General features: G+C 42.8%; 3 protein-coding genes across 13 annotated transcripts in view; all 3 read right to left on the bottom strand.

Moving 5' to 3' along the window:
* Positions 1-48,246, bottom strand: part of LOC147269003 (E3 SUMO-protein ligase PIAS1-like) — a 48,567-nt gene extending 321 nt beyond the window's left edge. Inside the window, exons 1-13 of one of the 2 annotated variants that reach the window (XM_086226253.1) lie at positions 48,189-48,246; positions 27,339-27,834; positions 12,287-12,371; positions 12,022-12,160; positions 11,685-11,819; positions 10,234-10,339; positions 9,250-9,323; positions 8,761-8,921; positions 7,045-7,181; positions 6,518-6,800; positions 5,995-6,134; positions 5,673-5,713; positions 1-4,489 (exon numbers count right to left, since the gene is read on the bottom strand). The exon at positions 1-4,489 is cut by the window's left edge and continues 321 nt beyond it. In XM_086226253.1, coding sequence (XP_086082379.1) covers positions 4,139-4,489; positions 5,673-5,713; positions 5,995-6,134; positions 6,518-6,800; positions 7,045-7,181; positions 8,761-8,921; positions 9,250-9,323; positions 10,234-10,339; positions 11,685-11,819; positions 12,022-12,160; positions 12,287-12,371; positions 27,339-27,834; positions 48,189-48,212 — 2,172 coding nt within the window. In that variant the 5' untranslated portion in view covers positions 48,213-48,246 and the 3' untranslated portion in view covers positions 1-4,138. Of the gene's footprint in view, positions 4,490-5,672; positions 5,714-5,994; positions 6,135-6,517; positions 6,801-7,044; positions 7,182-8,760; positions 8,922-9,249; positions 9,324-10,233; positions 10,340-11,684; positions 11,820-12,021; positions 12,161-12,286; positions 12,372-27,338; positions 27,835-47,138; positions 48,156-48,188 lie in introns of those variants that run through there. The other variant, XM_086226245.1, reaches the window with a different exon arrangement.
* Positions 48,247-56,267: 8,021 nt separating this feature from the next.
* On the bottom strand, positions 56,268-65,742 carry skor1a (SKI family transcriptional corepressor 1a). Of its 7 annotated transcripts, XM_086226207.1 has the most exons (10): positions 65,211-65,742; positions 64,854-65,016; positions 61,172-62,918; positions 60,436-60,508; positions 60,256-60,327; positions 60,054-60,119; positions 59,062-59,136; positions 58,204-58,278; positions 57,563-57,628; positions 56,268-57,356 (listed from the first exon to the last, which is right to left on the bottom strand). In XM_086226207.1, exons 3-10 carry the CDS (start codon positions 62,906-62,908, stop codon positions 57,259-57,261), a joined length of 2,262 nt encoding a protein of 753 aa, XP_086082333.1. In that variant the 5' UTR covers positions 62,909-62,918; positions 64,854-65,016; positions 65,211-65,742; the 3' UTR covers positions 56,268-57,258. The 7 variants fall into 7 exon arrangements, with proteins under 7 accessions (XP_086082333.1, XP_086082342.1, XP_086082325.1 ...); XM_086226216.1 differs by lacking the exons at positions 64,854-65,016; positions 65,211-65,742 and adding an exon at positions 63,786-64,075; XM_086226199.1 differs by lacking the exons at positions 64,854-65,016; positions 65,211-65,742 and adding an exon at positions 63,175-63,473.
* A 5,006-nt stretch (positions 65,743-70,748) lies between these two features.
* On the bottom strand, positions 70,749-131,934 carry map2k5 (mitogen-activated protein kinase kinase 5). Of its 4 annotated transcripts, XM_086226163.1 has the most exons (25): positions 131,516-131,934; positions 131,210-131,258; positions 131,000-131,067; positions 123,519-123,588; positions 122,819-122,859; positions 121,453-121,520; positions 121,301-121,349; positions 119,569-119,633; positions 112,748-112,787; positions 110,953-111,021; positions 110,693-110,774; positions 109,558-109,619; positions 105,013-105,061; positions 104,825-104,898; positions 103,452-103,502; positions 103,282-103,353; positions 101,545-101,574; positions 97,431-97,457; positions 97,062-97,094; positions 89,504-89,565; positions 88,302-88,347; positions 83,693-83,758; positions 72,769-75,704; positions 71,841-72,604; positions 70,749-71,742 (listed from the first exon to the last, which is right to left on the bottom strand). In XM_086226163.1, exons 1-23 carry the CDS (start codon positions 131,639-131,641, stop codon positions 75,594-75,596), a joined length of 1,410 nt encoding a protein of 469 aa, XP_086082289.1. In that variant the 5' UTR covers positions 131,642-131,934; the 3' UTR covers positions 70,749-71,742; positions 71,841-72,604; positions 72,769-75,593. The 4 variants fall into 4 exon arrangements, with proteins under 4 accessions (XP_086082289.1, XP_086082271.1, XP_086082279.1 ...); XM_086226145.1 differs by having other exon boundaries at positions 70,749-72,604; XM_086226153.1 differs by having other exon boundaries at positions 70,749-75,704.
* Between the last annotated feature and the right edge of the window lie 12,245 nt (positions 131,935-144,179).

Genomic DNA, 144,179 nt, shown 5'->3' with positions numbered 1-144,179 from the left:
AAATAGTACAGCTTTCATTCTTTAAAAAATATATAAATTAATTTATTCTCTCAGCTCTGAATCGACACATAAAAAGCACACGCACGCACAGACACGCACACACACACACGTTTGGATCTGAATATTCAGGTTTCCACGCAGACATAATATACACGTTGACTTTTCCCTTTTGTAGAAGGTGAGACGATACAGGTTGTCTGTCCAGGTGGGACTTTTGAGAAGGCTGCTGAGATCAATAGTGGCCTTATTCCATCTGTTTTATTCAGCAAATCGTACAACACTTAAACTGCTACAATACTGTAACTCTAGTCCTCATGTGTCACACCCACGTGCGACTGAAGAGGAGCCTTTGACATGGCGACGGTCCTCTGCTTATCCGTTCCTGCACGCAATCTTTGGGAACCCAAAACAGTTGAAGGACGCTGACAGCCAAATGACAACTATTTAACCACCGGAGGGCGCTGTGGACACTCAAACAGGTGTGAAGGGAAGCTCCTATTTTCGTAAAGCCTTTCCAAGGATACGCGTTCACCGCTGTCTGCTCGCAGTTCATCGTTGACCATCGCACGTCTGTGTTATCATAGCCTGAAACGTTGTCTCACTCCAGCAAAACAATGAAATAAACTGGGATTAAATGAGTTCAATCGCCGACTGTCTCTTTGAACATCCAAACACCAACGGTTAATATTCCAAACTAATACGATGCAGGAACTAGCGGGTGTTCATCAGTGTAGCAAGTCCAGGGAACATGTGCTTCACCGACGCACAACACACAATGGTTTAACACGTTGATGAGGGATGCATCAGGGACTCAACGAGGTCATGTGACCAGCTAAAACATTGCTAAATAATAAAAGAAAAGTTCTTCACACCTTCATTCTAAGTATCTGTTTAATAATTGTGTTCTTATGATACTGGCAGTTGGGAGCCTGGATGTGTTTCTGCATCGCTCCTCTTAGTTGAGGACAAATGCTCTCAACGACAACGCTAATTTAGACAGCTCTGCTTATTGCAGTCAGACGTCCGTTTCCCCCTCCGTGACCGCCTGATGCCAAAGGGATCAAACCAAACTCTGTGTCCTGATGAACTCTGGTTGCATGTTTGGTCTTTAATAATTCACGCTAAGTACTTGAAGATCTGAAACCTGAATCTCTTCCGAGGCTTTAAATGTGACCCTGACATGTTCTTGTTGAAAGATGGGAATTAGAAACTTGTTAAATATTGATGCTTAAACTGTTTACATTGCTGTCAAGTGGAGAGGACAAACTGTGGAATGATCAAGGTAAGATTTCCAGATACCAATCTCAATCAGACGAGCTGATGAAATCAAGGTTTTATCGCCTATAAATATCTAAAATTACTGAGTTCACGAGCGACTGACGGTCCATTAAAGGCCAATTCCAGTCTTTTTACACCCGGGGCAGGTTCTCCATCTCTTCGAGTCCAGTGACAAAAAAAAGCAACGACCTGCAACATGGAGGCAACTGACCACATCAGAGCAAAAACCTGTGTTTTGTCAACGACAGGCTCAGACTGTGACACAGGAGTCTGACAGCAGTGTGGAAAGAGCCTCTACAGAGATCCAGAGTCTCGTGGAGGAGACTAGCTGCAGGAGGAGTGAGGACAGAAAATGTTACCTGAAGTTATTTGACAAAGTCATTGGGCTGACCTGACAGCTCCGGTCAAAAGAGGCCCTCAAAATCAACTAAAAACTACGTCAGGAGGGATTTTTTCAAAACGGTGAGGGACACTGGTAACAGTCAGAGCAGGTCAGCGGCAAAACAATTTTAGCTTTTAGCTTTGACTCAGCCAAACACCTTTGGCTGTTCAGATGAACCGTTGGATCAATAATGTAATAAGTATTTAGCATTTAGACTCCAAAAGATGAGGCAACAGGGTCCAGGGTTAATTCATCCTCATTATCCCGGAGGCCTTCGTTAGTCATATCAGCTCATGGTAACTGGGTAAACCCTCGGCATTAAACCACGATGAGTTACGCATGAATGAAGTTTGACTGGTGTCTTCTGCTACGACTATACAGCTCCCACCAAATGTCCATCTCCTCCAATAGTGACGGTACCTTGGGAGGAGGCGTGCTGCTGGAGATGGAAACGAGATGCAAATTAAATAAAATCACAACGGCTCCCCAGTGACAGTTCACACTCACCCACAGAAATCTAAACTATTTGTAAAAATATAATATATAATAGAGATAAGAATACAAAATAAATAAAATACTGCACGACACAGGAAGTAGACGAGAACTTTCTCCCGTAAATGTTTGGAGTCTGTTTGAGAGCCGGGGTTGGTTCCTGTGAGAGGGAGTAAAGTTACAGATGAAAAAGAGAAGAGTGGAGTTGTTCTACGGCGTCCCGCTAACGTGCTGGGTGGGACGTGGACATCAGGTGATGCTGTCTGGTGTGATGACCTCACGGTGGTGATGCTAATCGAGCTGCAAAGTGAGTCGTTTGCCTGGGACGTCTGGAAGTGAAGGGGACACTGACAAGAGGGCAAGTTTCAGGGAGGCCAGGGGCAGGGTGACGGGACAGGAGAGAAACCATCTTCAGTGTGTCGCCGCTGGTATGACCAGACGGACCTGTAACACAATTAGCTGAAGCAGAGACCAGAAGTGTGTCTGCCGTCCTACGCCAGAAAATATACATAACATTCATGAGAAAACCTTTATGGTGACCTCACTTCATATCGCACACCGACGAGCCCGATTTCCCTCCACTTCCCAAAGAAAACTCCACAACGATCTTCACAAAACACGTTGGCAGACAAACATCTGATACCAAGCAGGGGTCAAAGGTCAAGCGTGACCGATTAAGACATTCTTTTTTTTGACTGAAAACACCTCTATCCCAAACTGGCCTCGAAGCATTCACTCAAGCAGGCACTAGTTTAAACTTGGTCACTATTCCTGCTCTGGTACAGCTGTGGCACATATCACGAACCTGTCTCTTTAAGACCGGCCGCAGTTTGATCTCCAACTAAATGTAGTTTTGAACAGACGAGCAAAAAACTGAAAAGATGGAACACACTTTGAAAAGAAGACGGTGGGTGTCTGAATAAATATACCAGCTGGAAACATGGCGGCACACAGCTTCAGCTGCACTCGGACCGTGGTGATCGCTCTCATAGGTACCGTGTTATTTTTGGCATTGTGCAAAAAAGAAAAGAATTTCTTAATTGACAAGTATAAATAGTCTTAATTGACAAGTATAAATAGTCTGAAGATCCAAAAAACAGGTCTAAATGCTTTAAGTCTTTAAAGGATCGAAAATGAACATCCAGATATGGCTAATTTCCACCTGCACACTCCCCATAACATTAACCTGAAGGTGTAATGGAATGCTTATATATATATACATATAGAGGCATATGTATATATGTATATATATATATATATAGATATATATATAGCTTAAATATCATACATAACTTAAAGGCAATAATAATAAAACTATTAGTACATTAATAAACTGTAAATTGGACAGAGAAATAATACACCGTCATCTTAGAAATGAGCGTGAGCAGGAAGGAGAGAGGGAGCAATCCAAGTCCAGACTGGGGAACGGATGCATTGGAAAGACTCGACAGGAAAGAGCTAAAAGAGAAGAAGATAACCAAGTTGTACATGGCAACAGGCAAATGTTTGAACTTCTGTGTGAAAGAGAAAACACTTCCACTTATAAACAGCAACCGAAGCAGCTCACCAGACTCAACATGTCCCGATTCGACATACAAAAGTAAAAGAGGAAAATAGATTTTGTTCTCTGTACACGCCGCACCTCCTCGTCTCTGTTAAAAAAGGAGCTTCCTCCCTGTCTGTTCTCGCTCAACAGCATCATTGTGCCAGGTTGGTAGAAGTATCGCAGGAGCGTCAGTCACTGTTGAAGTGGACAGCTTTAAGATCTGATCTGATCAGTACACTAAGACGACCCCTCTGATGCCTCAGCACTGCTCTCAAGTCAGTCAAGTGAAGGGGAACCTGCAGTTCCAGGTCAGTGCTCCTCACAACAACTCCACAAACCCTTGAGGACTTGGGCAGGTCTAGTTTCTGAATCAGTTCTTTTCTCTGCAGTCAAAAAGTTTAGGGCTGCGATCAAAGCCGGACTCGATGCAAACTCTTTAGTCAGTCCAACGATATAATGTCAGGTATCCCACCGTAAATAGCTGCCACCGCCGCTTCAGTGCTGGTGCGGCTGGCCACCACCCCGGGGTGCGTGTGCGAGGAGTGCGACGACGAGGAGTGAGTGTCACGGAGGCTGCTGGATGACACCAGGCTGCTGCTGCTGCCTGAGTTGCTGGCTCCATTGGTTGGCAGAGTCAGTGACGTCGCTGAAGAGGCTCCAGACTGGTCCAGGAACAGCTGGGAGGAGGCGGAGGAGCTGGAGGTGGTGTAGGGCAGGAAGCGGTTGAGAAGCAGCTCATGGTCATCTGAGGCGGATGCAGCCGCTGCTGCCGCCATCACCATGTTATAATGCTGAGCAGTGGAAGGAGCACAGGAGAGGAGGGTGTTAGTCGGGGGAGTGTCCTCATTCTACTGACCTCCTCTACCATCACACTGCAGAGACTGTGAGCTCATAGCAAACGATGCTTGTTCTCTCAGCAGAAACCTCATGCTATCATACTTTGCATGTGGATTCTAGAGTTATGGACACTGGGCACAGGGTCAATAGGCAGGTTCTGTGCCATCATGCTGACCTTGACCTTTGACCAGCAAAGCCAATCTCTGGGAAATTCCCACGAGGTGTTACTGAGATATCGTGTGAGTGGGACCAGGCACTAAGCCTCGGGGCTGCGCCTTTCGCCAATGAGGAAGCACGAGCATTTCTGTTGCTTCAGCATCACTCACAATGTCAAATTGCGTTTTGGGTGTCTATCATTCAAGCTAATTATACTGTCGATACTTCATATCAAATATATTTTAGAGGCTCAACTTTACAACTTTGACTCCAGTCCAGCAGCATCAAAGACAACATTGCAGAGAACGCTTCACCTTGAGTTAAGCAGTTTGAAACTACTCAAAAGAAGAGTCTGGTCTCCCGCAAGTCTACTGGTGCAGGTGTATTTGCCCCTGATCTAGAGATTTCTACCTCTCCTTAAAACAACTGTTAAACAGCAACACCTTGAGTTCATGTTGAGCTTCGTAGGGGCTTTGGTCCTCACACAGTTCACCCGCAGGTCTGTGAGAGATCTCGTTAACAGGGCTTTTGGCTGGAGGAACATGGCTGGTTTTACATGCAGTATTTGAGAGTTTTCATTCAAGTGTTCTGCGCCGGGTGGCAGAAAAATATCTTAAAGGTCAGATTATGTGCTACTTAGCTTGGAGAAAATATTCCTTTTGCTTGTTTGCTGTTGATTTCCTGGGTAACTTGTGTGCTTGTGAACTCTCTAAAATTTCAATTTCAAACGTCAGGGCCCAAACTGAACTGAAAGACAAAATGTGACGACGGTACTTAGCTAGTTCACGAGATGACATGAGGACCTCATGTCAAGTTTCAAACCTGCTTCTAATCTCATAAGTGGTTCATTTTGCATGAGGGAACTTCAGTAACTCCTGTGTGTCAACGGCAGGAACAGCTTCTGACTTCACAAGTGCAGGACTCTGGCTGTTGATGAAACATTTTTGTTATTTCCAGACAAAACAACAGACTTTTACGCACCTGATGATTGTCGCCTTGGAGGAAAGAGAAGAAGTTCAGCTCTAAAAAAAACAAGTAGAACAAGAGGTGATGGTGACTAGGAGTAGTGACCTCAGCTTTCATCCTTTCTCTTAAACAGTACTGAGCAACAATAAGTGAAATGTGCAGGTGTCATTTTAAGATTGCTTTGAATTTCCCATTAATTGAAACACTTTGTCACAATTTAAAAAGATGCCAAGGTGAACCCAGCTGATGAAGATGAATGTCAATACCCTTCCAACTTAGCTGTGAACTTGCCCTCATGAATATTCCCAAACCATGTTATGTGTGTGTTAGTCGTTACCTGACAGGTCGTTGGGGGTGTGGTAGTAGGGTCTGTAGTCCTGGATGAGTGGGGGGACAGGAGGGATGTAGCTGGCGTCCATGGTCGGCATGCTGGGAGTGCGACTGACAGGAGAGGCCTGGTGGTGAAGGTTCAACACTCTGAGGGAAGACAAATGAGAATCTCTTCATTTCCTGATCCTGAATCAAAAACACAAAACTTTAAACAGCAGCAGTCAAAAGAAGCGAGACGGACACAATTTATTCTAATCTGATAGCAAATGCAGCTTCAGAGGACTTGGGTTCAAGATGTACTTCCACCTGAGCATTTGCGATGCAACTGAAAGTATGATTGTTTACTACATTGTTTCCATGAGGAGTCAGTCCTCTTCAGCTCTGTACATCCCCCCTAACTGCCTGAAAGGGGTTGCCACAAAGACTCAGCACTCATTCGACATCCAGCTAATTCACTATGCATCCTTTAAACATTTGATGATATCTGAATTGTGAACAGAGATGAAACTAAAACCAGGAGAGTGTCTGACCCTTTATTGATGATGGGCGGGGAGGTCGGGGACAGAGAAGGACACGCTCTTTTGGCTGGAGGGGGAAGTGGCGGCAACGGTGCTGGCGGCGGCTGCTGCTGCTGTTGCTGCTGCTGCTGCTGCTGCTGCTGCAGAGGCAGTGACTCCTGTCCTTCATCTTCTGAGGAGCTGTCTAATGTCAAGTCTATCACCTCCACTTTCTTGCTGTTGCTGCCGCCGCCGCCGCTGTGGTTGGATGTCGAAGAGCCGCGCTGATCTGAGCCTGCAGACGTCCGACATGAACCTGGGGAGCAGCAGAGAGAGGCTGCTCAGTGTTTGTGTTGCTTATCTCTGAGCCAAAGATGCATAAAAGCACAACTGAAGACACAGACACACTATGTTAGTTACTATGCAGAGCAGTTTGACTGATTAAAACTAATATAAATGCACTCTGCTTCTTTAATCCTTATTGAATTACTGCACCTCCAGTCTCCTCTTTCATCACTCTAATGTAAGAACACCTGATTGGTTCAGCCCCCCCCCCTCACCGTCCAGCCCGTTGTTCAAAGAAGCAGAGGAGACTTCCTGCACTTCCTTCTTCGACCTCATGGGGGCCCAGCTGCCATCCTCCTTGAACTGGATCTCATCACAGTCCATGCAGCTGTTCAGGATCTCTACAAAAAGCCTGAATGGGTATCACACAATACAGTCTCTTTAAAAACATGAGTAGAAGGACAACACCCCTGAACTTTCTCAGAGTAAACGACAGAGTAGGCCAAAGGCATGTTTTCTCCTCAACATTCAAGCACCTGCAGAACTGAGAGGAGGACATGAAAGTAATGTTGCACTCAGAGGTGCCACAATCCAGAGCCCTTCAGAGTAAAACCCTCAAAATTAAAGGGATTTAGTGTTTGACAGGGGTCAAAGGTCAACTGGATAATAGTGCAGGAATGGGCTGAACCTGCTGTGTGTCAAACTGTACAGACTTCAAACTTTTCAGATGCAAACCTGCAGGAATTCAGTACTCGTAGAGATACTGGCTGCCTGAAGGACATTCAAACACACTGGGCAGAGTTATGTGCGACTACACGCAGATAAATGAAAGCCAGTTTCGTTTTAAACACAAAATCTGAACTGCCATGGGATCTTGATGAGTGTGGCATGTAAGGGGCACCAGTGACAGCTCCAGGAAAAAGCCAGTGGAAGGACACTGGCTTGAAATGTTCTTGTCCAACCACTTCTTTTGTTTTCAGAGTCTTGTGTGACTGAAGTGTTCTTCATTTCTAATTGAAAGACACGTTCACAAGTCCAACCGCCACACAAAACTAGTTCAACAGTTTGGAAAATAATAGAATGAAGACAGGAAACAGGGTCAACAGCTCAGTTGGTTCTGTTCAAAGGTCCAGATCAAACCACTAGGCCTCCAAAACTTATTAACGTGTTTGTTTCATGTGCAAAAATGGCACTGTTAATACATTCGACATGGTTTGAAGGGCAGACGAGCTCTTGGCCGGCCCTGTTGGTGACTTCCAGAAGTCCCCGGAGGAAACTCAGCAAGAACACAATGTATTTCCCTAAATGTCAAGCATCTGCTTGCTTGCATGCTTAAAAGTGGTGTACTTTTAAGGGGTCAAGCTTCTTTCTGTCATCAAGAAAGCCTGAGCAACCAGACGGAAGTCCTTTACAAGTGGAAGGCCCATCCTTAGGCAGCGGAGACGACGTGAAGCACACAGCTTCACAGTCACGCAGTCACTCCTGCTTCCATCTCAGATTTACTTGTGAATTCATTGCAATGAACAGATAAATATGGTGCCACAGAAAATTAATCTGTGAATCAAGTGTTTACGCTTTTCCATGTCTCAAGTTAGGATTTAAGCAACTGAAATAATTAGACAAAAGGCTCCAGATATTACGACAGCCTACATGAAAATGTGACCTCCAGACGTAGAACGGAAAGTTTCAGTCTTCTATCTGTGTATTGATGTCCTTGTAGTAGCTTTTATCTGGAGCTTTCAACAGGTTCATGCATCTCGTTCAGTGGATGAAATCTTGATCATGTGACCAAAGCGAGGATTTGATATGAGAACTTCATAACCTGCTCCTGAAAGCTCAATAGACAAGTGACAGCAACTCAAGATGTTTCATTTGTCAAACAACTGCTTTGCTCCACCTTCTCTGGTCGGAGGACATAGTGGCTCCACCATACTGACATGCTTTCAGGCAGCTGAACAGTGGGATGTGAGGATGAGGGATGGGTGACTTACCCGTCAATGATAAGGTGCTCATAGGGGGCCTTTTTGTCACAGACAGGACACACCCAGGTGGGCTTCTTCTCATTCATCTGGATGTAGAGTGTGGCGTCAAAGCACTGCAGGTGGGAGCATGTCAGCGCGCGGCATGGGATCATCAGCCGCATCTTTCCCAGCTGCAGAGTGTGTACACACACACACACACACACACACACACACACACACACACACTTAATCAGGCAATGAAGAAGACACGCACAGTCACAGCAGGGACTCAAGGTATATGGGTCGCATAATGTCATGATCATGCCAAACACACAGGAAGAGGTAAGGAGTAGGGGTTGAGGAGACTACATGATGAGGGAATTCTCAAATCAAACAAACAATAAGGCCATGAAGGCATGTAAGGACACACACACACACACACACACACACACACACACACAAACAGCGTTTTGAGTCAGTCACAAAACGTTACCATAAACAAACTGGGGGTCTGCTTACCGGGCAGAGCAGCGACACTCGAAGGCTGGTTGTAGCTATTTCACTGTCCGGGTCGGCTGTTAGCTTCTCTTTGACTGTAGGTAAGACATAAGACATAAAGCATAAGAAAGAAAGACAGAAAAAGAAAGAAAGAAAGAAAGAAAGAAAGAAAGAACCCTGTGTGTTCGACTGCTCTTATATCACATGCTTCCATACAGCAGTGGCTCCTAAACTATTTCAGTCAAGCCCTCTTCAGGTATCTGGACATATTTTTCAGGACCCCCTCACCTGGTCTCCAGCTGGATAGGACTGTTACACCAATGAATGATTTACATTGATTACACAAACAATTTTTTTGAACAAAATGCAAAGACACAACAACAGTTCAGTGACATGTGTATCAAGCGTGGATTAGATCTAAACTAGCTAATGAGCCCAGGTCACTGTGACATGATTAATGGAAAACCTGGAAGTACTTCTGAGCAATTGCTTGTTTTAATTCCTAATTAACTTTTAAGAATACGCAGATCAAATGTAATTAACCAGCACTAACACAACTCTTCTCTACTGCTGGCATCAACAACTCACATTGCCACTCTAAGTTCATTCTCAATGGTCAATTACTGATTTCACCACAGGACAATAAGAATAAAACTGCCATTCTAAACACCTCTAAAATAGATTTAGGAGTTTATGAGGTGGGAGTGAATTCACCATGTAGCGCCTGCATCTCTCAAGTGCAGATGTGTGATGAGTCCTGCAGGAAAGTTTGAGAAAGAGAGCTGCTGCCATATTGTAAGATACATACGAAGGCAGCTCTACAAGAACTCCTCCATAGAGCGAAATACACACTGGGTTTTAGCCTCTTGAGCTGATACCAGAGCTCTCTTCACCCACATTAAATCTCTGCATCCGTGGCTGTATAAATCTGCATCGGTTCATTTTCACCGAGGATAACGTGGAGTAAGAAGGTCATAGTGGTGGCGGGCTACACAGGAGTCTTACTGAGTGCTCGGGAGTGGTCTGGGTTCCTGATTCCTTTGGCCCGCAGTCTCTGTAACAGCACTGAGGATGACTGCTGCTTCACCAAGTACACCGCCATGGAGTAACTCTGTGGGTACACACAATGATGTCACATGAGGTAAAGTAGCACTCTGACGACCCCACACAGACAGTTTGTGTTTGCCCTTCTCAAGTTTTGCCGAAGGACACCGCAGTAATCAAGATGACGCTGCCATCTAGAGTCCGTCTCCAGGGCAACGCCACACTTTGACCATCTCCTTATGACAGGTGTCCGACTAGGAATTGTCCAAAGTGAAGTGACACTACAGCTACATTTCTGATGACTAAGGCTGCTCTGTCTGATTTATTGATAACCATTATCTGATTCATCACACCTTTTTTTTTTTTTTTAGCTATGTAAAAAAAAAAAAAATCCCTTTTGACTATAAAGTTCTGGTCATTAAGCCAATCAATAGCCACATTATACATGCTGACAATAGAACTTTTGTTTCAGCTCCAGTTGATCCATCACACTGGGTCTTACACTGTCGCCCCGTCACTCCTGCACCTGGAACTGACAGAGACAGATGTTCTTGCTTTATGAGAGAGAATCTGCAGGCCGGATGCGGCCGCACGTGCCACCAGATGATGGTCCGTGCCTTATGAGGCAGAATACAACCAAAGCGTGGACAGCAAATCATTACTTTGGCCTAAACTGTTGCATCAGAAGATATTATGACTGCAGCACCCACAGGATTCCTTCGGTGTTCTCTCTGGCCGTATGAGAGAACCTTGTGTAGCCAATCAACCACCCTTCAATCATTTCACCCACAGAGAGCAGCACGTAAACATTCATTACGGTCATTTAAGCACAACGTGACTTCTCACAGCCTTTTACTGTCTTAACATCTATCAAAAGTTCAAAAGGCAAGAAACAGCTGAAAAATAAAGTAAAACTTAACAGCAAACACTCTGGGACCTGTGTAAGCCGTCTATGGCGCCAGGCGCTTTGCGGATTGTGCTACGTGTGCGCCATTCAACCGGGGCGTGTCCAGCACCATTTTGTTATTTAGAGGTTGTAATCAGAGTGCAAACCAGGGCGCACGGCACAAAGAGGCAGTCATTATACACCTAATTATTCGTAGGTGTGTTTTGGGCGTGACATCACTCAAACCAGACAGTGTCTTGGGTCATTCCCTTAAAAGCCCAGGGCACACCAGGACTTGGCATATTGCTATTTCAGTAGCTCACGCATGTCAGCTCGGGACAAGAGCGCGCTTCTCATCTGGAGAAGCGGACCTTCTCATGTGTCAGGTATAGAACGTCTTATGCTCTTATATGGGAGCAGCAGCCATCAGAGGTGAACGCCATGCTTACAACAGAGCCTTGGTGTTTTAATTGGTCATCAAACATTAAGGCACCAGTTCCAGGAGGTTACAGGGTTCGGTTCTTACCCTTCCAATCTCAGCGGTCCACGACACCACTATGGTATTGGGGACTGTGGTGGACAATCTGACCAGTGAGGTAATGTTGATGGGCCGGCTGGGCCGCTTGGGCTCGACGCCATTTTTGGTAGGAGGAAGATAACCCTTGATGAGGTAGTAGAAGAAGAAGGTCAGATTAGTCAGGGCTTCTGTTGTGAATATTTACTGAGTTGGTCTTAATCCTCATGGAGGTGCTTGACAAAGAGTTGGAGGAGGCAGAAAAGCTAAAGGAAAACTGTCACTTCTCAGATCCAGTTTAAAGTGCCACTACAGAGACTGTTCATGCGTTTAGGTCGCCATCTCTCACCGGCAGATTACACGGCTTCCCATTGACTTTAACACACAAATTGGGTGGAAAATGGTCCTCCTGAGGACAGCTCGTCTCCGACAGGCAGAACCGCAACTGAACTTGAACTGAGAAGTCACATTTGGTCCCCGAGATGTCCCTTTAAGCAAAGAAACAGATTTAGAACCACATATCTGTATAAACCATGTGGATTTGTGAATAATTTACATATATTTTAGAATCCTGCATTGACATATTGTCTTCTCAGGTCTTCATCTCATCTTACATTGAGCTGCTGATCTGCTGGACTTGCTGTGGCGTTAATGCAAAGGCGAAGCACGTCTCCTGAAACCGCTGGCTGTTGTCCGAAGCTGCAGAGACAGAAAGACAGCCGAATGTCGAACATGTTCTAACAGTAATTCTCGAAAACCTGGCAACATGAAACGCCCGAAAGTTCAAACCAGACCACCTCAGGAAGTGGTGAAGAGAGGTTCGTGCCCATACATGTGTGTCCTCTATTTATGGGCCCACCCACAGGTCTAGCAAATAACCAGTGCTACTACCAGCATCTATTAGAGACAGCAGGCTTGCCATGTTTGATAGCGCAAGGTCAGCATGACCCGAGAAGCTACAGCAGGTCTTACTTGACTCGGTTTTATGTAGAGAATTTAAAAGAAGATGTCAAAATTTTGTAAATACCCTGATCGTGCTCTTGAAAATCTATTAATATGAAGAATTTATAATGCCTGTGTGTGAGCTTTGGATGCTTCCATGTTACACAACACACATGTGGATGTTTCATTGGACCATGAATGATTCTGAGAGTTGTTATTGATGTCACACGTGCTCATGATAGATACACAGATTTTGAAATGAGCACAGCTCCCTAGTATCAAACTCTGCGTATACATCTTCCTGCACAGCAAGTGTCAAATATTCAGATCAATGCACACGGAGGAGAATGCATGTTTGCTTTTTTTAGGCCACTGTTGTGCAAGCGTGCTGCAACTAAGACCAGCAGCAGAGAAAGATCTGCTGAAGACCTGAACAATCCAGACAGAAGATGGAATGATGAATAACAGGACTATATATATCACATATTGTACATACACTACAAACACAAACACACTATTCATTCATGTCATGCCCTCAAATATAGGAAATCATTCTGCTTCCCTGTAGGTTCGCTTCAAAGAGTATGAACTACAATCCTCTCCACTGAGCAAATGCTACTCACAATAGTAAAAGCATCACAAGCTGCATTATTTCCATCAACACAACTGAACATTTATTCCTGTGTGTGCATATAATACGTTGTGAGACATACTTGCTGCTTTGAGTGGAAGTTCTTTGGCCTGAATTCTACATGAGAGGTGAACTACATAATCACTCTTACACCAAAAGTAGCATGTTTATCTGGGTTTTGTAAATGAGTGAAGCTCGCTAAGAACTGCTACTGCTAGTAGACATGTTGTACTGCGCACATTTTGGTCAGCAAATGAAACTTGTAAAACCTATTTTGGAGCCTCACTCACTCCTCCAAGCCAGAGTGCAGCTCATTCAAGGCAGCTAGCAAATAATGAGCACTGAGTGTTCGCACAGCCAGACTGTGCTTTGTGTTCTCCAATAATATTTAAAACCCAACAACTCTATCCTGGGCAGGTACCAGAGATGTTTCTGGTGTTTCTGGTGAGTGGTGCATCTTAAAAGAGGCAAGCGTTTGCAAGCCAACTTAAGTGTGATTGTTTTTTTGTTTTGTTTTTTTCCTCCCCAGTGTGTAAGTAGAACAAAAGCTGCATGGAACTGCAAACTTTTGAAAAGGCTGAAAAAACCAATTGCGTTTCAGCAAAACGTGTTTTAAACTTTAAGAGTCTCAAAAACAATTATAAATTAAAGCTGCAAGCAGCATTGTTAGGGCCTGAGCCCCTGCGCAGCCTGAGCCCCTTCGCGGCCTATGGCCATATCATTGATGCCGGCCCGAATCCAGCGGTGTATTTGCCAAGTTTGTAGGCCTTGTAGTTTAGGAGTTGGAAGCCTGAGTCTGATCAGAGAGTGAGAGCAGAGCTGAGAGCTGGCCCTTTAATAACCCCTCCCCCACTGCTCTGTCTTTGATCTGTGCTAGAGTGGAGAGCAGAGGAGGAGCAACAGAATTGTAGTGTGTAAAAGTGGAATAAGTTGGCATACGTTGGTCAAAAGTAACACATAAGACCATATTTTTGTAGGGGTTTTTGTCAGTAATCCAGTGGTGTGTTTGTTAAAGCTGTGTGATGTATGGTGTAGACATGAGAAGCGTTTGTTTGAGAGTACGTACCATGAGAGGACACGGCCTCCCCATTGGTTTCCATTGTAAGCGTAAAATGCGTCTCCCCAACTTTGACGGCTTGTAAAATGGACACCGAGTGAGTTATTACAACTTTTTAAAAGATGTTTAAAGAGCAGAGTTGTGTGATTAAAGTGTGTACGTTTGGAAGCGATAGCATTAATGCCCTAGGAGGAGATCGATTTTGTTCAGGGAGTAAAAAAAGTCCTCATTTGGACAGTTTTGTCCAAATTGTGGACATTCTGTTGTAGAAAAGGGAGGGGTCAAAGTGTAGGAATGTTTCGTCTTCATGAGACGAGTCCAACGGTGTTGGTCCAATGTTTGTGGGACATTCGTGGGAGGAGTTATAGCGCTGCAAATTATCTTTAAATTATGTTGTAGTTGTGTGGCTCTGTAGGTGGCGCGATTGACATTTGTGGTGTGTTTTTTTTTAGATTACTGAATGTTTAGGCAGACGGACAAGTGTGGCGAATTTCATGCATGTTCAGGGGGTCAAATTAGATTATGCGCGTTATGCGCATAATGCGCATATTGCGCGCGCTCATTGACAGCAAGAACAGTATAATACCAGGTTTTGAATGGGTGTGTATGTGAAAACCGGCTCCGGGCCGTCTGGCCGAGCTGCCTCATGGGCGTTGGGGGGGGCTGGGACACTGTTTAGTGTGTGTTTGTAGTGTTTTTAGTGCTGCTAATGTGTTGCTCTGCCGAGCAAACATAATAGAGTCTTCGCCTGAAGTACCTTCAGGCTCAGGCCCTAATTATAAAGGCTAGTATGTTAATTTGTAGAGAAACGACATGTTGAGTTTATGGAAACCAGCCAACTATAGAGGTAGCTCAAATCTGTTAGCATGCTACATCAGAATTCCAGAAGGATGTCGTGGTAACTTCATGAAATCATCAGGGGAATGGTCCTATATTTGTGAGCATAGGAGGTTAGATCTTCACACTTCGTCACAATGGTAAAGAATCCTAATCCGTAATGGTCTCATACTTTAATGGCTTCTTCTTCTTCCCAAGGCCAAAGAGGTGGGGGGTAATTATCTATCATGAATTCTTCCATGATTGTTGCCATAATTATGCTGTTGAATTGTCAGTGAGTGAGTGCAGGGGATCTGCACTGTTCTGCACCTTCCTTGTCAGCAGGATAAAAACTCACAGAGGTCATTTTTCACAGGGTGTTTGTGTGTTTGTGTGTGTGTGTGTGTGTGTGTGTGTGTGTGTGTGTGTGTGTGTGTGTGTGTGAGTGATGAGATCAACAACTCCTGAGCATAATTACAACACCATCATGGTCATCAGCCTTTCAAACAGCCATGAATTTCCCAGCTAATTACCTCGTTCCCCACCCACACAGTAAAGAACTCATATTCACTGTATGGTCCTGCAGCTTTGGAAAGCCTGTTTGTGTACCACAGAACAAAATCATACGCACAGTATGCTTTCAGAGTCTTCCTCCTCTTCGGGCACACGAGCTATAAATAGAAACTGCTCTATCACTCTCTCTCACTCTGTCCTCGCTTGCTTTCTCTCACTCTCGCCCCCCCCCCCCCATCACTATAACTCACTCTCTCTCTGACAGTGGATTTGTTTCAGTGCGTGTGGTGAGAAGAGATATGAGAAGGGTTGAAACGGGTCTTGATTGATGTCTTCCTCTCGCTCTATTACACACACACTCACACACACACACACAGTTGTTAAAATTCATTTTTGCATACTGAAATAAACTTTAAGGTGTTTTTTTTTTTTTTAATTAGTCTAACAGAATCTGACACTATCAGATGTTACTAATTTTTCTCTCTTTGTCCGGTTCAGAACTGATCAGGTCTCAGAGGCTCGAACACTTGATCAGTCCTTCTCCTTCTTCAGAGAATTCATTGAAAAAAATGGCCTCTAAATAAAACAAATGAGCGTTGTTTTTCTTTAATTGTATTTCATCCTGCAATAGGTGATGTGTATTTGTACTGATGCTACAAGCGTGAGTTTTAGTTTAATAAAGCAAATAACATCACTTACTTCCTGACAGGGACCATATTTTTCTAAAAACCCTCAACATTTTCTTCAAGGAATACCTAAATCTGTCCTTATCAACTTTGCTTATCTGAAAGTAACGGTTTAGGGACAGAAAAAAGTTGGTGCACTACGTGTGTATATTCTGCAGCTGTTTTCCAGACCTTAAACTGTAACTGTAAGAGTAACACAAAATGGGGATAGCAATTATTACGTTTTGAATTGAATAGAGTTTTCCCAGTGAAATGTGAACTGTCTGACTCAAGAGCTTATGTCCACCTGTGACAAAATTCAGACTAAGACGACAGAACAAATCCTTGCACCACTGGCACGTCAGTATTTCAGTAGAAATGAGAACAGGTCTGATTGTACAAACAAAAACAGTCACCTTTTAGCAAATAATCGTCTGCATGACTAAGCAAACTCATATTTGGGTATGTCAGGTGGAAAAAGTTGTTTTCAAATAAAAAGGTCTTCATCAGGTGCATGCTGTTTTTTTTCTCTGTGCCATCGATGTGTACGCCACAGCAAAAGCACAAAAAAAGTCACTCATTTATGAAACTGGTCAATTACTATGTTCTGCCTCAGTTCCATGACAGAATTTTTAGAGTTGAGGGATCAACAGACAAGAATAAAATGGGCCAGAATCTATTTATCAAGCCACTGATCCAGGATTGTTGTCAGTAAACGTGTCCTGCTCCACGTGACGGAGGCTGTGTGCGTGTATTGGTGCAGAAACCAGAGGAATGATGTGAGCATCTGTGTGAACTGCACGCTGGACTTCAGATCAGGTGATGCAACAAGCATCGAGGGAATTTAGAAGCCGCAAGTTTTGATTCCGTGACCGTTACAGACGAATCTCACATGACTGGGGATTGAAGTCATTATAAACAATTAGGTTGATGATCTCACACGCGCACACATAATGTAATTTCAGTAAATGAAATCTTGACTTTAATGTCACTCAAAAAAATAAACAAAAGTAAATTAATGAGGCTATAAGCAGAACTGTAATTACTGTTATTGAGCTCATATCTGCCACTTCATGTAATCGTACTCCTGCTTAATGGTGCTTATTAGAATCTCAGCATTAATAAATCACTGGGACGTGAATGTTTAGACACAAGAGTAATTAGAATAAACTAACTTGATGATGGCAGAGATGGCTGAAAACTATCACCTCTTCTCAAACTCCTGTCCTCCATGATGGATTTGAGTCAAAACACCAGGTGATTTCAACATACTGGAGAAAGGCAAAATCCTTCCAAGAACAGGCTTCCCTGCTGACGAGGACACCGTCATTGCAGAACCACGTGACCGGCATGAAATCTTCAGCGTTCTTCCACACCGCGTGTTACACAGTGTTCCAATGTAGGGAGACACGCCCTGAGTGATGGCGGGTTGAACGGGGACCTCCAATGGTTTCATGCTTGCAAGGATGAAAATTGAACAAGCATAAACATACTTCAGACGAGTGCAACTGAGACGGGCATTTTGGACTTTTTCATCAATTTCTTGGAAAAATGATTGGGCTTTTGTAGTGGGAAGTATATTTATCTGGTATGTATATGATTGTGTGGATATCCTAATGTAAGTTTGGATTTTGCTGAGAATCATCTACACTATCGTCAATTACAAATAACAACATTAATGCTGATTGGTTAATACAATAAGTAGCAATACAGAATGAGAAAAATAAAATACCATCATGACTGTTTTGAGAGGTATAATTCGACTCATCTTGATTACAGGGATTCATACCAGTATATGTTTTATGAATTTAAAGGGAAAGACCAACTGTAAGGTAAAAAGGTCTATTGGCCATCCTCTCCCTGAGCCGGAAAATAAAATAAAATCGCCTTCTCTACTCTGTGTATGCATTAGGGAGCCGAGTCCTACCTGCTCACTGCTAATTAGCTTAGCACAATGAATAATACCGGTCGGGAAATGTTAGTGTATCTGTAAAAAGTCTGGGCAAAAGGGCAAATAAGCACATTTCCCAAGAAATATGGATGTTTCCTTCAAATCTTGTTTCTGGGAGACTACTGGGGAATTTATCTGCTGGATGTGCTAGCAGCTACCTACCAGTTTGAAGAGCCTGAATATTGTAAAAATGCGGATTTTAGCTGGAGAGTGAAATAAAGAGCTAGAAATCCATGGTTCTGGGCTTAGCTTTGGTTTGAAGGAGAGCTGTATGAGCTAAGCTACAGAGAATGTGCTCGACTCTATCACCCGTCTTCAGCACAACAAAACCCAGCTGGAGTTTATTAACTTGTTAGTGGCTTTGCTACTTTTTCTGTGTTTGGTACACCACAGGCACACACAGACACACACACAGACACACTCCATACACCAACACTCAGGCTGAACAAAGACAAACAACAAAGACGATGTCAGTCAAATTCAAATATGAAAGAACAATCTACAACAATAGGTCAGATCTGGAATGGAATCCGCACACACACACACACACGCATGTGCACACACACACACACACACACACACACACACACACACACACACAAGACTATTATGTGCTACTCCCACTCCTCCACAGTGATTACCTTTCTCTATCTGCATACGGTTGTTGTACAGCTATACAGTGACAGGGCTCATTAAGGCATTCCAGTGTGCTTACAGGCTGCTATTAAATGTTCTCAGGCTGGCAGCTGGCCCTGCTATTCCTATCAATGTATATAACAGGCATTTCACGAGGTCTTTACAGTTTGCCTCGAAGCTAAATGGGCCACACCCTACTCAGCACATCTTGAAACACTGGGAGAAACGTCAAATGTCTGACCACGATGGAAACAACAGTGCTGCTCATGTCTGACATCGGCTAAGAGTGATAAATGTTCCAGTCGCAATCTGGGTTTTGATCAGTCTTATCAGGCTCCTTGTGGAAAGACACTTTAGGTGGTTTCATGGGCCCTGACAGAAGGGCGCCATTTTGTGCAGCAGTGTTTATAGTTCTGCGCAGCCAGGATTGTTGATGTTCATTTGTTGTGAGACGGCTGAGCTGTTTAGATACGGAGTGAAGAGGTGGTCTGTTGGCTTCAACATGTTTGGGGAAATTACCGTTAGTTGATAATGTATGTGACATACTATCTTTACTGATTCCCCAGGAAAGAATGTGTCTTTGCTTGCCAACAAAGGGCAAAACAAGATGTACAGACTAACTGCCTTGCTGATTATGTTTGCTCAAGGACACTCTTGTATACAGTAAAGGCTCAGTTGTCACTTCATTTGACGTCACTGGAAGCCCAAATCATTGAGTGAAATATTGCGGTACAAAGTTCGACTACTCAGTCGACAGGCGGGAGTAAACACTTCCGCGAGGAGCGCCACACTACTACACACTGCAATAACGGAGGAGGAAAAGTGACACATTACTTTTCTGTCAACATACAGTACATTGCCACTGTTCCTTCTCTGTGTGTCCAGATTGTGAATTACGAGGCTCGAGCTTTGTGGACTTTGTCTTCTGTACAGTCTTGGAGTGACATTGGCTCTGTAATCACTTTCTGAGCTGCAGATATGAAAATAGTTGCCCGACAGTTATTTAGACTGCGACACAGAAAGTATTTGCAACAAGAGCCCAGGCTTAAGCTGGCATTACAAGCAATTTATTAACTTTTGCCAGTTTGTTTGAACTACACATTAAATTTCAGCCTTCTTTGTATGCCCACAGCAATGAATGAGAATGCCCACCATTTTGTAGGCAAGGCTAGTGGGACAAAACAGACATCCGGGCATGCAGTCAGGGATATAGTGACAGTGTGTGATATAGCACGCCTAGTGCATTGTAGTTGTTGAGGGTCCTGGACCTGTGAATTCCACAGCCCTGTTTCTCTGCTTTCTCTGGCCATGTGGCATCTATTTCAGTAGGCGGAAGTACCAGGGGAATTTTGTCATAGTTCCTTTAACTGTTGGAGACTGTGGACATTCTCTTTTTGGTGTGTCCAAACAGCAGGAACTGGCGACTAAATTAGTTCTAGGAACCCCATTTTCAGGAACCTGCTAAGCTGGTTGAAGATGGGTCGGCACAGCAGTAATCCCTGGAATTTTTTTTAAAGCTGTGAAAACAGCAGCAGCTCACTCGTTAAGAGCAGAGTAGAGCAGTAAAGAAAATGGTCTTCGACTGCTTTTGGCTAGCTTGTGTCACTTGGCCGTATTTGCGCGTCACAGTGCCAATACAACCAGGAAAAAAGGCCAGAGAGGGAAAATAGCTGTAGCGACATCTCCTTGGTGACTGGGTCCTATAGCTTCAAGCTCCAAAAGCACAGATATTTAAGCACAAGCCTCACTACTGCATGCAAAGCCTCATTTTGAGAAAAGACCATTTTCCCAACAATGAAATACCTCCTCGTTGTTGGGTTAAGAGTGTCACTAATGGCAAGAGAGCACCATGTCCTCACACCCGAGTAAAAAGCCTGTGGAGATGTTCATTATGACCTGCTGGCCAATTAGAACTGTACTGAAGACAAGACTGGTTCTCCACATGTAATGTGCTGACTGATCTTTGGACGAAACAATGCTCCAAATGCTTGATTAGACTGACATTTGATAGCACATGAATTTCCTGCATTGTCTGAATTTCCCAGCAATCATCCACCAGGGTAACAACCCATTATGGGCAAAATGCTCATCAAAGACAAAATGGGCTTGCATCCTCTTCCTGAAAATATGGTGATTAAATAATGTATAATGCATGCGCACCAGAATGATATCTATAATGAGTGGAGCTGGAACAGCGCTCAGAGGATGGGGGACGAGGAGACTGGAGTTCCAACATTAAGGTCATCCTGGTATTGTTGGGATCACTTGTGTAGCCCACAGTGCTGACCAGTCCAAACTCGCAAGACTACATTGTGGTTTGACTAACTTTTATCCCACTGACTGACAGGACTCACATAATGTCACATAATAGGACAGACTCACTAGACAGCATAATGACAAAGAGGGAGGGGGTGGGGCTGCTGGACATGAAAGCTAATAAGCACATGTACATGCACACATGAAACCGGGTTATTGTGAGAATATAAGAACATGTTTACATGTACCACAACACCCAAATTACTGTAACACCTGAAATTACACGCAGCTGTTAGAAACCATATTTCATCTTTGTAAACCAAAGTTTCCATAAATAAGCTATATTAGTGATCCATGCCACTGCAGCTAGAGAGGTTTTTAGCAGCTGCACTGAGTCATTTTAAAAGGACTGACTGTGCATGTGGAAGACTGAAAGAAATGAATGATGTCTTATATCGAGACGCATTATTAAGTCAGATTCACTTATCATAAGATCTGTAATATGGGCTCTAATATTTGGGGACTTGAATCTTTTATAGCTGTGTCAAAATCACATCCTGTATTTTTTGGTTCTGTTTTTGAAGTTCCTCTGCACGATGAAATTCCTCCATATTTATCAGAAAAGAAAGACTGAAAGGAATCTAAAGAATATGCAAAGCAACAGAATCAAAATATAATAGGAAACAGTTAAATAACGCAAACAATATCAAACAGATATACAGTACAATATATAATAGTTTACACTGTATGGTATTATTGTGACTAGGGTTATGTATAAAGGAAAAATACTGCATCAGATGAGTGATTAAGTTATTTAAAATGAGAAAAGCAGTCATATTTTCTTTGTTTCACAATTTTTTTTATCGTAATTAAAAAAAAATATGATAAAGAATTGGGGCGGCACGGCGGTGCAGTGGTTGGCACAGCGGTGCAGTGGTTGGCACGGCGGTGCAGTGGTTGGCACGGCGGTGCAGTGGTTGGCACGGCGGTGCAGTGGTTGGCACTGCGAGAAGGTTCCGGGTTCGAGTCCCGGCTCCAGCACGGGATCTTTCTGTGTGGAGTCTGCATGTTCTCCCTGTTCCTGTGTGGGTTCTCTCTGGTACTCCAGCTTCCTCCCACAGTCCAAAGACATTAAGAGGGGACGAGGCTGATTGATACTCTAAATTGACTGTAGGTATGACTGTGAGTGTGAATGGTTGTCTGTCTCGATGCGTTGGCTCTGTGATGGACTGGTGACCTGTACAGGGTGAACCCCACCTCTTGCCCGAAAGCTGCTGGGATAGGCTCCACCCCCCACCCCGCGACCCTTAACAGTAATAAGCGGAAGAAAATGGATGGATGGATGAAAAGAATCAGAAAATTATAATTTTTACATAAATAATTCTGACATCAATAGGCTGTATATTGCAAAAAGATAAGAAGCAGGCAGTTAATACTTCTTCATTCTTTACGTAATTACCAACTTCCTTTTTGTTACAAGTATTTGTGTGGATTCTTGCAGCATGCAAATATATTTAAATTATAATTTCACAGTTGTTTGACTTTTACAAATGTGTGGACACGGGCCTTTGATTTAGTTCTGCATGTTACATCAATGCAATGTTTTAATTTTATATTACTGGCTTCTACGTAGATGACTTCTTGGGGGGGGGGGGACAGACAGAATCATTCTGGTGGGGTGTAAACAAATGGTTAATAAATCAGCGTCAGTGATAAACTAGAAGAGGAACGGAAACAAAGTGGGGGAAGGGAGTCGGAGAAAACCAGGGTGAGGGAGAGAAAGGCGAGGCGAGGCAACAGGAGAAGCAACAACAATGGGGAGGGGGGGAGACAGGGGAGGGGGGATTGATTGTAATCAGAAGATGAGAAAGAAGTAAATAAGAGGAAAGAATATGTGAAAGAGTGTGATCAGGGAATGAGGGGACCACAGCAGATTTAAAGCGAGACATTAAAAACCTCCCAGTCTTCCCGCAAGGGGGAATTACAATTAATCAAGTGGTTTCATTACTGTCCTATTAATAGGGTAAAGAGGGTCATCAACTGAAAGCCACCGTTGAGTAATGTTTTTAAAGCAAATTCAAATCTTAAGCCTGCTGAAATGATGTGCACTATCTTCCTCTGGGTTTTTCCTCCTCTCACTTATCCCTTCGCTCGCTCTCTCTCTCTCTCTCTCTGCTGTGAGAACAATACCACCAACATGCATTATTTATAGGAAAGTATGTTTAGGTTCTGAATGAACCATATGTGCAGACGTGTGACATCGCTGTGAACGTGTGATTCAGAGTCAAATGAGAGAGGGTGTGTTCTGTGGGCACAGGTGTGTGCCTGTGCGATTTCATCACTTTGCATGCAAATTTTCGCCAAGGAGAGCCACGGAGGCAGGGTGAGGATGAAGACGTGGAGAGAAACATGGTGTGATGACAGAGCTGTAGGCGCTGTGTTTGTACATGCATCTGCAGGCAAATTAATCATGTGATGGTCTGTCTCCATTAAAATGCTAATGCAGAAAAATGTAGACATTTCCATATTTTTGCAATATATCCCAGAGCCGAAGGAGTCTTATTATGCTAAACGCATGCCGAGGACTGGATGCACAGGCAACATAATAACAAGCCTGTCCAAAGTAAAAAGAGGATTAAGAGTCTTCAGTCGTGATACAATAGGAAAGCAGGCTGAAATGGTGTTCCTTAATGAGAGACCAGAAGACTTCGGATACTGAGATGTGGACTCCCTGTGACAGTTTACATTTTTATGTGATCTTCTATGTACCTGTTAATGGATCCAGCAGCATCAATGTGGTCATCAGTTTTGTGTAAAGTGAGCTCAAACTGAAGCTTTCAGGCTAAAACGTTTACACTCTTAGCCTTTGGCCGATACTTTGGTTCAAAACACTGCACAAATGGAGTATAATCGAGTCTTGGTGGATCATGGAGGTGCTTTCAAGACAAAGTAGCCTTACACTCAGTTCCATGTTCCACTGAGCACAAGTGGCAGGGGGCTGGCGGTGCAAATGACTCTTTTAGAGGAAGAGAGAGAAAGACACAGGTAGATAGAGAGCAGAGTAGGTTTTTTAAAAAATGATTCCGCAAACCAGCCTCATCAAGTGTGTGTGTGTGTGTGTGTGTGTGTGTGTGTGTGTGTGTGTGTGTGTGTGTGTGTGTGTGTGATTCCACTGAGGCGCTTTACGGGAGATTGGGTGGGATTGAGATTACCTGCCATCTCCCGATGATAGGAACAGTTGTTCATCCTGAGACTGTAGAGAACGGGACGACTCATGAACCTGAATGAGGCGATGCAGCGCGGTGGATACTGAGAGAGTGGGAACTCTACAGAGGAACATTAGTGACTTCCATGCCTGCAGCAAAAGGGTGCAGCATGTAGAGTGATGAAAGGTGAAGACGATGCCTTCACATGCCTTCAGCATTTTTCATTACTCATTTTGTTACTTTATTGTGTTTGGATCCTGTACTGTTTTCTATCGAGGTACTATTGTCTGGTGCTGTATTTCATTGCAGTACTATTGTCTTGTACTGTATTTTAGGCAGTACTATTGGCTGGTACTGTATTTTATTGTTGTGCTATCGTCTCATACACTATTTTATTGCAGTGCTTTTGTCATGTACGCTATACATATAAGTTATTGCCTTGTACTGTATATTACTGCAGTACTATTGTTTCGTACTGCATTTATTGTTGTACTATTGTTTTGTACCCTATTTATTTGTTGTGCTATTTTCTTGTACTGTACTTTATTGTGGTATTATTGACTTGTACTGTATTTATTGTAGTACTATTGTTTTGTATCCTATTCAACTGTTGTGCTAATTTCTTGTACTGTATTTTATTGTAGTAATATTGACTTGTACTGTATTTGATTGTGGTATTATGGACTTGTACTCTTTTTCATTGTGGTATTGTTGACTTGTACTGTATTTGATTGTGGTATTATTGTCTTGAACTGTATTTTATTGTAGTATCATTGACTTGTACTCTTTTTCATTGTGGTATTATTGACTTGTTCTGTATTTGATTGTGGTATTATGGACTTGTACCCTTTTTCATTGTGGTATTATGGACTTGTACTCTTTTTCATTGTGGTATTGACTTGTACTGTATTTTATTGTAGTATTATTGGCTTGAACTGTATTTCACAGTGGTACTACAGTCCTGAATTGTTTTGTGGTGTTGTGCTGCTGTGTACTGTGGGTTTGAACTGTACACAGCTGCTGTGGTGCTTGTGGCAGTTTTGTTCTTCGATGGCATGATTCTACTTTATGATCATAAGCTATGTAGCTGAATCTGGTACATTTACTTTGAAGTGGAAACTGAAATGTAGATTAATGCGCGCTGTCCCACGTTACTAAATAAAGTAGTTAAAATGAGCTGTTGGAGAAGACCTCCACTTTTTTTGGAGCACTTGACAATAATTTACTACAGGTGCCAGAACTTTTGACAGTGCATTTAAATCTTACTAATAGGCAAACCAGTGTGGCTTGCAAATAAGTATCCCAATTTGTTTTGGCATCAAAAATGATGTGAAAGTCCCACAGAGGGCAAATAATTAGGACTAATTATTATTTTTTGGGGGCGGGAGCAATGACAAGTTTGTAGTCGGGGGAGACAGCTTCCACAACTGTGGTTTCTTATACAGGTTTGATCCATATACCGCAAAATCTAAGAAATTAAACCTTAAATTGTAGTGGGGTTCTGGAAAAAAAAAAAGAAAAAAGAGTATTTACCAGAGACCTTTTACCTGTGTTTAAAAGTTTTTGTTTTATTGTAAATGTTATTTATCCCTTTTGAAGTTCAGGGTTTTACCAGGGCAGATTTATTTAAAAGCTCGCATTGTGCCATGTATTATTTTCAGGACAGTGTTGACTGAGGAGACAGGCAGCTATCACCAGCCACTACTGAAGCAGAGTTCAATGCTCGAGCAACAAAGTACACAGCTACTTTTTGTATCGCTCCGAAGCATTTGAGGTGGGTAAAACAAGAGCGAAACCACGATAACCAGATGAAAATGTCGAAGCTGTAAGAAGCCGTTCTTTTAATGCGTCAGTTTCCCCTGTGTTTAACCTATCACAATGTACGCTTTGTGTTTCACCAGTTATCTGCATTCATAAAATCGTCAAAGCAATGGGCAAGAAGCTACTGATATAGACCTCAGCATGATAACGTCTTAGCAAACTCATAAGTCTCCTTAGTTTCTTTGTTGTCATGTGGTGACTCATTACACAAATTGCTGACTGGACACATCGTGAGCGAACAAACATCAGATTCTTTCAATTATTTCCAACGTGGGGGCAGCACATACAAATAATTTCTCTATGCCCTCATTATCTGTGACATCACTCAGTGTATATCTAGACAACTTTTCACACTTCATCTGACAGTGCTCGCTGACTGTATGTTGGGAATCAGTGTTCGTGTAAAGAGCCTTAAATAAGAAGTCCTTACTGTGCCACAGACACTCATTCTGCTCTTGAAGAGGATGTCTCCAATTGTCTGCTCCCATTCTAAACCCACCTCAAGGTGAAAACTACATGTCTGTCTCGCCACTATTATCCAAAGCAGACATTGTTGACTGCCTTCTTAAAAAAAAGGAGACAAGGACATTTAAGTAGATCATTTCTCTTTAAGAGACGATCACACAAATACAATAAAGGCCCTGTAACATAAACTTCCATGTCCGCATTGCAGGCCTGAATAGGAGCTGAAACCCAGTGGCCTCTTAATATTACAGGAATCAGAAGTGCCCCCACATCGTCAGTTTACGTCAGTCTCGTTCACCTCTTTCCCATATGGTTTTATCCAAGCCGTTACAAGTAAATCACTGATTACCAGCCGTCTTTCCCTGTTTTTGTCACGTTGTGCCACAGGCCAGTGCCACAGGCCAGTAGATGTCGCTTATTGTTGTCATGGAAGCATTGCTCTCAGCTGGCTGACTTTTTAGGCATAAAATGACTCAGTCTTTGCAAAACTGAGAACAGGCAAAACCTACCAACCAATCTAAAATGTCACTACGATATCAGCCTCTGGTGTTACTGAAGATGGTGTTATTCCATTGAAAATCATGCTTGACTCGTTCATAATAGTGTGAACTGTGATCATACAAAGCGCCAAAAAAAAGGAGGTTAAATATTTCTACCAACTGTACTGTCACACAATCCCTCTAAAAAACTCACTCAGTCGCTCTCACCTAGACTAGTTGGCTTGATCAGCTCATCCAGCATGTCGTAGAATGGCAGCCTCTGGAGCTTAACGTCTGGGTGGACTGGGTGCAGCGTGGCAGAGGTGGACAGGTGGTGTGTTAACCCGGTCAGCTCGTGTTTCCCAGGGCCGAGCAGGGAAAGGGGTAGTAAGGCAGCAGGAGATGGGGCTCCACTGTGGCCTGCATGACCCTCATACGCCAGCTGTGTCAGGCCAGCAGGCAGTGCAGCTCCCCCTCCTCCAACCACCCCAGCTGTGGCCGGGTGATGCGGTCCGGAAAGAGCCAACTCTGAGTGAGATACCATTTTTGCGGGGAAGCGTCGGCGATAGAGCTCTTTGATCTTCATATGCACGGCAGGGCTGCAGCCGACCTTCAGCAGATGCAGGGCCTTGGTTAGCAGCTCATGCTTACGTCCGTGCTTGTTCCGACCAGCGTAGCCCAGCAACACCTGCAGCTCTGACACCCGCAGGCTCATCACCATTTGCTGTGGCAGATGGAGGGAATGAGAAAGGCAGTGAGAAAGTAAACCAGTACCTTTCCACAAAACTGAGCAGTAATCTTTTATAAGTATCAATTAGAGTGGCAATGCATTTCACACTGAGTGATTACAACAATTTCCTGTGAATTAACAAAAGTAGAGGGAAAAAAAACAGCTGACAGCTTGGATGTAGCGAGGCAAGCTCAGCTGTATTGTTCTAGATACGTCATAGAGCTAAAATAAGGTGAGCTTTCTTTTTCTCATCTGACAGAAAACCCGCAAGTATGAGTTTTATTGAGGCAAAGACACAGAACTGAGCACACACAACAGAACAATGGAGAAACAGCACAGTGGGTCAGTGAATGAGACCTCAGCTAATTATCCCGCTTCTGTAACGAGCACCCATTAATGTGGACACATTAGATCCAACTTTATTATTTTGCTGTTAGAAAAAGAGACTTACAAACAATGCAGTAATGTACCGCTGAGAGCTGCGAAAAAGCGGAGACTTTGTATCAATTAAAAAAAATGCACAGACACACACACACACACACACACACACACACACACACACACACACAAGCTGTGCACCTCCTACAACCAGGCAGAGACAGTCACCACACTGGTTTACAGATATACAGTAAAGTGTGGCTTTTTAACGGTGCATCCCTTCTAGCAGTCTCTACAAGTGGGGCAATGGGAGGGCCTATGGGTCACACTCAGGTGTTTGTAGAGATATGGGTTATTCTACAAATACTCCAAACTCTAAAGGTATGTACGTCCATAATGGAGGCGGAACAACTGAGCTCTCTTGGGAATTGATAAATACGTATCTACTTTTGTTAACGGATATATGGACTGGTACTCCTGTGGGACAAGATGGTTGGGCAGCACGGGTTCATCACCCCCCCAGGGTCGCTAGTGATTTGGGGTTTGTCTTGGAGGTGAAGTGGTATCTGAAATATTTGATTTACAGTAAGAATAAATAAAATTGAAGAAGTGATTTAAAAAAAAATAAATGTGGAAGAATTTAAATTCCAACTCGCAAAATCGCAGGCAGAGAAGAAATCCAATTTTGCATTTCCTTATATTTCTTTATATTACAAATATAAAAAAATATCTTATGTATATTTTCCCAAATTTCAGAGAAAAACAGTAGCATCACTCTACAGTTAAATAAAGCTTGAAGACACAGATGTGTGAATGCGGATCAAAGAGTAAGAGAATTTCTTTTAACTAAATGAGTAGGAGAATAATTTTAAATTGTCCTTCTATTTCGAATAAACATTGATTAAAAGGTTCATAATTTGATAGGTTTTGTAACTGGAGCTTATGAACTGAATCAAACAAGAGTCTGGCACTAGGGGACGCTGACGTGGATTAAGTTTGATCCTGCTGCCATGGAGACTTTTTACACATACTTACATTCTTAAAAAATAAATGGTGTCAAGTTTAAATTATAATAAAGCGTTTGTCCAACCATGAAAAACTTTGTTTCCATTCCCTCGATGGGTCACTGCAACGGGCAACAATAACTGTGAACAATCTCTACAATACAATCTCTGAATGAATGATCAGAATCGGCTGTTTTCAATGTTACTAACGAAGGATGGGAATCCAAAACCAGCGCTGCGTCCGAATTGCCAAGAAGGTCGGATCGTAGGTCGCAGAGCAGGTCGTAGGCTGTCTGAAAACACAACTGGCGTGAGTAGCGACCTACTTCACCACCTAAATTCCAGCCTAAACACGCCCACATTGTAGGTCGGTTCAGGTGCATCCTACGGAGCAACCTATGGCCCACAATGCACCACGGACTTCTTCTTCATCCCCTAAAAACGTGTGGACATGCATGCCAAGTTTGCGCCACCAACAGTCTCCCATTCTTATGCAACACCAACATTATAGTCATTGCTGATGACTAAAGGTGTGTTCACACCAAACGCGATGTGTGCACACACCTTTACAGGTGCGTTAATGTGCTTAATAATTGAGAATGAATGGAGGGTGCGCTCAGAGTGGAGTGCAGTACAACAGCCAGGCCAGCAGTTGGGGCTTTCGTTGGAGCTGTCGACCTAATTGTGGTGTCTGTGCTCTGCCAGCAGAGGACGTGCTTCACCACCAATTTTCTAGGGTGTCTGAATGGTGCCGCCCTGTTTAGGTTGTAGGCGTAGGCTGTAGCGGTAGGTCGTAGCAGTAGGACGTAGGTTGCCACTTGGCAATTCAGACGCAGCACAGTTCTTGTTGAGAACCGGTTCCCAGTGTTTCAATTCCTTGGAATTGTTTGCCAATTTTGCAAACAATTCCCTTATCAATTCCAGTGGGCGGGAAGCTACGCAATGTTTGTGGTGACATCATTCACCAGTGCAGCCAGCAAGAAACATGACACCCGAGCGGCATGAACGCTCAAAAGTTTGGTTACATTTCACGAGAAAGGATGAGAACAAGGCAACTTGCAATACTTGCAAAGTGGATTTCGTCAAAGGGAGGAAATACTACCAATATGCAGAAACACATGCGCACATGCGCACACGTGCACACACACACACACACACACACAGCTCATGAAAAAGTGGCAAGTGTCTCTGAGTTTGAGGTGTGTGCCTTCCTACGAGCACCATTTGTGACATCACAACCAAACTGGATCCTACTGTGGTAGAACTATACAAAACATCAAGCATCAAAAGCAGCAGACTAAAGCGTATTTGCATATGTTATGCATATCTAATAATTACATCATATTCATAATTTATTTATTATTGAAAACTATCAGACACAGATTGACATTCAGTTCATATTTCCAAAGCCTATCTGGAGGGAATTTTCTTTGGTTACAGAAGGTTTGCATTTAATTGACATTTAAAGTGGCACAGATGATGAAGCAGGCTATTTTTGTGACCTAGGAAAAGCAAAACATTTCCCGCTTGGCTTTCTCATTACTGTACAGATTTCACGGTAATATTTTCCTTTTCTTTAAAGGAACTGTTCCAATTCAATATATTTAGTTTGCTGTCGCCTCACAGCAAGAAGGTTCTGGGTTCCAGTCCTGCCTCGGGCACAGGATCTTTCTGTGTGGAGTCTCCATGTTCTCCCTGTTCCTGTGTGGGTTCTCTCTGGTACTCCAGCTTCCTCCCACAGTCCAAAGACATCAAGAGGGGACGAGGCTGATTGATTCTCTAAATTGTAGGGCTGTAATCTCCCAGTCGACTGGTCGATTTATTAGTCGATACATTCTGGCTCGACAAAAATTCTGATTGGTCAATTTTTTTCCACGTTAATTTCATCAGGAGAAAAGTACCAAGTGCTAATGGGGGTGTTTTCAAAGCACCCCCATTAGCACCCCACAGATAACAATCTATCTTTGAACACCCCCCTTGTTTTTGCTATTTTGGACTAGCCCAACCCCCTAGAGACAGGCAGACTGAAGAGTACTAGAAGGCCAACGGCTGGTGGTTTGATGAATGTATATTTAATTTTGACGGTTTCATTTAAAAAGTCCTCGTCCATCATGTCAAAGAATCTGCAGCGTGGCAGCATTTCATGAAAATAGATAATGGAAAAAAACGCAACTACAAAGTTTGCAAACAACAGTTTGTATATCACAGCTCCACTACAAACACGACGGCGTATCACCTAGAAACGGTAAGCTAACTTGTCCACCTTAGGTTGCCCCGTCAGTTTTGAGTATATGAACATATCAGAATTGATATTTCAAGGTTTTAGTCTAATAATTGTTTTGTTTTAATTGTAAAAATTCTTACTGTGGACTTGCCTTTTGTGTTTAAGAGTAAAGTTTTAAGTCAAAATCTATTTGTGTCTCAGCTGCGATGCTGAGCTCCTCCGTTCAGTCTCGCTCTGTGCGCAGGACAAATGACAGTGTCTGTCAGTTATTATAATGTGACAAAAACAATTGTCTAAATATTCCTCAACAGGTTTTGTGCTGATAGTTGACACAGTATATTTTTCATATATAAAATTAGTCGATTTTTAGTCGAAATTTGAGGGCTTCAGTCGACCAAGAATTTCTTTGGTTGATTACAGCCCTACTAAATTGACTGTAGGTTTGGCTGTGAGTGTGAATGGTTGTGTGTCTCTATGTGTTGGCCCTGTGATGGACTGGTGACCTGTCCAGGGTGAACCCCGCCTCTCACCTGAAGGCTGCTGGGATAGGCTCCAGCCCCTCATGACCCTTTACAGGATAAGTGGTAGAAAATGGATGGATGGATGGATGGTCTCACCTAGGAATAATAATGATCCACCTGTAAATCCAACAATCCTTTCACCTCACTCAGCTTTTGTTTATCTCCCTCATTGAAGAATCAGAGTACAGCCAAGTCACAACGTTGGAGAGGACAGGAGTGACACTCATTTTACTTTGGTCCTGCTCTCCTTTCTTTCTTTCCAGAGCACAAGCTCACAGTAACAACCAAAAAATCTTAACAAAACCAAAAATAGATTTCTTTTTAGTCTCAGTGAAGCAGCAGTGAATAAACCCCTTTACCTTGGTCCAAAAATGACTTTACATAATTGATTGAATACCTTTTTTTTTTTTTAGTTAACCAATCATTCAGCTATCACTTCAGCTCTAATCAAAGCACGGACCTTCTCTATGAGTCCTGAGCCCCTACCAACAGCCGTGCTGCTGAAAGTGACAGCGAGGCTGCACAGTTAGCCACTGTTTATAACCCAAACACCAATTTTGTGTACACTTGCCACTTGCCAAATATGCATAGTCAAGTAAAAACACAAACACACACACAAAACAAAATCCAGACAATTACAGGTCAGAACAAAGCTCTGTCCTTGTCCTTTGTTGTCAAAGACATACACAACGCACCTTTACGGAGGGGGAAACAAATTTAAAAAAACAGGAAGCAGACATGTGAATAATACAATTCTGAAGCCTCAGCCAGAGCAACACTGCAGTTACAAAAACTCATCAGTCAAACACAGACGGCCCTTGCAGCCCAGTCACAGCTGCGGCTTGCAAGCAGTGGCTGGCAATCTTCGACATTCACCGACTTAACTAACTGAATACTTTTGATAATTCAATGTTATTCTGTTTAGTATCTGCACGTAAACACAGCCGAGGAACTTTCCTGTTCACGACATAAATGACCAGTCCCATGAAATATGCATGTGATAAAGATGAGGGGGACGTAGAAAAATGATGACACTGGCTGTACACCATTTCAAACACACACACATCAACACAAACACACTTGCAAAGCCTACCGCCCACACTCTCGCCAAAGCAAACACGCACATAAAAGAGACAAAATACAAAAAAGCACAAGCACTGGCTCACATTAACCTGACACACAAAAAGCAAGGGACACGCACTCTTCCACTAAACTGCGGATGTGTAACATTCCTCTACCAGAAAAAAGAGGGAAAACAAATAGAGAGAGAAGACTGGAGGAGTGATGGAAGAGCAGCACACGATTCTCCCTATCTCCATATCCTTTTTTCTTTCTTCTCTTTAGCAGAATAACCCCCATTAAATCTGAGTTTAATTAGACTGTTTTCATGCAGCAGGAGAGAAAGCCTTTTTATAACAGAGGTGGAGACTTCTGCTTTTTCAGTTCTTATCTTCACTCTGTATTATTCTGCTTGCTTGCAGAGGTTATGATGTGCTACCAGTCTTACACACTTGAAGCGTAGGAAGCAAATTGGATTGCCAAAATATGTTAAGAAGAAGAGTTGTATAATTTTGCTGATACAGTTTGTATAGTTTTCTTGATACATCTGTCAAAAGCTAAAAAGGCATGGTAATAATCAATGACCTGCTGATTAGTAGTTCTACACCCCCCCCCCCCCCCCATTGTTGGCGAGACCAACAAGCACTAAAGACTCAGCAGCATTTGATAAATATTTCAATGAGAATATCATTTCTCTGCCACAGGCAGTTGCTGACTAAAGTGCTAATGATGTACATGAAATAAAAGCTAATGACGGCTCGTGATTGTTGTTAAAAGGGGTGCAGTTCTCAGCAGGTAATAAAAGATCTCTACTTAACAAATGCAGACAGACAAATACTGAAATGATACATCAGCAAGAGAACATAGTAACTTGACGACTACTGAGTCTGACTGTAAATGTTCACCATCTACAGACTTGAGATTTACTGACACTGATGAACCAAAGACATTCAGTGTTATCGTTCGTACTTTAAATGATTTCAACATCCTCACCGTGGACACAGAGGCTTGGATGAAGCAGGGGTTCATTCAGGTGGGATGACACCTCTGCTTCGGCAGTGCAGTAGACAGCAGCACTGTTGTTACATGCACACCAAATCAGTTCGTGGACACACCATGTTGTAGTATGGATCCAGCACCACCATGCAACTGTGGGCAAATGCTGATCAACATGAATCAAGGTTGTTGCTGCAACGCCTGTTTCTTGCCTTTTCAGAAACACAATTCCGAGTGATCATGTCACGTCACAGCCATTTGAAGGGATCAGCGATCTGATTCATCATGTGGGTTGTCAGCACTGTACGTCGCTTCATGCTGCTCATTTTGAGCAGCAGCAGCAGCCAAACTGAAACTCCAACACTGCTGTTGACCAAACACACAACTACCACTACACAACGGTGATTACAAACTCCGGTCACTCAGCAACACACCCATTGATGGCAATGGCCCAGTCCAGCAAAACTAGCCACTGCTTAAAGGCAGGTAGGTTAAACTGGGAGTTGTGGAGGAATTTTGCAGATGAAGGAATTTGTCAGATACAAGAAACAGGCTGGACTCCAGACGGCTTACACCGGAAGTGTTACTGGACGTCCGTGAGAGGTACAAGTACAAGGTTGGCTATGAGATGAGGTTGAGTCAGCTCCCCGGAACATCTGTGCCCGACCCCTGCAAACAGCCATACTCATAACGGCTGGCACTGCCCGGTAATACCGAATTAGACCATTCTGCACAAATGTGACCTTCACGTAGTCCAAACACAGCTATGCATATAGACAACGCTGGCGCCAGGATTGTCAGCTTTTACCATCTGAGTGTTCTGACTACATATTTACGAATATAAAAGGTATCCCAGGTTCAGGCCGATTCAGGCCAAGGCCCTGGGGTCAGACCAGCTGGTGACCTTAAAGATGAATTTGGAAGCTGAGGTACCAGACAGCTAAAACAGAGGACACCGGCTAAAATTCCTTCCCAAGAGTACACTGAAGGTAAACTAGATTCAACACAAATGAGATTTCTTTGCTTTCCTGCTTATCTTCAGGTTAGAGTCAGACGGACCATGCAGGTGCATAGAGATAAAGGCATAGACTTTTAGATTAATATCAGATTAATATACATTATTAATAGTAGGACTGTAATTTAAGTAACAAAACCAATGAGAATGTAATACAATTTTAAATTCAAGGTATATGTTGCAATGTTAATCTCATTCTGCATATAACTCAACATGTCTTTGGGAGAGAGAAAGAGGTTTGGAGCACAGTGCAATATTGATGTGCAGTAGACAAGTCAGATCGCTCCAGCTGATAGGGTTACCCTGCAGAGTGGCCCGGCAAATTAAAAGGAGAAGAAGAAATGGAAACAACAGGGACTGGGTGTACTCATTGCAGTGTTCCACACCAATCAAATTAGCAAGATGTTTGACACGCTTAATAAATCTGGGAGTATCTCAGAGTCATGAGCCATCATGGCCCCAGCTAGCTAAAACTGGAGATGCATGATTCGTCTCTGGAAGGTCTTCCATAAACACCAAACAGCGATCAATGACAAAAAACAAAACAAACAAAAAACAACTCTTTTGAAAAATCTGAAAATCTTGCTCTTCTTTAGCATGTTCAAGGAGAAGACTCCAAATCTGTTGCCTTCAGGTGGACAAAGAAAGTCTTAGTATTCAGCTCCAGTCTGAGCCGTATTTTAACTAGAGTCTTATCTCCTCCAGCACATTTGGTAGATTCTTGTCAGACTGAGGAGTGGTGTGTAGGCTGATAATTTGCTGGTGAGAATGACGGATAGAGGGATGAGGGGAAGGGGAATGAAGAGAGAAAGAGAGAGACAGAGAGAGACAGGGAGAGCAGTTGAGCTTCCAAACCAAATGAAATTCTCCACAGTTCCAGTGAAAACACAGCAGGGAGGGGCTGGAAGTGGCAGCTTACGCCTAGTTCACACTACATGATTTCAGCCCTGATTTTTAACTTCCTGATGGGGATTTTTGGAGCTCACAGACAAAAGCCCCAGATCAGAGGCAAATCAGTGCTTGCAAATCAGTGCTGGATCAATATGTGGGAACTACTCAAAGAGGTGAGCTGACTGGGTTGCCCCTACATCATTGACACATTCCACATATTAACCATTATTCTAACATCTGAATGCAATCAGCTATTACTTGACCACATGAACGTACAGGTGGGAATGCAATGCATCTTAGATCCACGGACAACAACTATGCAGGCAGAAATAGGGCTGAGTGCAAGTGTGCGTCTCTTGTGGATATCACCAAAATTGTAAGCCAGGTAAACAAAATAATAGGGATGCACTGATTGCCCTGCCAGGGGCCACAATCAGTCAGTGTCCAGTGTGTCCGGCCTGACCGGTGACCAGCTGGTCAGTGTCACCTCTTTCTGATTCCTAACTGGTCACTTGTCATGGCTCGCCGCTTTGCTGGGGATAGTAGTGAGTGTCTTTTTGATGGAAGCTACAACAAAAAATTTCCTGAATAACTGGAACGGGAACACGCAGCTAAGTAGGCAGAGCTCGGAGCCCAGAATGAGCCTGCAGCCTCTCCTGTCCTTCACTGGCTGCTGCGTTCAACTGATTTGATCAGTGAGTCAAAGGTGTTCAGACACAGCTGATATACAGAAACACATTTCAGGAAGAATTTTATTTGTTCTTTTTTCCAATAGCAAAGCACTTTATTTATTTGGAGTTTTTAAAGTAAGCAAGATCCAGTAACCTCGTGCAATGGTGCAATTTGGGGGAAATTGTAAGAATAATACCTTCAGCAATTATGAAAACAAAATTTTCCACTGAAGAAAAGTTGATTTTTATGTTTTGTTTTATTCCATCAAGGTTAGTTCTTAGACAGCAATTGGAATCAGCAAAAATCTGTATTGGCGGGTCACGCGAACAAACGAATCCGAAATTGGAACTGATTGTGAAAAATGCAGTCGGTGTATCTCCACAAAATAATACCGTTAATTGCTTGGTTTGTTCTTTTCAAGTGAAATTCCTATAAATAATCCCACCATCGGAGACTGTAGCTGTAATGCTTGTGCTTTAGTACAGTGCTCTCGATTTGATGGATTTTTGTTGCGATGGACACAGCTTTAGCGTGTGTGTGCGCATGTGTCTCTGTCTTAGCTGATACTGCATGGTGTTCCGTCTGTCTGGGTCTAAATCATCTCAACAACTGCTCATCTGACTGATGTCAAACTTGACTTGTGCAGTTTGAGGTTTAGCATTCAGAGTCTGAGATGAATGAATGACTGAGATGACGGACGGGATTCTCGGCAGCTTCTGAGATGACGGACTCAAAACGGCCCTGATCGTGAACACACACCTGTGAGGGCTACTCTTCTGCAGCATGGAGATAAAACAGGCAGCGCGTAGGTCTGTTAAAAGAGTAGAAACAGGTTGGATATGGCAAGCGGCCAGGCTGCCTTGAATGGGCTGTTTTATCTGTCAGGAGAAGCACTGGCCTCCCAAACTGCTGACTGGCCTGTCATGAGCTCTGGTTTCTTTATACAGCGAGGTAGCTAGAGGAAGAACAGTTCAGGTAACCAACGCCACATCCTCCTCCATCTGTGTTATGAGAAGTCATGTAAAATACCTGCAACTATTTTCATCAACCATTTAATTGTTGAGAACATTAGGGTGCCAAATAGGATTTGGTATTTTTGCTAGTTTTGTTTAATTAAACAGATGTTTATACAGCGTTGTTACTGCATATCTGGTATTCAGGCTGTAGATTTAATCAACATTAACACTGACTCTGCTATATTCAAGTTCAAGAAATCTAAATAGCTGCCAGGCCCCTGGATCCAATTAGCTACATATAATTCAAACTTCGTTAAATACTTCTGTTATATTTTAATTATCTATTACCGACTCTTTATTCATGGTGATTTCTTCCTTACTTGTACTGCCACACAACACACAAGCATGACACGGTTTTCATCAGGAAAACAGGAAACATATATAAGAAGGACACACAATATTTCACAGTTGTCATGTTAGCATGCAAAGTGCTTCAGTTAAACTGAGCACACACTCAGAGGGCACTCACAAAGACACGCACGACATGCATGCAAGCTGCAGATCAGGCGCACAATGAGCTGGCATGCGAGGGATTCATGTTCACATATTAGAATCATCACACGACACCAGAGACACCTCGCACTTAGCGCCTGAGCTGGCCAAATGGCTGGTGTGCACTGCCTCAAATGTACCCTTCTGTCACATGACTCTCATAAGACATGTGGCATGCACAAACACACTGACACTTTCTGCATGTGTATGAGAATAATTCCAGTGAAATACCATGGCTAATTCAAGCTCGTCTTAGCCACCAAATGTCTTGGAGAGACAGAGAAAAACAAGAGAGAGGAGAAATGAAATCCTCAATTGTGAGACCGGAGGACTCAAACTAAAGGGTTTGGTGTCTGCAAGTGCGACCGAGGCGAAGATTTCAGTCTCGGAGGATGAGAGGCTACTGTCATATGGGGAGAAAACTGCCTTTTCATCAAATTTTACTCAAAAATCACACAAGCATATTGGTACCGAGGTGATTCTAAACATAGAAACATAATGAAATATTTCCAAAGACCCAATGAGTTATTTGAACATGTATTTATTCTTGCTAGCCATATGCCCATTTATCGCTGTGACCAAAGCTCTCAAATGCCTGCGGCTTCTCTCTGAGCGCAACACCTTTGGCTGACAGCCTGAAGGCAAAGAGGGGTCATATTCAATGTCTTTCCTCACATCCTGACGTCATCGACTCATGACAAAGCAATGCCTCGAAAGAAAGAGAGGCCCCGCTTTTAACTTCGAGAAGATCACTTAAAACGGGATTATGCAAACAGCGTGAGTGGAGGGCGGCGGCGCTCACGGGGCAGGCGAACTGGGGAGAGAATAAACACATACGTGTGTATTTTGCATGTTTTCACTAGGCTGAAAGAGGACATCATTATGTAAACAAAATCTTAAAATTCACCAGTGCATGAAAAAAAATTGTGATTTTGTTTGCCATGTGTCGCCTTAGAAACTGGGGGCTGTTTCCGCTGCCCTCAAGTGGACAAAGACACACAAAAAAAGAGAAATTAAAGCAGATTTAGGATATTAATATTGTTTCCTTGTTTTCCTCAGCGCTTGTTTGCAAGCAGGGCGGGAAAAAGAACCTCCTGCACTTTAGATGGTTTTGAAAGGGTGGAAAATAATGCAGTTCTTTTGTGTCCCATGAGACTGGGAGATGGTGAGGCTAATAATGGTGTGCCAAGCAGTTTCTAAAAGGATTCTGCAGGATGTGTGTGTTTGTGTGTGGAGGCTGTGTAGGCGGACTGGGGGTGGGGGAGGGGGTGTGGGGGACTGGGGGGCTTTCACACTACCTGGCCATTATATAAAGCTCCCACACTCGGCTAGAGGGCTGTGTAGTGAGTGCCAGCTCCATCCCCATCCTCTTCTCCTCTGTCCTCCCATCCCCCACCTCTTAGCCTTCCAGCTTCTCTGACTCTAAAATACCTCTGCCTGTTGTTTTCCCTCAGTCCTGCCTCTGGAGGAGCAAAATCACAGTGCAAATTCTACACCCCCCCCCCCCCCAAAAAAAAAGATTTGGGACTTTAATATGTATCGGGGCCATTCTTCCCCAAGAATGATCAGTTCATAGAACCCAGCTGAACTGGGCTCAGGGGGATTTCTCTTTTCATTATTGTCATGATAATCAGAGTGCCACCACACCAGGGGCTCGAGAGGTCTCATCCCACTCTGCCACAGACAGGTTAAAGGGCCTCCACAGAAGGGCAATGAAAATTAGCAGCAGCTAGAAATGTTGGGATACATTTATTCTTAAATTGCTGGGCAATTTCCTATGAATCTGCATCTGTCCCTGCCAAATAAACACGAGATGCAAAATGACATGAAACTCATCCTTTTTGGTACATCAAGGGTTTGCAGACTGTTGCCAGAAAATTGCTGCTGATAACCACACTGCACATTATAGCTGCCATGTATATGGATAAGGAGCTGTGACGGCAACGCGGTGGGAAGCAGGAAAACACCTGTTAGATAATCACCAACTTCACTCATCTGCTGAAGAAAGAGGGAAGAAACAGAAGCCAAATGGCGGCAAGAACAAAGACTTAAGGTGCCAAAATTCTGCTGGACTGGTCTGGCAAGAAGAAGAAAAGGGAAGGAGGATGCCAGTGAATTCCATGTGCCCTTTTAATCCTGTAGTCTTGGCAGAGATTGGCAGGAACCAAGATGCAGGGAAGGTGTAGAGCCAATACCGAGCCTGCAGGGTGTGAACCAAACAAGCAGCTGGTAGAGAGACCTTTTTATCATGTGAGTGACTGCTCTGATGCCGGGCTACATCTTAGAGCAGCCTGCAGTTACATAACTGAGGTCCAGTCATTCAGAGGGAGAGGAGAACAGAGTGGATCAGCACACCAGGCGGCTCTGTGAAGAATGAGGTCTTCAAATGCAATTCCTACTCTAGAAGAGTACTTTGTACCTCAGAGGGCCAACAGTCGACCAGACGCTTCGTTAGGTCTGGTTCTGTTCCAGACGTACCCCTGATGGGTAATGCCAGGGTTTAAGACTTGCTTGAAAACACATTTGCCCAAAAAAAAATAAAAAAAAATAAAATAAAAATCGTATTTATTGGTTCATGTCTTATTCTGGAATTACTGCTTTGTGAATTAACATTAGCTGGACTTTCAACATTTAAATGCCCTACACTGGACTTTCAACATTTAAATGCCCTACAAATTATACTGTCACCTATCCATGCAAATGAGGAGGGACGGATGGAGGAGCCACTGCTATATTCTGGAAAGAGATCTGGACCTTAGAGCTTTTTGTGCTTTTCAGTATAATGATCCTGCAGCCACGAGGGCTCTCCCTGCTCTGACCGGTCTCTCTGAGCTGCTTCCAGGCATTCACGTTTAATGCAACAGTCCACTTTCAGTTTGCATTTTCATGGCAAATCTTGACAACTTCTTTATACATATTGCTTAAAAAAAAAAAAATCAGAATACGTCGCCGACGCTGAGTAAACGTATATAATTACAGCACTTAATGATATTTCTCCACTAACAAATAGAGCACCAATCAAAGAGAGGAGCAAACGGACAAATAGCTACATCAGGACAGCTTTGCTGTGAATCTGGCTGCTATGACACAGTTACAGTTTAAGAGCGAGCACAGACAGTAGGAGAGAAGACAATTTATTTCCTCATTGGTGTTTTTTGGTTTCTATCACCATCCGCTTTTTTTCCTCAGTGTTGCTTTGCTGTCGCACTGTTTTGGCTTCCTTCGAGACAAACTTTGTAGTGTCTCATCTCATTGTCAACCAAAAAGCACACAAACTTCCTGGTACATAAACAAAGTGGCTGGCCACAGCCATATTACTCCTCCTGCTCATCTCTGCGTGTTTATCTCGCATATTCTATTCTGCCCTCGTTCACTAAACAGCCAAACTATCCCTGAACGTGCCACAAACATTTTACCTGCCCAGCAGAGCCAGCAAGTACAAAACAGAGGATGTGAGGTTACGAGCAGTCACGTAAAACCTTGAATTTTAAAATATTAAATTCTACTGCAAAATCTTGACCCATCCCAAATGAATCGTTGGACAAGGGAAGTTATGGCCAGTGTCACATGAAAAGTCACTCGGCCATTGAGTTACTCAGGTTGTTGCAAAAACAACTTGAATCTATAAAAGCTTTTAAGCTCGTATGTTTTTTTAAGAAATAAACTTTTGACAATAGTATTTACAAGAGTATTAAAGATCATTATCAGTATTGACAAAATCCTGGAGATACACACTGAACCCAGTTTTCATTAATGGATGATGAGAGCAGTGAAGTTAAGATTTTAAAGGCTACTGAGCCAATAGACCAGAAAACTCAGTGTCACCACAGTCTTTGAACTGGAGATGCACTGACGCGCTGCCAGGGACCAGAATCAGCAGGTGTCAGCGTGTCGGGCCTGACCAGTAACCAAACGGTCAGTGTTACGTCTTTCTGATTCCTGACCAGTCACTTGCCACGGCACGCCACTTCACCAGGAATAGCGGTAAATCTATTTCGGATAAACGGCACACCAATCTGCCCATAGCAGATCACAGCCAGACAGCAAATCTTCACATGAATGTCACAACATATCCGGTCAGTGTTTAATAGTATGCACCATCTGCAGGCTCCTGATTGCATAAAAAAGACATGCAAGGACACGTTATCAGCATGTACCCTATGTGCTCATGATAGAAATATAAGAATCAAGACGGAACCAGGACCCAGTGCATCCATGCTAGGTGAAAATTTGGGAGAAAGCTTGCAGTTTGTAAAACACGAAATGTAATGAATGAATGTGTAATGACCTTGTTCTCCGCCTGCAGCGGCTGGTGCTCAAGTGTGTTACTGAGGCTGGTCTGGTGCCACCGTGGTTCTTTGCTATTTTGTAACTCCAGAAAACGTTTGCACCACAGACCAAGAGGAGGCTGGTCTTTGGTCAGTGGCCTTGTGTGTGCAGTGCTTTTAAATGGTGGATCAATCAGACGAGCAGATGAGCAGCATTGCAAGGTGATTCAAAGATCAGCCGCCACCTCCTCCTAGGCCTGCTACACCTCCATCCAGGCCTTCTACACATCCTCCTAGGCCTGCTACACCTTCTCCTAGGCCTGCTACACCTCCGTCCAGGCCTTCTACATCTCCTCCTAGGTCTGCTACACCTACTCCTAGGCCTGCTACACCTCCTCCTAGGCCTGCTACACCTCCATCCAGGCCTGCTACACCTCCTCCTAGGCCTGCTACACCTCCATCCAGGCCTTCTACACCTCCTCCTAGGTCTGCTACACCTCCATCTAGGCCTTCTACACCTCATCCTAGGCCTGCTACACCTCCATCCAGGCCTTCTACACCTCCTCCTAGACCTGCTACACCTCCTCCTAGGTCTGCTACACCTCCTTTCAGGCCTACCTCACCTCCAATGGCTTTGGTGGATTCCTGCTGCCTCCAACTCCTGGTGCACCCTGGGATTTAACGGGATGACACAAGGCTCTCTGATTGGTTTGACTGGTGTCACGTCCGGAACACACCCATGAACAGTCAGGTGTCTAAAGCCTGCCTACCGCACCCTAGTCATGCACGCACCCTCTATAAACCAAAATGAAGGTGAACATGCCCTGAACGCATGGCCCTTTGTCTTCTCTTCCAAAAACCACAATCGAGCTCTAGACTGCTACTTACTCATGCGTCCATCTCAAATGTGACATGTTTCCACGGCAACGGAACAGACACACCACAGGAGTCAATGAAAGCTCCATCTCACCAAATCCTTACAAAAAGTAGTTGATTACGGGGCAATGACAGAGCCAAAGCAGTGGTTGGGCTGAGCTGAACACAGACAACATCTATACATCATGCAGCCTGAGGTGACACAGCACAACGTTAGCTTCATCTGCAGCCTCCCTGATGAACTCCTCAAACACATGCACCTCTGACATCTGTGTAACAGATATGGACTGCAACATTTTGAACTTTGTGATGGATCGCACTTCAATCCACCAACCTGATTATTACAAGTTAACAGGTCTTTAGTGCTGGAGATGATGATGATGATGATGATGATGTGCTTAACCACATGCCAGCACCTAGACATGGATGTTATTACTGAACATCAGCTGCTCCTGTGATGACAATGGGAATAAGATACAAAGGTAGGTGCTGAAAGGATGTAGGGGAACAGAGAAGAGGGCCTGTATCATCGGGGATTAACCTAGCCACAGGCTCTACAAATAGACTGTCTCCACCTATAAGCCGCCAGTGCACAGACAGTTATTTGTATTGCCAGGTTGCTGCTGCATCAGCGCCAGAGAAGAGAGAAGACAGTTCAAAGAAGCTGTGGCGGATCAGGACTCCTGTGAAACAAAATGAAATGCATTTGAAGGCCTGGCAACATCAGAGCTTTACACAAGCACTGATTTAGCTGGTTGCATTCATTTAGCACATTTTAAATGACATAAAGACAAAATAGACGGTCAAAGCAGTAAGAAAATCCACGAACCCACTGGGTCTCATGCAGGTACACTTTCGTATTCTCATCTTAAATTCCTCATCATTTTTATGTGTGGTGTTGCTGTACCACAGCAGACTCACCAGAATCGCTTGGAGACGCTGGTAAATAAGCTACAACACGATGAATCCAACCTGTCCTCAATGAACGCGCGTCAGATGATGGCAAATTAGCATCAGAAGGTCAGGCCAATGAAGGGACGGAAGTCCCAGTTCTATTCTGAGGAGGAACTGATAAGCAGAATCGGAGGACTGTGATCAGAATCGATCAGTTCGAAATGATGCCCAACGGTAGCCGTCATTTAACAATGATGGAGTGAAGAAGACTGGGCTTTTTTTCCAAGAAGTTCCAAGTTGGTCTGCTAACAGCTAACCGCCACACGCTGTTCTCTGAGATTAAGGTCCTGCTTTCAGAAATCATTTAGATCAATGAAAACATGTGTTAATTAAAGTTGTGGAATTAACGGCTCTGAGAAAGGATACAGGGATGAGAATCGAAGAATCATTTGAGATTTGTATCAATAACCCTGAGACTCAACATCCTCCACTCTCATCAGTTGCTTTTATCAATGCTGACTCGTCTTTCAGACAGTTGCTCCCTCTAGGGTGATGATGTCATGTGTCTATGCCGTGGAGAGGAAAAGATAAGAGGTAATGTAATTTATTTGAATACGAACGTTATCCTGCTGACTATTCATAGAAAAAGCTATTCATGAAGAACCTTGCAGACTGACAGGTAAGGGAAGTACTTGACATTGCAGCGAGACACTTTACAGGCCCAAAGACAGTAATACTACCAGGGTTACGAGTTATTAGAAGGATGGGGATTTGGAGAAGTCAGTCAATGGCTGCAGACCAAGGGGAGGAAATGAATTCAAGTAAATAACACAAACATCAGGGACAGGAATTAAAATACTAGCATCTACAACAGTTATGATTATGATTAATATTTTAGTCTTGTCATATCCTCAAGTTCTTTTTTTTGTCATTAAGGGACAGAGGAGAAGATAATTAATAGCACTGTAACATTACAAGACAAATAGTTCGACTTTTATGAGCAGCATTCCCTTGCTGTTTATTTCAGTGAGGCGAGCAACGATTCACAATGAGGCTACGCAGTTCCTGCCAGCTGAGTTAACTTTACCACGACAGTTTAGACATCAGCTTTTGTCTGGAAAAATTCTCAACTCTCTCTCTCAAATTTTTTTTTTTAAACTATCTAATTGTTTTAGACGTAGAGAAAGATTCCCTGGTAAATGTTACTTGTGGTTTGTGAAAATTAAGGGTTTGACATCAATTTTATAAGATCAAGGTTTAAAACAAGTGGCAACTATCAACACTTGAGGAGACCATGGCTGAGCAAATAAGACTTGGTTTCACCACCCGTGCCGGTGTTGATGTGAAAGCCTTTGCAGCTAGCATTTCCCCAGAGTGGAGTTCTCTCTGTATCTTCAGCCTCGAAGAGACACTTTCATGTAGACTTTAATAACCACCAATGGCCTGTCCAAGCTACACAACTATCAGAGTTGCTCATGTTCAAACTTTCAGATCAATATTTTATACAGAACAACTTCTTATACACACTGCTTTATGTACATGAAACTGTTCACCTGGATCGTGTGTTGAATGAACAAGAAAAAAGAAATTCTAATATGAATATAGGGCTGCACGGTGGTGCAGTGGTCAGCACTGTGGCCTCACAGCAAGAAGGTTCTGGGTTCCAGTCCCGGCTCCATCACAGGATCTTTCTGTGTGAGTCTCCATGTTCTCCCTGTTCCTGTGTGGGTTCTCTCTGGTACTCCAGCTTCCTCCCACAGTCCAGGGTATGTGTGTATGTATATATCACATTATATCATAAATATCCTGGAAGTCTTCCACCCATGAAATCATTCATAATAAAAAAAATGTCCTAGTATTTGTGTATCTGCCCCAGACTTCAATCAGCCCATCCCCCACCACCATATAGAAGGGAACTATGTAGTTTTTGCAAAATCATGCTGACAAACCAAACTGAAAATTTTACTTCCTTAGCGCTCCACTTTCTATACGTAGTACTTGGACATTTTCTTGACAGCTCTTTTGTACTTTTACATAAGAATTTTTACTTAGGAGTATTGGTTGCGGTATATATGACCCCCCCCCCCCCGCACACACACACACACACACACACACACACACACACACACACACACACACACACACCCCAAATTGACCCCCAAGATCCAGTATGGGTCAAGCTTTACTTTCAACCCGCATGCAAAGACTGTTCCAAACCAGCAGCTCACAGCTGATGGATCGACGCTTGAATTCCTCTCCAAGTCATTAAAATAGGAGAGCTAGCTGAAGAACACACAGGGTCCCAGCTCATCCTGCTCTTTCCAGTTTTCTTTAACAAGACGAGTTAAGTTTTGCCCAGGATGGAAGATTTATTTTAGGGAAACAGGCATTTCCATTTTTTTTCTCCAAGACATAGATCTTAGTTGTGTCAAGCACAAGTTGGAGACTTTTACACACACAAATGACATTGCAAGTCTGAAACATTGAACATTCTAATGTGTGATTCTGAACATTCTTCTGGTTTAAAAGTCAATCATTCTTTGAAAGGGTGGTTTTGCATTACTGTGCTTTTTAAAAAAAATTATAAATATACCCTTATGATGAAACGCACTTAAAATGAAAATGATGTTCACGGCAACTCTACGTCATTTATCGTCCAACAAAATCAGCCAACGTGACGGACCAGTGCCGGAGCCGTGAAATATCAAGCAGAGATAAAAACACTGATGGATCATCACACAGTGAACCTGCCACCACCTTCATCAGCCATTTTTTAAAAATCAATTCCAAACATGCCAGAATCCCACCTGGTCCATGGAAAGGAAATGATCTACCTTTCTTTTTTTTGTGGACATGAACTCCGACTCTCAGTTCCTGTCAAGACCAGCAATCTACAGGTGTTTCTCTATTATTACCATTATCAGTATTACATGTAGGAACCAACAGATTTAAATCCACATTGGTGCAAACCTGCAAATGAAATTCAACTCACTTTTAAAGACAAAAATTGATCAACCCTCCGAGGAAAAGACCAGCTCTCTGTAAACAGCTGCTTCGTCTCTGCACTCGCAGGGAAGTCCATCATAAACGAGCGCTGGTGGGTTGAAGCACATCCGGCGTATTTAGGCAGGAAAGCAACCAACCTGGTCATGTCTCGCCGAGCAGAGCTGACACAAAGGAGAGAGCATGGATCCAGCGAGCCGGGTAGGCAGGAAACACACAGGGGACGACGTGTCTAAAAATAGCCGAAGACTCGGATCGATAACTCTGCTTTACTCAGTTAATGTTTAAGTGGCTCTGTGTCGTAGTTACAGGCGCAGAAAAATGTAATATGTGGAGCTTGATGTGCATCAAGTATTGTTTCGAAAAGGGTGGAGATGTGAGGGGGGAGTCCACCACAGGGATGAGGCGATGTGGTTCCTCCGGCGCCAGTGTCATCAACAGGTAACCGTTAAATACGCGCCAGCCAGGTGCTAGCCTACCTGGACAGGCCGGGGGAGACAGCCTCGACCTGCGCTCGGACGCCACGTCTGCGATCAACTTTAAAATCATTCGGGTGTACCGGCAGAACGAGCTGCCCGTGAGCATGTTTTCAGACGGGAACTAACACCGGGGATGCCGCTGTCACCCTCGCACCGTCCGACGGTCTGACAGTCGGGGCGAGCAAGCCTTCTTCCTCCCGGAGAACCTTCCAACCGGCCGGACAGACACATCTAGCATGTCCTGAGGTCAGACACTTCTTTCGGGTTGAAATGTGACACAGAGGGAGCTTGTGGAGCGCCGAGCGACCAGCCAGGAGCTGCTGAACTGAGCAAAACGGTCCGTCCAGCCGAACCTGCGCTTCTCAATATCAACATAAACATGCTCGTATGAGCTTTGGCGCTCCCGGACTCCATAAAGTTCCTGTCGGGTTTGAGCCGTAACCACCACATCTGCCCCCATCTCAGCCCCCCGAGGCTCACATCGACACTACACGGGCTCCGTGGACACTTAAAGAATCGCCAACCGAGTAAATTTATCATGATTTCAGGCTGCGCCTTACCTTCAGTTCCGCACTCTCCGCCATCTTGTATTTCTTAGCGCAGGCGTGGTGTAGGGCTGTCCGATGACAGGGACGCGCAGAGCACAACGTGAACGCGCACAAAGCGACAGGGGTGCGTTCACGAACACAAAACGACGTCAGGTCAGTGAAAGCGGCTGAAAATGGATAGAATAGAATCGAACAGAATAGAATAGAATACAATGGAGCACCGCACTGGCATCTGTACATACTGGTTTCTTGCGTGCACATATCGTAGATATTTATATCTTAATGCTACTTTGTCTTAAGCCTGCTATTATTGCTCTTTTTTCACCCTGTTTAACTGTTAGACTTTTTGTTGTCTTTATTTGACATTTGCTTTGGTTCCTACGGGATATTTAACATCTGTTTTTTGTATTTCATGTCATCTATTTGTCATTCTTTTTTTTGATTTGACTGTGCTGCTGTAACCTGTAATTTCCCTCACAGAATCAAGAAGTGTATTACTCTACAATTCAAAATGAATAAACCTTAATTCTCCATTTATTACTTTGACAAATCTGCTGATCATGCATTTGTGTGTGTGTGTGCATTTACCTATCTATCTATCTATCTATCTATCTATCTATCTGTCTGTCTATCCATACATTCATGCATCTATCTATCTATCTGTCTGTCTATCTATCTATCTATCTATCTGTCTGTCTGTCTGTCTGTCTGTCTGTCTGTCTGTCTGTCTGTCTATCCATACATTCATGCATCTATCTGTCTATCTATCTATCTATCTATTTATCTGTCTATCTATCTATCTATCTGTCTATCTATCTGTCTATCTATCTGTCTATCTATCTATCTATCTATCCATACATTCATGCATCTATCTGTCTATCTGTCTATCTATCTATCTATCTATCTATCTATCTATCTATCTATCTATCTGTCTGTCTATCTATCTGTCTATCTATCTATCTATCTGTCTGTCTATCTATCTATCTATCTGTCTATCTATCTATCTATCTATCTATCTATCTATCTATCTGTCTGTCTGTCTATCTGTCTATCTATCTATCCATACATTCATGCATCTATCTATCTATCTGTCTGTCTATCTGTCTGTCTATCTATCCATCTATCTATCTATCTATCTATCTATCTGTCTGTCTGTCTATCTGTCTATCTATCTATCCATACATTCATGCATCTATCTATCTATCTATCTATCTATCTATCCATCTATCTAACTATCTATCTATCTATCTATCTATCTATCTATCTATCTATCTATCTATCTATCTATCTATCTATCTATCTATCAAGTGACTTATGATCACCTCTTGAGGTACAAAGTGGTACTACGGACTGTGGCTAACAGGTTAACATGCAAACTTAAAAATTGTCAGCACTTATTTCTACTAATTCTGTTGCTAATTTTTGCTCGTTTTCATACATTTTACATACAGAACCTTACAGAGACTAGACTTCATTAACTGCATCTTTGTCAAGACCCCAAACGTATAATTTAACAAGGGCAAATAAAGCAGAGCATTTAACTTTCTCTTGTGGTCTAAATACATTGTGTTAACCTGAAAAAAACATTGAAATATCTTAAACAACTCTGAACCACAGTTCTTATCAAAGTAACTTTCCCTAAAACCCATCGGGAAAGCGACTCAGAGAAGAGGGAACTCAATATTCAACAATGCTAACTTATTTGCAGTTTTAGGACTGTTTTTCATTCTTGAGAAGCCCCCAGGTCTTATTTTTCCACCCAGTCTCATGAATATTCTCCCTTGAATGCCTAGAGATTTTCTTCATTTGTGGCTTAAATTTCCACTCGGACTCAAAACTGAACTGAAAAGATTTCGGTAGTCAAAGGTGAAAGCACACCTTGAACCTCAGGTATGTCTTGAGGAAACTATCAAAAGAAACACCAGGATGACTTGAAAACAAATTAATTTACCCTTCCAGTCAAAGTTTGGCCACACCTCCTCATCGAATAGTTTTCTGTATGTTCATGCCTGTTTACATTGTAGATTCTCACTGAAGGCAGCAAAACTATGAATGAACACATATGGAGTGATGTAGTTAACAAAAAATTGTGAAATAACTCAAAACATGTTTTATATTTTAGATTCTTCAAAACACCCACCGGGCAGCACAGTGGTGCAGTGGTCAGCACCGTCCCCTCACAGCAAGAAGGTTCCAGGTTCCAGTCCTCGCTCCAGCACAGGATCTTTCTGGGGGACGAGGCTGATTGATACTCTAAATTGACACCTACGGTCAATACACAGCCACACGTACGGTCAATTTCGAGTATCAGTCAGCCTTGTCCACTCTTGATGTCTTTGGACTGTGGGAGGAAGCTGGAGTACCAGAGAGAACCCACACAGGAACATGGAGAACATGCAAACTCCACACAGAAAGATCCTGTGCTGGAGCCGGGACTGGAACCTGGAACCTTCTTGCTGTGAGGCCACAGTGCTGACCACTGCACCACCGTGCAGCCCATATATATATATACTATATATATATATATATATATATATATATATATATATATATATATATATATATATATATATATATATATATATATACTATATATGTATATATGTATATATGTATGTATATATATACTATATATGTATATATGTATATATGTATGTATATATATGTGTATATGTATATGTATATATATGTATATATGTATATATATGTATATATGTATATATGTATATATATGTGTATATATATGTGTATATATGTATATATATGTAGTATATATATATATGTATATATATGTATAGATATAGATATATCTATATATATGTATATATGTATAGATATAGATATATTTGTATAGATATAGATATATCTATATCTATACATATATATGTATAGATATAGATATATGTATATATATGTATATATATATATATATATGTATATATGTATATGTATATGTATATATGTAAAATGAAGCTAAAATGAAGCCCCAGCATCGACGTTCATAGAGGCACCAAAAATTGTGATCTTAAAATTCCAAATCTGTTGTAACATATTCACCAACATGACACTTATTAAGTACTGGTCATACCCTCTTTTGTGGCTTTCCTGCAGGATAGAGCCTCAAGTCTGAAGGAAGGAGAATTATCGCTGCAATTGGAGGAAACAATAGCTGTCTTCTTCTTTGTAAAGACAATGATAAGTGACTCAGAATTCATTTCCCACCGTCAAATACAATGAATTTACACATAAATTGGCCTGTAAACGAGTTGAATGTATCAAACAAGAAAAGGTAGTTTATTAAGACATTTAAAAAAATAATGTTTTTTTCTTTTTAAACAAAAGAGGTTAGGTTTAGTCCAGTGTTTTTAAGATAAATACTTTTTATGACTGGTGGAATTGAGAACAAGCCAACAGATTTAGTGGGAGGGTTTAAAGCTTATTTTTTATTGTTGTGCTTTGACTCAAGGCTGCAGGATTTCAAAGGTCTGGGTGTGGCCCTGAACTTAGAAGGTGATTCCAGCTCCAGCAGTTAATGCTGCTTATTTCCCTTTGACATTAAAACAGTTTTGTGGTGTTGGCAGATGTTGTACCTGAATAACATTTGGCTCTGATTACAAGAGGAAAGCTTTTATGTCGATTCAATATAAAGGCTTTCTTGTCATTATATTGATTCAATCGGGGATGTAAAGCCACTGAAAGCCACTGATTTCACTGTTTGAATTGTCTGACACGCACACACACAAAAAACTGAGGCAAAGAGAAAATAAAATGTGGGTCTGCACTGGTTCACCACTAGGTGACGCCCAAGCATTGCAAATGAGTCCAACCTCAGCATCTCTGCTGCTCAGTGTTTTGTCCTGTAGTGTGTATTATTTTCCATATCATCCTTTTTGATTTAATACTTCCACTCCGCACACAAGTCATTATCGCACAAAATACTTCAGGTTCAAAAACTATCATCAGAAAAAGCCAGTTCCCTTGAGGCCCACACAAAGGATCTCCTGTCAGAATAGTTGTGCTGCTTGTGTTTCATCCAGACTGATTCAGTAAGGTTTTATTATATCATTATGTATCGCTGCCATCTGCTTTATTGTTGACGGCCGTGATGGGACAGGTGTCCTCTAACCACATGTTTATACAAACAAATGATTAATAATTAAGCAAACATGTCAGACAATACGACCACCAGGTGGATTAAACATGGCTCTGCTTTTAAAACCTTCAATATGAGCGAGTGTGCTTTTGATACGAGCAGTGTAAATGTATAGAGTGTAGTCAGCGGTTAAGAACTTGTGTCATGCACAATATGAAAGCAGTTCGCTATGGGTGCAAAACACACACACACACACACACACACACACACACACACACACACACACACACACACACACACACACACACACACACTGTATAATGATCTCATGTAGTTTCACCTCATGTTATCTATCCAGTGTCCACCCCAAACCATCCCTGGATAAAACATGAGAATAAATGCATGAAAAAAAAAAGATCTTAATGATGCAAAAACAATCATGTAAAACATTGCAAAACCCGAAATACCCCCCTAAAAACTGCACGACCAGGGAAGTACAAATACATAATTAGTGTTTGTTGAAACTGTACAAACTAAAACAACGCACACGCTATGTCGCATCTATAGTCGGTGTCAAAAGCCATAAGAAATTACAAGCAAAGCTTAAATTATACATGAGAATTCAATAATTATGGTTTTACATTCTTTCATTTCGTCCATCCCACACGACACAATAATAGCATTTATTAATCAGGCTGTCAAAGTTCAAAGAAATACAATCAACATTCTGTTCACGCAAAGAAAAGAAGGTAAATTACGTGAGTAGAACACATCACATCAAATCTCTGTGTCGAGGATCAGGAAAACAAATTTAGTAACTTCGCCAATGAGGTTTTTTTTTTTTTTAAAGGTAAGGAATTATGTGACGAACCAAATAAAACCAACTGTATTTAAATTTTTCTTTCTGTCTACTCATATCATGAATTTAACAAAGTTACGTTTCTGTTGTCAAATGTAGTGGCGACAAACCTCAATCCCCTGAATGTGTCGCATGTTCTGCACCTCAGGTTTGATTAAACTGTACATTCTATGTTTGTGCCTGTTATGTTTGGATGTATTAAAAAAATGTAAATATAAATTCCTTGAAGGTTTCCTCCGGACAAGTTGGAAGAGGTACAAGTACTAATGTGAGGACAACGTCAGGACCAAGGAAACGTGATGAGCTCTGTGGTGTGGCTCTGCTCTGGGGGCCTCCCTGCTCTTCTCCATGAGCACACATGGAAAGCTAAAGGCAGGGGCAGCAGCAGCAGCAGCAGCAGCAGCAAAGACAGAACACAGTCAGCAGCTATGGCAGCAGAAATGACTGTGATTCAGTCAGATACAGCATGTGATGGAGGAGCTGGAGGTGCAGGTAGGCTCAACATGGCATGCAGAGGAAGCAAGAGAAGGTAAATAAGGCGTCTCGAATGCTCTTAGCCACTAGAGAGCGAGGGAGGGAAGCAGCTGAGCTAAACGCATGGAAGAAGACAACTGGGTCACCAGCTGAAGTGGGCTGTCTCAGAACAGCTGATGGTCAGCTGTTACAGTAGGAATGGAGCAGAGCCTGACTGTGGGATCTGATGGAACGAAAGCTATAGCTCCCTGGGTATGATCTGACTTGCCACGGACAAAAGTCCAGTTTCTTCATCGAATTTTAATAAAAATATGATGATACAAATACTGTTCATCCCAACACTTGTGTAGGAAGCTGGACCAGTATTGGCCTCCAAGATCTGATTCTAGACCAGTTAATTTTTCAGTCTGCTTTAAGTTTCTTCAGCAGATGAATGTGAAAACAGGCCTTTGGTGTAAAATGTTACGCGCAAACATCCAACAATAAGCAAAGCACATTGAAGAATCCTTCACATTTTCTACTTGAAATACAGTGAGTAATTTGCATCTTGAGATCATGATGGATGGATGAATGGATGGGTAGATGATGGATGGATGGATGGATGGATGGATGGATGGATGGGTAGATGGATGGATGGATGGATGGATGAATGGATGGGTGGGTAGATGATGGATGGATGGGTAGATGATGGTTGGATGATGGATAGTGGATGGATGGATGAATGAGTAGATGGATGGATGGGTGGATTGATGGATGGACAGGTGGGTGGGTGGATGGGTAGATGATGGATGATGGATTGATGGATAGAGGGATGGCTGGATGGATGGATGGATGGATGGGTGAAATGGTGGCTGGATGAGTGGATGGATGGAGGGGTGGATGGATGGACAGATGGGTGGGTGAGTGGATGGATTGATGATGGAGAAATGGGTGGGTGGATTGGTTCAATGGATGGGTGAATGGCTGAAGATGATGGATGGGTGGGTAGATGATGGATGGACGGATGGACGGATGGATGGATGGATTGATGGATAGAGGGATGGATGGATGAGTAGATGGATGGATGTGTGGACTGATGGATGGACAGATGGGTGGGTGGATTGGTTCGATGGATGGATGGATGGATGGGTGAATTGGTGGCTGGATGGGGGGGTGGATGGACAGATGGGTGGATGGCTGGCTGGCTGGGTGGATGGATGGAGGGGTGGATGGACAGATGGGTGGAAAGCTGGCTGGCTGGATGAATGGATAGATGGGTGGACAGACAGATGGGTGGATGGGTGGATGGATGGGTGGATGGATGGGTGGATGGACAGATGGGTGGGTGAGTGGATGGATTGATGATGGACAGATGGGTGGGTGGATTGGTTAAATGGATGGGTGGGTGGATGGGTGGATGGGTGGATGGGTGAGTGGATGAATGGACAGATGGGTGGATGGCTGGATGGGTGAGTGGATGAATGGACAGATGGGTGGATGGCAGATGGGTGGATGGACAGATGGCTGGATGGATGGATGGTTGGACAGTTGGATGGGTGGATGGATGGATGGATGGATGGATTAATCGATTGGTCGGGAGATGGTTGGATGGATGGATGGACAGATGGCTGGATGGCTGGACTGATTGCTGGATGGACAGATGGGTGGATGGGTGGATGGATTGATGAATGGATGGCTGTATGGATAGATGGGTGGGTGAATGTGTGGATGGAGGGGTGGATGGACAGATGGCTGGATGGCTGGCGGATGGCTGGATGGCTGGCTGGCTGGATGGCTGGATGGCTGGCTGGCTGGCTGGATGGCTGGATGGTGGATGGATGGCTGGGAGGATGGCTGGATGGCTGGCTGGCTGGATGGATGGCTGGGAGGGTGGCTGGATGGCTGGCTGGGAGGATGGCTGGGTGGGTGGGTGTTATCCCTTTTAATTAAGTAGACAAAAGTGCTAGGAACAGTTCACACCAGACCAGCATTTTCTACTTTTACTTTAAAGAAGACACCTCTGTCGGTGTTGATGCTTTGGCTAATCAGTCTCTCTACACACTGAGCCTCCATCCCGTCGATCAACTCACTAATGACACATCAGGGTGCACGTCGTGTGCTGATTTGTCACGTGACTCTATGACAGCACGAGGAGGGTGAGAACGTGGAAACGTCACTTAAATCACCTCGTTAGGGGGCGTTTGTCCTGCTCGTCATCATTTATCTGCCTTCATCATTTCTCCCGGACTAAATAAAAGCACAGCGGAGCAGGCAGCCTTCCCCGCCGCGGCTCTCTTTAGTATGCAGGGAGCAGGCTTTGCTAACGGAGGGCAATTACATTCACGGAAAATTATCATTCATTTTGTGTCAGTGACATTTTGTGAGTATCTGTCTCCGGATGAAGCATCCAGGGAGCGAGAGCCATGTAATCAATATCTATTAGCGCTCCCATCTGAAGAATTAGATTTCACTATTAGATCAGGCTGCTCCCCGGACGCCACGTCAAACATTATAAGATGACCGGACACGTCATGAGCCGATGCAGCCGCCTAATGAAAGAGATCACGTTGAAGTGAAATACAGTGGGAGGAAATACGAGCCATCCCAGTGGAAGTTGTTGTTCTGTGTGGGAACCAGCAGGTGTCAGGCTCACACCAGTAACAGGAAAGTAAAGGAGAAGGTGGTTTCATATCTTTATTAGACATGAGTACATACATGAATGGAAAAATTAAGGGTCGATGTGTCGGAAACCAGTTGCTTTAAGACCTGCTGATTCTTTTTTTTTTTAAATAAATTAAATTCAGCAAATGACAGAAAAAAAAGTAATACAATATTCTTTAAATTTGAAAAAAAAAAACAGGTGCAAGGAAAGCGGTTGGTTTGGTTTGGTGGTGATTTAACTGTGATTTTTTTGGAAAAAAAAAAGAGAAAAAGAAAAAAAGAATCCTGATCAGATTGTTGCTCAGAGTTTCACACTGAAAACTGTTCTTCAGATCTACTCCAAACTCTGTTGAAATTATTTTAACTGTCCACTTCAAAGTTTTCACATCTTTTATTGCATGATCTCGAACATACATGATCTCCAGGGCTGTAGAAGTAAGTGCTCGTATTACTGTGCTCTATCTTTAAAACATATTCTACATCTGATAGAATTTGGTATCGGACGGCACGGTCAGATTCAGAAGTGTTGCCCATTTAAAGTGCTTCAACGACATATACGGTGGTACAAATCATCTAAACCATAAAACAAAGACAGATGAGTAACAAACAGGCGTAAAAAGATATTCAAGGTATTCCGAGGAGCAACCAAAGCTAAATGATGGATACACAATTATACAAGCCATTGCACATCGTCACGTGATATTATATATGTATATAGTGCTTCTTATTTTTAGAATCGAGAGTGAACGACTCCTTGGTTTGAGCTTTTCCTTTGACGCACAACACAAAACCATCTCTGTGTTTTCCTGATCAAGAGTTCGCTCCTTCGAGTCTCACTCAAGTGCTAAAACCAGCGACGTGTCGACGGGTAAATCCTGGGGTGTGACGTGAACACACAAGAGGTCGACTCGTGTCTGTGTGTGTAGGTGTGTGTGCGTGTGTGTGTGTGTGTGTGTGTGTGTGTGTGTGTGTGTTTTTGGTAGTGCTGGGGTCAAGTGAAATGTCATGTGGGGACATTACGGAGGAAGCAGCGGGGGTTTGAAGGTGCAGGCTCCGGTGCACTGGCGAGGGGTCAGCATCTTGCAGGAGAAATGATGAAGGGCGTCGTGAGCTTCTGGGGAGGAACGGGTCCATCCGTGAGAACGAGCGCACACACACTCACACACACACACAGACACACTCAGCACACATAAGTTGATGTAAGATGCTCATTTCTTCCCTAAATATTGATTTCATCAGTTGAATAAAAAAGTAGCACTTGCATATTTATGTTTGTAAGCAACAAATGACATGTATCCTATTTGGACCAGATAAAATTACCTTTTAGCTTCTGTTGTATTGCATAACGAGCCTTTCTCTCTTGGTCCAACTCGCTGCACAAAGTGTCTATTAAGAATAAGATGAATACAGAATAAGGCTGGTCAAACAAAAAAGAGATAGAAAGAAAGGCAAATGTGAGCTGCCACATATAAAGCATTTGAAGTGGATGAGTGTAATGCATGCCGTTTGCCCCGTGGTATTTAGAGTGACCCCTCTGTGTACTTGAACCCTGTATTTAAACTACTGTAATATTAAACCAATCCTTTAACGGCTGGCTTTAGTTGCTGTCTACTGCATGTAACCGATACAGCGCTACATAATGGTCCGTCTATTCAATTTTCCAGAGCATGATTTAGGAGAAAATAACCTTCGCAAACAAAACAAGGTGGGTTCAGTTTCACCTTTTTGAGATCTGATGATTTACTCAACTGCAGAAGTACAAACACGGCTGGAGCTGGACTCAAATGGTCAATATCTCAATATGCAAGTGTCACTTTTCATTTATTTTTAAGGGTGGTACAGTGTGCCAGTTGAGATTGATTGACGCGGGCTCAAATTTGATCCCATAAAGTGAAAGAGCACGGCTCTACGTGTGCTTTAAAGTCACCGTCTAAAGAGGCACAGGGTGGAGAGAGACCAACCTCGGACGATCTGCAGCTGCTGCACCATCTCCTCTCGGTAGGACAGCTCACGCTTCATTTGATCCTGAAAATTATCTGAAGAGAACCAAAGGCCACATCAGATGGAAACTCTCTGACATTGCAGAGAAACTTAAAGACACAATCATTAAAGCAACCTCGCCTGAAGGGCCGTAAACTACTGGATTTGTTTTGATCGTATTTCACAACTGATTTGGTGGATAGTTTACAGATGACGGTATTATTGGTATAAACGCCAGTTAATATCATGAAGATTTAGCACATGCACACATACACACATACATACATACATACACTGAGATGTTATTTAAAAAAGTAACAGTTTTCTTTGTTTCCCAATGATTTAGAAAAGCCCATAAATCAGACGTTGTCATCCATCATCTGTTGGCAGCGACCTCACTTCCTATGATCTGAGAGGAGCCAGCAGTTTTTGGAGCAGGAGTCCAGATCTGTGGATGTCACGACCCTCTCTTCCTCCTCCTCCTCCTGTTCTTCCCTCTTTTTCTCCTTCTTAAAAGATTCTTCTCTCTCAAAAATAAATAAATGTGCAACAGCCACATTTTTTTCTAGAAAGTGCCAGTGTTGAGTGTGTGTGTGTGTGTGTGTGTGTGTGTTCTCTTCTTAGTTCCATACATATACGTTTGTTACTGTTTCATCTAATTTATCTATTCTTCTTAAAACTATTAGAGATTTTTTTCAATCAGCTGATAGTGATATATTAAAAAGAATGAGGAGGATATGAATCGAGTGATGACGTGTTGATATCCAAACACACGGTGGGTTTAACATCCAAAATGACACCACGGTTGTTTCTTTCATTTGTAAAATATCTATTTTTACCTTTTAGGTGTTGAAATTCCCTCTCCAGCTTTTTCCTCAGCTCCACCTGCTCCACAAGCTGCTTCTGCAACTCCTCTGCAAAAGCCAAACACGTTAATGTTTCATTAATGTCATCACGGGCTCTACAACAACCCGCAGCGCCGGTAGAAATTATACAACATAACGCAAATAAGCAGTCATATTCCTTCAGAATCACCTCCACTCGCGAAGATCGACTCGGAATACGCGCTCGTAAAGGTCTGGATGAGCCCAGTAAGGCGACATCAGGTGCCGCAGTAATTGCCGAGCATCGCCTGCGGGCTGAGACTCAACACCGGGCTCCCGAGGTTTTTCCAAGCGTTGTAAAATAATTAGCTGCCGTGCCTCCGGGTTATGGCTCTGTTCGTTAAAATATTAATAGCCTCTAAACGATTTCCTCTTACAATAATAAGTCACAACTCCCACGTCTCGTGATTAAGTGGTTAACAACTATGGCAACACTTTAGGCCCACAACATGTAAATTTGTGTTGTGGCAGTAATCTTTAGCAGGCCCGAGGCGCCTGGGAACGAGCCTTTAATATCATATGAGTGCAGCCTGATGGCGAACGTTGGCGTTTATTTTTGATAGTTGAAGTCCCCCCGTGGACAGACGCGCCCAGGCTCGCACGTTCATAAACCCAAACTAATCAGCGAATAATGGGGGGTGTTTCTGAATTCACATCGACGATAGTAAAAATAAAAATCGGTCTAAATAAAAGCGTTAACTAATTGGAGTGACAAGGCCTGACATAGAGAGAGAGAGAAAGAGAGAGAGAGAGAAAGAGAGAGAGAGAGGGTTTAATTAATTTCTTGTATTAGGTGGGTAAAAAAAGAAGAAAATTTGAGGCCATCCGACAGATTAAAACATTTTTCTTAATTATTTTTTGAGTGGATAATTAAAAAAATAATTAAACAGGCATGAATGCAAATATCGCCCTCTATTTTCCGCCCGTCTCCCCCCCGTCCCCCTCACCTTTGGCCATGTTCTCCAGGTCTCTTTCGTGCACGCTGATGTCGATGCGTAAAGCTCCGCCGCTCCCTGCGCCAAGACACGCAGAACATAATTATTCATCCCGCAAAAACAGCAGGTAAGATATTAGAAAAAAAAGACATACATGTAGTTTTGTAAATGGTTAAAAAGGAGAAGCTATCATAGATTATTATTACTGGTTTACCTTGTCTGTCCTTCTGATCCCGATAAGACGTCGAGTTGTGTTGACTTTGTTGCTCTGACACGTGGTGCACACCTGGACGAGCGTGGACACATTTAAGAAGAAAGGTGAATTAAAAAGAAATAAAACAAACGCTTTCATTTGCATAAAACCCAGAAAACCATAAATGGCCTCAATAATCACCGTTTGATCTGCTGCTCGATTGTTTGCACCCGAACGGCGAGGGCTCGTGGCCGTCCTTTTCATGCGCATACACCTGAAAAAATAAAGAGAGAAAAGAAAATGGCGCAGACACTGGCGGTTAATAACGCACCGCAATTATGTGCCATTTGCTGCGGTTCTTCACGTAATTGAGGCCTTGATTCTGCGGGGAGGAAGACGCCCTGCAGATGAAGAACCGCGCACACAAAGGAAACAGGCTTCAACAACAAAACCCTGCTGACGTGAAGCGTCCCGGAAGCTTCAGCACGAGAACCACGTTTAAATAATAATAATAATAATAATAATAATAATAATAATAATAATAATAATAATAATGATAATAATAATAATAATAATAATGTCAATGACAATGGGCGGACCCGGAGCTTTGTGTTTTAATTCGCCTTAAAACGGTAGGATATGTGGGCCATTCTATTATTGAAACCACTGCTGGTCCAATCCCGCCTCCTTTATAGGTCCTGCCTTGCTAAAGGGCACTTACACAGCTGAAGGAGAGTTACCCCCACTAAAAATCAAGGCCGCCATGTTCACAAGTGTTGCGGTTACGTCTGGATGTTGAAATTCAGTGCCAATTGATGTTAATTACATTTTTATCGGCCTCCTCTTCTCCGTTATAAACTCTCTCATCATCGTCCCTGCCGCGGCCATCCTGCTCCCCCCGCGGGGATCGTTAAACTTGCATTTAGTCTAATCTCACCTCGTGAACGGGGGAGCCATTACGCGTCTGTCGGTCTTCGTCTGATGACCCGGTGTGCACCGAGTCCTCCGGAGATGCTGCTCCGGAGCTGGAGGCCGGCCGCTCCTCCTGACTCTCCTCTGCTGCCGAAGACAGCCGCTCGGGCACAGGGGAGTCACGGTCCACTCCTGGTGAGATCCGGATCGGCTCCTCGTCCTCCTGTCCCCGGTTTGACTCCACATCCACGTCTGGGTCGTCTTCTACCACACTGTCCCTGTCCGGTGACACCGACCTGTAACTGGAGCTCTCACTAATAAAGTCCGGGGACAGGTAGCCGGCGCGCACGCCGTAGCCGTCCCGGTTGCCGTAGAGTTTGGCTATGGTCTCCGCGTCCTTGACCACGGGTCTGAAGGCCGAGATGTAGCTGACTTTCCTCTGAGGGGTCTCGTCTCCGCTCTTGTCCTCCTCGTTCCTGTTGGAGGAGGACTGGGAGCTCGGGCAGCGCTCCCCCCCGTCCTGCTGATGATGGTGGCTGCTCTCTTTGGGTGTGTTGGCCCCCCGCTCGCTCTGGTCCGACAGGTCGTGCTCGCCCTGCCGGACGCCTGGCAGCTCCGGGGGTTTGGGCGGGGAGCCCGGGTAGGGCGGCATGGGAAGGCCGCCTGCTGTAGGCCAAAACACCGGGAAAGCAGGATAGATGCTGTCCTTGGCGCCGGGCCAGAAGACGCCGGGTACGTTACCTTTACTGGCCTCAGACACGCCGTCGGTCTTTTTATGACACAGACCGTAGCCCGGGAAGCCGTAGGGGTGGTGGGGGAAGAGGGGTGGGGGGATTTTCTGGAGTATGCCAAAGTTCTTGCTGGGCACCGGGATGACCGGGTAGGTCCGCGTGCCGCCCGCCAAACTCAGGTTGTTGTTCCCCTGCTCCTCCTCGCACCGTAAAGTTTTGTGTGGGATCTCCGGGGAGCTGGTCTGCGCCAGGCTGGAGGAGGCCTGGGATTTCAGGGGTGAGGACATTCCCGAGCCACTCATGGGGAGCGTCCTCTTCCTGCTGCCCCCGTTGAACATGGCTTTAACGTCCTCCCACGCGTGGTTGACGTCGTCGGAGGTTTTTTTCTCCGTCAGTTTCAGGTGACGTCTCCACGAGTTGAAGTTGGCCGCGTCCGGCTGCAGGTACTTGGACTCCGGGGTGCGATGCGAGTGGAAAATGAATTTATTGGGGGAGAAATACATGTTGCAAAAGGAGCACTTGATGCACTTGGCCCGGGAGCTGTTGTACCTGGCGGGGATGAAGCTGCCCCTGCAGCCCCACGCGCAATCATGGGACACGTCAAAGGCGAAGTTCTCTGGCAGCTTTGGGGGGCTGTGAGCACCCAGGAAGGACTTGCACAGCCTCTCGGCCTCCCGCTTGGTAATCATGCCGCAGCGCCTGGAGGAGATGGGCATAGCCCCGGCGCGCCGGAGCAGCTCCAGCTGGACCGGGGTGCACTGCACACAGGTGATACCCAGAGCCACCCGCCGGTTGTGTATCTCGTTGTAGCTGTAGTTTTTCAGCAGCGTGTTGGAGATCTGCGCCAGGCAGAGTCTCTCCTTGCCGTCGATGACCAGGGAGACGATGGGCACCCCGTACAGGGAGGTCTCACTCACTTGATTCGGTTTGAGGGAGCCGGGGCCGGAGAGGCTCTGTGCGTCGTGCTTTGAACCGGGGGAAGAGCTGGGGCCTCGTCCCGCGTCTCGAAGCTGTCCGGGCATCGACTCCATCCCTGGAAGCCTGCAAGCACACAGAACTGGAATGAACTCGAGGCCCGTCGGACTGGAAAAAACCTCCAGAAACCCGGTGCAACATATTCAGTTGTAGCACGCGAGGGAAGCGGCCGCAAAAGCCCGTTGAGGCACACAAATATTGAGAAACGTTGTTAAAAAATAAACCAAAAAAAAAAAAACAAACGAACAACAACATAAAGTAATTGTTACTCTACCACGATTACTAATGATAATATGAATAATAATATTTTAGAAATGATTACCAACATCAAAGTAGTCAACTCAGTCAAAATCCTCTGAATCATTTCTCGTGTTCTCCATGTGCTCGGCCTCCTGTCTCAGGTTCTCCGGATCCCTGTCGCGGAAGAGCTGGATCTGCTTGTCTTAGCTTCAAAATCGGCTCAGCACTGATGAGGGGCAAACTACTTAAGAGCCACATAAGATGTTTAAGCGCGGATAAGGACAGAAGGAAGATGCAGCCTGAGCTGCGCCAATGCGCTTAGCGGGGAGGAAGAGAACAGCTCTAAGCTGCTTTGCTGGTAATTACACAGATCCAAACGTGCGTATTCGCATTGTTAATAAAAGAGTAACGCGATATATAATTAAAGCTTCAACGCAGGTGAGGCTCTCCTCGGAGGAGGCTGAAGCAGGCCCCGCTCATGTTCACCTGCATACTTACTTTTGCCACCTGCCGCGGGGGAGCGCAGGCCGCACGACGTGCTGCTGTTACCACTCACGGAAGATGTCATGAATAACACGCAGAGAGATGAATACACACTTTACGGCATTTAGTATAATTTTCCATGCAACATTTTAAAAAGTGTAAAAAAAAAATAGCGACATTTGTGACTGAGTCGTATTAAGGAATACATACCTCTCTCTTTAGAAAAAAAATATAACACCCTCCAGTTATTGAATTGATGAAAAATTGGTGAATTGAATGTAAAAGGTATGGAAATGCAGAGCCGGTGATTCCAGAGAAGCTCGACGTCGGTCTGAGCAGAAACTATGAGCTGGAGTCTTTATTTCAATTTATTTGTGCGCATGCGGCGGCAGAGAGGAGCCCTCCATCCTGTTGGATCCAGGGGAGGTGAATGACGCGCAGACAGGAAGCACATGGCACCTCTCTCCCTCTCCCTCTCTTTCTTTCTCTCTCTCTCTCTCTCTCTCTCTCTCTCTGACACACACACACACACACACACACACACACACACACACTCATGTCACAGTGGTGTAATGTCTCTCTGTCTTCCCACAACACACCAGTTTGGATCATCGTGCGGCAAAGACGCACAAATATCACGCTCAATTAGGCCCCCCCTGACCTCTAATGGACAAACCCTTTGACCCCTTCTCAGTGTATGTTATCACTATAATTACTAAGTGATCGAGGGAAATATAACAATGAAGTGAAATTATAACAGTGATAATTCATCCCCCGCCTCCCCCGACCTTCTAGGGGGCCCTCTAGGGGGCCCTCGGACCCCACGTTGGGCACCGATAACTGATCATGCACAGTGGGTGTCTCCACAGCAGGAGCGAGCTGACAAACAGGAGCGGCGGGCAGAGAGGAAGACTCATTTATCAAGTTACACGACCATCTGTTAGGCTCCAATCTGAGGCCTCGGAGACAGAAGGAGGGACGAACCAGGAAGGAGGCGTCATGGAGCCGCTGACATGTTTTCTGTTCAGGCCTTTTGCAGCGATCACGAAGAAGAGACCAACTGTGTAGAAGACCTTCATTTATTATAAATAACTGAATAGGTGTTGGACAGCAGCAGGTGCACACATGGGCCACCAGAGGAGTGTTTGTGGCATGTAAAGGTTGAAATAATCTCACATCAGCTGCAAAATGTCTGTGCGTGTTGGTCACAGTTTTGAAAAAGTAATGTTACTTGTGTAACGGGACCACCGGGTGTATTTATATGTCATTTCTACCCACAGATGTCATCCATAGTGTCGTCTGCAGCCTGTCACACAGGCGTGTTTCTGCCGCCGTGTCAGTTGTGTGAGCGCTGCTTCCTCTCGTGATCACTCAGGGATGTGGCGTCAGCATCGCCCCCGGGTTCCCTCCACCACCAGCCAATGGGATTTTTAGATTATCGCTGAAAATAAATGCAGTGGCAGACAAGTTTGTGAGACGTTTACATTTTCAACACCTTTGACCCATGGTTAACAACAGCTGTGTTTTTTTTTAAAAGAAGTATAAAACCTTTCAGAAATATTGTATTTTTGTTCTTCTTTTTTTTGTTACCAAAAAAGAAACTGTTAAAAAATCTTCAGCTTGTGAACCACCGACCTTTAACTGGAAACACGTCCAGAACTCCCAGCGCCTTGGAGACGAGCCAGCTGGACAATGCTAACTAACTGTGCTAGCTGTGCTAACGTGTTCGCGGGTCTCAGGTCTCGTTCTTGTAAGTCATTCTACAGTTTGAGGTTTCCAGACATAGACCTTTAACAGACAAGTGACACTGAGCAGAGGAGTCCCCTAAATCGGTCTATGAATGGAGAGAAGAGAGGATAGAATGTGAAAGAAGAATATTGCTACGAACGAGAACCGCCATTAAAAGTGTGGACTGCTTAAGTTTGTCTGAAAAGTGCTAACGGAGGGGAAGCGTTGATTGACAGCGCCGGCTGTGACTGTGGGACGGGCCAAGCATTTCTGAGGACTGAGGCCCGGCGTTCAAGCAGAAGAGGCAGCCATGGTTGATGAAGAGCTCTGAGGCGAGCCAGTGGCAACCAGTCAGGAGTCGCTCTGAGACGCCGCTTCCACACTAAATGTGATGATATTGATGTGAATAACAGAGGAGCAACCCTGGCCTCTTGAGGACCAGCATCACAGCCCATAACTGTACTTCTGACGGAACGTTCTTCAGACATGTAAGCGCCGGAAGTTCCTCTCTCCACGTCTGAGTCTGGAGAACCCGGATTCTTTAATGGATTTTGATGGTTCTCTGCTGACGGTGTGTTTACAGCATGTAATCTTGATTTTACTTTCATTTTTTTTATTTTATCCTTATACCTCACGTATTACTTGGCTTCTCGGTGTAAAAGAAACGCAAATAAATAATTGGAAATGATGTATTTGAATTAACTGCGACCTGTCCACGTAACATAAAACCATCTGAATGGCTTTTAGTAGTTTTTAAATAGTGTAAGTGGGTTTCTAGTTGCTGGACAGTGTTCCAACCGGCCCCAGTCTCCCCTACTGTCTAGGGGATTTACTAACGCGGAGAAAAAGAAACATTTGTTTGGGGACAAGATGCAGAGTTGTTATTCGTTCATGAAGATCCCAACGTAGACGTGACGTTCACGTCTTTTGTTATTTTAAAAAAGAAGAAGGAAATAACAGTGACAGATCAGACGCCATGGATCCTAGACGCGGGCTGATGTGAGTGTATCAGGTGGGTTTATGAAGCATCATCATCATCATCATCATCATCATCAGAGTGCAGCCGCTGCAATATTGATGCTGAACCTGATCCCGAGCGCCTCCTCTCCTCTTTCAGCCCGGAGAGGCTTCCCCGCAGCCCCCGCCAATAATTACAATTTTATACTGTAATTATTCCTCTCTCTTGAATTATTTAGAGCGGCGGCCTGAATGCGGCCATTGTCGCTCCTTATTCCGGGAGAAACGCGAGCTGACGTGGCGGCGGAGCTTTTAATTAGACATTTCAGCGGTAATTTTAGAGGCCAGCTCTTTATTAGTGCTGTCGGGCCTCAATAGTCCCAACAAACCTTTCACCTGAAATATTCATGCGCCTCAAGTCAACTCGGCGGGTCAATTGATGGATTATTTAACGCGGCGGAGGAGGTTGGAAAGAACTTTTTAAACGCACGTTTGATTTCGAATTCGGGGACGATTCTGGAGAGAACACCGGCATGAGCGAGAGGAGACCGTCTTACTGTTAAAAAAAAAGTTCCTGCGCATTTATACAAATCACCAGTGAACGATCAGAATTTTGTTTAAAATGTAAACAAGTTATTTTCCCTTTTATAACGCGATTGACGTCAGCATGTTGATTCTGCTGGCTGGAAAAGTGCCGTTTCACTCTAAAAAAGAAAAGAGCCAGCAAATATAGTCATGATGCCTTCGTTTGTTTAATATTACACACACCGCGCGCGCACACACACACACACACACACACACCTCCTTGTTGCAAGCTTCTTCCCAAACTCCTGCTCCAAGTCACATAATGTAAGGAGATAAATCACGGGCGGCTCAATCAGGACAGCTTTAATAACAGCAGCAATTGAGGCCAAATGTTTTATAATTAACAGTTGTATCAGCACCCCATAAAAGCCTGGCCCCTATAAATCCCATTTTAGAGACCAATCAATCCCGCTGCTGGACTAAAGGGCCTATTGATCCTTCTCCGGCTCACTTAAACGGCTTCTCCGGATCCTTTTTTGTTTCCAGTGAAAAGAGCATTTCGATTGCACTTTTTTATTGGAGGAAAGATTCCGCCGAGAGGGAAGCGATGGCTCGAAAATTAAACGGTGACATTTTAATTACAGGGCATTGATAAAGGGATCTGGCTAATGGCTGTGTACAGGGCGGCCACGCATTGTCCCGCCTCATGTGCAAATCAAGTCAGACTGCTCTGGGAAAAAAAAGGTCATCGGCCGATTCAAAGCAGACGCGCAGCTCGCTGGGAATTTGGGAATATGAGGGTCCAAATGAAGACGCATCTCCAAACAATGTGCGGTCAATAAAGGGCCGCCAGATGAGATCAGCCACGTGCTCGCCTCGGACGTGTTATCGGTACGGGTCAGAGGAAGCAGCCACGGACCACCCTCCTCCCGGGCCCTGCAGGAGGCGTGATTGACAGGTCTGCTGCCGGTTAGCGCGTCACGCCGCTTAGGACACACTCTGGAACTTGTTACTTGTGCTCCGCTTCTCTGCTGGTGCCAGAGCAGAGGAAGGCTCCAGTCACGCTGTCTCTGAGGGAATCCAGCCGATCATCCGCTTTTATCACGAAATATGAACCCTCACACACGGCCGGACCAACCTGCAGGGGCAAAGATTTGGGTAAAGTCCCTTCAAAAGGAGTTTTTTTTTTTTTTTTGCACAATATAATGAAATAACACACACACACACACACACACACACACACACACACACACACACACACACACACACACACAGGTTTGCGTAGCTCTCCTTTTTAGGACATTCCATTGACTTCCATTCATGTGAATATCCTAACCCAAGCCCTAATCTTAATCCTAAACCTAACCAATCAATGCCTAACCTCAACCTTAAACTAACTACAATTTACACCTTCACTCTAACTTTGACCAGGTGTTCATAAATGAAGTTCTGCTGCATCAGGACTGGTCTTTGGTCCCCATGAGGACTAGGGGTCCTGATGAAGTAGGTGTTTGTATCAGAAAAGGTCTCCAAAAGACAATAAAAACCAAGTACACACACACACACACACACACACACACACACACACACACACACACACACACACACACACACACACGGTTGTATGGAGAGTTGTTGGTTGTCACTAGTCCACCTCATTCATTAACCCTCTGCTTCCCATGTCCGGGCCTGATTCCACTAGAGTTAAGAGTAAACAGACTGAACCACACTCAGAGAGGAGCTGGACCCGCCCACGTCCACAAAGGTCCTCAGAACCCAGAACCACCTTCTCTTGCACCAGCGTCCCATATCATCCCTCACACGTTCTTCCTCTTTGCCCCCTTTTTTCTTGTTTATCTGAAAATTAGCTTCTGTCCGAATGTTCATGTTTCAACCTCTATAGTTTTTTTTTTTTATAGCAGCTGACAAACAAGCTAGTGGTGCGCTACTGCCTCCAGCAGGAAGGGAGTAGAACACCAGTCTGACGCAAAAAAAAACTCAACCGTGCTTTGACGGTAACTGCGAGGATCGATGAGCAATGTTGAAGCTCTTTGGGTTATAGTGAACATTAGGCTTCGATCTGGGATCCCCAACGTCAGAAGCATTCTTCCTCTTCACGAGCGACCTTCGTGTAGCTGTCGAGATATTTCAGCCTGGACGGTCTCTCACCCGTCTGGGAAGTTCTCAGTCGAGCCCTGTGATGAAGCTTCAGTGGTTCTAAATGCCTTGCTGACATAAAAATTGACTATGCATGTAAACTTTAACTGAGGAGCGTGTAAAAAGTTTTATTGTTTTAAGTGGTAGAAGATCAATTCCAGCTGGAGGAAAATGTGCAAATGAATACACGCGCTGGAGACTCTTCCGATCAAGGACAAGCAGTATTTTAGCTCGTAGTCGTTCTATTGTTGTGACAAGCGCCGCCGTCACTGGTGCTTACACCTCCTTAGCCTTCACTTCACATCCCGTAACACTGAATAATCACATCGTATCAAAGTAAAGATGCACTTTGAAATCGCAGCATCCGTCCTTCCAGGTTGGAAAGCTGCTTTAACAAAACCCAACAGCACTGACTGACGCTTGTGTGTGAGTGTGTGTGTGTGTGTGTGTGTATGTCAGGGTGTTGGGAGGCCTCATAGATGTAGCAGTTGCATTCAGTGAGAAACTCACATCATTAACAATGGGTTTGGTCGGAGAACTGTTGCTAACAACGAGCGACACGAGCTGTGAAGCCTGATTACAGCTGCAAATATGAGATCTGCTCATTTCCTGAAGAAAATTCAAAACTGAACTTGACATTGTCTTGTTTCCCACAGGACAAAGACATTTAAAAGAAAAAAACAAACATGGAGTAAACTTTGAGCTAACTCCTATTCAGACGTTTGAATAGTTATGTGTCACTCACATCTAAATACATGGACGGCTCAGCAGCTGCCAGCAGCTGGAATTACCAAGATGATACTGATGGCAAATGGAAAAACGAACCCAAAGGACGGTTTCTTTACAGCCATAATGCATCGTATGTTCATTAAAAAAAAAAAGAGATTCAGAAAACATTGCTTTAGTTCCAGAGTGGATGCATTATTTTTTGCATGCTGCATAGATGCTAATTTGTGGGGATCAATTCAACCCCGTCAAGCTGGTGAGGCTGGCAGGAGGCGCACGTCTCAGTTTACAGCTTTAATTAAAATGCACCTCTTCCTTCCAAGCTTGTTTGTGTTTGAGGGAAACAAAAATTCTTTATTTCACCATATTTGAACTGTCGTCAGGTTTTCTCAGGTTAAAGAACAAATTATTGGGCAGGAACGAGGCAGTTGTTAATTAAAGGTTGACTGAGATTAATTATGAAATGCAAATTACAAGTCGTCTTCACATCTCAAGGTGCTCACCGGTTCAGGTGACTCCGTGCTGAGACGCCCAAGTGTCATGCTTTTAATAACGAGACCACGATGAAACTGTTTATTTCCAGTGCTTGGTCGCGTCCTAAAAGGTGTCCAGACGCTTACAACAAACAACAAGAGCAGCTTTCCAGCAAGAAAGAAACATTTCAGGCAGAGGAAAGAAATCCTGTAAAGGTTATTAAAGAAAAATACAGTTTCCTCTGGTTGTCAAACACTCAGCGAATCCCGTGAAAAGAGCAGATTTCTTCAAAGGGCTTAATGTGAGATGACGCATCAAAATAAACCATTGCGCTCACGGTCTCTGGCGAGGAGGATAGGACAGTCAAACAGAGGACATGTTTATATTAAGATACTTTTTGCATGCAGTAATGAGACTGATTAGGTTTCACACAGTGGTGCAGTGGTTAACACAGTCGCCTTAGAGCAAGAAGGTTCCAGGTTCCAGTCCTGGCTCCAACACAGGATCTTTCTGTGTGGAGTCTCCATGTTCTCCCTGTTCCTGCGTGGGTTCTCTCTGGTACTCCAGCTTCCTCCCACAGTCCAAAGACATCAAGAGAGGACGAGGCTGATTGATACTCTAAATTGACTGTAGGTGTGACTGTGAGTGTGAATGATTGTCTGTCTCTATGTGTTGGTCCTGTGATGGACTGGAGACCTGTCCAGGGTGAACCCTGCCTCTCACCTGAAGGCTGCTGGGATAGGCTCCAGCCCCCCCCATGACCCTTAACAGGATAAGAGGTAGAACATGGATGGATGGATAGGTTTCACACATACTTGGTAGAAGAAATACTTTGTCAGTTTGACTTGGTGGATACTAGCTCAGATACTGGAGCCCCAGCTCACATGGAAAACTCAGGGAAACGAAGCGTAAAGAGAAGATTGAGGGGTGACACAGGGGGTGAGGCAGAGGGGCAGCATGTGCCGGTGAGCCATCAGTCACTGAGGGGAAGTAGAGAACATGATGTCATTGTTTCATGTTGGCTGTTTTCCTGATGGCAGGTCTTACAGAGAGACCCTCCAAATACTGCATCATAGACGTATAACTGCCATGGGCGCCTGTCACAATGACCTTTGACCTCTAAAATGTTTTCAGTCCACAAGGCCCAGTGAACGTGTTCTGTTTCGGGGTTTTTTTTTTGGTTGACAATTATTGGACAGATCTCCCCAAGGTGTCCCAGAGACATCATGTTCATGTGAGGCGATGTGACCCTTTGACCTCCAAAAATCTTTTCAGACCATCCTGGAATCCCAGTGTCCAGAGTGGTGAAGTTGAAGACATTTCCTCATGGTGCTCTAGAGATATTGTATATATGTGAGGTGACAGGGACCTTGACCTTTGACCTCCAACAGGAGGCGAGGAGTTGAACGGAGAAACACACCAAGCTGCTGAGCAAGTTTCAGATTCAGGAACAAAGCCTGGTGCTGATACTTCTTGAATACTTTTATTTGTACAAAGTTAAAGTATGTGCCAAAATATGATGGTGGTGGGGGGGCGTTGTCAGCCAATCACATCGCAGCAGGAACGTCTCTGCTGAGTCTCTTCTTCGCCTTTGAATTTGCTGGTTTATGCAACAGAACAGAAAAAGTGTCACAAGACGCGATCTGTCTTGTACAAGGTGAATGTAAAAAAATAAAATAAAAATCCATTAATACAGACTTGTTTGCTCGGTTGTTCTGATGATGGCGAGCGCTCTCCAGCACTTTCTCCAGATGCGGGAACGGTGACGTTTCGCTGGCTACATTTACACGGATAATCCGCCCACTGATCTGATGATCTCCGTACCAATATTAAGGCGTTTGCACAAGTTTCTTATCTACACACTACAGAGCAAAGTCACCTGCGTACGTTACACACATCACTACGCTCCACGTCGGAGCTTCCTTCCAGAATTTGACCTGAATCTGTTTTTCACTTTGCCACCCCGGTGTGTTATTAGTGTTTCTTGCTACCATTGCAGAAATCTGTGCTGAGAGCCATGTCTGTAACACTCGCTGGAAGTTGGACATTAAAAACCAGTTGGACTGCTGTGAGTGCTGGAAACTGCTTTTAGAACACCAGTAGAGATGAAGGTGTCAACATGGCGAAAACACCTCAGTTAACATGACTGACATCAGAAGACTCCGCAGCCCAAGCTGGGTCCTGCAACGATGACTTCACACCGGTTCAGTGGCCAGAATTTACTTGTTACTTGACAGTGACTTACTCAGATGATTGGCCTCAGTTAAGCTGCTGTAGGCTAGGGCTGCCGGGGGATCTCCCAAGATGCACTGGGCTTCTCTCTCCTCCTCTCTGTCCTCCTACTTGTTGCTAACATGACCTCCTCCTCTCAGTGTTTGTGCTTCTCCACTTCCCAGATGCCTGACTGATGCTGCTGCTGCTGGAGGAGGAGCTGCAGCCCTGAGGAGGCTCCAGCTGCCACCCTTAGTATCAGAATTAGTATTAGTACTAGCAGTATTTATATCAGTATTCTAAATACTGTACTAGCATTAACATCAGCACTGTGTTTGTACTAGCATCACTGCTAGCACCTTACGCTTGATTCTGTAGCTTAGCTAGCTGGTAGATATTATTGTTAGCTATTTACCAGTCTCACTGCTGCTTTTGTCATCGTTCATTGTGTGTCTTAACTGTCCTCGTCCCTCTGTCTGTCTCTCTGCTGCAGTCTTGTTCATGTCCATGATGCATCCTTCTGTCCCTCGCTCTCCTCCTTTGCTTGCAACACTCTCACTGGAAGAAGATGGAGATACGAGAGCTACACTGTAGCTTGGATTTGTACCCCTCAGTAGATTTCAGACTCTACAAAAAAAAATACCAAATTTAATTTCCATGAGCAGCATGAGGAGTTTGTGTGGAATGACTGGGCTGACATGGTGTACCACAGCTGCTCCAAGTGATCAGAGTTCAACGAGAAAGAAAAGGAACGTGTGAATGTGCGTAACTAACAATAATACAGAGGACAGTGAGATGTTCCATGTAACAGCTTATTTAATGTAGTTTGTCATTTTATATGCATATATGCATATATACATATATATATATATATGCATATATACATATATATATGTATATGTATACATATATATATATATATACACACACACACACACACACACATATCCATACATACATGTTATATCATTATGATTATATGTCAAATTCAGTGAGAATGTGAAAACAAGAAGCAGAAGGCACAATTGGAGGTTTCCCCTCCGTGTACTGATGTGGGAAACCAGAGACTTGATCTTTCTACTTGTGTCTGGAACTACTTGACAAGTGAAAGAACCTCATCTTTACCTGTGATCCAATTTGATTGATTTTTTTTTTTCCCGGCTTAAAAGCGTCATCGAGACACACCTGCATTTTTTTTTCTATCAGATTACTGAGGCTGAGGATCAACCTTTACCACACACACAGGGGGTTTGTTACACAGGAGAGAGAACGTGCAGAGAAGCCTGTTAAAGTCATGAACACCTGTACGAGGCATGACAAATCGTACTGAACTTGATTGTGCTGGACACGACAAATTTGTTCTGATTTTTGGAGTTCCGCACAAGGAGCCGAGACTGAATCTCAGCATCGGGGGGCAGGTTTGACAAGGCGCTGAAGAGTTAGGCATCACACACGCCAGGAACTGGTGCTGTTGCCTTGACATTATTTTCAATTGCTGATCGCATGGGTCCCTCTGGACAGCTGCTGCTCTGCCCTTGTGGGAGGGAAGGCATTCAATATCGTTTGAGCATGACTCCTTCCTTCAGCTGCACATCCACTCCTGGTCCAAGACCTGCCAGCCACTGAGTGCACCCGCTCGCCTCAGTCGTGACAAATCGCTAAAACTCACAATGTGGCTGGTCGGCGGCCTCTGCATGAACGTTCTCTGTCAAATGTTTGTCTGCTCATCTCATTAAACGGTACGATACTTTTATTTCTGGATGATCATCTGGGAAAAAAAACTTTTCTTTGAATGGTTTATGAGGAGGGAGGTTTCTGCTCCATTCTCGACCATCAAGGATGTATGACTGTTGATGAAGAAGAACAAAAAGCCCATGAATGAAAGCAGACTTCTGCTTCAGCACAATTCCTCACCAATATGGTGGCATTCCAGAAAGTTTACACAGATAAAAGGCGAGCAACTGAGTAAAAGTTGGTTTAAAAAGGTACAATTTGAGGCCAATCTCAACAAGTACGCACTTAATATTTCATAAATTAAAAGGTGGGGGTTTACAACCACCGAGCTGGGGTGTCACTTTCTTGGTGTAAGTGTTTGCTTCCAGCACTTCATGCAGCATTCATAGGACGCAGTATTCAGTTCTCTATATGCTTCCACGGCTGAGTTACATTCTTACACACATGGTCGCCAGCTTTGGTCCGTTTCTTCCATAAACAGGCTGGTCCGACTGCTGGGACATCCTTGTATCACCACCCCACCACTGGGTGAAAAGGGTCAGCCCTGAGTTCAGGTGCAGACCTTCTGTCTAGCCGGGGCTTATCACACTACTGACCCATTGTAAGCAGGTTAGGGGCTCTGGCCAGAGGCCTGAGTGGAGAGCGTCGGCTCTTGAGGAACAAAGTGGTAAAACACCCCGACCGCCCGTTGCTCGCTTGTTGAAGACACAAATTGCATCAGTAAACGAGGACACCTGAATCCTTCCCATTGGTCTAAACACCACGAATGTAACAGCAACAGTATAAAAAGCTGCATTTCAATCGTCTCCGCAACACTGGACTCACCGCCCCTGCAGGCTTGTTGTTGTTCGCTTCTCTTGACCACCGCCAGCCCAGAGGGGAAGCTTCTTACCCTCAACTCACACAGAGCGGCGGGACACAGGAGACTAATATTCATCCCTGGGTTTTGGAATTGACATTTTTCAGGGGGAAATGTTACTTTAGCAGAGACAACCAACGTTTGCTGAGGTAATAAATTACACCACTGGTAAAACAGGCACACACACGGGCACACAGGCAGCAACCTTGACATTCACTAGCAGGCTGTCAACAGTACAGTAAAGCACAAGACGGTTATTTGGGACGGCATCCCAGAAAAAGAGCGTAACTGTCAGCGGGTTGTGGTAATTGACGTTAAAGCCACTGATCCATTACACCACCTTTAATCTTCAACCATCCCACCAGGATTCTTGCTGTATTTCTGGATACTCTCCAAATTCCAGGTGGTGAAGCAGTAGATGGACACGCGGCAACGTGTTTGTCCTCTGCACATTTTGGATGCAATATTCAGTTCGATGAATGTGATCTCTCAAACGCCACAGCGCAGAAGTGCATCTAAATGAAGAATCACTCACAGAGCTCAAGTGATACATGTACATGAAGTCATCTGTGGACGTACTTGACCCTGAAGCCTTTGTTTGTGAGGGTTCTGGATCAGATGTCCTGGTCCACTAAGGGCGGCTAAGGTCAGATGCGTCCCTGACCCTGCTGTGCTCGTCTCTCCTCCAAACAGCAACAAACCCACATGGAAACAACCTCGGCATTCCCGTCGTTATACTGTATGATGAAGGAATGATCCTGGACACAGGAGAAAGACAAAATGTTAATCAAGAAGCCAAAGGTGACGTAAGGTTTAGTCGGACTGTCGATCCAAAACCTAAAGATGTTCAGTTTGCTCTCACGTGAGACACAAGAGACTTCTTTCCAAACATGGAGGATTTAACTTAAGAAAGAAATGTGCCCACAAACTCTTCTGCTTTTCTGTTGTGTTTTATTCAGGTGCTGATTTGGAGTTGTGGGCTCTTGACGATCTCATATATCAGTGGAAAAACTTTGAATACCAGGTCTGGTAGCGCTAATTTTTCTCCATCCATGCAACTGTAGAATAACTCATCAATGGCCAAACTAATCTGGAGATGCTATAAAAGAGACATCGTTAGTGTATAAGCTAACAGCTATCAGTTTATATAGCGCAATAACTTTTATGATCCAGTTTTATCTTTGACAGATTGGAACAGTTAACATTATGGCAGCTTTAAGTATAATCATTCTAAATAATTAGTCGAGAAATGATAAAAACAAAAGGAAAACAGATTTGACTTTATAATACCTAGAAAATGACTTGTCAGATCGTTGCAGCGATCACCGGTGTGTTGAGCTACCTGAGTCATAACACATGAGCTTTGCAAGGCATCGGCAGTAACACAAACTGAGATGTTCTCTTATATCTGACGTTCTTCACAGTGGGTGTAGTGACAGAGTTTCATTCCTCAGGTGGGTGTGACTGCAGCATCAGCTGGATTCTCATCCGTGATGCTGCAAACGGAGTTCTAGATAACGGACAGACGTGAGCCCGCCTCTCTGGCTGGACACTCCTTGTGTTTAATGCAGGCGACGTTCGCTTGTTACTGCTGCGAGACAGAGGTGTCACATGTGATCTCTCAGTGACAAGAGTCCCAATCGCCGGCCTCATCTGGGAGCCACAGAGGTCACGCGAGGTCAGGGGTGAGAGGGCAGGGGGCTGTAAACGAGACAAATGAACCAGATCTGACCGCGAATGTTATCAGTGGTGTCTAGATGTCCAATTAGTTCAAGACCACCGTGGTCAGCCAGTTTCAATCACCTTGTCAACACGAATATCTGTCCTCCAACAGAGACGGCCGCTGTTGTACCCTGTTAATAGGAAAGTCTAACTGAAGGCCTAACTACTGTTGTCCAGCTGCTTCTTCAATCAGAAGCACTAATAGATGCTCCGGAACAACCAACACACCTGTTTCACAAAGTTCAAGAAATGTTTTCCTCCTCATATCAGCCTTGTCCACTCGTGTTTGTACTAACAAATACATACGAATTAGGGTGACATTGGAAGAAACAAAACCAGCTAAAACCAAACTAACCAGAAGAACCCTGAACGAGCTATCCCCTCATTCTTTGTCTGAGTTTTTTTTTTTTTTTTTTACAGAGGAATCACAGTAACAAACGTGCTCTAATTCTGCATAAACTGGGGAGACTTGTGAAGGACTGGGGGAGCCCCATCAATCCTGTTGTCCTTCTAATGGGCAGCTGGGGTTAACTCAGTCTGAGGTTAATTACTCTCATATCAGTGCACGAATGTGTGTGTGTGTGTGTGTGTCAGTATGCGAGAGGTGAAGTGGACGCTCCTGGGTGCCTCTATGTGCTGAATACCCCTCTCATCGATCATCCTTCCTTTCCTCAGCAGAGCGGGAGTGATGATAAAGGAGCAAGCCCGGAATGATGTTTTTAAAAATCCAGCTCTGCACTCTGGCTCCAGGAATTAACCCCGATGAGCCACCGATGTCCGCTGGAATGTGACGTGGATGAAGGGGCGCGGCCTTAGCTCGCCGAACTGCACAATCACAGACGCGAGTAGAAACAACGTGACCTCAGGCCAAACGACCTCTCTGAAATGTTCTCGTACAGCTGATCTCTCTCCTCAACGCTTCAGAGAGATGGAAACTGTCAACTAGGGATCAGTAATGAACCTGACGTATCAACTTCGGAGCTGGCGACATGATGACAACTCTGTTAAGGGCAGAGGTGGAGACGTGCTTCCAGCCTTGTAGGAGCGTCACAGTCGTAGAGCTGCACAGAGCACTCAACCATCCTCACATCCATGAGGAGAAGAGCAGCATGTCTGTCGGAAGCACGCAGTCATGCGTGATAAGACCAGTCTTGTTCCAGGTCAATGTCACTAACATCTCACAGGCCCTGATACTCCCACATCTTGCTTTCATACAAATGATGAACACACACACACACCCACACACACACACGCAATAATTACCATACACCTAAATAAAGAATGGAAACAGTAAGAAGAGAGTTATAAATACAGCGTGAGTGACTCCTTAGTTAGGTCACTGAAGGTGCTCTTTCTGTTGCAGCGGTGTGTGGACAGAGGTGAGACGGGGGAGGACTCATTTAAAAGTTACATTAATCACCGTCTGGCCACATCAAAATGGGATAATCACCTGCAACCGCTTCGCTCAAATAGAAAAGGCTTAAACCCAGGGGAAATCCTACCTAACTCTTTAATTGTTGAAGCCACTGAAAGGTCTGTTAAATCTAAGATTAATCTACGCTATTTTAAATAACAGTGTGTATGATTAATACGCCCAGAAGAAATTAAAAAAGAGTTAGAAGCAATTAAAACAAGCCACTGGTCATCACCTCATTAGAACAGTGTGGGAAGAAATGCGGTGTGTGTCGATGAGAGTGTGGGGAAGACAGACAGAAGGGTGAAGAGGTAGAAAGAATGAGGAGGTCTTCACAGATTTATATGCTAATCGCTCCCTCCTTCTGGAAGCAGGCCGGGATCAACACACCTGAACACTCAGTTCACAGGGAATGGAGGGAAACTTCTCTTTGGAGTGTTACAATGCCATTTCCTTAAAACTAATGATCCGAGCATCCAACGTGTCTTTAAAACTATCTGCTGCTTTCCAAAACTGCACCATAAGGCCAGGATTTCTCCAGATAGCCACCAGTAAATGAGCCAGAACACTAAATGTTAGCCATTCAAATGGAAAAGGTAAAAACTAAAACCATCAAAACAAAAAAAGTAAATGTGCAAAAGCATCATTGATTTGATGGCCCGGTTTATTTCTCAACCAGAAACACAGAGAGAGAGAGAGAGAGAAACAAGAGTTTCGGGCCTTGCTGTGGAACAGACGATCCCATTGGCTGGCCACAATCACGGAGAGAAGCGGGCCGGGACATGGAGAAGATTCTCAAGTGTCACTGTCCAGCTGAGGTTCATTGCTGACACCCAGACTATCAGAGGAATAATGACCTACAATCCCATCCAAAGACCATCGGACGTGAGCTGTGAGAACTGAAGAAGAAAATAAGGTGGTCTGGGGTCTCAGCTCACGTCAGCTCAGCTGTGACTGCAGGAGGCGGGAAACAAGGACGTGAGACTGTCTGGTCACCTGTCGGTGAACCACCGCACAAACGGATGCATGCGGCCGTCCACGAACACAAATTGCTTTTCAGGGCCAACGCCTGTTATGAGTGAGTCAAGGAGGCTGATCATCAATACAATCAATGCAATCAACACAAGGCCTCTTTGATGAACAAATCTTTGAATAGATCTTTTGGTTTGTGTGGCAGTGACTCAAAAACCCAGCAGCCTTTCACTGAACTGGATAAAAAAATTAGATGAATAAAATTGTTCTAGTCAGAGCAAAGTTCTGAGGGTTTTTGTTTTTTTCCTGGTACGTTACTGAGTGAAAAAAAAGCTGTCTGGCTGATAGAAATACACTGATACTGATAATATGGAAAAGGACAGAAACCTGAGCCGATGAGCAGCCACACCGACGGTGGGCTTCTCCAAACCTGCCTCTGAAACCGGTGAATCAACCGGTGAATGCTACTTTTCTACACGGTTCTTATTGTTCTGACAGCATCTGTAATGTAAAACAGCCTAAGTAAACTTAAAGTACTAACATAAAAATAATAGCAATAATAATAATGATGACACAATAAGTAGAAGGAAGAAATAATTAATTGCGATTAATTTTTCCTTTCACCTTATATATCATTATTATTGTTGTTGTTGTCACATCATATTTTCTAAATCAATGTACCTTCCAGCTGAGGGTTGGCACCTCTGAGCAACGGAGCTTCTAAACATCTACCTGGGGGGGGGGGGGGGGGGGGGGGGGTCAGTGCTTAAGGAGAGAGAAAGGTTTGATGGGTGAGTCACAACATTAAAAAGCAGTGACAGGAAACCTTCGAGACGTCCTGCCAGACCCGGCTCACAGCAGGGGTTCAGCCAGGTCACGTGACCAGAAAAAGAAAAAGAACAAAATCAAGTCAACAGGCCCACCTGCCGCCCCCACCTATGCCTGCGCGGACCTACAAATCTAGTGTACTGTAGTACTGACTTGGTTACCTGCTCTGATTCATTTTTATTTGTTTTCTTGTTTTTCTGCATATTTATGTACTTGAACACACACAAAAATAACAGGAACAAAACAGATAGAAAACTTGGAATAAACCGGTGTTGGTGAATGATTCTACGGTCAGTCCAGTCATAATGTGGCTGGTCCACTGGGACCAGCAGCAGGAAGGAAAGACCTCATTCCGTCAAACACTTTGCCTGAAGAAAATGAATTAAACTTAATTGATTAAAAAAAAAAATTACAATGGTAATATTGAGACATTTTCAGCTAATTTCCCATTTCGTAATCACGATTTTAATGTACATCTGTGCAGTTCGAAAAAGCCTCTAAAGAGTATGCAGGAACAGTAACTGCTCTTTAAAAACATCTCATAATTACAAAAACCTGTTCTGGTGAAGCTGTGTATGCGTTTACAGAGAGCTTAACACAAATGTCTAGAGTAGAAACGGTTCAGATAGAGTTCTTCACATCCGTTTGATGAGAATTTGGACAACCGTGCCAAACTGCAGTGTGCCAGCATGTGTGAATGGGATGTTTGTCAATGAGGACCCAGGGGTGAAATGTGAAAACGTGGAGGTGCTGACAGGAAAGTTTAGGAAGGACGACGCAGCAGGGAACTCTGGCGCAAGTCTGTCGGGACACAAGAACTCCAAAGAAGTTCAATGATATGGAAGCAGGGATGTGAAAATGCTTTTCCCACATGTAGCAAAACAGAGGCCAGCTACTTCCCAGATACTACAACTGACAAACTTTGAGATACACAGAACTCCACGTCATATATCACACTCATTAATACAATTTAAAACCCTCGTATTGGTGATTAAAGTGATTCGGTGAGTGCAGAAACAAACACGCAGCGTTCTGCTTTTCATGCTCCCAACAAAACGACGGTGACGCTATTCATCAGTTTCAGAGCTGCATAACGTTGCCGTGACAGGATGTTGACATGGTTTATGAGAGATCTCACATGGACAACTACAGAAAAGTCCGAGTTTAAAAGCGACCCAGTGGGCTCCAGTTTTACAGCAGCTCTGATGCTGATGTTGTGGTGATCAAAACTTGATGCAGCTCAGCTTCCATCTATGTGTGCCAGTGTTCATGCGTTAGCTCTGGGACAGTCAAGAGGGAGTCCATTGTGAGGAGCTGAGGGGCTCATCTGGTGTCTGTGGGGTTGAAGGAGGGGTAGGAAATTTGTGTGTGTGTGTGTGTGTGTGCCCCTATGAATAGAAAAGCAGAATAGGGGGATGCATTGACAAGGGTGCTAAAAGGCTGTACGGAGGCTGGCGGTGAGGGAACGAGGGATGATGAGGAAAAAGGGGGCAGGGAGAAATTAAATGTCAATCAAATCACAATCAAAGAATATATGGGTGTGGGATTACCACGCATGAGCCTCTGTCCGTCAAACACACAATGAATACAAGCAGAAATACCATTTCTATTTTGCACTGCAAATCAATTGATACCCAGGATTTGATGTATTTTGTTTTTTTTTAATCCTAAAGCTCATAAATGAGGCAAGCTGTGCAGCTCCCAGGCTTGGCCTTGTACTGAGGGGAAGGGGGGAGGGGGGGACAGCCTGTTTAGGGCCAAAAGCAAGAAACCTCAGACAGGACAGGTCATCACCAAATACCTTCTGCCAGCGTCCTGGAGGCCGGCCAGTGGAAAGTCTCCCACACTGACCAACGTCATTAGCTTATGATGACAGGATAGTGTGTCCACAATGAAAAATGCATTAGTAGTATAAGGAGAGAGAAAACACACACACACACACACACACACACACACACACACACACACACACACACACACACACACACACACAGGATTGCATAGCTCTCCTTTTTAGGACATTCCATTGACTTCCATTCATGTGAATATCCTAACCCAAGCCTTAATCTTAATCCTAACCCTAACTAATCGATGCCTAACCTCAACCTCAAGCTAACTGCAATTTACACCTTCACTCTAACTTTGACCAGGTGTTCGTAAATGAAGTTCTGCTGCATCAGGACAGGTCTTTGGTCCCCATGAGGACGAGGGGTCCTGATAAGGTTAGTGTTTATATCAGAAAAGGTCTCCAAAAGATCACACACACACACACACACAAACACTCCCCTGATGGATAAGTTGGACTTGAAGAAATGAGAAATTAGTGAGACTAATGCAGCCAGAAAGAGGTCAGCAGGTATATTGACCAACAAAATGAAAAACAGATTGTGGTCATGGTGTGAACCGTCTGGGCTCAGATTAACTCAACAAGATTAACTCTACATTTCCATTTCCACTGCTCAGGTTTTCAGCTTGGTTACAATATAAGCTTTACAGCCACTGCAGCTCATTAAAGTGACATACTGGAAGATCAAGAACTTCAAAATGAGATCACACTAATAGGCAATTTCTCAAAAAGCGTAATAGCCTGGGACTCAACCAAAATAGTTTACTTGTAGAACCTTGAATGAGACATTTGAGACTAATATAAATAAATCACACGAACAATGAAAGACTGCTTTAATACACTCAGGATTCAGGGAAACTGTTCTTAAAAAATAAAACCATCTGCAGAGCTCTGTGACAGGTGTTTCACCGACATCGAAAAGAGCAGGAATGCAGTTCAAGTGCTCCAACAAATGAGAAGACACCAGACTTGGCTTGGTGCAGTGGTAGTGGGAGCTCACGCTGCTCATTCCAACAGGACCAGAGCATTAAACAAGGTGGCCCAGTAAGCCGCTGCTAAGTGGTTGGGTTCTAGCCAAGGAACGAGCGATCAGGTCATGTTGTAGCATTGTTAGCTTCTAATAAAATCTCAAAGTCAGCTGTTCCCCGCGGTACAGGCGATCATGAATACAGATCATTTTCCAGGGTATTCTGACAAAGTTAGAAAACCTGCTATCATGACATCACCGGTCCACATGGAGGAGGCCCGCTGCTGTAGTGCACCACTGCCCCCCCCCACTGAAGGGAAGCAGACATTCATTTCACTCTATTATCAGCAGCAGAGGTGAACAGAGGGAAAGAATCCAGTTAAAGCAGTTGAAACATAACGTGTCAAACTCCGGGAACCAATCACACAGCAGCCTTTCTTTTGGGATCGAATTCCTGTGTAAAAATTTGGATGTCAAATTAGAAAACACGCTGAAAGCTGATGAGCAGCCAGGGCAATCAGTTTATACACTTATTAAATGATATTTGCTGAACATCCCCTCCAGTTAGGTGTCTTGCATTCTGCCTTCCAGAAGGGAAGAGTTGCAATGAAAGAAACTGCAGACAAATGGTGGCACTTTCTGTGGAGCAGAGGAAGAGGTGGCCAGGTGCATTAACATACAGATAGAATAGGTAAAGAGTTTTAATGTACTCAGGAGGCTGGGGGAATGGGGGGAGGAGGGGAGACAATCAGCAGGCTGGGGCCACGAAGGCAGGCATCCATGACCTTATATCTGAGTGCATCATGGCTGAGGAGGAAATGAAAAGCCTACAGGAGGACAAAATATAGGTAAAGGAAAAATGAGAGGGATGGAGGGGGACGAAGAGTGAGAACGGTAAAAAAATAAGATAAAGGATGGCAATTAATATGAAGAAAACTGCAGGAGTGAAGAGGAGGGTGATGGAATGAAACTGACAGGAGCAAAAAACGTCACTAACCAGAGAAGAAAAAACAGACCACAGGTACTTCAGTGCAGTGTGGATAACAAAGTCATGGATACTTCCCTACAGAAGAAGAAGAAGAAACCAGCAGAACGAAACACAGGATCAATATGGGGACGATTTCCACGTTCTACCAACCAAGCTACACACACGTTCCTACGTTAACACGGTCTGTGTGTTGGAGCCGTAAATCGTCTCGTAGTTTAACACTCTTACAATGAAACATGGAGCTCTGGACGGACTCGTTCTTCAGAATCAAGAGTAAATTACATGCACATCCTGTTGGTGCGCGCGCACACACACACACACACACACACACACACACACACACACACACACACACACACACACACACACACAGAACAATTAGCTGTACAAAAATACCCAAAGTTTGAGAGAAAGAAATGAGCTCTACTCATTACATCTACTTGAAATCCCTTCAGTCCTTAATGGAGCCGCCATCCGCTCACACAGACCCACTGAATTCACCAATAAGTCGGGCGAGTTTTTCTGTTTTATTTTTATAGTTTATTTCATCCGATGATGAAAGAAGAACAATACAATATAAACACAAAAGGTTCCAAAATCATGAATAAAAGAGAAATCAGAGAAATCTTATTTACTATGCCCCTTTACATCAAGAAATCATTTTACAGAGAGCAAAATATAAAAAACTAAACATATAAAATAGCTGCAGGCCCACACAGCCACTGACATTCCTTTGTTTTTGTTGTGATTGAGATCTGATTTAGAATCTCCAGTTTCTCTCTTCAGATTGTTCCATAAAGTGATTCCTTTCACAGAAACGCTAAATCCTAAATCTCATCAGTTTAAAAATGTCTGTTCTTTCCAACATAATCTTCAGAATACAGTAATCTACCAATTCATAAAATTTTACCACTTCTAGCTAAAAGATTAAGGATTTGTTGGATCGGTATAGTGTTTAAAACAGATTATTCTTTTTTCTAAAATGAAAACTGACTCTGTTTTACGAGCATTTCCTCATACTTCCAACACCGTAGGTCAGACGTGGAACAAACTGAGCGTTACATGAAACCCACGACGCTTTCCATTCTGACGAACCCACAAATATTGGCACTCCCACCGAGTGAAAGTTTGTGTGACACAGGTTTTGTGCACGTTGACCAGCAGGGGGCCCTACGATCAAGGAGCAGGCATTTTTGCCCGTAAAGCCTTCATTGTACATCGCAAATCTGAAAGCACTTGAGGTTTTTGTCCAGCGAAGGAAGACGTAAACACGTAATTGTTTGTGTTTGTGTTTTATCGGCCTCGTGTTTGAAAACTTTGGTGAAAATGCCACTTTTGTCACTTTCAAGTTGGGCACGTTCCGAACAGTGTCTGGTGTTTTCAGCTGGAAAAATACCCTTTGGTGGACGCAAGGACAAATGTCGACACGAAATGAGCCGTCACATGATACACGCCAAGGCAATTAACTCCTTGTTGGCTCCGAGTCTGATCTGGACCAATCTTTGTACATAATTTGTGCACCCTCAACACAAAAAGCTATAAAACCCATTTTTATACAACAGAAAAACATATCTGTTACTTCCTGTCAGTTGCAGTAAAAACAGGAAATGCTTATCTTGGTAACAATTTTTCCTGTTGACGAAAAATTCCACTTAGTTGTTTCTCAACACAGTAATGAACACAAAGGAGTCACTCCTCAAAAACAACAGGCAATGTGTTCAAATGAGGGTAAACAAGTCACAGAACCCCAAGCAGACGGCGACAAAACAAGCTCAACCCCCCCCCCCCCCCCCCCCCCCCCAAAAAAAGTAGTGCTCGTTCTCTAGAGAACCACTTTTGTCTTGAGGCAGAAATTCCCAACGAGTGTCTGGCCAACATTTCCCTTTAGTCCTCCTCTCTGGTGTGAGACTGTGAACATGCAATCTGTTAGCAGCTCTGCATTTACACCCTTCAACCCTCCATCCCCACAACACAAAACTTCACCCCTGCTCTCTCTGTGGACACAAGTGTCACTGTCCTTGGTCCTAACACGGAAAGCAGAGCATGTTGCAACTCTTAAAAGGCAGTTTGTGCAACTACTCTAGCCTTGCATGCTGACCCGACACAACACGGAGCAGGCATGTGGCGTGATTTGTAAACCAGTCAGAGCCATGGCCAGGGACAGTCTGGAATTAGTTGAGTTATTAAACCTAAATACTGCACCAGCGTCACAGTGCACAAGTGTACAGCTTGATAGGGGAGGGTATCGCCCTCACTGAGACTGATTCAACACACATCACCATACGGGCTCCTATGATGCGATGCATTTCAAATATAAGATTTTAATAAAAAAACAAACAAAAACAATCCAACATTATGGAAACAATATGGCAAACCCTGGAGTCAAAATGCTTCTATATTCTGTGAGTTTATATCACTGTGCTCCGCACAGTCAGAATTTGTGTACAAAAAACTATGTGTGTACTTAGACTGTTCAGTGTACTTTTGTTAAACTAACAGTGATGTGTCTCTTTTTGGACTCACGGCTCAGTGCGAGTCATCATACCCCTGAAAGAAGAGTTCAACAATTAAGTCTGACCTCAGGCCAAAGGTTTAGTTAAGCCATAAGAAGGTGTAGATGGCCAGATCAGCCATCAGGCTATCAAAATAGGCCAAAACAAAGGTTAAAATGTTAAACTGGTAGCGAAAATACTGGGTCTTTTTGAACACATGCTAACGTCGTTTGTTAACGAGGGAAAAATGTCACTGATGAAAAGTCCCAAAAGGAAAGCTGACTATTGGACATAAAAAGAAGGATGGGAAGATAACTATATTCATCCTAGCTGCTTCCTTGTCACCCAAATAGCAGAGATTAAACACACGTTTATAGTGGCGACTCCCAAATAGCTACCTAGCTCCCTCTGTAGCTACTTCCACTACAGAAATGACAACAATATGGACTATCTGTTTTTCAGTGTAGAAAAGAGGCATAAACACGCAGCGCATCAACGTCCCAGTACCGACAAGAAAGTTACCAATGGGTCCCCAGTGACGGACAGGGGTTCCACACAGGTGACGGTGACAGTTCTGGAGGAACTAGATCCTGACAAGTCCTTGAAGGGTGCTATTACCTCAGTGAAACAGGTGCGAGATCCACTACCCCCGCACAGACGTGCTGTCGGATAGATTTCATACCAGACCGTCACGAGTGCCATTTCAAGCAACAAAATATTTTGAATTTTAATTTTTGAGCAATTTTGAAGAATAAAGCTTTCAATGGCTTAAAACGGTTGTATTTGTGCAGATAAGCAAACAAATGAAACAATTCATTTTTCAAAGCCAGGATATCAAAATCATCTGGTGGGCCAGATGTCATTGCTGGAGGCCAGTTTCAGCCCATCTATTATCCATCTATTGCAAACCAATGATTTAAATGAAGATGCTAGACTTTTTGGGAAATAAACATACTGTCCATCATCTTCAGAGTCAGACAAGCAGATAAATGCCCTTCTCGCCTCTTCCTGTGCATCACAAAACTCCACACCCCCACCAGACGGTTCACTGCTGGTTGGCTTGGGTGCACTGAACACAAGTGCTGGGTCACAGGAGCAAACCGTCCCAAAAATCATCAAGAACACCTTAATCCAAAAAGGTCTTACCCTGCATTGGTGGAACTCAGGTTGTGCATGACAATCACTGTGAAAAACCTGAAGAATACAAGCTGTGTAACCCAGAACTACTTTCCGGGCCAGGCGCAGTGATTTGATGCAGCACCTCAAAAGCCATGTCGATGTGACACTGACTGTTGGATCATTGTTGTCCACTAAACTACACTGTATTTTGGGATAATAGTGAGCAGTGTCTAGTACTTGTATATTAAAAGAAAATCAAAAAAATCATAAACTTTCTTTTTGACGCCGATAGTTCAGGCAAACTAAAGTGGTCTCCCAAACTATACCAGCCATTCCAGCATACGTGTGGAGCTGCTACTTTGTTTCCATACAAAATATGAAGCACAGACTGTCTCTTCATTAATTTTCCGGGAAATATGACACATATCTTGGTGAAGGTCTGTACTCTGAGTGACCTTCTACTTAATTATGTTTTTTGAAGTTCAATGATAAGATTAAAAGGACTACACCATGTTGGTGCACGCACAAAGACAAACAACCGACAGAGAGACACTTAAAACACTTTCCTTTTGTCCACGCTCAAATTTCCCTCAGGGTATAAAACTTATTTGTTTTTTGACTCCAGTACAACACATAGACCGGCTTCATTCAGGTCGGCTCCAATGCAGTGAATTGAACAAATTATTGCTGAAGTAGCTCAGTCCTACTTCAAGGTTTCTGCGCAACCTCTCTGACATTTCTTTGTGAGGAAAAGTTCATTACTGTTGTTTCCACACGGCAATGGCAGCAAATTTAAGAATCCTTGACCCAAAACACCGCAATCATCATCAGCAGAAAAATAAAACTGTGTATTTCAAAGGCTACAGAGATAATAAAATTAAGTTTAATTTAATTTCTATGAGAATAGATGAATATATGATTTCTCCCTTCGTATAGTTCTTCAAAACATACATTTTTTGAGGCGATATAAGTGAGAGATGTTTGGTGGACAGCTTGGGTTAACTTACCATGAGGTTATTAGGAGCAGGCCTCTCTTTGGGTTGTCGCCTCATACTGAAAGAAAGAGGCCAGACTCTAATTAGGCTGGTGAGGAGATCTTTTTACCCCAACTACTGATTGTACGACAAATTAATATCGGAGAGGAGGCTTTGGACAAAACCTAAAAAAAAAGAAAAAAAGAAAAAGAGACTTGATAGATATTTAACACTGATGTTTAAACTTCCCTATGTTAATCTCAAACCTTTTACTCAGACTGCTACAGTAGAAACATCTCAGGCTGGTACTAAGGATGCGGATTGTTCAGGAAGTCACTGTCTTTAATCAATGTTTAGGGAAATACCTGATTGGAAACTGGAATTTTGTGTGTGTGTGTGTGTGTGTGGGGGGGGGGGGGGGGTGCATGAAAACTTAGTTTGTTCATCCAAAGAGAAATTATAGCAAGTCCCCTATCGAGTGGACTTAGTGGATTAATGTGTGTGTTTCTGTCAATGCCGTCTGCTTTGTAACAACATAACAATTCCACCCACATCGTAGAATGTGAAGGATGAGTGCAGAGACTAATTCATGGGCCACGACCCCGCAAGAATAGCGCTGGAGTGAGATGCTGGAGTGAGATGCTGGAGTGAGATGCTGGAGTGAGCCCGGCACTCACGCTGGGCAGGCACATGTACCTTAGGGTGTCCTGAGAGAGGTGCCCCGCTTGAGTAACTGAGGTAGGTTGGGAGATAAACAACAGCTGGCATAACCGGCCAGTGAGTACAACATACACAAGTGCACGTCTGTGTGTGGTTTGGGTGTGTATATGTACAATCCTTGCTTGTGGAACTGTAAAGGTTACACGGGGCTAATGCATCAGAGGCGCAGGGTAAACATCATCTTTGTCCCGTTGCATAACATAAAACCATCATTGCCAGAAACAGCAACAACATAAACCGTTCTATTCAGTTTCAGAGGCCCTGAATAGAACGGATGAATCCATTAAAAGAACAAATACTTAAACACACACGTTGTATTCCCACAAAACCTTTTATTCATCACCAATCATTTGCTTGGCCTGAATGCAGTGTTTTATGTGATTTCATGATTTTGGTTGCGAGGGGATCAGATGGTTTAATATGACAAATGTTAATGGAGAATCATACAAATATTTTACAATTCAATTGTGTTGCTGTAACATAATTCTGTCGTGCTGTTGACAAAAGTGTCTTACCACTGCGTGATGAAGTGAACGAACTTTTCACTGAACTGTCCCACTGGAAGAACCGGAGGATCCTGTGAAAGGAAAACAATTTACAATTTAGAAATTGTAAATTTTTAATCTTGAAACTTAATTTCACATTATTGTAACTCCAGGGCATTCGGAGACCTCACACCTCCACAACGGTGAGCTCACCTTAGGCCTATGTAAAACAAGGTGTCGCTAGAGAACACACACGGGACAGGTATTGTTGTGTACTGTTGTGTACCACATGATCACCCATTTCCCATTTGATTGAGACTGTAGTTGAAGCTGCGAGGTCAAGTAAGGCGATGGCATGTAAGGGTTAATAGCTCATCTCTGATAGGGGCAAGAATTCATTTTAATTTACAGAAAATAAACAAAAACAAACAAACAATGGCACCGATTTTATGTGAATTACTGCCCGACCACGAGGTTCCTCTCTCTCTCTCTCTCTCTCTCTCTCTCTCTCTCCTAGCAACTACAGCACAAACATTGGTGAAACAACTGGTGTCCTTTCTTTCATAGTGTTAGTGTGAAAGAACGGCAGGTCAAGCGCATGTTGGTCTGGTAGGAGGAGGCAGATATTTGGACTTGCCTAGCTTACCAGATGAAATAAGACAGATAATAGTTAGGGACTGTGAGTGATTAAAATCCTTAAAAAACTCAAGAGACACTTGAAGATGCGATGGGACACATCGACTGTAGTAATCAAAGATGATTCTCAGCTATGCTAAGCCTTTCCTATGAAGGTTATATTCTTGAATAGAGGAGATTCATGCGTTCAGTCTTCCCTGTTATTATTCTGTTGCGTGGTGTCTCATTCTCTCACTTGGAGGGAACGTATGTGGGAACTCTTTGTGCAGCGCGCCTGATTCTCCTGTGGTGGATTATTCTCAGAGTTTGGTGTCCACAATGATGGGTTCCACTCTGTTCCTGATGTTTCGGATTGAATTACCTGGTAATCACTTAAATGTCCACGTACCATGGAAGGTTTACTGAGAGTCCAGTACTTTAAATGAGGACAAAGAATATTCTCCAGTTAGGAATCCTGACCTATCAGCGAATGTTACATTGTTGAGCGGTAGAACTTTTTATTAAAGGATTTATCTATTTAACCGCATCCAAGCCCATTTGCCTGGGAGATTTTAAAAGGTCTGCATTATGAATGATACTACATGACACACACGGTACATGATGCCTCTTCAACTTCAAATCATACGAAGATGTCCACAGCTCGCCAGCACTGAACATGGACTCAAAAATAAAAGAAAACTGAGTAAATTAAACTCTCAGGAACATTTGGTCTAAGAACTAAAAGTGTACTTTGAAACAGCTGCAGAAATCAATATTATTATTTCATGTGTTACGTGTGTGTGTGTGTGTGTGCGCGCGCGCGCGAGCGTGTCAAGGCTGTTTCATTTTGTCAATAAAGGATCAATGAACCGTGTCATGTAAAACAGCTGTGCCACCCTGACCCTCAATCACTGCCCCTCTCCTCATTCCCTGATCTCCAGTCGTGCCTGCCGACTGCAGCAGAGGCGGCTGGTGTCACACAGACGGCCGCAGCCAGACAAGCTGGGCAGAGCCGACTTAGTGGGACGTGAAGTCGGACAGAAAGAAGGCCCTTGAGCATCCGGGAGACGTTCAAATTAAACACCTGGTGCAGCGCCAGGCCAGAGAACAGAAGGAAGTCACCATGGATGAGAAGTGCATCTTAGAAGATGAAAAACACAAGGGGCCATGATAACCACCGATCAGATGTACTGCATTATTTACTAGAATAAGAACTGACTGGGATTAGTTTAGCGAACCTTTTTTTAATAAAGGCTAATAAAGGTTGCTTGGAAAATAATACTTTACTTGATAAATATTGATAATTCCTGAAATAGTAAAAAAAAAAAAAAAAAAAAAAAAAGGACAAAATGACAAGTAATAAAATAACTAATTTGAGGAATCATAAATGGAAATTATGTCAGGTAATACACATACCACTTATGGCCAATTAACACACGCAGATATGTTTTTACATTTATTAGGTCAATAGAAATATCTACAGATAAAATAACAATCTTCCTATATTAGACTGCTGCCTTTGAACGTGAAAAGGAATTAACATTTTTTGTCACTTCAGAAGTTGACCGAAGGTCCAAGTCCTCAAAGTCTTCTCAAATCTGCAGGTCAGATGTAGTGACGACCGGAGATATGGACGAAAATACAAAACAATGAATACAGAAACTATTCAAATAAGCATTAAAACCATAAACCGGAGGTCCAGATCAAAGGGTTTATTTAAATGCCAGGGAATTATAGCTCTTTCTATGTGAAGCCCCGCTGTGCCATTAAAAACACCTCTGGGCAGTGTTTGCCATTCCTTAATGCTCTGATCGGCAGCCTCCCGCAAAGCATGATGCATGAACCCATTTAAATTAACAAAGAAATGGGTTCCTTCTAATCTCGCTGCACTTCACAGTCCTGCCGCCGCTTGGATGAGTGATACATCATAGTGCGCACACACACACGAGCGCACACACAAACACAAACAAATGCCCTTGAGCACTGTACACTACAACCCTGAGTGTACACTCCTTTTAGAGAGAGTGTACCAAATTACCAAATAATTTGCAGCCACTCCAATATGGTACACACACACACACACACACACACACACACACACACACACACACACACACACAGTCAACTGGACCCACAATTTGTACAGATACAAACAGAGTGTTGACTGTATAACTAATTTGTGTGTTGCATCAGTTAAATCTCTGCAGTTTTCACCATATTTGCAGCCACATGCACCTTCTGGACACACACACACACACACAAACACCCACACCCACACCCACACACACACACACATTTATGCATGTATTCATGTCTCCAGCTGAGAGGAACACTGCTGCAGCTTTGATGTGGCAGCAGGCAATGACACAAAAGACAAGCAGGCTGATGAAAGTGGCTGGTCGGCGTGAATTATTCCTCCGGTTGTCAATGTGCTCCACTATGAGACACAACGCACATGACGAGGGTACAAGGGTACGAGTAAATATACATGTCATTGCCATGAAGCAATTATTAGGCAAAATTAGATCAGTAATTACAGGCTTGAAAATAAAGTGGGAGTTCTTTATTAGCAGAGCCACTCGGTATTCAACAAACAGAGGAGAAGCACATTAATGAGGGTGGACAGATGGTAGGAACGACGACAGAGAAGTTCTCGTTCAGGACCACGAGGAACGGAGTACATGCTTCTCTTTCATCGATTACTGCAACTACGATTTATCGTGATGGACTGGATCATTTCTGACGGCGTACATTCAATCAACAGTGTGCCATGTGTAAATGGAGAGGGGGCATTTTTCACTGACAGTGACACTGTTAGAATTTTCATACGTCATTTTCCTGTTAAGCTTGAATTACTGCTCTTGTGTTGGTATGCTGGCCGTATATCCCTGGACAAACGGACCCCTAATAATCTGCATGGCTTAAATTTTCTTTGGTGAGTTGCTCAGGAACACGAAGCGTCCATCTATCGTCCAAGCCGTTCCATTTCATCTATGTTGCTGTCATGATTTAAAACTGAATAAAGATAACTATTACTGTGGCCCTGCGCAGCAACGACTGCATTTGAAATTTAAATAGGTCAAACGACAGTTAGTGGGTTAATTTCTCGACCCTTTTAATGTTGCACTTTTACTTGGTCTTTATTCTTTGCCGTTCATGGAAATCTCTCATGTGTTTGTGTGAGGTAACAAACACTGAGGTGACAGCGTGTAAGCAGGAGCAGGTATCCACACTTCCACACCTGATCTTAATGATCCACTCATGTGGGAGAATGAGGACCATAATAGCAACTTTCATGTATCAGTGCACAACACCCACATGAATCTGAAGCACATCTATAGTAACGGGCAAAATACCTGATTGATAATTTATGACATCTGCCATGTCAGCTGTGTCAAGCTTAATTTAATATACCCGAGCGATGAAACCATTTCAGTCAAATCTTTTGATCCGGTTTTATCAAAACCAGGGCTGTGTGATCAGCAGGGCCACCAGGGATTTTTGGGCTCCATGAACAAATATCGCACTGGGCCCCTCTCACCCAACAGGCCTTCAGAACCCAGCAACTCTTGTCGTCCAATATTAAAATACGTGCTGACAGTGAACTGTGAAGGTGTAACACGGCCAACAGTCTGCATACTGCAGACGTTGCTATTTGATTCAACACTGACACACACTCGCCTGTAAACATGTTGAAGGTGCACCACATCTCCCAGCTAAAACATTATCTACTAATACTCAGCAAAATCATCACCCTGTTACTTCTCTTATTAATTATTATTTGCATTAAAAAGATTAGAGCTGAGCCTCAGCCTGTAAGGGTGATGGTATTCCAGGGAGGGAGGGGTGCTGCCTCTGTTTGGCCCATAAATAAATGTATAAAGAAAGTCTGAATTTAAACCGCAAAGACATTCCATAAAGATAATGTAACGGTGCTAAAGTAATCTTAGCCTACTTTGTAAACTTAGCTAATTAACTGTCACAACCACCCTTTTTTCAACACCCCCCCCCCCCAAATATATATTTTTTAAAAACACTGGGAGACATACAGTCCCACTTTCCCCCCTCTCTCTGCCAGCGTTGCTAGTCTTGAGCATGGTGTGCTGCCTGGGTAGCAGGACCAAACCATTATGTGCAGAGGAGGGAGGGCAGAGGCTTTCTGGGTGTTTACTATATTGTACCAAAACAAGTTCAAAAAGAAATTACTATTTATATAAATATAACAAAAGAAAATATTCTATTTAATAAAAGAGCAATAATTAGATTATGACATAAATGGCTGCATGCTTATTACATTTTAGGGCCCCTAAGAAATGAATGACAGCCAGAAAAAAAAAAATTAAGGCTTAAGCGACTCAGACAATGCAAATGGCTCCAATCACCAAGATGGAAGCAGACAACTGCTGCTATGGCAACTTAGATCTGCAAAGACATGGACCTGATTTACAGGGTTGCCAGACAGAGGTTTACTACCCAGCTGAAAAAACACACCACAGGCCACAGAAGTGAGGGAAGTGTCCAGGGTATTACACTACAACAACAATGGCTTCAAATTTTTTTTTTTTGGGGGGGGGGGGTATTCTCATTTTAGGTTACGGTAAAACATAAGTAAAGTACTTTCTTCTTCTCTTCCTCATTGAATTTGTCGATAATTTGCTACAATGGGATATGTATCATTACCAGGATATATGATTTTGGTCATATTGTACAGCCATAATAAAAGGGAACATAAAACAGCCATGTGTTGCGGGATATCGCAAAGAAATGGTAGCAGATGTAGGTGGAGCAACGCATCCTTAGATTTACTACAGAGAAGACGTGTGCAACTCCTCACTCTCGTGTGGTCCTCAACTGTAACACCGACACAACACAGACTGCATATCCCCTCGCCTCTTTCTCCAAGCACAGCATAAGCTGGGACAGTAAGGTCTGGAGGTTCTGTCTCACCAGGGACAGCACAGTGTTTTCTCGCCTCGAGGGGAGACGGGAAAGGGCACCGGAAAAATAGTTTGAGTGATGCCTCCGTCTACCTGACTAATGAACAGATCGGTCAGGGTCAATCCATTACAACCAAAAGCATTTAATTATTAATTACATCCAATCTATAGCCAGTTAAGGACAAGTGACATTGTATGTTTAATGTGCGATATAGCTGGTGATAGAGAGTTTGGGGCCAGTGAGGTGTTGAGACATTTTTAGCTTTTAGTGTATGTCAGCAAAGAACCAAGACATGGAGAGAAAGACAAGGTTCCTGATTATGACTGGTGCTTTAATAAAAATACAGGCAGTGTGAGCATTTCCATTCAAGCGCGCAGTCATTTTGACTATAATGTCGCGTGTGGTAGCCTGTTTTTAAGTCTGTCAGCTGATGGCCTGTAGCAGGGACATGAGAGCCTTCCAGGGTCAGAAGCAACCTGAGAAACTTGCTCTAAATAGGTCGACCAATGCAGCAGATTTCACTTCAAGGCGGAGCCAGTGATTCTAACCCAATACAATTCTGCCACATTTAAGGAAGTCTTCGTCTGTTGAACAGCAGCATGGGGGCATTCGTGCTAGTGGTGTCTGTGGTTTCTCTCCCTCTGCAACGCCCTTGCCAGAGCTACACCATGACATAAGGAGAAGTAGATAAGAAAAAGTACCTTTAAGGAGAACAGTACACTCACCAGAGCACACCTCACAGTCTTTCCACTAAAACCATACGTTGCCTCTCGTGCAACTTTCCTCCTCAAGCTCACTGTTTGGTTTCGCTGAAGAGAAAAGTTGAAGTATACTTTGCCTTGAAAATGAACTCATGAGAATCAGCGCTACATGCAATCACTGGGAACAGTTTGGACTCTAATTCAAGGTGGAAGAAGATGGGGAAGAAAGCAGAAGCAGATGAAGTGGGGTGATTACAAGCTTGGCTAAATACTACATCCCAACATGCGATGTCTTTCCTTAAGACCAAAGGCTTCGTGATCATTCAGAACAAGACAAAGAGCTGCAGTTTTCGCTACATCCGCTAGTCTGTAATGTAACATTTGCCCTGCTACTGTGGAGCCAACAGGCTGGTAAGATGGTCGTTGTCTCTGTTGGACGGACTGTAGACACACGCTCACAGACAGCTACATAACACATGTACTGATGCATATGGCATTCCGCCATTTTACACTTTTGATCAGCTGGTAATGGTGTCATCAGAATACGTGTCCATGGTACTGAAGGGTGGGGCTTTAGATCATCTCCTCCCTCAACACGCGAGTCCACCTTTACACTTTCTGTGGGGAGTTTTCAGAATCAGGGTCAGGGCCGGCGTGGTTTCTTTCAGACCAAAACCATTCAAGTTAGGTTAACTGTGTGTGTGTGTGTATATTCACTGATATCAGTGTCAGCATACAGGCTCCAGCTCCACCTGATTGTGTACAGGATAACAATAATATAGACAAACAATAATATACATTGTCATGGTTTATTTATTGGCTGAGATGGTCATGGAGTGAGAATCTGAAGTTGTGTCTCAAGTGAAGCTTTTGTTTAAATTGCTGGATAGTTTGTTCGTCTCTGTCTCTGTTTGTTTTTTCCGGTGGCTTTAGCACACTGTGCGCAGCTTTTGAAAGGAAACCATGAAAAGACTTGTTGTGCATCAAGTAAAACCATCACTGCTCTTGACTTTGTGTGATTTTACACTGAAACACACTCAGTCCCCTTACCACAGGAATGCAGGTTGAACAGATTTTTGCCTATTTTAATGTTGGCTTTGCAGCATACAGAACCGTAGCTGTCTTATTGTGTGTGTCACTCTCGACAGGTCAAACCTCTACAGTAATGTGCGTGTGCATATGTATATTGCCTCAGGCAGCTGCATAGGGTGAAGGGTTGAGTGAGTGGGGAGCAAAGCTGCCTGAGTGGTTTGCTTCATTAGGAAACAAAATATAAGCTTTCCGGGCCATTAGGACTGACTTTAGATGCAAAAGCACATAAGACGGGGACTCACCTCATCAACGATGCATTGCAGTAACTGAAGAGGCTGGAAGAAGAGAGAGATGAAAAACATGCACGGTGACATGGAATTTCTTGGCAAAAAAGGAAAAATCAATCGTGCGATAAAAAAAAGCATCTACTCAGATTAATCAAATGCAGCGAGACAAAGCCATCCTTTAGCTGTGGAATGGCTTTGTAATTCGAAGGTGGCACCTGCATGGGTTTAAAGAACCCACCAGTCCTTTAAGCATGAGCTAATATTTCCATTGCAGAAATGCAATTTTGAGTGAGTTTTCAAATGAGAGAGCTATCCAGGAGTAACAGACCACCGTGTGGGAGACCTCCATTTTCTTTTCTCGTATTCAAACGCAATAAAACCTACCATTAAAGATCCTTGGTTTTTCTGAATCTGTAAGACAAGACAGAGAAGAAGGGAAGCAGCAATAAGTAATTAGCATATCATAATCAAAACGATGCACTTGGACACATTATGATCCCTGGGAGAAAATTATTGCCTTCCTGGTGGCAATTTGTGGGTATGTGTTAGCACCATTTACATAATGAAAACACACAAATGTTAATGGCCCCGCTCTCATTTGTGGTGAATGGAGGTAAAAGATCCACTAATGCTAATTTTCAGAGTAACACTTTATTCTTGCCCTCCAGGTTATGGAGATGTGCTGGGATGAAGAATAACTGTTACGATCGGCGTGATCAAGCGTTGCAGTGAGCATAATCAACGTGCCAGTGACACAGGTGGGATAGTGACGATCCTGATCGATCAAACCGTCCTATCTTTATCTGTTATGCTATTATCCTGATTTCCACTACGTCATTTTAATGTCTACGGTAAAATCTGTGCATGGCTGCTATCTAAAATAGTTAGATAATATTTGATTGATTACGGACTGCCTGTCAGAATAGTGACTGCTCCTATACTACCCATTTTCCGCTTATTAGACAAGTTTATGATTTGTTTTATTGGTCTATGTAAGAACATTTAGCTTAAAAAAGAAAGACGTCCGGCACCCATGAAGATGCCGCCTTTGATCTGAATGAAGAGCAGCTCTACAAATGTATGCAAAACAAATTCCCATAAGGTGGAAGTTATCATTGCAGGAACAGCAAATATACAAGAAGACTCAAGGTCTTATATCAAAGACGTGTACCTTTAAGGTTGCAGTTTCCATTTTAAAACCCCTGTAGTCAACAAAGTCAGGTTCAAGTATAATATCCTGAAGTTTATGACATTCATACAGACAGAATGCTACTGTTCAAGATCCAGGCTCAGCCGAATGTCTAATAGTGTTTGGTAAATAAATTGCTCATTTCTCCAGCTCTTCTGACAGTGCATTAGAGCACTTATTGATTCACTCAATTAAATACAGGTTTTCACACACTGTAAATATCAAGGGACTCCTAAACTGCCACTATATCCAGTTTTGCCTGATTCAGACACATTAAAGGCAACTATGGAAAAGTAATTTGCTCAGAAATAATTACCAGGACCAAATTGCGTGCTGCTCCAGGGGTTGAAATTGTATAGTGGCAGACTAACTTATTCAAGCATAATTGAGCACTTCTTCTTCTTTTACTGGGTTGCTTAACCACATATCAAAAAGTAAGGTTTCAACATTACCCTTCCATCTCCACCCCTCAATATGTCATTACATCCGATCGGTATATCCTGAGGCTAAGCATTGTTTAATACTTATACGTAAACAAGACATCCGCGTGAGTCATTCCCTCAGAGTTGATAGAGCTGACTTGGCACAGGAGCAAACCACCTCTTTCTTAGTGTATACATAGTTTAACTTGTGCATGCAAATATGTGCATGCGTCTCAATAAACCCACAACTGCAGTTGTGTAAATCCACATCTACTTCTTCTGCCTGAGCTATGTCATGAGATACTTAAGTGGTTATGCAACACCTCTTATGACACTGACAGATGTACATACTCAACATTGGCAAGTGAAAGTCAATATTTTCTTCATTTCAAGTAATCTTTGGACTGCTATGAAATTGCAACTGACTTCTTAACAAAAGATTTCAATGGAAATCAAGCAAAGCACAAACAGACTTTTGAGTTGACTTTTTGGCGCTGAAAAATGAGAGCACGTGTTCTTTATACATGAGCACAGAACCATTCCTCTCCATTTCATTTGAGACAAAAGTACAAAGCAACAAAGAGTGGGTGTCTGAGTTGTCTGACGGATGCAGTGATGTGTAAAAGAAGCTCCTCAAACATCCACACTGAAATACTGACATGGTGTTTCACTCAGAAATCTATTCCGATTTGAGAGAAGATAACAAAGTCAAGAGCAACAAAAACAACCATCGTGCAAACAAAAAGACAACAAATCAATCAGAAGCAATAGCGCTGGCGGCTGTATACACATCACATCAGATCTGGAGTCTTCAAAGACTTTCAGAGCGAGCCGTGCAAAAAACTCCATTAACTCCTGACAAAGAATGCAAATGAATCCCGACATGTGGTGAAGTGGAATTAAAGAGACCGTCTCTAATCATGACAAACACGAGGTGAAGACGCCACTTTGTGTGCATACGCACACTCATAAAATAATAATAAAAAATACTGGAAAATGAATCATCTAAACAACTGCCACAAATGAAAGACTGAGCCCAGGACCAACAAAATGAACACAAGCCCAACACTGATCCTAAAATGGGCCTTTAAAAGGTTCAAAGCCTGAGTCAACTTGAACAGCCGATGGTGTAACTAGAACACACCTCTCCATCTTCCACCTCCTCCAAATTTCCTCCCTTAGTCTGAACTCAAATGTTCTCTGTGTAGTGTAGCAAGGGGTTTTGCACAGACAGCTGTGCCAGCGTCTGTAAAAATGACAGCTTAGGCCCGAGGACTTTGGCTGGCTGCGCCTGACGAGCTGGATCCAGGCGCTGACACTACACCACTCTGCTACAGCCTGCAGGTGAACTGTCTGCAGTACCATATGGAGCAAAGGGAAAATTAACACTGAGATGAGGAGAGCTGCATGACATTAGATGGCCTGACTCGACTATAATATATGTATATAGTGAAAGGTATTTCTAATACTTTCCCTCCTTCATATCGTGGCAAGGCTAAATTAACAATCATTATCATGTTAATAACAATTAACATGATAATGATTGCAATGAATGAATGGATAAACATCTCTAAGCAATCAGGCATGCCTGAGGCTGTAGTTCTACAAATAAATGAGTAAGGATAGCGTGACATTTACACCACTCGGAATTTTTGGGCTTTCATAGACACAAAGGCTTTTCACTGCGGGTTGAGAAGCAAGTAGAAGCAATCAACCACGGGAAATGCAAAAAGAGCTTCATCAAGATCTAGTCAGACATGAACATTCCCAGAAGAAGTCGACAGCTAAAAGCTAAATTAAACCATTCATTTGGGGTTCTCTCCAGCAAACTGTACTCATCACCAACAGGATAAATGAGAGGGACCGCATTCGAACAATAACAGTTATCATACGAAAGACCACATTTCACTGATGACGTTTCAATCTTGTAAGACACAAAACTAAGAGTAACAGCTCTGATCAAAGTTATGTACGTTTGTCCTCAGAAAGGCTGAGTGTCAAACTGGAAGAGAGAAAGCAAACACCCAGCCAGTGGCTGTGCTGCTTTAATCCACCACAGACATCTCACCTGACGTGGCCATTGAAGTATTAACTGATAAGTAGACACATTAAATCTGTATCAAGATGATCACGTGGATCCACCTGCAACCTTCATAATTTTCTTTGTTATTGACAAAAACTAGAAAGTAGCACCTTGTAGTTGACATGATATTTAAAACGGGAAGGTTTTTCAGGGCTTTTAAAAAAACCCAAAACAAAACAAAACAAAAAAACAAGCACAACTTAGTTACGAGAGCAACTCCCCATTGTATGAAATCTGCCCCTTCACTTTGTGTGCAGGCAGCCAAGAGGGAACCTGAGGTAACCAGATTCAGAATGCTGAGCTAGGGATTAGCGGGATAAACCCATTTGAAGGGCTAATTAAGACTTGATGAGATTGGGAAGTCACTTCTGTGGTCGGCAATTACATCTGAGCAGGACTTTAACGTAATGTAATGAGGGGAAAAAAACTACACAATCCTAGATATGTTAGATTTTATTGCACCACTGAACAACAAACCTAGAAAATAATCTAGAGGGCAGGAGAGCACAGATCCTGGTCTAATTAAAGCCGCTGAATCAAAATAATTGGTAGTTGTTGTTGTTTTTTTAATCTTACCTCAAAAATATATATCCAAAATGACATTACACAAATATCACGGTCGATCCCATTAGCAGCTTAACAAGTCCAGTTTCACCACCAGTAACAATGTGACAGTCAACAAAAGGAGTGTTCTGTAACCAAAGTAATTTGAGGAGAAGCTGTTGTGTAATGTAATGTAAAAATAGAGAAGAAAACAGACCTTGAATACAGATTATAGATAATTAAAGACTGAAAATGACTCACCTGTGGATAGGGGAACATGCCTAGTGCCAACTGTGGAAAAAAGAAAAAGAATAATGCTATTGTGTTTTCAAATACTAATGAGTGAATCAAACTGAAGTACATGAGCTTATACTGGGCATAGAGCAACACTCCCCAACACCTGTGTACTGTGTGTAGTGTAGCTTCCACAAGTCCTCAGTTGTGTGAAATCTTGTGACTCCAAAATCTGTTTTGTGTGGAATAGACTGTATTAGAATTGCATGAGAAGGTCTGGAATCTAAACCTCATAGCGGCAGCATGACTCGTATGCGGGTCAGATGGGACTGCATCAGACCAGGCATGAATCTGGGGTGTTGCCAAAGTAGGAAAAGGCTTGTAAAGCCACTAAAACGCACAGAACTTGAGACTTTCTGTCATTGAGGTAAGCTTAGTGGCCACCCACTGATAACACTTCCTCATCAAACAACATCAGCTATTAGTTAATAACCCCCCCGCGATTATCCCCCACAGAGAACCTGATAGAAGGATAAAGAGAGGGGGGTGGGATTGTGGGTCGGTCGAATGTGAAGCACATCGGTTCTCCTTGACGTAACAAGACAAGACACTTGGGGTGGGCATGCTTCATCTCAGTCACACGCAGCTTATGGGCAACATAATGTTATTGAAATGTCAAAACACACAACGAATTTCATAGAACATAAACAGACCAACTAGCAGGCTCAAGATCGATCCAGAATGAGTGCAAGCCATTTCATTTGGCTTAATGCATGGCTCCATAGATAGAGATAAAGAGAGGGGGCCACAGCACCCACTGCTATAAAACTCCATCTTTATCACACAGAGATCATGTCAATAATTTTGACAGGCCTCCTTTCCTGTGAGCTCTTCCATTATTGTTATAATGGTAATGATATTAAATATTATTGACAAATAAAGCAGAGGCAGAAGCCCAAATCATTTGTTATAGTTCAGAGGGACAGCTGTGGACACAAACAGATGGAGAATCAATAGCATCAGTGGGAAGACAAGAGACACGGGAAGTGTTACACTGAAATTTAAATGTTGTCAAAAAACGCAGGGTGTCCGTCAAGCACTTGGCCAAGACTCATGGGAGCGACGAACACTGCACTCTCGCAATAACACACACACACGCACACAGACACAGACACAGACACAGACACAGACACAGACACAGACACACACACACACACACACTCACACTCACACACCTTATGCTGCCCAGTCAATTGCTACATTAACAGGCAACTGAGATTCCAGTATTATCACCAAAATATATTCAGAATTTCATAACTGCAATGTAAACAACAAATCTGGGTTGCATAATCAGAATTTGGCCTTTTTCTGAATTTGTCATTTTCAGATGAAGAGCCTGGATTTGCCGATACTCGGGTTTCAGGAGCACTCTCTGAACATGTTTACACCATGCAATACACCACATTGGAAATGTGTGTGTTGAGTGGTGGTTTTTATGTTTGTTTTATGTCTTCTGTCTATGTATGCAGCCTAGCATCACACTGCTTTGAGAGAGTTTTTATGCCTGACTTGCACTTACGTAACGCTGCCCCGTAAACTGCTGACAAGCAACCTGTCTAACTTCATTCTCTACATCCAAAGTCTCAATAATCATTAAAATCAATTATTAATGGATAATTTATTTATCTTGAGCCATGTTAACAGCTAAGTCTGAATATTCTCTCACACACACACACACACACACACACACACTGACAGTGATACCTCCATGAAGGAGATTCCCACACTCCAGACATCTGCATGGATCCCATACTGCTCCCCTGATATCCTTTCTGGCTGTGGAAGAAAAACAAAACCTATGAAGACAAAGTTCTCCAGCAAAATACAGCTTTACCAGAAAACCTTCTGTGACGTGATCATTTGGCGTCACTCACCGCCATGTATGCGTTAGTTCCCACATACGTTTTGGCAATAGAATTGACCAGCTGCAAGCAAAATTAATTTACATTGGATTAGTGAACTGATTTATAGTCAAGATAAATGTAGACATTAGAACTCTATTAAAAACTATTGAGATAACCTTTAAAAGTCACCACGTTTTTTCTATTAGGACCTAACTTACATTACCTCAATATTTTTAGATGTCAGGTTGGTATTTTGGGCAGTTCTAAACCCTCACAAAGGGTACAAGAGTGAGACAAGGAGACATGAATGTGTGCATGTGCCTGTGTGTACAAAATGGTACATGCCATCAATGACAGGGCTGTGATAATGAGAATCTATTCCCTTATGGCTGTTTTCTTTTTGGAGCATGCCCTACAGTGAGTGAGTGAGTGAGGGGTGTGTAAAAGAAGAATAAACAGAACACAGAGCAAAGCAGGCAGAGGACAAGTCAACGCTGAGTGTGTTAGACATCCAGAGTGTAAAATTCACCTTGGAGCATCGAAGAAGCAAAGGTTAAAAATGAATTCAACAATGTAACATAGAGGGAATGGCATGTGTGTGTGTGTGTACCTGATTTTTGTTACCTATAGGAGATGTTCGCTGGTACAAACACTAACCTTAACAGGACCTCTGGTCCTCATAAGGACCAAAGACCAGTACAACTGCTGTGCAATCTAATTTAAATCCCTGGTCTGAATTGAGGAGAGGTTAAGGTTAGGGTTAGGATTAGGGCTTGGGTCATGCTGTCCACATGAATGGAAGTCTTTGAAATGTCCTAATAAGAATAGCAGCAAAAAAACTGTGTGTGTGTGTGTGTGTGTGTGTGTGTGTGTGTGTGTAGATGTGACAGGTAGCCAGGGTTAATGTTTTTGGAAATGTTGAAAGGTCCATCCCTAATGATTACACTACAACACACACACGCACACACACACACACACACACACACACACACACACACACACACACACACACACACACACACACACACACACACACACACACACAGCTATTGTCTGCCACCCACGCTACCCAGCCTCTGTTGAATACATATCAATGAGGCTTTGCTGTTGTGTGTGTGTGTGTGTGTGTGTGTGTGTGTGTGTGTGTGTGTGTGTGTGACATAATTATAACAAGAGATTTTTTGGCGGCTGCAGAACAATGGAGGTGGGGGGAGATTTAATGTAAGAGACAGACCCTTGGGAGAGCACGGATGCTCCCAGTTGAAAATGGATGCCGTGATTGACAGGTTGCCCATATGCATACACTCTCATACACACAGACTGAAAAGGACTGCTGCTTTAGACAATTGTTTTCCTTTCTCTCTCCTTCTTCCTCTTTCTCATACCCAAACAAATCAGTGTACCTGTGTGCTGACACCAAAGTCACAGAGCTTGACTTGTCCTCGGGTGTTCACCAGCATATTGGAAGGCTTGACATCTGTGGAGACAAACTGCTTGATAGAACTGCAACATCAGCACTCTGGAGCTTGTCTATATCAACTTGGCTCCTTTTTTTCTCAATAACACAAACCCAGAACACTACTTTACTCACCTCTGTGAAGAATCTTCAGGCTCCACAGATAAGTCAGGCCTTTCACCACCTATAGGCAACACAAAAAATGTTTCATTTTCGAAATCATTCAACGTCGGACCACATCGTTGTGCCACAAAATGAGCCCATTCATCATCGTCTGAATAACTACCTCAATGTGGCAGTACATGTACTATAAATGCGTCTTCTTTATTCGTGAGCACAATCAACCAATGAATATAGACAGTCCTGACCTTAATCTGCTGTTTAGATGAATAGACTTCACATTATATGATGCCAATGCTCAATCCTTATTTAGCTACTTTGAAAGCAAATCCAGTCCAGTTTGGTCTCAAAGAAATCTGTTCTTATTCACCTTTCAAAAGGTTGTTTTTTTTTTTCAAATAATTTCCATGAATGTTGAATCCTATTGTAAGTTAAGCAAATACAAGAATGTGCTAGTTGTTGCTAAAGAGCAGAGGTAGAGACTGAAAGCTGGGAGAGAAATCAAGAATACATCCATCCATTCTCCCTCAACAGCTGTTCCTGCTTATGGTCGCGGGGGCTGTCATCGGGTTGGGTTGGTGGGTACACCCTGGACAGGTTGCCAGGTCCTTCGCAGGGCTCACATATAGAGACAGACTTACATTAAACCCTACAGACAATTTAGAGCCTCCAGTTAACGCAACAAGCATGTTTTTGGCGTGTGAGAGGAAGCTGGAGCACCAGGAGAGAACCCAGGCGTACATGGGAAAAGCTCCATAAAAAGGTCGTGGCCAGCCGGCAGATTGGAACCCGGAACCTTCTTGCTGTGAGGTGGCTGCATCACCAAGCAGAAATCAAGAATGCAAAAACAAAAAACTTTAAGCATGTAAGAAATTCTTCATTAATTCTAAAGTGGAGGAACAGCTGCAGGAATTGAACAGCAAACACCCTGCAATGACGGCGTGAGGAGTGAATGTCAATCAACAACCAAAAATATACTCGCTTTCAGTCAACACTCTGATTGAGAAAACGGTTTAATTTCAAAGAACACACCTAAAAAGTAAAGAAACAAAAAAAAAACCAACGTGTATTTATTCAGGGTGCCCCCGTCCGAAATTTAGGGGCCGATCACCGAAAGCATCATCTGCCAATACTGATTATCAGTTTCAATTGAAGATTGCTATGTATCTTGTAACATATTTATTAATCTTAATATTCTTAGCGACACTGTGTTTAAAGTGTTAACATTAAAGATGAGGAAGTACTGTTAAGCATTCAATTGCAGGCATTGCAGCAACACTTTTCTATCTCTTTCTCTCAGCAGCCGACACTTGGTTAATATTTCAGCTTAGCTAAGGGTTAATGAACGTAGTTTTCCTGAGGAATTAAATAAATCAAATATTTAAAAAATGCAAATTTGAAAAATGCTAAATGTGCAAAGCACCACATTAGAAAAAAATATATGTACATGGGACACAAATAGAATAGAAGAGAACAGCAGCAGCAACAACAACAAAAATATCCCAAACATTATTTCAAGTCAGTCAGCCCTTAATGTTGCTCTCTTCTTCTTTTGGTTTGTCGCTGTTTCTTGCTGTCGTACCACAGTCTCTTCAAAGGTCTGAGGTTGGCAGTGTTAAAAGTACTTGTGATTCCCACAAGAGGGATTTTCCTCAAATACAAGTTACATAGAGCGACTTCATCTGTTTCAAACACCTCATCTGCTGGATGGGAGATGCACTTTTCACAGCACTGAGAAACTGTCTCGTGCATTTTGCATCATCTGATTGGCCCATCAAATTATCTAAGGTCCACATGGACCAATTACAGGACCGTACCATTAGCATTTATCCACCCGATGTTGCAGATTATGGGTTGTCAAGTCATCCTGACCTGACACAGAATTGAGATGCTGAGGGGTGAAAGGGTTAGTTAAAGCCACTTGGAGCTATAATAAGAAAACGCATTCCCATATTTGCATGAATGCATTGGTACTTAAGCGTGTGCGTGGATTCTGTTCCGACAAAAAAAATCATGAAAAGTGGGTTTTGAGTTTTAAGAAAAAAACGTATTCTTATTAACAGTCGGTGAATGACACCAAATGGCACCCACATATCTGGCGGTCAGTGCACAGGTCACTGAGTTAGCTAGGATTCAGATGAGCCGAGATGAATGGATGCGTCTTATCTTATTATGACGCTTCACTTAGATTGCTCATCAGAATTTGTGCTCAAAGTACCAGGGAAACTTATTGTGAAAGGCTGAATCCTGCAGGAGACTCTGACCAACTGTTAAGCCCTCAAGCCCCTTTCACACAGCAGGAATATTACACCACTGTTACGCTCCACCGTCTGTATAAGAGGAGACAGATCGGGGGAACAGAATGTTGCACCTCTCATCCCGCAGTAGAGTAGCTGCATAGAATCAACATCTGTATAAAAGGGACAGCCAGAAGACCTCAGTCAAAACAAGACTTCTGATTTGATATGTCACACTGTGGAGGGACACTGCAATCCTGCATAAATTCCCATGCTGCAGAAATAAAGTGTTATTTGCTTCTGTGTGAGGCAGCAAAGTGTCATTCCAGCAGAGTTGTTTTTGCCGTAATCACACAGAATCTGCCTCAATGTTGTTTGAGAACATTGATGCATTATTCGAGCCTGACACTAATCTAGGGCCTCCACACATCATCGATTCATCTGCCAACTATCTTGATAAACTGATAAGTCATGTAGTCTATGAACAGTTACAAAAATTTGAAAATTGCTCATCACAATATTCCACCATCAGTCCAAAAGCCAAAGACTCATTTGCTGTCACAAATGACGAACCCCCCCCCCCCCCCCCCAAGGAAATCTTGTATTTAAGAGTCTGGAATCGGCAAATGTTTGACATTTTGGCTTGAAAAAAAGACACAAAAATCACCAATATAGATTCAAGATATAAGATTTCTTTCGATAAGCGAATCGATCGGTTGATGCAGTTCTACTGTAGTCTGCATGTTTTGCAGATCTGCAAAAATTCCTAAGATTATGTGGCTCAAGGATTTCTGCCGGAGGCTGTGTTAGGGTGAGAGCTATGTTAGCATTCCTAACAATACGAGCTGCCCTTGGACTGTCCGTAAGCAGGTGTGTTCATGGACAGAGTGCTGCCGAGGAGTCTTACTGAGAAAGGCTGAATGCTGGGGCGGAGACTCTTGCTCCCATGTTTCTGGGTTAAAAAATGGCCAAGATGTTTTTGCATCATGACATTAAATGTAAAAGCATATGAACTGAGTGAAAGCTGTATTTTCATGGAAAAATAAAAAGTCCAGTTAACGGAATGTGATCTAGCCTGAAAGGCAATTCAGAGTAAAAATTTTTAAAAAAATTAAATTAAAACTTATCTAAAGAAACAAAGCGGGGGTTGATGTCTGTGCAACCAAAGTCAAAATCCAGGGCATGTTCGACTATTCCATTATTCAGTTTTCATTTTCAAATAGTCCATCTGACTACAGGTGAACAACAGAACCTTTGTTAATGAATACAAAGACGAGATCAGCCAACCCAATTACTGAGACGAGTGTCCACCTCACATAAACTTTTCTGTAATAACTTCTTAAATTCCACCAATTCCATGAGCCGGGGAACTCAGATGTCAGAGTTTTAAATATCGGGGGGGGGGGGGATAATCCTAACCCTGATTTTGGTTAAACTTGATGCCTTTGAGCAACCTAGACATGCTGTCGGAAAGTAAAAAAGAATTGAAGAGTGCGTCTCAGAGCAACTGGAACGGAAGACAAAAGAAGAAAGTTGTTAGTAGCGGGAAGGTGCCTGGCAAGGCTCACCTAGTTATAGACTTGGAGCCAATGATTGCCTCTCCCAAAATTCCAACATCACAAAAGAAAGTAATTATTTATAAAGCAATTGCAAGAAGAAAATGTTGCCAAGTGGGGGGGTCCAGTGCTACTTGACCATCCAGAGAGCAACTCTGACTGTGAGTACTCCACTACAACTTCAGAGAAAAAAACAAGAGAACAGAAAGGCTCTGAAGTGGAACTGGTGTGCTGAGCTTCACTCACACCCTCTTGGGTGCTTTTCCCTCTGTGATAATTAACAACTGTGACAGTGGAAGCTGTAAATTTGAATTAACACAGACTAAAAAGCTGTCATTGTTTGATTACGGCCAAAGTTTGGCGGGGGGGGGGGCAGAATAGAGAAAAGCAGAAAGGAGAAGGGTAATGAGTGTTGAAAGGAGACATGCATTTATCAACATCAAGGCCATTTCTATCAAAATGCTAGTTTAACTGAGTAGAAAGGGAGTGAGGGGAGCATATGGGGAAGACAACACTGACATTTGTCCACCACTTCAGCAAATAGAGGCTAATTAAAATAGTCACACCTGTGGTTTTCTTTTCTTCCATTTCAGCGATAAAATGCCTTTTTTTCTCTTTTTTTTCCTCCTATGACTTCCAGCAGCAAATGAAAAACAGGCCAAGCTAAATTCAGGCAGCTTAAGATTTGCAATCAGTGAGAACTAAAATGTGTTGGTTTTAATGTTGTTGACTAATTGGTTGATTTTGTGCACTTGATTAAAACTTACTGCCACTGCGATCCTACCCAGCACGTGCTCCGGGATTCTTTTGTACACGTCAAGCGAACCACCTGGGTGAGAGAGAAGTTGTTTTTTTTTTTTAAATGTATCTGAGTCCATACAAACCCTGTAGGTTAGATTAAATGTTACAATGTGAACATTTTTACACAGACAAATGCCCGTTGGCCACACAAGGGTCCAAGTGCACTCCACTGCCCGGTAACGTTACAATCAAGTCTGCTCGCTTTCATAATAGCGTTTCAGTTATCACCACAAATAGTACCTGCTGGTCACTGGTTGCCATAGCGACACCATTTTAAGTGATTGATAATGTGAGCCGACGTCATAGACACTTCTTGGAAGATGTTCTCACTCTGTCAACCCCTCTACTTTAGCTGGAGCTTTTTGTAGGCAGCTTAACAGAGGAGCATCTCTGTCTCCATTTAATTGAAGAATCTAGTGAATAAAAATATAGCTCCGTAATGACACAGTGCTTTTGTGAAATCCTCAAAATTCCCATGTTGTTTTTTTCTATTTGGTCCACACAAATAAAAACTACGAGCCAAAACAATAAAAAAAAAAAACACACCCAAAACAGAAGAGACAATACAATAAAATCACTTGGGTGTCATTATCCAAGTTCGCCAAAAAACAGTTTCCAATCGCGTGCATCGCAGCAATATTTAAAAACCTTTTTGGGTTACGATGATTTAAAAAGTACAGCTGGAAACTTGTGATCAGGAAAAGTTCCATAAAAAGTACTCAGATGTTGGACAGACTTTGCCGACAATGTGGTAAATGTGTGAAACAGGGCAATCACTGCATTAACACACAGTTGAGAACACACACACACACACACACATACACACACACACACACACACACACACACACACACACACTTGCCCATCTCACACCAATCTCTACTCACATACAAACACACCTACAAATGCACTTAGGTCCAGAATTATCACGCCCTTGTAGCTTTTAGCACACAGACATGCTGAGCAGCTCACGGTGATAAGACGGTCTTTTGATCTGCGGATGTGTAAATGGATACATGGTAGAGAGAGACAGAGGACAGTCCCCCAAGGTCCCCCTCTACACATCTGTGACTCACAACTAGAGGACCCAGAATAACTCACCGTCCATGAATTCTGTGCATATGGATATCCTGTTCTCCACGAAAAAGGCACTGAAGAAAGTGATGATGTAGGGCGAGTCACACTGAGATCAAGAGAACAGACGATTCTATAGTCAAAGCCCATATCTTTATGTACAGTAGATAATTAAGACACTGAAGTGAGTGCTTTTAAGTATTAATCTACATAGAACAGTATCATCAATGCAGATGTTACAGCATATGCAGGTAAGAAGAGAAAAGGCTGTAATCTAAGAGGCAGACCTTGTAGAGTATCTCTAACTCAGACATGATCTGCTTCTGTAGCTCCACTGTGATGTCTAGAGGAATGACCTGTGATGGAGCACAGGAATAAAGAAGACAAAAAAACAATTCAGACACAACAAACAGGTCCCATATTTCCTGACTAGCGTCAACGTGACATCAGGGCTATATGAGAGCGCGTGTGTGAATGCGGCGCTCTGCTTTCACACTGCTTTCATTGTGAAGGCGCGAGATGCAGCCACAGACTGTTCAATGGCAAAGTTCAAAGCCAAACACGGCGATATTTTTCCTCGTAGTTAACAGTCAAGGCAGGCCCACGGACGCCACGAAGCCCTTCTGTAAAAGATGCTTTAATCAAGTCCAGACCAAAGGACCCAACACATCCAACCTGGCAAAGCATCTTGTTGACAGACTTGCCAGCCTGATAAAAGACTCTGAAGAACAGACACAATTTAGTTTATGACAAGCAAATGTTTCTCACCATCAAATCCTTTGATGAACGGTTCAAGGATGCTATAACCATTTAATTGCATGTACAAATGTGATATTCACAGCGCTGGAAACGTCAACTTTACAATTGCTTGCAAGCTGCTAAAAATAGATGTTCACGGATCGCCAGGTCAATAGTAACAGTTCTAAATGATCATTTTATAATTAATGTACTGGTAATCATACTGGGGATCATGACTGTACACATCAGAAATCATTTTCTACTAAGAGGAAATCTTTTTAGTAGAGTGCATACCTGATTATTATCAAACACTCTTTAGTAAGACTCTGAAGACTGTTGAATTTACTGAGTCTCATCAGAGCAAAAAGACTGAACACTAACTCCCCAATCTATTTTTCATTATGGATCACCACAGATGCATCAGTGACTGTTTTATAAAAACATGGCCCACTGAATTCCACATCATGAGGTGCCAAAAGATTAGTTGGAATGCAGAAGTCACAAGTCAAAATGACGGGTTGACTGAGCTGACAAATTCCTGAAATGTTACAGGGTCCAATACCATATACAGTTAAATCTATATGCTGATATTGTAGTAAAATTGGTAGGATATTGTGGTAACATTGGTTGGATATTGTGATAATGTTGGTAAGATATGGCAGTTACGTTAGATGGATATTGTGGTAACATCAGTAGGATATTGTGGTAACGTTAGTAGGATATTGTGGTAACATCAGTAGGATATTGCAGTAACATCAGTAGGATATCGCAGTAACATCAGCAGGATATTGTGGTAACCTTAGAAGGATACTGTAGTAACCTTAGTTGAATATTGTAGTAACATCAGTAGGATATTGTGGTAACATCAGTAGAATATTGTGGTAACATTAGTAGGATATTGCAGTAACATCAGTAGGATGTTGCAGTAACATCAGTAGGATATCGCAGTAACATCAGCAGGATATTGTGGAAACCTTAGTAGGATATTGTAGTAACCTTAATTGAATATTGTAGTAACATCAGTAGGATATTGTGGTAACATTAGTAGAATATTGTGGTAACCTTAGTAGGATATTGTGGTAACATAAGTAGGATATTGTAGTAACCTTAGTAGGATATTGTAGTATCATCAGTAGGATATTGTAGTACCATCAGTAGGATATTTTGGTAACTTTAGTAGGATACTGTAGTAACATTAGTAGGATATTGAAAAAAAAAGAAACATAAACCACCATGACTGACTGAGCCTGTGAAAGCCCAGCAAGACGATGGCACCAGTGTAAAAAAACAAACAAACAAAACATTTTCACCAATGATATCAAAGAGTTCTGAAGTAGGTCTCACCTTGACAGCTATCACCCGCTTCCCCAGAAGATGATATGCTCTAGAGGGACAAAAAAGACAGCGTGAACCACAAGACCAAGATGTTACTGCCTTCTTTGTCAGCTGAGGGTCTGTGTCTGACTTTTTAAGTTCACTTGTAGTTCACTTTCATTTCGTATATTCACACCTGGAATACAACACAGAACTACAAGGGAGGATCACATATAAATACACCAGACACATAGCAGCTATAAGAAAGTAAAATACTGGGGATGAAGAATGCCCATGAACATGCAATAATAATAATATTTTGTTCACAACTTTTAGCGAAATAGTAGTCCAAAAATACTCCTAAAGGTCAGAGGTCACCACCCCTAACCAGATCCAGGCGGCCCTATCGCTGCATGTTCCAGACGGAGTTTTAAGTTGCAGGTACACCAGCAGACCTGTAATGATTTAATTATCAAACTCCTTAATGCCAAACAGCGGCTTTAGTTACTTGAAGCTTAGTTTACGGCACCAGTGACAATATCTCCAGACATCTCAACATACAATCCTCAAGGACAAATACTGTCCAACAGCTGTCAGGTGACAGGGATGAGGTGGGGGCAGCCGTCTGTGCTTACACGCCGGCTTAGTTCATGTGATACCTGGCTACTCACCTGTCAGTGGGTCTTCCAGAGAGAGTGCGTAAGGTGCATTCGTATGGTGCAAGGTGTGATTAATGTGTCTTAGATTGGAGTATCACATTGCTCTTCGGCCGGACACCTCCAAACTAGCTGCAGCCTTTAATTAATGACACCTATTAGTGCCATGTCAGGTATTCACCCAAAGTTAGAACAAAATCTGGTTCCATACTCTGCACTCGTGTCTTTGACACACCAGTAAATGAAGAAACAGATGATTTGGGAGAAACAAAACCATTTTTCGAAGCAATAGTTGACGTGAATGGGACATTTGCATTCCAGCTATTGATTGATCATCATCACCGATGCTGTATTGATTCAACTGTTAATTCATCTGGTTGTTTGGGGAAAGATCTCCTGAAAAAAAAATAAAAACAGCAGTTATAACACGTTATTTATTTTGTAATCTATTTAACTCTTAGTAGGTAGATTGATAAAATATTCAGTTTTGACCTAAATCTGTTTCAAGGTACAAGACAGTCTTCAGGTTGCCGTGACCATGAGCTGACCATGCTATGACCACAAAGATAAACAAACGCAAACGTGGAATGACGAACATATTTTTGCAGTTATGAGAGCAAACCGCAGGAGCATTGTACTGACTTGCTTCCTACAAAAGAGCTCTTCACACATAAAGTTGTCTCCATTTTGATGTTTCCCTCTTCCTTTTGAGCAGCACCCAATATGAGCTAAGCATGACTGCTGCCGTTTAATTAAAATGAGGACGTTAATTGACGTAAGATTGCAGGGGTAGAAATGTTCAATACTGCACGAGCAGTGTTGTGTGTGTGTCAAAGGCAGCTTGATATTGGATTGGAACGGATTAAAAGAGAAAGGCTTTTTTTGTTTTTTGATACCTTTATGTTACTTAAGCACTGGAGACATTCAGGGACACCCTCATTTTTGATGATGCAGGGTTTACATGTCGACGTTACAAAAAAACCAACAACAACGAATCAAAAATAAAAATCTCATAGACGTATACATGGGAAGAGAGCTCAGTACGGCCGTTCTGGACTTCCACAGAAGTACGGGAGAGATCCTTCTCCTGGTTGCATTTTTTCGGGCAGCATGAATATGCATGTAGACTGTGTGTGCTGTATATTCTCAGTGCATCGCCACCTGGTGTTTAGTTAGATTTTGTTTTTTTTAATAGAAAGTTTAAGTGTTATAAGGGCATACTAAAGATGTGCTGTGACTACTGCTTGGTAAAGGCTTTATTCTCAGACCGTCCTTGACCACCTCAGGGATGAGGGTTCCGACATGAGTTACAGTGACAGGCTTGTGACAGCAGGAGAGATGGGGACAAGGTTACATAGCCACCCCCCCACCACCACCACTTCCCCCTGATCTGACCCCAGTAAACGTGCCTCATTGCCTGGATCTTATTTACACTCCAGCTCCTCTGTAATAAAAGCTCCATCATGCAGTATTCATAGGGCCTCTTTCTACGTGTCTCAAGTTGGGGCTGTGGGGTAGGGAAACTAGCCCTCTAGATCAGGGCTAACGTGGTACTTTTACACTCCCACGTGGTGTACGGGCCACCTATCTCTCAACCTGACTCCATCACTTGATATGGCTATGATGACTAACCGACATCATACTCTAACTGCCCTTGACTGACTCGGTGAGACAGAAACCTAGATGCAGGCAGACTTCGGACAGGGTGGGAAGCCAAGGTGACGACGTTGAAGAGTTTAGTAAAATTAGCAAATCTAAAAAAAACAACAACAACAAAAAAAAACCATCAGCACCAGCAAAAGTGTCTGGATAGCTCTTCAGATTATATTTTGATCTTGAGCTATGAAGATCAGTTACATAGAAAGCTATGGCCTACTTTTCCAGAGATGCTCCGATTGTGAATTCTGGGCAGGCACCAACGTTAACAACACCTGATCTGAGCAGCATTTATAGAAAAATGATTGCTCAGGGAGGCAGTTAGAAGCAATGACTTTATAAAGTGCAGCTCATCCGTGTGAAAGCGAGGATGTGACTCTCTTTAACGAGCTGAACAAAGGTGTGTTTCTCACTCACAGGGAAATTCTGATGACCATCTTCATTGGAATGACAGTGGCGTTTGTCCAGGAAGTCCTTAGAATTGGCAGCAATATTGTGAATGACTGAAAATGCAGCAGTAGCTTACAAAAAGCTTCCGTAGGCAGCCTTCTCTCCAAGCTGCTATGTGAAATGTGACACCTAGTGGTAAAGTTGTGTATACCAGACTGGTCCGGCGTTCGGTTTAAGCAGCTACAAAGTTTTCACGCCAACGCAAGCATAGCGTGGGATTCAACTTTAACCGCGTTAACTTATACTAAATAGAAAAAAAAAGAAGAAGAAATCCTAATAAATCATAAGACAGATACAAGACACTTAACAATAGCTACTTGAAACAAATAATCATGACAGTATCAAATTGGGGGATAAGTTTATTGTCCCAGCTCGACCGTAAGCAACCTGCACAAAAGGTACCAAAGCTTTGTACAAGTCAACACAATCCTCAAGGTGAGTATGAATACCCTCATGTTCAGTCTGGTTTTGGAGAAGTGAGATAATACATTCCACATTGTTCCAAGAATTATTCACTTCTTTTTTCGTGTGCACAATCAGTTCCAGCACCTTGTGCTCTCAAATTTACAAGCCAACTGCTCACTAAAAGTGCACAATGGGGAAGGCGAGAGCTTAGTCTTGCCTAAATTGTTACAATTCTAAATTATCTGAGCCAAGGATACTAGGTAAACACCAATTTGCCAAAGAGGTTGGGCCCTTCAACATTAAATCTAATCAATGTGGTAACAAAACAAAATCAATTGAGAAAATGGGCTGAGAGACTGAAGGAAAAGCCAGGGGTGTCTAAGTAGATGTCACCACTGTCACGGCAACGCAAATATGCTTGTTTTAATTGCACTGCTAGATTCACGAGTCACTAGAAATAGCCTGTGTGTCCTTGTTATTGTATTTATAAGCCATAGAGTCTGTTAGATTGCTGGACAAGATGGACCTCTGAGAGAGTGTGTAATAAAAAACAAAGGCCGACACTGATGGATGGCCGGGTCAGCGTCTGGCTTTGGAGAGCTGAGGTGTTGGCAACATCCAATTGAGTCTAAATGGCTCTAGGTCATAAATGGGCGAAGAGGTTAAAAGGTGGGGAGCCTTTGGTAGTGCTTTTCACACGTGATAAGCCTAACATGAGCTGGACCAAAGGGTAAAGGCTGACGAGCACAGAGAATTAGTTTCTGAGCAAGTCAGAAACCTGTCCAGTCCAGATTGTGACTTGTTTGTGATACATAACAAACAAGTCACAATAAATAATACATGTTATACATATACACACATGCGTATGTATGTGTGTACATATATACACACACACACACACACACACACACACATATATATATATATACACACACACACATATATATATCACGTATATATATGTGTGTGTATACACACTTATACACACACACGTATATTTATACACACACACATATATGTATATACGTATAATGTGTGTGTATATATATACACATATATATGTGTGTATATACATACACACATATATACATACACATGTATATGTTTATGCATATATGTGTGTGTTTATGTATGTAAAACTTATAGGCTATATGAAGTACATTCAATGTGTTATATATACATACATATATACACATATGTATTATACTTACACACGTATATAAATATATACATATATGTATGTATATATTTATATACACACATGTATATACATATATACATATATGTATTATACATACACACATGTATATAAATATATACATATATGTATTACACATACATACATGTATATAAATATATACATATATATATTATACATACATATAAGTATATGTGTGTATTTATATAAATAAATACATATGTACACACACATATATATACATATATGTGTGTGTATATATAGACAATAATACATTAAATTTACTCTATGCAAAAAAAAATGGTTTGTGACATGTTTTTGATACATACCAAACAAGTCCCAGTAAATTATATGTTTTATATGTATTTTGTTTTTGAGAAACAGCAGCAAAAGCGAGTTTTCCAAAGGAGTGTTTTCCTGTATGAGGCCGTCTCCTCTGCTGTGGTCCAATCACAGCCTTCACCCAACATTCAGCAAATATACTGCAGGGTTGGGGGAGTCCTTGTCGAATGCATGTCCAGAAGATAATAAGGTATTTGACTTTAATGAAAACAGAAGTCTCAGGTTTTCATGTTGATACTTTACCAAGTAGTTCAGTGAATTAAACATATTGGTCTAAAACTAAATGTCATATACTACATAGATATCCTAAAAATCTCAGTTATTCTTGAATGTAACCAAAAATGAACAACCGCAGAATAATAAAACCTCAAGGTAGATTTTTTTCAACTGTATTTTTCTATTCTTGCCTTCCAACCATAAAAATTTCAGTACCAAACATATGGATTTTTTGCTGGGCTAAATTGACTGAGAAGTTGTTGCGTTTGCAATATTGGCCTTCCCCAGTGTAGTGTAACCATTTCTAGTGCCAAACTGATCAGCAATCTCTTTGTCCTACCACTATGAGAGACTGGCCTTTAATGAAACTATCTAAAAGCCATAAAATAGTGAAAAGTGGTTGAAAAGAGGAGAACATAAAAAGATTACGCTGTGGATTTACTAGATAGGAAACATACAGAGTTTGCTGAAGAATACACGAGGCAGACCACTCTGTCAAGTCAAGGTTAGTCTGAGCAGTGATCAATACTTCAATCTCAATAAAACAGCTCAATAGTAGTGGATTGATGGGGAAGAGGAAACAGGGTGGGGCAAAGAAGGATAGAACAGCAGCACAAATGCCAACCTTGTCATAGCGTTAGCAGGGCAGTAATACATCTATCCAGCCAACGAGGATGAGGCTGCTCTATCGTGACAGGTAATGTGCTGTACTATATACCGATTAGGTCAATTGCTGTCATAGCTTTCAGCCTCAAATCAATAACATGTGTGTTTGCAACCTTCAAAGCAGAATAAATAAATGAAGACGCAAACCAGCTTGATAGATGGCGTGCAAAGCAATGAAATAAATGGACAGTTGAAGGAAAAGTGGGGGTGTTGACCAATGGAGAACCCCACTGTACTGTGACAACATGGGAAATGTGTCACTCCTTTTGCTGTGAAACCAGACAATTACAGAGACGCGGCTCCTTAATACCTGCACTGGCATCAGAAATCACTGAATTCACCATTCCCACCATCTCACCTGCATCAGCGGCTAGAGTTTCCGCGTCCTACTGTGCGATGGCCTTGCACCATCTGTACCTCAGTTTGAGAGCTGCTGTTCTCAACGGGCCTGAAAATTCAGACCAAACCTGACATGGCCAGAGTGAAGCCTGAGCTCAGCTTGCCCAAGATCATCATACACAATCATGAGCCCAAGCCTGAACAATTAAAAACACACACACACACACTCGTTCCATGAGCCTTGGCAGCCCCGTTCATTCCCCCATCTTTACACACTGGGGAGTGACAATAAACAACATCAAAATGCGAAAACTCTCTGACAAATTAGTCAAATCAAATCTACTCGCACTAACAACGATGCAAATTTGATGAATTTCCCATTCTAAGCCTAATCTCCAGTGAAAAAGATGAGCTATTTGTCTTTAATCAAAGAGGCGTGCACCACACAGCTGTATGTCTTGATGTGCAGTTGCGGACTGTATGGAGTTCTATTTACTGGAGTAAGACCAAAAGCGCAAAGACGTATAGTCTCAGAAGTTCTTCCCTGCACGTCCTGTATCCATGCACATGACGCTTCAAACTCAGATGTACTTTATTAGTTGTGTGAAAGCCTGAAAAATCTTCCTCATTCGAACAAAAAAGTACAGTTTCTTTCACTGCAAAATATTCACGTTCCATGTGAACAAACTGATTACAAGAACAACAGTTTGGAAAAAATGTGTAGTTGTAAATTAATTAAACACATGCGAAAAATGCATCTAGTGTGTAGAGGCCTGAAGGAGTAGAGTTTCCTCTCTGATCATGTGCAGCATATTCATTAACCGAACCCAACCAGATGACATAAATGGACCCAGCACAATGGGCTTCTTCAGGTCCAACTCTGGTTGAGACTGAGAACTCGAGTGAGAGCCAGCAAATCTTACTTGTAAACTGTGCCTCCATTTCCATGGCCGAGCTGCTCTTGATAGTGGATATCTTGGGCATTTATCTGCAGAGTGACAAACATGAGTGAACAATCATGAGCAAAGACATTTATGGGTGTCTGCACAGGTGAGAGCGAAGACAGAAGGGCAGTTTCAATGGCAACTGTAAAAAACAATCGAGTATACAGGTCACTCCCAAGTTCAGCTGCAAAAAAGAGAGAAATCCAAGGCAGGCGGAGGAGGAGTGGAGATCAATAAAACATTTGCAGTCCAATTTATAAAAAGGACATTGTGCTTGAGTGAGTAGAGAGGAGATATAGAGTTAAATGATGATTTGTTACTGTTGTTATTCCACACCACACTGATAAAAAATGTCAGCCAGGGGTTACAGAAGGCAGTTGCACTAGCATGACAGAGTTTCCTCCTCTGTCCCAGCCAGTTCAGAATGATCCGTTTCTCTGTGAATCCTTCCGTACAGAGTGGTCCAATAATGCAATCGATGGAGTGATATCTCAGCTGGTGAGATCAGCAGTAGAACTATATAGCTCCCACTGGACTTCATTTGTTTTTTGTTTTTTTTTAATGACAGCCAAAATCTTTGACTTGCTTCCAATGAGGAAGGAGAGCATGTAGCTGCACCCTCCTGGAGAAAAGTGCTGCACCCACAGTCTTTTTTTGAATTCTAAATTGTGGCAAATTCTTGTAAAGATGGTGGCCGGCTGAGACAGTGGCCATCATTCTTTCGAAACTTAACCCACTTTTAAGATACCAGGAATATCATTTACCGCGCTGACATTTTGGATTTGTTTCCAGTGATATATTATGGATCTGTACAGTGAATTGCTGCTGTTGCTGTTCTAGAATCCGTTTAGTTATGTACTGATGGAAAAAATGCATACAAATTTGAAATGGGAAATACAGAATTTGCAGGGGAAGTGGAATCTGCAGAAAATCTAAACCGATTTCATGGCGCTGTACACAATAATTCATAGCAGTGACAGTGAGCGAGTGAAAAATGTTTCTGTCCTTTAAATATTCTTATCTATTTAGACCATAAAAATATTAGGGAATGGAAACTGCCCTAGCAGCAGCCCATTTGACACAACACACAGGCTAGAGAGCGGTGTGGCATTCAGTCTAGATACTCATACCAGATACTGGCCTCTGAGGCCTTTATTTAAAGAAGCACTTTTGTACAGCCAGAAGGAATCTCAACACCCCACCCCCTGTTCACTTCAACTGATTTGTTAACATGGTGTGTGTGTGTGTGTGTGTGTGTGTGTGGGGGGGGGGGGGGTAAAGAGCATGAAAAAGAGATGGATGAATGAACGGAGAAGAAGGAAGAGGGAAGAGAACAGTTCTATTAATTCACTGTGTTACAGCAGAAACCTGAGAGGCAGCTGGATTAATTGTCTCCTTGACACTCTAACCAGAGTCTGTGTGTGTGTGTGTGTGTATGTGTATGTGTGTGTGTGAGTGTGTGTGTGAACAGAGACAAGAGTCTGATCCTTGTATCAAGCCTGCTACCTAACTCCTAGAGTATACAGCAGAGACAAACTAACGATACACAGTGTATAACTTGCTCACAGACAGCATCACATAAAGCCAACAGCAGCACGGCGGCCAACCACAGGTGACAACGTGCTGTAGTCAGTGGAAACGAGGTGTGAAAGCAGGGGCAGCCGAATGATAACAGGAGTTGAATTCTACTTAAAGCAAAACAAAGGCTCACCTGTCCATTTGTCAGGATCCTCTTCAGTTCAGCGGATGACTTCTTTAAGCTGGAGATGGAAGAGCACAGTTGCACTGACGTAAGCACCAAAGACATCTTTCTACTCATCTATCAACTGATCCAGGTAGGGTAACACGCTCCCCCGGGCTCACCTGTTGTTGGTCATAGGGTCTGAGACAGCAGGAGTGCAGTCGTTGGCTAGGTTAGGTCTTGTATTAACCTGAGGGAGTGCCCATACACACACACACACACACACACACACACACACACACACACACACACACTGGTCAAGGCCAATAGACAGACAGGCAGACAGACAGGCATATGGCCAGACCCCCTGATGAACAAGATTAAAATACAAGCCCTCAGTTCAGCCTGGAGGTTAATGGACTTTTGTGGCAGAGGAGCGAGGCCGGCAATAAGAAAGACAGAAGCATCCAAATGGAGAGAAATGGCTGACAAACTGCAGGACGACAGCGAGAGGAGACCTACCGCTTATTTGCAGGCAAATACGTTTAAGTGGATAAACTAGAGAAAGTAAAATAGAAAAAGGGGGTCGTAGAAGGCTGGAGGAAAATTAAGTTGAGACATTGAAAATTTCATATCTCACTAGGGACATCTATTCATCTCTATCCATGTTTACTAGAAAGGCCACTACGCTCAACCCAGATATTGAACACAAAAGAAGAGATGGAACCCTGTGAAGGGGATACTAAAAATAAATCATTTAATTGAGGTCAAAAGGCCGGTGGTGTTGGGTCCACTAAGGCACAGGGATTCTCTCTTTAATTAGTGCCCAAGAAGACCTAATTTATACAGCACACACGACTCCCCTTAGCCAATTACTTTCATATTAAAAGAGGAGAAAAGAGGGGAAAGATTATCAAAGGACTGAAGGTTTTTTGGAAAATATCATCTTCTCAAGACAGACCTTTGACCTAGAGAAACTGAAACAGCTCAGAGGATGTTGTCAGAGCCCCTCGGAGGATACAGTAAATAAAGCCTTTTTCAAGATGGGGGGTATTTTATTATTGAAATGGAGATGATGATATAGATCATCTGGAGGAAAAGAGCAGATGTCAAGTCATTTAACCGATACTAATTAGCAATGAGTTTCAACAGCAGCATGTGCAGGTCTGGGGAAGGCTATTGATGAATGGGGAAAGAGGGACCTGTGATGAAAATTTTGTGGATAAACAACAACACAACTTACTTCAGTTTTATTCCCATGATAAAGAATGAGCAAGTAATAATGCTTTGTCTGGTTCAGGGCTACCACAGAACACATCCAAAAAAACCAAAGCAAAATAGGGGGATCGAGATGTGAAGAGAATACGGCGGTTACACATCTCCAAACATAAACATAAATGAGGGGAGCAAGGGAATGAGTGAAAGAAAGGAGAGCCTTGACTGCAATTGACATTTCAATAAGTGGAACACAGTGTTACCAATCCATTCACTTCAACCCCCTCCTCATTCTTGGTGTAAGGCAGCTGAAACAATTATTGAGATAGGTACCTTCAGGCCATGTATGTTCCGAATCCCCGGAGTCTTGCCGGCTGAAACAGTAATTGACTAGATTGAAGAACATATCACTGGGCCATTTACAAATGTGTTGAAAAGGGAATCAGTTTTTTTTTTTTTTTTTTTTTATAAAGACAAAAAAACAGAAATGAAATGAAATGAGGGTTTCTGTGAAATTAGTTGAAGAGACAAGAGAGTGATTGAGATGTTGGTCTCATGAGACAGCTGGTGGTGGTGGGTGGTGGTGGGTGGTGGGGGAGGTTGAGTCAGAAAATCGAGTGAGATGGAAAAAGGAAGGGAAAGTAAAAATAAAAAAAACGCCCATTGGTAGAAAGAAGGAGCATTGAACAGGCTCATTACAGTTTTACACAGGGCCCTAGTTAGTGATTTTGAACAGGAACTACAACGCCAGAGATCTGAGAAAAACTTTGCTTGAAGTCTCAATGTGCTTGGGACAAAAACAATCAGAGGTTTACGTCCCACCATTGAATTTCAATGTTGTCCAAAGTGTAAATTCTAACAACTTAATTCTTCCATTTTCTCAAAACATTACTAAATAGTTTCTGTTAGGGTAAAGGTGAGGTATCTGTACACCGATTGAATATTTGTGTCCCGTAGTCTACGCATTAATTACAAAAACATAGAGCCTTGGAGCATCTGCATTTATGATCAATGGTAACATGTCACTCTGTACCTCGTGGAAATATCTGCAGAGGGTCCGGCAGCTGTCCATTCATGCGTTGCTCATTCATTGTGCTGCAGTACTGAAGGGGAGAAAGTCATGCATAGTTAACATAAAGGGGTACCTGAAAATGTACAGCTAGGCACACAACATTTGAAATCTGTAAAAGAATGTTAATTTGACGAAACACACCATCCATCAGAACGACACAAAAATGCTGATAAATTTGTAACATCAGAATTGATCCAGATTGTTCCCAAAGATGTGAGCATGTTGTGCTGAAATCTGTTGCCGATGAGGACCAATGCCCTGTGGGCTTGTTCTGAAGGAGTGTAGCATTAACCCTGTTCTCCTCCAGGTCAGCGGCTCACCAAACACTCATATCCTACAGGACCAACACGTGTACACACACTCAGCAGCGTCTCACACGTGTGCCAAGCCAATGCAATAATTGATGTTTCAGTTAACCAAACCATCTGTTAAACTGTGAGTGTGTGTTGCTGTGAACATGTTTGTGTGTGTGTATGTGTGTGCGAACAAGTGCATTTGTGTCTCCTCCCCTTTAGAGGCTTCAAATCAACAAAAATGACCAGGGTGACATTTAAACAGATAAAGCTGGACATTTGTGAAGACCTACACGTGCCCATTGTGTGTAAAATCATCTAAAAGCCAGTATGAACGACCAAGTCATTACAGAGATATGTAAATGTGCTCGCTCATTGTGGGGGAAGGAAGGAGGGAGGACGATGTGACCAGCTTGGATGGGAATGGATCAGAATGGCTACCCAAGTGGCACAGCTGTTATTAAAAGGCCTATTTATCACTGTCAGATCCCTCCTCGCTTCTAGCCCTCTGCTTCTGCCCTCCAGCGTTCTCACTAGTCCACATCTGAACAATGGGCCCAATACCAAAAATGTGTTGTATTTGTTGGGGGTGGAGGGGGGACTGGCTTCACGTACCTTTAATTTTCCGCTCAGCTAGCTTATTGATTAAGGCTGCAATTACCACCTAATCTGTAGTAGGTGTGTTATTAAAAGACATTCTCCATTGTTGGCCAATAACTAAACTGTGTCCGATCCCAAATACCATCGCTCAGCCTTGAGGGACAAGTGGCAGAGCAAGAGCAGTGAGAGGGTCTCATCATCATTAGCAGGCGAAGGGGCGAGGGGAGTGGGAGTGGTGGAATTAGAGCCACTACCTCCAGGGGGAGCTGAGTGAGGAACGGATGAGGTCACATGTTTTTTTAGCACCTGACACAGGCCAGTCTTTAACTTTGAACAGGGATGTCTGTCTTTCAAGGTGTCGAACAATGATTAGACATGCCCGCAAGATGAGCGGGTCTCACCGGGGCATGTCGCAATCAATGTTCTCAGTGATGGGGGACACTTTTCACAATAAATGCCCTCTGCAGACGTATGTTAATTAAGTGCTGAATTTGAACATTAATTTTGTTCAGCAATAAGAGGCATGATTTTTCTTGCCAGGCAACGTTAAAGGGGATGCCTTGACTTATCCAAAAAAGAAAAAAAAAGCACTGCGTAATAATAGCATAGTTAAAAGTCTGATTAGAACTCATTATCACAGACATACACACATAGCAACCATGAGAGACTCTAATGAATTATTCCACCTTTCACCTAACATGCTGTTCCCTTTTATTCCCATTAATTTCATATAATGGCTGTCTGCTCACCTGGAATTAACAACACAGAAGCAAAAATCCAACTGAATCCCAGCGGAGGCCAAATGGCAACCGCAGCAAACACAGAACGAGAGAAAAAAAAAAAGAATCAACTAAACACAAATTCAAATGACTGGTGAAATGCATTCCACTTGCATAAGACATCTAAAGAACCCAGCTAGTGTAAATGATATTTTAGTGAGCCCAGTACTTTCCTGGTGATCAGCAGCTTTTTTTGTACATTTGACTGTCCCATGAGGAGTAGAAAACCATTACAGTGCTACTGGATTTGCGTGGCAAATATTTGTCGAACGTGGCTTTGCAAATCTGTGGACGAAGCAGCGCAGTGTTGGGGATGATATGTTGACTGAGGTGCAGTTTGGGGTCATAAATTCATCTTCTATTGCAACACAGAAGATCATCTGGAGTGAAGAACAAGCCTCTCGAAGAAATGAAGTAAAAGAATAGAGTGTGAGCGGAAGTCTTTGGGATAAGTACTCATTCTAGTCCATGTTGTCAAAAACAAATACGCAATACATGGCACAGGTGCATATTAAGGTTAAAAGGTTGTGTGAATTCATATGTTTATGTCACATTTAATTAACCTATACTGATAATTTATCTTTACTTTTGCAGAAATATAGCTTGAATAAAAATCAACACACTAATAGTTCAGTCTGAATTCATATTTTTAAATCCTATAACAACTTTTCATATTCAACACATCTTTGGATGTTTTATTCTTTACTATAGATGGGTTTTTTTTATTTTACATAAGCTGCATTTGTCCACCCAACAAAAATGCATTCTGCCACTTTTTCCAGTCTGACCATCATAGTTAAAGATAAGTCGGTATTTTAAACTTGTGCTTCCATAGAGAAGGTTTGCATCATTAAGTATTCAAAATAATAGGCAATGGCTACCATGATGAGCATGCTGCCACCTAAAAAAGAAAAGCAACCATAACCCGAATGTTGTGCTGTGTGGGAAATAATAATAATAAAAAACAAAATATCTCCATTTATCTGCCACATGACTCAGATCTGCTGCCAAATTTGATGGGTGTCTTTTTGGCTGATGTTCTGCCCCTTCAAAAGAATGTCATGACAACTGGCCAGGTGGAGTTTGAATCACCCTGCTGACAGACAGCGCTGAAGAACCAGAAACTCCTCCTTGTCAGAGGTACCATGACTGCAACATGATCTTTCTCACTAACATCTAGGAAGCCACTGTAAACTTACTCATGCAGAAATATTCACATTCCAACACCAAGACCACTCACATTCAAACAGGACAAGAGCAGAATCCCTCATGTGAATGATCCATTCAGGGAAACAAATGGTGGTGGAGGTCAATACTTTTCCTTTCCTGTTTTAAAACGCTCATCTGCACAACAGCTGTTTTTCCCATAATCACCCTGCAACCCTGTGCTACCTAATGATTAAAAAGCAACCAGAAGTGATGCATGATAAAAATGGACAGAAAACAAGGAGTGTGAATTGCGCCTTTGGCTCCAGCAGCATCATTGTAAGCTGATGGGGGGTAAAAGACATCCACAGATGAAAGTAGATTTTGAACAATTCTGCAGCCCAGGGGGCCCATTCTTTAATGAGGCAAAACTTTAAGTACTGAATAATAAATAATAAAAATTGACAGTCATTTAGCTTTCAGTGTACCTCGTAGAGCAACCATTACACATCATTACTCTTACTGTCCATGGCATGAACAGTAACTATGGTGGAACAGCAAAATGTACTGCACTAAGCGGGGGACCGAATGGGTAGTGTGCACTTTTGTGTGTGCATGAGAGTAGCTACAAACAACTAGCAAGCCTGACAGTCACGTTCGGTTGATAAAACTGGGTACAGCTTTTAGTTTCAACAAAAGCAGGCCGGTTGCATTGAGTCCATGCACTTATAATGTAGAGCCTCCTGTTTGAGTGTGTTTCTGCAGGGTTCCACATATCGGACCAGGTTTGTGTGGTCATTCTGAAAACGAATCTCTGACCACGGAAGTAGAGCAGGCTACCGTTCAAAGATTTGATACCAATGGCTATACATTGACTTTTGACATTTTTCGCGCTTTTACGCACAAATAAGCATTTGAACCCATAAAATGCAGTTAAATAACTTGAAAAATAAACCTTTGCACGGTCATGCTATGCTACCACATGCTACGTTTGGTCATTTTAGTATGTTCATAGCAAGTCACCACGAACTGGTTAGTAATCACACTGAGGTTGTGTCAAACATGCCAGGGGACGACAAAAAAAGCAGGTGGACGCGTCACGTTTGTGCTTGTTTATCCATGTTCAACAGCTGGTTTGATAAATGCTTTTTCACTTTTTCTTTGTGAAGCTTTTTTTTTAACTTTATTTTTATCAAATTTACTACTCCTTCGAACCGGAATTTGTCACAGAACGTTCTAACACATTTTGGTCCTTTGTAGTATTGATGTGACTGGGCTGTTGCCAAAAATACTGATCTCTGGACCAGTCCCACATGGAAGATGACAACTGCTGGCTTCAGAATCAGGTCACAGTTTTGGCTCACACCCCTGAGCATCACGAGCTCCACGTTGGTGGGAGTGGACACTATCATGCTGGGCCTCACAGACACAGGATTTTTAAGCCCGGTACTGATTTTAGAACCAGAAAAAACAAAACCAAAAACCCACAGATTTTTGTGTTGGACTGAAAACGGACCTTTCCTATGTTCATCGTGCACCAATTTGGTACTGATATGAGTATGTAACGGTAGAGAGCTAATTTCTGAAACAAATAACTCAGTGAATTAAAAAATATTTAACATTGTCACACATGATCATTTCAATAAAGACCAAAAAAAACAATTAGCTACATAAACCTTTAAGAGCTGCCTGACTGCTCTCTGATGGACACAGTAGATTACAACACGGTAAAATCACCAGCACTGTTTTCTGAATTTTATGGTGTGTTAAAAAGTTTTTTTGTTTTGTTTGTTTTTTAATGTTGGCACATATCAGGGAACATATATGCCAATTCAATATAGCAGTGATCGGCCCATAATAGGATCAATAGTGGCTGATATATAAGCCCTGCTATCATGTTCCTTGGGGTGCAGATCATGGACAGACTTTTTTAGTCCTTCAACCTTGTTCAGATTTTCAAACAGATTCAGCAAAGACTGCACTTCTTAGGAAACTGAACACACACACACACACACACACACACACACACACACACACACACACACACACACACACACACACACACAACTAAAACTCTCCCAACCTTTACCTGAGGCACATTTGACTATGTGCTGAGATACTGCGTCACTACTTGGTACTCTGCTGCAATAACAGTCAAACTCCATCTCAGCAGAGGGTAGTCAGGGGACCTGAGAGTTCCACCAGAGTCTGCTTACCCTCTGTTCAGCAGCTTCACCAGAGTTGATGCCTCCACTGTGCACTGACCCTTCACACCCACTTCACCAGGTCTTCTCCATTATTCCAGGTTCCACATCATTAAAGCCCGAATAACATGACTGTTAAACAGCCAGTCTTATATCTGATAGATTTTTGCTGGTTGTAGCGAAACTGAGCATTTCTTGATTTCTTGACAGCTTAACAGGACACTTGTCATTTTATACTGATTTTCTTTTTACATATATACAGTATATATACAGTGTGTGTGTATATATATATATATATATATATATATATATATATATATATTACATTCCAATTTCCAGTTATATGCTGATGATACCATCTTATATTCAAAGGGCCTTTCTCTCCACGCTGCACAGCCACACTACAACTCAGTCTCACCTCTGTTGAGCGGTACTTCCATAGCCTTCATCTTCTCCTCAACACCAAGACAACCAAATGCATTATTTCTGACTAGAAATGTGATTCCAGCACTGCCACTAAAATCCTCTGTGCTGATGGCTCCGAACTGAAGTTTGTGACCTGCCACAAATACCTTGGCCTCTGGTTGGACTTATTCCTCTCCTTCACCACCCACACCAAGCACCTGCAGTCAAAAGTCAAAGCTGGCCTGAGCTCCTAGACCAGTACAAGGCCTCCATCACCTGTTCAGCCACACAGACTTGTGAAAATGACCACCCTGCCCATATTTGACGTTGGTGACACCATCTACAGGATGGCATCTCAATCCTCCCTCAGAAAATTGGGCACTCGCCATCATTCCACCATCCGTTTTGCCAAAGGCGCACCATTCACTACCCACGACTGCGACCTATATAACCTAGTAGACTGGACATCACTCCGCACCAGACAGCTCCACCACTGGCTTCAGCTCTGTCACACAACCATACTTGGTATGACACCTCTCGAACTCTCTTCCCTTCTGCACCTCTCCCACTCTGCCCTCAACCTAAGGTCCAGCAAACTCATGAAACTCTCCATCCTCAAAGCTCACACCATCTTTGGATACAGCGCTTTCTGGTTTGCTGCAGCTAACGACTGGAATACTTTACAAAACACCCTCAAACCTGCAACAAATTACAGTTGACCCTTGCACCTGTTGAAGAGGCCTATTTGTCACACCCTGATGTTTTTACTGTTTTATTGTGATGTATTTATTTATTAACTGTTTGTTATTCTGTGATTCATATTTGTTTTCACTTTTGGCACTCCCTTCCCCCTCCCCCCTCAAAGACCTTTTGCTCTTTGGTTCAGGCTGCACCTGTAAATAAGAATTTGTTCTTAATTGGTTGCCAAGGTAAATAAAGGCTAAATTAAAAAAATACACACACACACACACACACACACACACACACACACACACACACACACACACACACACATATATATATATATATATATATATATACATACATATATATACATATATATACACACACATATATATATATACATATATATACACACATATATACATATATACACATATATATGTGCGTATATATACGTATATACACATATATACGTATATACACGTATATATACACATATATACACATATACACGTATATATACATATATACGTATATACGTATATACATATATATGTATATACACGTATATACACATATATACGTATATACGTATATACATATATATGTATATACACGTATATATACATATATATGTATATACACGTATATATACATATACATACACACACACATATATATATATATATATATATATATATATATATATATAAATATAAAAACTCTTTCAACTCTTTCTCACCTCTATCACAACCAAACATCCTCTCACTCTGCAATGTTAAATGACAACTAACATCATTTGATCCTCTAATTCGGATGCGAGCTTTAACAGCAAATGCTCAGAATGTTTTTTTTTAAGTATATGTCTGATAAAAGGAGATGGGAACAGGGCACTTAAAACCATGTCTTGGTTCCTCCATGAAATCAAACTCATAATATTTATAAAGACTGACATTAAAAGCTTTTAAATCTGCCCCGCATTTATTTTCTATTCTTAAACCCTGGCTGTGAAATGAAAAAGATTATCTTTAAAGATTCCAAAAGAACCCAACAACAACAACAACAACAACAGCTTCTCTCTTTTAATAAATGTACTGAAGTACTTGTTCCACAGCATCTTCATAAAAAAAAAAAAATTTTAAGTCTGTCTGCCTCTGAACAGGACAACTCAAAATGTTTTGGATGGATTTTAATGAAAGTCATCGGGATGTTACAACCTTGAAGTTGAGAACCAATTCATTAGGTTTGGTTACTCATCCAGAACCAGGTCAAGTGACATCAGCCTGTTGATTTGAGGAGGCAGAGCAATTGACATTCAATAAAGTACTCACATATGACAACATGGCTTTGAGTTCTTCATCACTTCTCACAGTGATTCTGTCACCGACCTCATCTTCATCTGAAAAACAAGGATGTCATTTACAGTAGGACTTTGAATTATTTTAAACCTTAACTATATATATATATACGGCATATATACACAAATATAAAATGTGTGTGTGGAGGCTCACACAACAGATGAGCAGACTATAGAAACTTACATTCGAAGGCAGTGACTGTGGCTTCGGGCATGACATCTCTGATAGCGACCTGAAATGTTCACCAGAGGAAAACTGTTTTGGAAAGAGAAACTGGCAGTGCGTCCATGTTCAGTTACAGGAGAGGAAATAAGCAGGGACGACATGGATTCTGTTCAGAAGACCACTAAAAAACGACGGCGCTGTACAACCGCTTCAAACACAGACACGATCTTAATCTACCGTGTGTGTATGGTTTTACTGCAAAGCCCCCGTCCAGGGGAGTAATGAGTGACAGCTAACGAGCTGTGTAGCATGATGAGGACTCACCAGCAAGTCACTGAAGTTCAGTAGCGATGGACAGTCGACAGACGAGTCCATGTCTCCTAACGGCGTTTTTATCCGGATCACTATTCCCTCGGTGTCCATTATGTAGAGGTTATTCAAGTACAACATGAGCAAAAGAAGAAGAAGCAAGCTTCCTAACAACTCCTGTCGAAGCTAACGAGCTAATTTCCTGCCTGCAGTGGTTAGCTAACACATGCTAGCATCCCGTTCAGTCCACACATTTGTGTCAAGTGATGCGCAGATTTGAATCACCGAACTCAGTCACGTCTCAACTGTGTGACAAGTTTAGCTTCTGCCGTAAGCTACTATTTGTAAAGTTTTTAGTTTTTGTATTTTTTAGCATTGTCTGAGGAGTGTAGCAATGAATTAGTTTTGAAGAAATCACAACTGTTCCTGGGAACTGCGACTTCTAATCAACATCCGGGTCTGAGCTTTTCAAATTAAAAGACTCGTATCCATTTAACATTGTACACTTTGAAATTAAGAAAGATCAAAAGCTTCAGTTGCTCGTCATTAAGGTGGCTCTAACGTATGTATGTTGGATATCTGAGTGACTGTTTTCATGAGATGTGCTTCAGCAAAACATTGTTAGAACTTAGTTATTCTATTATGTGGGATTTTATTTGAGCAACTATTATTTTAAGAATTGAATTACCACTGTTATTCATTTCCATGTAATTTATTAGAATGTAAATATGTATAATGAATAATGTGAGTGACTGTGTTTGTGTGCTTGTGTGTGTTTGTTTGTGTGTGTGTGTGTGTGTGTGTGTGTGTGTGTGTGTGTGTGTGCGTGCATGCATGTGTGCATGTGTACACAAGAAAGTGGTAAATAGATGGAGAAAAGCAGTTTAACCTGTTTATTATGTGATTCATAAATATGTTCTATAAGGATATTCAATATTAACAATTAGGCTTCATATTAATTGTCTGTGGCAGCACAGTGGTGCAGTGGTCAGCACTGTGGCCTCACAGCAAGAAGGTTCCTGGTTCCAGTCCTGGCTCCAGCACAGGATCTTTCTGTGTGGAGTCTGCATGTTCTCCCTGTTCCTGTGTGGGTTCTCTCTGGTACTCCAGCTTCCTCCCACAGTCCAAAGACATCAAGAGGGGACGAGGCTGATTGATACTCTAAATTGACAGTAGGTGTGACTGTAAGTGTGAATGGTTGTCTGTCTCTATGTGTTGGCCCTGTGATGGACTGGTGACCTGTCCAGGGTGAACCCTGCCTCTCGCCTGAAGGCTGCTGGGATAGGCTCCAGCCCCCACGACCCTTAACAGGAGTAAGAGGTAGAAAATGGATGGATGGATGGATGGGTGGATGGATGGGTAAATTTTCTGGCAAAATGCTGCCTACACAAAACCCATCACTCATAATCCTACGATATCTATAATGTACATGATAATAGAATCTCTGACTGGTGTCATTATGCATAAATAATATTTTCTTCTTGACATATACGAGTATATTACGAGTAAAAATACTTCCTTCCCAGTATTTCAAATATACTGTAATAAGAAGTGCAACATGTCTAGCCACATCAAGAGGACACAGAACGAGCCTCGACAGGTTGGTACCGTTGAACGCAGGTCAAAGACAGCAGCTCTGGGAGGGAAGACTCCACTTTGCCCAGATATCAGAGTCTGGTTCTGTCGGAGCTGCTGAGTGGGCAGACAAACTGATTCAGCGCCTCAATCAATCATAAGGCCGTAATCAACGACGGTTTGTGTCAATTACCCCTTTGTTTGTAATTAAGGTATTTGCTAATGATTTATGCCGAGTGGAAACCTGGAAGTACTAATGTTGTCTTACTTTAGAGTCAAGGAAGTTAGAGCCTGGAGGACATGGGTGAGAAGTTAAATACTCCTCTGCACTTGTACTTTTTATAAAGATGCTCGCCTTGTATTGTTGTCACATTTATTTTTTTGATATTGTCAAAATGTCGCGCGCATCTGTGAAAGCCAGGACCATTTATCTCAGTCAGATCCTGAGTAAACCTATCATCTAAAGTCAGTTTTTAAAAGAATATTCAGCTATTATCATCTATCATGCCCTCTGTGCACTGAATGTTATATCATCTCCATGCAAATGAATCCACATACACACACACACACACACACACACACACACACACACACACACACAACCAACACACACACACACACACACTTGTGCCAACAGCTGAGTTAAAGACTCATTGATTTCCATGTAATGCCTGGAATTATTACACTGCCTAATTGTTACAAGACAGTAAATGGGAAAACAAAGCAGGCTCTCCAACGCTCTGATTAATGCCTCCTCCAGTGCTGCCCTCTGATGAAACACACAGGATCTATATGGCACTTTGTCAAACATGCTCTCCCAGGACTTGACGTTAGGTCCTTCTGCTTTCGGGGCAACTAGGATGAAGCCCAGTCAGCAATCCACATTATCAGAAATCAAAGTCCTGACTTAGCTGGGAGGAGAAGGTGGAAAAGGAAGGCCAGCACTCACTGTCTGGTAATTAAAAGCCATTTTATCAGACCTCTTCTCTTGCCCTTTACCTCTTTCCTAACTATCGACAAGCTGCTTAACGCAAACAGAGCTCAGTTTGACTCTAAATATACGAGGCACACTTATTTAACTTTCTCAGCAAAGAGGGAAAAACAAGGAAATGAGACAGGAAGGAAACCGTCCAACATACTTGTTTACTGAGAACTTTCCTTTCACGTTTGCCTGTTTTTATTTCGGGAGTCATCTTCCTCCTCAGCTGGTGGTTATGTGATTGGTCTCTTTCGTGAAATGCGTAGGTTCAGTCGTGTCCATTGATTCGTGAACCCACGTCAGCACTGTCTTCTCACACCAGTGCTGATATCGGAGATTCTGAAATACTATTTGAGTGCTGGTTAAGAATTGATGACTTTGGCAGATATTGACAGTTTTGGAGGCCTTCAGTCCACCGCACACTTTAACACGATTCTCGTGGTTGTTCAGGGTGAAAATGTGTGTTTGTGGTTATTTACCTAAATGGAACTAGCTGGCACTGGTTCTCAGGTCAATAGAAAGATGTTAGACTGAAGGACAATGTTCTCTTTTCCCCTCAATAATTAGAATTGCGCATACGTGTATGCTGTGTACAAGCACGGTGGAAAGTTTGAGCTTCGTTGAGAGGAATGATAGGTTTGAAGTGTTTCATGGTAGCAGGTTTCACATTCCTTGATTAATGTTGATGCAATTATTGGATTTAATTGAGGAGGCGGACAGAGAGAAGTGGATGTGTGATGTCAAATATTTAGAACCTGATAGAAAATTCAGCAGCGACAGAAGCAATAACAACTTATCGTCAAATTAAAATTATTTGGATATAATCTGCTTTTTTTTTTTAAATGGAGGAGGAGCCGTTTTTTTTCAGGATTTTAATACGGGTTTTATTTTTTGTCAAAACTATGTCAGAGACACAAGTTTAAAGAGCTTTTTTTTTTTTAACAGGCGGAAGTAATCAAGGAAATCCAGCACTGGACGACGACAACAACAACAACAACAACAACAACAACAATAACAACAGCAACAACAACAACAACAAGATATCATTGTCAAAAGATGTTAAAATTTCTCTTAATATTAAGACAACAAATATTGATGTCATGGGCCGTCAGCTGCTTGCTCTGATGACTCATGTTGGCGCGTGTCTCCTTCTCGTGGAATTTTTTTTGTCATCAAATGTCACAACCTATATTCATCTAAATATCAGTGTCTAATGGTGGGGGCCTGTTGGGACAGTATCACTGGTTTTGGCTGCGAACCTGCGGTGAGTTTACGTCTGAGCATCTGTCCAGGGTCACGTCCCAGCTCGACAGCGAGCCCCCCAGCTGAAATGGAGAAGTGTCCTCTCAGCCTTGAAGCCTGTTGTTTATTGACGTTGCTGGAGTCCCTGCTCAGATCGATACCATCTCCCTCGGATAGGCCTTCGACGAGCAGACTCCAAATTGAGGTCAGGAAATGTGGAGGGTTATGGCACTCCAGCAGATATGAATTATTTGTTCCACCTTCTTCGAAAGTTCATCTCTGAGCTGACCTGTGATGAAGCATTGGGAGCATTCGGAGGAAACGCAGCGATATATGGACGAGTCGGAAGAAGGAATGGACTGTGTGACTACCTCTCAGCCATTGCAGAAGCATGCTCTCGCTGCTGTTTCCTGTGTTTCAGACTCACCTCTGAGCCCCCCCCCCCCCATCCTTTATGGCTGCATGTTGTTTCTGTTGTTTCTAATAAAGAGGAAATATTGGTGCCTTCCTGACCTGCTCATAGGGGCCATAGAAAAATTTATGGGGTGTGTCTTCTGCATAGAGGCTGCATCTGAACAGAGGCGAACATAAATAACACAGCCCCAGTTCACCAGAGCTCCACTGGCTCTTTGTTCTCACTCAGGTCAAGTGACTTTATTGAATGCAAGATGTGAATAAACGGTGTTGTTTTCCCACACTGTACAGTGTGAAGAAAAATGTTGGAAACCTTGAAATATTTCATATTGATGTAATGTTTTATGAGCACACATTACAGCCTAAAAAGGTCCCAATCGTATGTTTCAACTGCACTGATACCCCCCCCCCCCACACACACACACACATTGAAATCAAACGATAGAAAAACACTCTTTTTGACTTTAAACAGAAGTTCAACATGTTCTAAAGACGAAAGCGGTGTGGAACGCTGGCTCCATGACAGAGAGGGAAGCCACGTGTCGTGAATTACGCTCCAGCCAGCGTGAGTGCTTGTGTCACTTGGAAGTCACATGGTCGATGTATTTCATGATCTATGGAGTAATTGTTGTGGAGGAAGTCTTCAGATATTTGTCAAAACACCAGCGCAAACATGTAGATATACACAATACACACTTTGAAAGATGGTCCTTTAAGTCCCACAATTCAGTTTGTATCAGCAGTGTATTAATACCAGCAAGTACACGGTTTTCTAAACACTAAATAGAGATATTACACAATATCTTATTATTGTATCTGAAAACAACCTCATCTCATGAACTGACTAAAACAAACCAATTTACAATGAACTATATTCATAAAGTTAAACTAACATGTTACCGTGGTTGTTAGACAAGTTAAAATGACGTTACTTCCCTGTGGAAAAAACAAAAAAAAACACAAAATGGAAATCCAATGTAACACTGCAAATCTAGCTGGTTCTTTTCCACGACTGTAAATAATAATAATAATAATAATAATATTTGGTGGATGTCAGACTGTAAATTTCCATCGCTTTAAATCCTGTTAAAAGTTAATTATTGTAAGAAGGAGATCGTTTCACAGTGCAGTGTGAACTTCATGGTCATAAATATTAAGTAAAACCTTGAGAAGAGAGTCAGAACAACGCTGGGCCTGTACAGTACTTGTACATGCGTATGTACGCGGCTGCAGCCTCTTTCTCCCTGCACGTTGCTTTGGTGTCCGGTGGCCTGTTTGTCAACTAAAATATTCATCAGACCGATCGACGGAAAGTCCTGCCATCTTTTTAACTGACAACTGTGAGTGAATAATTAATAGTGAATTAGGAAAATGACTTTGCGGGTGTTTGGGACGGACGCTCTGGTTCTGCAAGTGATACTCCTGACTTTTGCTGTGTATAAGAGCTCATCATGGCTGGTGCTCACATGTCATTCATAGCCACGCACATCCCCAGAGACACAGTGAAAGTAACAACAAAGACAAAACAATCTATGAAAAGACTAAATATCTCATAAAACTTTGTCTCTTTTCTTTTTTCCTTCTCTTCCAAAGGTGCAGTTCTGAATTACGTAGGAATATTTGATTGGATGTTGTGTTTCTGAGGCCAGTGGTTTTATGCAGCTATTCATCAGCTGACATCCAGGTTACTACACAAGCTGCAAGCTAACATGCTTATCAAGTTAACCGATGTTGCTGCACAGTACATCACACGAAGACAACAAAGAGCAATTTGGAGGGAAATTGAATGTTTGTTACCACTAGGAGGTGCTATGACGTGACTTAAATTCAGCCTCCAGAAGTCTTTGGGCTGGGACTCTCATCAAACGTGTGAAGTTTGGAAAAGAAATGACGGCGTGGAGTCCAGACACTAGAGTTTCCTGCTCTGATGTGAAATAACACAGTGATGTTGTTTAACTCAAACCCGTCACCAAGTTCTTCAGGAGTTTCGGCCCAGATTTGAGATGGACCTGGTTGACCCGCTAGGAGGAGCACATCAAAGTGTAAAAAGCGTTATTTCCTGTTGCCATCAGGTGGCGCAATGATTAATGTGCCTCAAAAGTTTATGTGCTCTACTGACATGTTTGAGGCTTGGCCTCATAGTTTTTGCATCATCCCTCCGGAAGACACGCTCACGTCAGCACATGTGCAATAAATGATATCTCGATTTATTATTTCTTCTTCGCTTTTCTTCCAACTGTCTCTACGCTGACCTCTGACCTCTTGAGGGGCAAACGCTTCCTAATACGGAACAAGAATGTGTGCCATGTCATTTAGATCAGTAAGCGTGGATGAGGAATTAATTACAGGCTGTGGACAATCAAATCATCCGCTGACGTGACGTTTGGGCTCATTTATGTCCTGATACTGCTGCAAGTCAGAGTTGGGATAGTGGTGTGTGGATCCGCTCTGTCAGATGAGGTACTCCTGCCTGCCAAAGCACTAAAATCTTTATCCGTCTGACCTTCTGCTCGCAACAACCAATAGTGGCTGAACAGCGATTTTATGGTCCCAATTCCCGCGTGTAGAATCAGCAGCAGATAGTGTATTTAAGCTTTACTCGCACTGCTCGCTTCCAAAGACATGTGAGGACAGCAATAAACCGGACGTGACAAACAAACTCTGACGCCATATTGTGAAAATGAAACAACACAACAACAACAAAATAACAGCAACTGAGCAGTGAGTTCATCTTTACTCTCAAACACAGTTAAAACTCCTGGTTGGTTACTTTATTAGTACCACAACAGAGGACCGAGATCAGCTTTTCTGCTTTTACTTGGTTCAGTTACAAATATTATAAGTATTTGTAAGTGTTATACGAGAGAAAAGGAATGTGGTGTCAAATGTAAATTTGATGAATGTTTCAACAATGTGAAAAAGCACATTTGAAAGAGTAATTGACAAAAAAAAACAAAACAACGACAACATTGTAGCATTTGAGGTTCTGAGCAGTGCTTAACAAATCTGGCCTTGAATTCCAATAGAATATCCTCTGGCCTGTTTTATATTTTTATTAAAAAGTAGTTTTCTTTCCATTTGTCAAGTTGAATGTGGCAGATATTTCCTCAAATGTTTCCCGGTAACCTGAAGGAAGTTCTAAGAGATGTAATATCTAATGCAGGATTCTTTCAGATGCTCAAGGATATGACCGACATTTGCTTTTTGCAAGTCCGTGTTCCCAACCTTTACTGTAGCAATGATGTGAATATGTATGCGTGTGTGTGTGTGTGTGCGTGCGTGTGTGTGTGTGTGTGCGTGCGTGTGCGTGCGTGTGCGTGCGCTCACATGTGCATTAGTGTGTTTCCACACTGCCTCATTGTGGGCTTTAACAAAGCCCTGGAAACACAACATCCAGAGGTCTTACCTGTATGTGGCAGCCCCCACTTTTTCATTAAAATCTGCGCTAGTGCAGCTGAGGCTCTGTTACTCCACAATGTGACAGAACTATTCAAGGGCAAACACAGTCGACCTGGGCCCAGCCTTCAAATATCCTCCAGCAGACGGATCTATTGCACTTCTTTATTTTACAAGTTGAAATGCAAATTGATGCGGAGAATTTTTACCGAATGTGTATTGGATGTTATGGTTGGCCTCGCTGTTCTGCTTTCTTTGCTTCTCTTATTTGAACGAGAGCAGACAAGGGAAGAATTTACAGCACAACCTTGTCCAAGATGGAGCACAAGGATTTTTAGTTTTTCTTCTGCAAGTAAAGAGCATGATTTTTGTTAAGTATGCTTATAATCTAATAATAATGAGAGAAATTCATTTATAGTAACATTTTCTGCTTTAGTTCGCTGTCGGCTGTGACACCCATAGACTTGAATCACTGCATTCCCAGGACTATCATTATGATTTTGTTGGACGTGTGAGAGCAACAGAGGTATTGAAGTGAGGTAATTGAAGTGTCTGAGCCCAATGTGCTCCGGTGAGATGTGAGAGGAAAGTAGCGATGTAATTACAGGTCATAAGTTGAGCACCTCAGAACCGCAGCGGCAGGCGCAGGGAGAACTGAGCCTGTCACACACACAGACACACACGCGCGCGCGCGCGCGCGCACACACGCACACATACACAAACGGTTGTCTCTTCAAAACTGTTTGTCAACAAAATATTGGATCATAGTTTCAATGCTGTGTGTGTAACAGCCGTCTTTGAGTCAGTCCATATAACACTGCCCCCTTGTGGTGATTAAAAGAACTACGAGTCAGGAAGTGATCATGCAATTCAGTTGAGGGGAGATCTGGTTCACTAAAAACAACCTTACAAAACTAAGAATCTTCTAAATTTATTTATTATTCTTATCATCTGAACAATTACTAATAAAATCTATCTAATAATAAAATCTTCATTCCGAGACCAACAGTTCATTCTTATCGGGAGTTATTTAGATGTGATTTGAGCACGGCCTCGACCTGGTTAAGTGGTGTAACTGTCTCAGGATGAGGCTGGGGGGCAACCCCCTCCCTCTTTGGTCATTTGTTATCGCCTCATGGCTCCTCCGATGCACTGTGCAATTGGCCGAGCTCCTCCGAGGGTGAAAGGTCAAGCCTTTAAAAGGGAATTACTTCATTGACACAATAAGAGATGACAGTTTATTTGACGTCTTACCACCACTTCACTCCTCTCCTATATCCACCGCTGCCCTGCATCCTAACTGCTCCCCAGGGAGTGCTGCATGCGGGTTGGAGAGTGTAGGTTGGTGGGTGCATTTGTGTGTTTGTTCAGGCGCTTCTTTGCATTCATGTAACATTTGTTTATGTTTAAAAAGAAGCTTTAAAATGAATAAAGATATTATACACCATTTTTACAGAGAAAAATGGTGGATTGACATTGAATCAGTTGTTTTTATGGCAAGCGTTCACATATCAGTGTGTTCTTGATGGTCGCAATGTAGTGTGGTGTGTCTAGAAGTGTGTGTTTATGACTGCGTCCCTGTCAGGTGCATTTAGAATGAATTGACAGCAGATGTTACTTAGAATTCAAGTGTAGTCCTAGTTTGTGTGTGTGTTTCTGTGCGCGTGTGTGTGTGCGTGTGTGTGTGTGTGTGTGCGCGCGCACGCGCGTGTGTGTGTGTGTGTGTGTGCGTGTGTGTGTGTGAGTGAAAGGAAGAGACTGAGTGAATGACTGACACCAGACATGTGTGTCACTCCTCGGGGGATTGGGAAAGGCCGCACCTCCAGCCTGGCAGGTCATTATCAGTGTGTCACACAGTGGCCTGACGACTGACACACAGAGCACACACAGAGTCCTAACCTGAGTCATTGAGGAATGCCTATCCAAGCCAATCAATTGGGCGATCAATTGGGGACCAACTGGCAATCCCTTGCAATCAATACGGCCCTTGTTGCTTGGCTCCAGAAGTGCCACAATAGCTGTGGCACTTAATTAAGTTGTTAATTGCTGTGTTAAGCATTCTCAGGTACCTTCCCCAGACACTAATGGAGAGTGGCTGCACAATTCGGCTATCGGCAGCACGTTGCTAGATTTAATCACAAATCCAAGTAATGGAGAGGGCTCTAATCCAACGAGTCAAACAGCAGCGTTTTGTGTGAGAACACGGGGGAGGAGAGACAGTGTTGATGACGCGTCGACATGATGACGAATTCTGTGCATCGGATTATTACGACACTACGGAGCAGCATGAATCGTGTCAAGCGCTCAATCGGAGTGCAGTTCACGTTGTTCAGCATTCCAGGGCAGAGAAGCGCAATTTTGGATTCTTGGTCAATATCCAATATTTTCCAAGTGAACACGGTCGATTGTCGATGTTATCTTTAAAAAAAAACAAAAACAAAAACAAAAAAACAGCTTCAATGACATTCAAATTTTGTTCACGCGAAAACAGAAAGTGTCAGTAATTTGAATTTGAAAAAGTAACGCTTTTTTTTCTAATAAGAAAATATTTTAAGTCCTCGTTATCAATGAGACTGGGTGGAAACACTGTAAATGCTGGCCAGTGGACCAGTAGATCACAAAAGTGACCCATAGCTGCCATGATGTGCTCGAACTGTGGGATGATCAGTGTTGTTTGGGATGAAAAGGCACAAAATGTAGAAAATACTGTACTTCCCTTCATTTTGATCTCCCCTGTTACGACAAAATACATGTTTCCAGCTAACCATATCTACCCCAGATGGAATGCTGGCATATCAATAATGTCTGGGGTCATACACTTATTTGGAGCATGAAATCTTTTCAGTTTGATGTAGACGATACTTGAGTTCATAACGTCTCAAAGGACATTCACTTCCTCGTCTTCTGTCACGCAGACACAGCTTAGACATCTAATAGTACCGGATTAAGAAAAATTCACTTTGACAAGAACATTTCAGCATCATTTTATAACCATCAGTCAAACCAAAATTGAACTGAAAAACCCATTTAATGACCCTAAAAAAATGTTGTCGAGTGTAAATCCCTCAGATTGATGCTGTCAGACCTATGAACTGTATGAACAATACACACGATGCTTCAGCATCTTGCTCAATAAAACCCAAATCAGTGGACAGAGAAAAGAAAGAAACATATATAGAACAATGTCTCTCCAGCGCTCCTTAGCTTTGACTTAGTTGCAATATAATCTTTGGCTGAATTCACAAACACGGCCTTTCCAGACAGGTGGCCATTCACCTTCCTGGAAGAGGTGTGTCTGGCTCAACAGTAATATTGACATAGGGGATGATGAGACGGTCTGAGGGGGTGATTAGCGGCGCTGCTTGCTGCCGGCGTGGGGTTACAGGGGAGTCAGACCACTGCTGGCTGGCACTTTTATGGTGTCATTAGCACAAGTCCACCGTCATCATGTTGAGAAGCCTTTTCTGGTGTAATCCCAATTTTTCTTTAAACACTCAAAGAGGAATCAGATTAAATGGTGTCCTCCATTTAAAGAAATGACTCCAAACGCAGCGGGAAGTCCATGCTCTGCTGGGCAATTACAACCGCGCAGGCAGGAGCCAAAAGAGTATCAAATCATCATTACAAAAAAGGAGCTTTTACCACCTTTTTGAAGCAGCACAAGCACATCGCAGGCTTCTAGAGAGGCTTCAAAGTACCGCGCAGCTCTTCGGTGATTTGGTGAGAAGTGTTGGGGTGTAGTGGAGCAGGAAAAGTGGAAGTAAGAGAAACAACCGCTGCTGCTCAAGGCTCTGTGAACAGGCTTGCCAATGATTAAAACAGCAAGGTGTGCAATAAAGCGCAAGGCAAAGCGTTGCCTTCCATATGGGCCCCCAGACCCTTAGGCTCTGGCCACCAATTGAGCCTTTCTGTCTGCGGCTGTCCCCCCTTTCACCACTCTGCATCCCCTTCTCTCTCCCTCAACCCCCAGATGGTAAAAACAATTTCCCAGCCCTCTGTCTCTCTCTGCTGCTGCCCACCACTCTGCAGCCATCGAGGGCCCTGGCCGCGATTCAACCGTTTACTCCAGTAATTAACAGCACCCATACCACAACAATTACAGTCACTAGGGTCTACAACACAAATAAACACACGCACAGTGTGAATTAGAAGGGAAGATAAGAGCCAGAAGCTTAAAAAATAAAATCAAAAATATTAACAGAAAGAAATAAATGAAGGTGAGAACAACATGCAGGCACTTATAATGATTATCTCATAATTAGAGGAGACAAAGCTCTCTCCCTATCTAGTGGCAAAACACTGTAATTACTGCCGTGACAGAAAATCAAAGGCTACTTTGTAAGCAGCATGAAAAATTAACATTTCAGACCCTGAAGCTGTATGTTCTGATTAGAAACGTATTAAATCAATGCATTGCTAACTGCTGTGCATAAATACGTCCCCTCCTGAAGGGGTCTATAATTGCGAGAGCAAAAAAGTGGGTTTCAGTTTCACAAGGATGAGGCATTAATCCTGATGGCAGTATTATGTGGTAACCGTAGACTCCTTTTGTTACAAGATAACGCGCTTAAAGCAGCTCTATTTATTCAAGTGGATGTTTAGTTGGAGTGAAGATCAAAGCATGTTTTACATCCTGTATGTTGCTGGAGCCCCGATAAAGTCTGTACAATACTGCAGCAGAGCGAAGAGCGAGGTGACTCTCAATTAAAGAAGATCCAGCTTGCGTCTTCTCTGGGGTGTCGTTGATTAAGACTGACGGTGCAAACATCTCTCGTGATGTTTGAATCAAAGTAAAATCAACTAGAAACTTGGTGTTGCAGTTGTACGTTTTGGCCTTGTGTGTCTGTTCCTGTATCTTTGAGCACTGACTGGCAAAATCATTTCAATTCATCCCGGAGTCCCGGCGGACGTCCGTGTCACACCTGAGGACGTTTCCTGGTGGAACTCGAGGCGATATCACATTAACGGGAATGGGACAGACAACGTCAAATCACAACAGTTGACTTATAACCTCCAAAACACTGTTCACCTGAATCGGCTTGTAGCGTTGCAGTTGAAGCTCCTCGCCCTCGA

This window comes from Aulostomus chinensis, chromosome 2, assembly GCF_037954235.1.
Source record: "Aulostomus chinensis isolate RoL2024-O1b breed Wild chromosome 2, RoL_Achi_v1.0, whole genome shotgun sequence".
In the NCBI taxonomy this organism is placed as follows: domain Eukaryota; kingdom Metazoa; phylum Chordata; class Actinopteri; order Syngnathiformes; family Aulostomidae; genus Aulostomus; species Aulostomus chinensis.
This window is presented reverse-complemented; position numbering and strand designations above follow the sequence as displayed.

Excerpts from the sequence above, each read along its gene's own strand:
- map2k5 (XM_086226153.1), bottom strand. The coding sequence starts at position 131,641 with ATGTTGTACTTGAATAACCTCTACATAATGGACACCGAGGGAATAGTG. Across the intron at positions 104,899-105,012 it reads CCTGAAGATTCTTCACAGAG|ATGTCAAGCCTTCCAATATG; the intron begins GTGAGTAAAGTA and ends TTGTCTCCACAG. Across the intron at positions 88,348-89,503 it reads GTTCACTTCATCACGCAGTG|TATGAGGCGACAACCCAAAG; the intron begins GTAAGACACTTT and ends TCTTTCTTTCAG.
- skor1a (XM_086226182.1), bottom strand. The coding sequence starts at position 63,216 with ATGATTCAGAGGATTTTGACTGAGTTGACTACTTTGAT. Across the intron at positions 60,328-60,435 it reads ATCGAGCAGCAGATCAAACG|GTGTGCACCACGTGTCAGAG; the intron begins GTGATTATTGAG and ends ACGCTCGTCCAG. Across the intron at positions 58,279-59,061 it reads GGAATTTCAACACCTAAAAG|ATAATTTTCAGGATCAAATG; the intron begins GTAAAAATAGAT and ends GGTTCTCTTCAG.